The following is a 117,690-nucleotide window of genomic DNA, read 5'->3' as shown; positions in this document are numbered from 1 at the left end:
CTGTAGTTGCTGTGCCACACTTCCTCATGCTTTTCTAACTTCCAGGCTTGGCTAATGCCAGATGCTCTCTGTGCATCTGCCCTTACGAACACCTCTGAAGCAACAGTTGGTGTAGAAGGCAGCTGCATGCCTTTTTATGGATGGGAAAATGCATTCACATATAGCTTGTTTGCATCTGTTGCACTGACTACCACTATGCTTTGGGACCCATTTAGGTGCTATCTGTGATCTTAATGCTTTACATGATCTGGGATCCATATACCGGTAACTAAAGGACTGGCAGTCCTTTATATGGCTATGTATGGTGATTCTTCTCCAAAGCTTGCTTCACTGTTACTTGCACAATACAGTATACATTTTTCAAAACCTGATCAACCATATATTTCAGGTTTGATTTTTCGTCATCTCATCAGGCATAATAGCAGTGAGATGTAGGACAGAGGTAGTTTTGGTAATATGGGGAAGTTTTACTAGTTCCTTCTGTTTCTTCCTTCCTTAAGCACTGGGTGGTTTCCTCAGGCCAACAACATGGGGGTGGGGAAGGGCGTGGAGGATAGAAAATGTGACCTTCGCTGAGTGGGCATTTTCAGGCTATCCTAGGGTAATTGTGGCAAATTCAGTTATGTGCAGTCATTAGGGCTATTGTTTTTGTTCCAATATACTTCATTTTACATCAAGGGTTGCCAACATTTTTGGGCCCGTAATCACTTTTGAATTTTGAAAGCGTCTCATGGGTACCACTCTCCCTGATTGCTTCTCCTTCACCAGTCACACCCCTTCCCAAAGGCTCAGGTTAATTTGCTGCTGGTTAGCCTTTGGGTACTTAAACAATCAATGTTTAAGTACCCAAAGGTTTTATATATATAATGTAGTAACAAACAATACCCCAACACACACCACAGTTTAAAAGCCATTGATTGTTTAAGTATACAAAGGTTAACCAGCAGCAAATTAACCTGAGCCTTGCTATCATGCTATACTCTCTCTCTCTCTATATATATATATACCGGTGTATGTATGTATATTGTGTGTATATATATATGTGTGTGTGTGTGTGTGTGTATGTATAGCATATACATATATATATATATGTGTATACACACACACACACACACACACACATATATACATATACATATACATATACATATACATATACATATATATACACACATACATATATATATGCATATACATACACACACACACACACACACACACACACACACACACATATACACATACATACATACATACATACATATATATATATATATATATGTATAGCATGTATATATATATATATGTATAGCATGATAGTTTGAAATAATGTCTGTGGCATAATTAATGTAACTACAGTGGTACCTCAGGTTGCGGACCCAATCCGTTCCAGGGTACCATTCGCACCCAAAAAAGTCTGTAACCTGAGCGGCGCTTTTGCGCATGCACGAAAGCACGATAGAGTGCTTCTGTACATGCGTGTGCGACGAAACCCGGAAGTAAACACTTCAGGGTTTGCTGCGTTTGCAACCTGAAAAAACGCAACCCGAAGCAAACGTAACCCAAGGTATGACTGTACTGACATACAGTGGTACCTTGGGTTAAGAACATTATTTGTTCTGGAGGTCCATTCTTAACCTGAAACTGTTCTTAACCTGAGGTACCACTTTAGCTAATGGGGCTTCCTGCTGCGCCGCCGCCACCGTGCAATTTCTGTTCTTATTCTGAAGCAAAGTTCTTAACCCAATTTACTATTTCTGTGTTAGCGGAGTCTGTAACCTGAAGCGTCTGTAACCAGAAGTACCACTGTATTAATAAATGGATTAACTATAATATTCCATTCTAGATTAAAAATGAACTCTTTCATTCAAACATCATTAAGAATAATACATGTTAGTTTCCGCTTGGCATTCCTACTTTTGCGGCTGAGTAAGATTTACTCAAATCCAATTAACAATTATATAGTTGAAACATTAGGCATCTATGAATTCCCTGTGCTACAGTGGTTACAACAAAATAAAAGCCAAAAACAAGCCTAGATTATTTAGTCAGTATAGAGTATACAGAAACGGACAGGACAACACCTAAATCAGTGATTATTTGCATCAATATTGAATAAAAATGTGCTTGTGTGCAGGGGAAATGGTGATTCAGAAATTTGAAATCAAATATTTCAAAGAAAGAGATAATCCCTAGTAGGTTTTCCTTATGTTCATGGATGCACAGTGCAGGATCTCAGCATGAGACAGTGAAGTTCAAATGGTGACTCAACCCTGTAGATATTTGACTAAGATTAATTCCTCAAAAGAGTAATGTTTAGACTGCATTGACAGCACAGGGGCAATGGGAACTCTGACAGTGATTGATCCTGGGAATACAATGCATTGCAAACCAACCAGTTTGGCTTTACCCCTGAATTAAGGCATTCTGGCATGAAAGGGATTAAAACTGGTTCTATCAACCTAATACATTTTTCTTTCAATCATCTCTTAATCTGAGGCTGTATGACTTTGGGTGGAATCTTTAGTGAGCTGATATTTAGAAATGCTTTGGTGGTTGATGCAACTGTGGCAGTAGAGCAAAGGATAAAGTTGTATGTTCTTCTTATTTACCCCTGGGCCAGATTTTCTAGATTTTTCTTTCACCCTTGCACTCTCAACCAGGTTTTGAAATACATATACGGTAAATACATTTTCCTAGGTCTCAGGTGCATGGGGCCTTGCATCATCATCACTGCAAAAGAGCCATTTTCACAATTTCTACAAATGATACAATCTCCTGAACCAGGCTGTGGTTCCTGATCCCACCCTGTAAAATTATTCTTGCTGTGATTGGTTAGGTCAGTCTTTATTTAACCAAGTATTTTACTGGATGTAAGCCTGAATGTTTTAGGAATTGTGGACCTTCAGAGGCAGGAACTCTAGCCCAGAGTCCAAGAGTTCAGTGTCCTATTCCGTGTCCTGTGTGCCTGTCTGGCAACATCTAAAATACAACCAGAAAAATCTGAGGCAGTTTCATCAACCCAAGAAGATGTCTGATGGGACGTAAGTACAGCGTGCAATCTATATGCTTTGAATTAGGATGGTGGTTAAATAAAATAACAAGGTGTGCCAGTTGCTTGACTTCATTCATATTGATTAAGCAAGCTTTATTACAGGAGAAGTTTGCAGAAATAAGATGGGAAGGGCAATTAACCTAATGTATTTAAAAAGGCAGCATTTTGGCTTTTATTGATTCAGAAATACTGTGGAAAATAGAATGGAAGTTTTTGATTGTGATTAGGAACAGAAATGAAAATTGGTGTAAAGAAATTTCATTAGTTATAATAACTTTGAAATAAAAGATATGCAGTTGAGAAATGAGATGAAATTGGATGTTAAGCTTAGCAAACCTAATTTGATAAATGAAGGGGATAAGCAGAAGATGGGCAAAATATCTGGCTGCATATAAATTAATTAATAAAGCAGACTGCAGTACAGTACATACATATTAACTCTCTTTGGAACTGAATCAGTGGTCCTTATTATTTGTCAATTATTAGTCGAAAATAGATCAATTATGGGAGGCCAATGATAGACCAATTATGAGAAGATCACCCCTAAATTTTAAACATGGAATAGCCTACTAGGGCAATCTTATGCATGCTTACTCAGAAGTAAGTACCACTGTTTCACTGGGGCTTTTCTCCAGGAAAGGTATTCAAGAGATTACAGCAAGGAAACCTCCAACGAGTTAATGTGAAAGAAAGACATGTGAAAATTCATCATTTCCAAGTTTGAAGAGATTTTGTGAAATAACTAAGAGAAGATGGAGGGGGCACTTTTAGGAGCAGACTTCGGGAAATGAACATAGGTGGACAGATTGGAAATTAAAGATGTGGTCCTATGCCCAATTATCTGAGAATAAGTCCTGTTGATCAATCTGGGACTTCCATACTTAAGAACCCTAAAATGAGCTCTGTCATTGGAATGAAGCAGGATATAAAATAAATTCATAAGCCATCCCTGTCAACTGCTTTCTGCTCTGAACAACTGGGACAAAAATATGGTTGGAGAGAAAAGGAAGTGTTTCCATAAAGAGCTAGTTAGAAGAAGTAAATGATCTATGGGTGGTATATGAATATGCCATATTCAGAGTAGACTCACTGATATCAGTGGACAAATTAGTCATGAATAGACCCACTGAAATCAAAAGACGTGTCAGTCCCTCACTTCTGGCTGGAAGGACCACAGAAGGGGGTTCAGAATAACTTCCTGTGATAGGATAACAAACTGAAAGTCTGCCTGCATGTTTCAAACTCCCCACCTCCTCTGTGTACTTTGGTAGATGTCTGCGCAGAAGAAAAGTTGCACATGAAATAGAACCCAAAACTGATCTTACTCGCTGGCGATTCAGCTCCGTGGAAGGGCGGCATAAATGGTACTACGTGGCAGACAATGAAGAATGTGCCCGCGAACAGAATGCACTAGAGGCTTACACTCTAGGGCTGGACACTGTAAGTGGCTTAATGATAACAGATGGTACAACACTGAATGTCTACAAAAGGAGCACAGGGCATGAGGACTGCTGGCTTGGTCCTGGCTTGCTGCAGTTTCCCATGGGCTGGGCCATTTTTTTTTTGGCTTCTCATCTTCTGACACCTCAGTTAGGAACACAGGAAACTTGGTGATTGCTTTCATTGAATCATAGATTGTAGAAGGGATCATGAGGGTCATACAGTCCAACCACCTGCCACTTGGTGCTGTACAACCGCAACTTGATAAGGTCAGGCTCAGATATGACATCTTACTTGAAAGAAAGACAACCACAAATAAGATGAATATGCCGATCTACTGGAAATACTGAAATACATAACTTGGTTATCACTTTCTACAAGGTAGCTGCTCTGTGTTTGTTACCTAGAAAGCTGAGTGAGTTCATCTGCAAGCCAGAGTCAGTGTAGGGTTCTTACTTGTGGAAAGGGAGTTGGGCTACATGATCTTCTGGTCCGTTATATTCTATGGTTCTCTGATCTAAGAGCTCAGAGATGTTCTCTAGAAAGCCACTTTCTTGCTCTCAATGATCATTCTCCAGTATACTGTGTCTGATACTCATTTCCATGATGCTCATATGATGCATTTGCGTGAGGGACTTAATGTGTGTGAAGATACTGAGGCACATGCATCCTCTACGCTGTTTGTTTAGAGAAAGACTCCTGGATTTCTGAACAACTGTGATCTCCCATTGATGTGAAGCATTGTGAGATGTTTGCAGGTGTTGATTTCACTTGAGGAATCACGGTGTGGTTGTAAAACATTATTTTGGAACGGTCTCTCACAGCTAAACCATCCATTACATCAAACAATTTATTGTATTTAACATGACTGTTGTTCAACTACATGAGGACCCAGTCAGGATGGGGATTGTGGTGGGTGGGAAGGAGGGAGTTTTGCCTTTCCCAGCCTGCTGGTGTCTCCAGGCACATACAAATAGCAGCTGGTGAGGGGCGGGGGCGGGGGTTCATTGAGACTACTGATGAGAGGGGAAGTATTAAATGACACTTCCCCATCTGCCATGGTCCCTATCCTGACTAGCTTTCTCTGCTATATTTATTTTTAAATGACCAAACAGTTGCATTATATGTAGCAGGACATTTAACACTATACATACTTTGTACTGTAGCCAGCCCTTTTAATTTCTGTACATTTCTCTTACTTCCCCCATTTTGTTTTACAGAGTAGGTTCTTTCCAGACTTGCCCAAAGCCAATACGGCCCAGGAAGCAGTCCAGAAAGCGATTAAATTCTTCTCTGGCCTGCAAGCAGAAGATGGCCATTGGCCCATGGAGTGCTCTGGTGTTGTCGCTCTTGGACCAGGTATAGGGAAGCTAACAGGCTTACTACAAATACATTAACTGGCCTCCCTGTATATTTTCTATAAATCTATTTCTTTTTTTTACCAGATAGGCTAGGCACAAATAGGTGGACATCATAATAACATAGGAAGCTGCCTTATCCCACTGGCACATACCAGTATATCTCAACACTGAACTGGTAGCAACCCTCTATGGTTTCCCCAGTTCTATGCCCAGGATCCAATTTGGGATTTTCTGCAACAAAGCAAAAGCTATCGCTCTTTCCAATGAAGTCAGAATAATCTAGAATAATGGACCTGTAGCCTTTAGCTATGAAAGGAACAAGAGATCTCACCTGTGACCTTAACAGTAAATCAGCTAAGTAGGTTTTCCTCTTCTTGGTAAGCAGAGGTGTTTATCTTATTCAAGCCAGTTCAGACTGCCTTTGGTCAACTTCCTGGAATATTCTTCATTCTCAGAATATTTTAAACAAAACAATTCCCACCTGTTTAGGAAAACTAAGTCTAGCCTCTCTCACAAAGCAGAATACCACTTCAGTGCATCCAAACAGGGGAATAATCCATTGACTCCATTGCACAGGATATTGCCCATTGTTGGCATCACATAGCAGTATGGGGATGTGGTAGACCAGATGGTTGTTTTTTTTTAAAAAAAAAAAACCAGTTAATCTTTATTATTTTTAACTGTCTTTACTGAAAATTTTGAAATTTCTTGTAAACCACTTAGAAGCTTTACTACACTGAAGTGGTATATAAAAAAATAAATGTGGTTTGCATATAGTTAGAGATGTGAGAGAAATTTGTTTTTTAGTTTGCAGTAAAGGCCTTATTGGTGCTTTCAGAAACAGCATGAGAACTGAAACACAGGCACCCATTGACATTTTCTATTCACTGAATTTTGTAGAGCAGTTCTCCAGTCACATAATGTGTAGAATGGCATATACTAGAATAACAACAGCAGCAGCAACAACAACAACAACAACAATAGCTTTGCAAAAATTTGTATATTGGGATGATGAATTTTCATGAGGACTTAAAAAATAAATAAATCACAAACTGATGTGAAAAAGTGAACCAAACTTTGAAATGAAGTGAGAGAAGCTGAATTCAGTTCAGTCCCTGCATGCAGAAGGTCCTAGGTTTGTCCTCTGGCATCACCTGATAGGATTGGGTAAGACCCCTCTGAATCCCCACCTGGACCAGCAGTCTGAAGATAATTCAATGAGAATCCTGCTACCTGTTGTTCACCACACAGGGGAAGTGCATATAGCTCCAGGCAATCACTATAAGCAGCATCCAACATTGAATAGTCCAGAATGAAATTATGGACCTTCTAGTAAGTGAGTGGCGCTGTGGGTTAAACCACAGAGCCTTGGGCTTGCCGATCAGAAAGGTTGGCGGTTCGAATCCCCACAATGGGGTGAGCTCCCATTGTTCGGTTCCAGCTCCTGTGCACCTAGCAATTCGAAAGCACGTCATAGTGCAAGTAGATAAATAGGTACTGCTCTGGCAGGAAGGTAAACGGCGTTTCCGTGCACTGCTCTGGATCGCCTGAAGCGGCTTAGTCATGCTGGCCACATGACCCGGAAGCTGTATGCCGGCTCCCTCGGCCAATAAAGCGAGATGAGCGCCGCAACCCCAGAGTCGTCTGCGACTGGACCTAATGGTCAGGGGTCCCTTTACCCTTTACCTTTAGTAAGGGGGCAGAAGTGATGATCTTTTGCCTAAACTTGCTAGATGATTAAATCTTGTTATGTTTGCCCTTTTCCTTCTGTTTCAAGATTGAAGGGGCGCCTACCAGGGGTACAAAAGCACAAGTTACATTTCAATATCCAATCAGGTGGTATCCAAACAAATCAAACCAAAACATTGTTATCTTTTTTTAAAAAATCAAACAGGTTTTTTGATGTCATGCTATGCTGCCAAGATCTCACTGCCAGAGGAGTTCGAGAGAGAGCTCCTGCGTTACATCTTCTCGAAACAGCTTCCAGATGGTGGCTGGAGTTTGTGAGTAGTCCAAGGAGGGTGTGAGCTTCTCTAGGGTGGCCTGGGAGCAGATGCTCTAATTCTGCATATCTTTGTCTTGGGCTGGTCCATGATGCAATTCCCCCGTGAAGGCTTCTTTAAATCACTTTTGCATTCTGCTGTCTTTTGATGTGAGCAATACTCACCATGTGGACTGGGCAGCAGGGTAAAGGACCAGAATGCAAGCTGTGGCAGAGAAAAATAGAATAGTGGCATGAAGGGTGGAGATAGGCAACAATAATGAAGATATGATATCTGACATCACTATTGCCTTTAAAAAGCACCATCTGTAGGAAGTATTACCATTGATAATGGTCTGGTGAAGCCAGGTTGCCTCCATCCAAATGTATCCCGTCAATCCAATAGCAAACCACAAAATGTTTCGGGGTTTGACTCAGCTTTGAATCTGAATTGAGAATCTACATTCTCATTAACCAAAACCAGCTTTATTTATCTGGAATGGAATTTCAACTGGTATTCCGGCTGTATGAGCTGCTCTCAAGTCCATGCTGTCTCCTGAAAAGATACATTTCAAAGCACTACATGTCCTTCATTAAGGCATTACTTAAAAAAAGGAAATAGAAAACAAAAATAGGTATTCTGTGGTATCCCGGCTAATGGCTAGCTGACTGGGTATTCTTGGAGTATTCTGACAAATTCTCAGAAAAGTTTTTGAATTTAAGTGAATGCGCCAGAAGAATGGAAACTAAACAATTCAAACAGGTTTCTAGACATCCAAACACTCTGGTCTATTTTCTAATGGCTCTTTGATCTCTCTTTATGGTAGCCATCTTACAGAACAGTCAACAGTATTGGGCACAACCTTCAGCTATATAGCTATGCGAATACTTGGACTTGGGCCTGACCATCCAGATGTAGTGAGGGCTCGGATAAATCTCCACAAGAAAGGTAAGACAGAATTCTCCAGCAGGGCTGGATCAATCCATTTTGCTCGAGCGTAGTGCCCAGGCAAAACTTGGGGGTCCTGATGTTGTACAGTCATATCTTCCCTCCTGTTTTTTCCTCCTCTAAAAATGATATTGGGAACTCTTGGGAGGGTCAGGACATGGGCCCTTTTGTGCCACTCTGTAAAGCACAAATGCAGTGATGAAATATCATTTCATAAATACAAAGAATGAGGTGAGTTATAGCCTTTATATTGCAGTAGCATTCACACATAGGGTTTAATGGCACAGTGGGAGGTGAAGTAGTTACTTCTGCGTGGATACAGTCTGAGAAACACGTGCATATGGTTCCAGGATGATCAGGGCATTCACTCTGTCCAATATAGAAAGAATCCAAATAATGTGTCCTCTCACATGTCCTGTCCCCAATTCAGCTTCCCAGTTTTCTCTTGTCTGTATGTATACTCTTAAAGTACACTAATCACTGTCTCTCAAACTAAGTTCAGAGACTTCTTTCTCTGACTACAGAGTGGATTTAACACAGGAGCTATACTACTATCCAGCTGAATGCCAGAACTCCAATCCATTAACTGCCTTTTTCTTGTGCCTACGCCAAGTGCTGTCACCACTTCCCTCTGGCTACCTGTACCCACAAACAATCAAAAGGAGGCTGCAGCACAGCACTCTGGTGGAACTCTGAGGCGCTGCATCTCTAAACTCTAAACAAGTTGAACTTTCAATCACACAAGGCTATGAACATATCTAGGTTTTCATTGAAGGTTTCTTTGACTTTGCCCCTTCAGTCTATGGAAACAAAGAGTTTGCTAATTCTCTTTCCAGGTGGTGCTCTTGGAATCCCTCATCTGGGCAAAGTTTGGCTGGCTACTATGAATTTGTATAGCTGGGAGGGAATGAATTCACTGTTTCCTGAGTTATGGTATGTGTCTTGAAGTTTACTCATCCCCAACCCACCCTGCCAATCATGAATTGCCAAAGAAAGGTCTCTGCTGCAACAGTATTACACAGTAGACGGATCCTTCACTAAATAGCAATGACTTGGAAATGGAGACATCCATATTAGGTTACTCAGATGAAGAACATCTACTCATGAGTCAGAGTGAGATATGGCTGGTTGCCATACCTCTGCCTGATTGATGAGCAGACACATGTCATGGATGTTGCATATAGTGCATGTTAATAAGCAAAAATTGCAAGCTGCAAATGGAGCTCAAACTGCAGCCCATAGGCCTGGGAAATGATTTTAGGACTGTTTTAAGCAGTGCTTTTTTCCTTTAAAAAATGTTTAGGGGAACTCTCATTTTCCTACTCATATTGAAATACTGCCCCTCAATGAGGCCAAACTTAGATTCACAAAATGTTTAGAGGTATGCGTACCCCTGCATACCCCCAGAAAAAAGCACTGGTTTTAAGAAAGAAGTAACCAGAAGCTTGCAAAAGATACTAGGTTTCAGGAACTACATGTGTAAAGAGATGCTGAGACCATTTGGTCTCTGTGACCAGTGAATTCTTGTCTATCACATTTTTATGGTAATAGGGTATAACAGTTTCAATCTGTATATATAAGAGACTATGGATTCAGCTATACAGCTGCAAATAAAAAGTTTTAAGCGTGTTTTAAGTGCAATATACAATGTGACACAAGATGGCGATGGTGAGCCTTATGGAAAATTCAAGATATTTTTAAAAATCATTTTCAGAACATTTTTTATATGTGTGTAGATTCCACCTATATAATAGTTTGCTCATGTGCAACCATCTCTCTGCCTTTTTGATGTGCTTGGGATTACAAAACACAGCTACAAAGATATTTGGTGCACATTATGCCAATGTGCACGTCATGCCAATACTGCACTGGTCCCCCCCCACACACACTTTATTTCCATGCTCAGTGTGCAGGCACTCTGAGGTCCAAGGAGGCCTGGTCCACTTCCAGTTTTTGAGATCCCTAGCCATAATAAAAATGAAGATAAAAAACGACAATATTAGAAAGCAAAAAAAGGCACAAAAATATAGTGGAGGATGAATTATTGTTTTGTTTGTTATTATGTTATGCATTTTTGTCTTTTTATATTGTAAACTGCCCTGTGGTCCTCAGATGAAGAGCAATATAACCTGCCTTTAGTTTTACCCCTATATCCAGGATTCCTGACATTGTTTTCCATGAACCTGTTCCTTCCATCTTTCTGAAACAGGCTGTTCCCTACATGGATGCCAGCACATCCCTCAACATACTGGTGTCACGCTCGCCATATCACCCTTGTGATGAGCTACTGCTATGCCTCTCGCCTGTCTATGGAAGAAGATGAATTGATCCAGAGTCTAAGACAGGCAAGGCAACATTCTCCAAACATCCCATCATCTTCGGTCAAAGTGGGACCCTCGTACTCCCTCATATCTGCACTTGGGGGATTGTTTGCTTGTATCTGACAGGGAGAAGCCTAAACTGGATGCCTTATTTTCCATTTAAGGCAGAACTCAAGCTCAGAGCATCAGTGTTTCAAAATGCCATGGGAATATTTATTTTGAAGAGAGGCGGGGGCATGGAAACATGCCACTGGGCCATCCCTATTCCATAGGGGAGGGGAACTTTGGGAGGGTAGAATTTGGAGTGGAGATGGTAGGCTACTAATGGCATCACCCTCCCAAATCATATGTCTCTCTCCTCCCATTTTTTCTTTTAAATTATTTTAATGACTCTGTGCTTCGTTCTCCACAGAGTATTGCTTTAGACCTTTGCCTCTTCTCCTAAAAACTGACAGACAACACCCATGTTGCCTCCTCCATCACAGTAATACCAGACCCCCCCCTTTTATGCATCTTTTTCTTTCCTTCTCCCTTTCTTTTTGGGTGGTAAAAGGTGTTTTCTCCTCCCCTCTTCAGAACTACTGGAAAACAAATCAATGAAGAACAGTAGTAGAACCATTAATCTATGGAGTTACCCTCCTGTTCCTCCTCTAATGTTTAATTCATTCATTTATTAATATATATTATTTATTATGTTGTTGTTCAGTCATTCAGTCGTGTCTGACTCTTCGTGACCCCATGGACAGAGCACGCCAGGCACCCCTGTCCTCCACTGCCTCCCGCAGTTTGGCCAAACTCATGCCAGTTGCTTCGAGAACACAGCCCAACCATCTCGTCCTCTGTCGTCCCCTTCTCCTTGTGCCCTCCATCTTTCCCAACATCAGGGTCTTTTCCAGGGAGTCTTCTCTTCTCATGAGGTGGCCAAAGTGCTGGAGCCTCAACTTCAGGATCTGCCCTTCCAGTGAGCACTCAGGGCTGATTTCTTTAAGGATGGATAAGTTTGATCTTTTTGCAGTCCATGGGACTCTCAAGAGTCTCCTCCAGCACCATAATTCAAAATTATGAGGAATTATTTATTATAACATACCTCTTTTCATATAAGTATCAGAATGCTGATGAAGAGGACCATGAAAGCTGATTGTATAACACAAGGAGGGGTGAGCTCCCTTCCTAGTGCAAAGCATTGTGTTATGTGGGCACAGAGCAGATTTTGCCACACTAACATGAATTTTCTGGAAACAAAATAGGAAATTCTTTCCAGTAGCACCTTAGAGACCAACTGAGTTTGTTCTTGGTATGAGCTTTCGTGTGCATGCACACTTCTTCAGATACCAGAATTTTCTGGGTTTTTTAAAGCTCTGAAATGGCATTTGTCATGTACACTAGTAGCCTGCTTCTTCTTTACTAAGAAACTCATTTCACATCATGGTTTCCTTCTAGGAGATTTATGTGGAAGACTTCTCCACCATTGATTGGCCAGCCCAGAGGAACAATATTTACGAAGCCGATTTGCAAGCTGCACACAGCTGGATGCTGAATGCTGCTTATGGTGAGTGATGTAGGAATTAGCAAGTCTTATTCCAGGAGTTCAGGTCTTCAGCATAGGTTTTCTAGGGTTTACTTGTCACAGGGAAAGAGAGGAAGAGACTTCTGTTGGTATAGGCAAACACATTGTCTGAGGAATAAGACGTGGATGTTTTGCATGTCCTTGACCCAGACACATATCCATGGAAACATACGTCTTCCAGGTTTCATATTATCACAGGTTGTTAGCTGGAAGCAAGCAGTCAGCTCTGAGAACAAACACAATACAAACCTTTGTAGAAAATACAAGTAAGAGCTTGATTTGTGAGCAAGAGGCCTGAACTATGCTATGGACATATGCCATGGCATTATGGGTTTTGTTGTCTTAGAACCATTAATGGTGATCATTGCTAGGGTTTTGCCTGTCAGACCACAGGGTAGTTCGGGACAAATGATCATAGAAAAGTTTTTGAGAAGGGGATCTGCAAAAAGTTCGTGGAAATGTGTTTGGGGGTTACCACAGATGGAAGGCATGGCATTTTGGGTTTTTCTCTGTATAAAAAAATTCATTGGTTGTTTTTTTGTTGTTGTTTTTTTAAAAAATATTTAACTGTTGAAAGCTAAATTGCGTTTGTCTTGGTATCTGCAGAGAATGCCTTGAATTCTAGGGGATATGTCAGCTGCCACAGTAACCACCATTGGCGTGCACAATTTTGGTGTGGTAGCAGCTGTTCTCCGTTTCCCACTGAATTCTGGGGGAAAGAAAATGGTCACAATCAGCCTGCAGCTGCTGAGAATTCCACTTACCCTTTAAATGGGTAAGTGGCATTGTAGCCTGGCAACGTCCCCCTTTGCAATCCGGTGCTACCTTAGCTAGTGTATGTGGTCTGCAACCTTCATAAGATGGCTGAAAATATTGGCTCGTAGCCTGCCAACATGATGGCCAATCACAAATCTGCTAAGTGGTGTCACTTGGGTCCACACATGAAAGAGGGTGTCCCATTAAAGGGACCCACAAGGAGTTGCTTCTGTCTGAACATCCAGGTGGGGGTTAGGGCCATAGCACTCACTGACCATGGACCTTTTGGGGAGTACCCCAATTTGGTGTAGGTGATAGTATTGGGTTGACCCTAGAAACACTTCCAGTCAGTAGGCTGGACTTCAAATGATATACCCAATGCCTGTGGCTAACATTCACATCTGTAAAGTTGTGGCCTATTTGACCCATTTTACATTTACTCTCTTTGTCCTGTCAGTTATTTCACTATAACGGGGGCAATGGAGTCATGGTGACTTGGAACGCAAGCTCCTCACTTTTAGAAAGGCAAAGGCAAAGGGAAAAAACCAAATGACCCTAAACCACTGGTACCCATCCGTGGTAAACCCCCTTTTCACACCCATGTTACCTTTGCAGATTCCCCCCTGAAATCATCTTTGAAATTTGGGGGCTGAAATCCTGCCTCAGTTTTGAGCCAAAATATCATTTGGAAGCAAGTGCCATTGAATTCAATGGCGCCTTCTTCCAGTTAATTGCATGGAGGATTGCAGCCCAAAACACATGTGAGGAAGATAGAACCGTATTAACATGATTGCGATGTTCATAGTCTCTCTCTTATTCCTTCTGCAGCTGCCTTAAATTTGTACGAGAGATACCATTTCACCAGTTTCAGAAAGAAAGCCATCGCAGAAATGTATGAGCAAATCAAGGCTGATGACATATTCTCAAATGCCACCAATTCTAGTCCGGTAGGTCCTTTGTGAGTGTCTTTCAGAAATAATTTTATTGGGAACAGATTACATTTGATGGCAGTATATGTTCTTTCTCCTGAGGAAGATTTGCCCCAGAAACCAGTATACGTCCAAAGGTAGAGCTATGCTTGTGGCAATCTTGTTCTGCCCACTTGAAGGAGTTTCTGTGTTTGGCTGGTGACACACAGAGACATAGCCATGTGGCAGATGAGTGTGCTAAGTATGGAGGTATAGCAGAGGAGAGTTCCTAACTGGAATGATATCTCTTTTGTCCTGTAGATTTGTAACGTGTTTCATATGCTAATAAGACGGCATGTTGATGGAGCCAATTCTCCAGCTTTTCAAGAACATATCTCCAGAATTTTTGACTACCTTTGGTAAGGCTGGCATATTTATTCCACCCATCTTTGTAATGTCCTGAACATGGTCTTGCATAAGTGTGGTTTTGCAGACCTTAATCTTTCCTCAAAAAAGGGTCAATCAGACTAGAAAATGTAAAGCACATTCACACCGTACTTCAGAATGTGTGTATACCTGAGACAACCGTCAAGAACTGAAAGCGATCATTTCCCGCTCTCAGTTACTTTAGCTCCTTTCCTGGAGTGTCAGCTCCCTGCAGAGACAATGTGTATAGTTGGCGAATCCTTGGGAACGTCAAGAGTGAAATGGTCTTTGAAGGTGAGTGATGAAATACACAGGATCCTGGTGAGTGATTGAATGAAGAGCCTATGACATCGCCTCATAAACCCCTCAACAAATCCAGTTACAGTCTTCCTACAAATCAGTACACTCTTCAGACCCTATTTGGTGAAGCCCAATGTCACAAATTGTACACAGGGAAATCAGAGAGGTTGGTTTGATGGGCAATGCAAGGAAGCACAGATGAGCACAGATGCTCAGATGGCAGTTTCATCACTAGGAGTGCCAGGGGGTTGCAGGGGTGGGGAAACCAGAAAGGGCATGCACACTCTGTAAAGACATCTCTGCCCTCTCTCTGATGTGAACAACCCTGTGCAAATGCGGCTTGCAGTGCAGTGGGATAAAATGGCCTTGCTGCGTTTTAAGCCAGTGATGTGAACATATCCTTATTTGCAGTATGGGAAGATCTCATGCACACCCGTGCCTCACTCCTTGTGTTGTATGGAAGAGATATCAGGAAGATTTTGGTCTCCTATTATGCAATGCAGATAGGTAACTACATGGTCTTGTGTCTGCTATAATCTCTGCTTTTTATATCTCTGCAGGATGGGACAAGATGGTATGTTAATAAAGGTACAGTAGTGTGAACCATTAATGTTGGGAAATGCTATGGGCTGCAATTTACATTGCTTTGGTGACTCTGAAGCTCAGCTGTCTTCTCCATGCCTGACAGCACCAGATTCTTTGAAGTGAATATCAAAATATCAGGTGATCCTGTCATGGATCTCCTGCATAATATGTAGCTTCACCCCAGGGTTAGGATTAGGAGGTCTGATGTAAGACATATAATGGTTTTGGGATGAGGTGGGGAGGAGCTTCACCCCAGGGTTAGGGCTAGGAGATAAGATGTACAATAACACCAGGTCATGTAGCACCTTTTTAAAATGCTGATTCATATCTTATCTGATGCGCCAAGAATCCCCAAACACATGCTGCTTAAGTGAAAGAACAAGAGGAAAAACTCTTGGACTTGGGGGAATACAATCAAAACAAGTGCCAAGCGAAAGTGCAGAGGAGCCCTTTAGTTAATGATTTGCTCCTACTGTTCTTGCTTTCTTTTAAAATAGTGTATTATAAAATAAAAATGGGAGGAAACCAATTGTTCACCACTCCCACACAATGCTGACCATACAAATTTCAGAGGCTTCCACACCAGTCTACACATCTTTTCCCATCTTCCACTCAGTTAAGCAGGAGGCCTTATCACAGTTCCATGAGACATTCCAGCCCTTAAGGAGGGTGGAGAGCAAAGCCAGTGGGGTAGGGTGTAGGCTGGGAAGTGGGCATGACTGGAGACTAGTTAGAGAGGACTGCATTCAGCTCCCAGGCCAGTGGTTCTCCACCCCTGATCTAATGGACAAAACTGTTCTTCCTTTCTTTATATCAGGTCATGGGATCACAGACCTGGGATACAACATTTGTCATTCAAGGCTTCTTGGAGGTACCATTTTCAGTTGTCACATCTTCTGCTTTTGTTCTCTCTGCAATAATTTCCATTTACATATATATTTAAGATGGATGAACTGGCATGTAGATAGTTTGTGTTCATGATTTAACCAAAGCACACACATTATGAGATCACCTCATATGCCTGTCATGGTTAACCAAGAAAGGCATGTTCTCCAGGTGATTCTCCTAATGTGAAGTCCAGGAATCCACATATTGAGTATTCATTTGTAACACTGAAGTTATCCCTGAAGAACTTGCATTTATTTTTGTAGCTGTCCAAAGTGATTCTTTTGTGTAAGTGTCTGAGATTTTCTCTGTGACTTTCCTGGGTCAGAATCTTTAAGCACAACTTCTTTCTTTCTCTAGGCTGGGATTCAGACCAATCCTGACTATGCATCCTGTCTGAAAAAAGCCCATGGATTCTTGAAAGCCTCTCAGGTAAAGCACTGATCTTGGAATAACGTACACAGGGAATCGATACTTCTTTCAGCTGTCTCAGCAAAAGAATCAGGAGGGAAACGCTTGTCTCTTTTTGCAAAGTAACATGAGCCCCTTTCATGTGTTACTCATCATGAGAAGGAGCTTAGGTTATCCAAGGCAGTGGGCCACTACTTGACCTAGATGTTGAAGGGCAGCTTCCAAGGTTGTATGTTTTCCCCAGCCCTGCCTCTGACATCCAAGCATGTAGACACGGGTGCCTGCTTGGCAAAGCTTAATGTGTGGATGTTGTGGTCATGAGTTGCTGTGTGACCTTGGAGGCAGAGCCAGAGTGTGGCTCAGCTGCCTCTTGATCACATGAGATTCATTCATCTGAATAATGTGTCATGGCGGGACTATAAAGTAATAGGTTTTTAATCTGAAGCCCATGTGATCATTGACAAGTAATATCAATTCAGTTTTATAGTGTGGCTTCAGTCCTATGTAAAACCTTGTATATCCACTGCAATTTACCTCAACCGACACTATGGGTTGTACGCAGTATGAATCCTATTCAGAGCAAACCCATTCAGGTTAATAAACATGACCAACTTGAGTTCATAAATTTCAGTGAGTCTACTTTGAGTAGCGCTAGCATTGAACATCAGGTTCAGTGCTACCATTGCATCAGGCTATAGCCATATTCTGTCTTCTAAATTACAGACCACATTTCTGACTGAGTAAATTTATTTATTCTTTTCTATTGTTTATTAATTATTGCATAGCCCATTGTTTTCTCCAAGGAGCTTAAGGTGGCATACACGGTTTTCTTCCTCCTTATTGAATCCACACTACAACCCATTGAGGAAGTCTAGGGTGAGAGGCAGTGGGGATTGGCACCCTGGTCTCTCAGGTCCTTGTCTGACACTCAAACTGTTATGCCACACTGGCTTTACCACTGGTTACATATATAATCTGATTGCCTTTTATTAATATGCTGCTAATCTGTTTTTCAGATTGTAGATAACCCACCTAACTACCAGAGATATTATCGCCAGATGAACAAGGTACATCCAGAATCGTGTGCTGTCTGTGTGACACATAGTCAACAAAAACAGAGCTTTTAAGTTTTAATTCTGAGAATGTAAGGACATAAGAAGGGTCTGCTGCATTCGGCTAGTGCCCATCTAGTCTAGAATCCTGAAGAAGAAATATGGATCACCCGTCAAATACCTGGTTGCTTTTTTGGGATCTTTTTGGGAGGAGATTATTCTACAGCAGGAGTGGCCAACTCCCAAGAGACTGCGATCTACTCACAGAGTTAAAAACTGGCAGTGATCTAACCCCCTTTTGGGGTTCAGGTTGTTGAGATTTTTTTTAGGAAGGAGGAAGGTCCATTTTTGGTGGGTTCAGGTCAAAGTTGTTGAGTTTTTTCAGGGAGGACGTAATATATTGAGCTTTTTTAAGGGGAACCACAGTTGTTCAGCTTCTTTGGGGGAAGCCAATGATCTACCAGTGATCTACCACACGTGTCCAGTGATCTACCGGTAGATCACAATCTACCTGCTGGACATGCCTGTTCTACAATGACTGCTGCCAAAGGAGTCTTAATCTATTTTCTTCATTATCCAGGGTGGATTCCCCTTCAGCAATCGAGAGAATGACTGGATGGTCGGTGACTGTACTGCTGAGGCCATGAGGGCACTAATGCTGCTAGAGGAAAAATGCCCCTTCATAGAAGATCATGTGGCACCTCAGCACCTCTTTGATGCTGTCAATGTGGTGAGAAGGGGGAAAGGCCAGAAGAGCAAATGGGAAGCAGGCAGGAGGAAGCTATTGTGGGAAGTCATCTAGCATTCAGTAATAGTGCTGAGGAGAATATTGGTTTTGTGGGACTGCAGGCTAAGAGAATTGGTGGAAGTGTCCCTATGGCAGCATTTTATCCTCTGTGAAGGATGATCAGTCTTGAAGTTTGAGTTCCTGAAGCTCAGGTAAAGGGATGTAAGGTAGCAGGACTGAGAGCAATCTCCCCCAGTAAGCTGGATCGAAAGCTCACTGGGCATTAGGATTGACAACAGATGGACTGTTGATCTTGTTCATTAGAAAGTAGCTGTTGCATCCTTACCCTTTACTTACAGTTTGAAGTCAAATACATAATTTGTTAATCTCTTTCCCTACAGTAGTAATTTGGAGATAAATCACATTTGGTAGAAATAGTGCAAATTAGAAAATTTTATCCTGGAATCCTCATCATAGTCATGAGGAGCAAGTACACTTTCTAGGGTTTGCTAGAACAACTGAATCTCCTCATCTACCGAGTTCTCCATTGGCCTAATATGGTGAGAGAGGGCCAATTGGTATGTACTGACAGCCACTCTCCTTTTGTTTAGCTCCACTTAAAATAAAAAGATTGGTTTGTCAAGAGCACAGATTCTGATTTTACACACCACTGTAGCCAGGTGGAGTGGCGTCTGAATTGCATTTGGTGCTTGTGGCAAAGTCTGAAACAGCAGGAATCTATCCAGACTTGAAAAACAGAAAATGGCCACTTGAATCATAGAGTTATCAAAGCACTTGGGTAGAAAGGGGCAACTAAAATGATCAACGGGCTGGAGGAACTCCTCCATAACATTTGGGGTTTTTTACTTTATAAAAAAAGGCAAGTGAGGAAGGGGACAGGAGTGGCTGGTGGGGCTGGGCAGGAGTGATCATCATGCACCTCTGCAAGTAAGACAAGGCACATCATGCCCATTCTTAAACCCTCTGTCTTGCCTCCCCCCCCCACCCCGCCAATCCCACTTGTACTTTTTTTGCAGATTCTGAACATGAGAAATTCCGATGGTGGTTTTGCTTCTTATGAAAACAGAAGAGGAAGTAGGCTACTGGAGATAATGAACTGCACAGAATTATATGGTAAGAACACAGCCTTGATATCAGAACAACTTAAATGGGAATCCTTTGTGAATTCTGGTCATCTTTACAAGCAAGGCCTATTTCATAGTTTTGGGGATAGAGACCATGAACTGAAGTCACATGTTTGAAGGCAGTTTGTTTTGGCCATAGGATCTTGGCAATTGTTCACGTTGTCAGAGTGCACTGTAGGTGCTGATAGGAGAGATGTTTTAAGGCAGGCTGGTGGTTGGTTTCTGGAATAGGCAGAACAAAGATGACGTGATACGGACAGTCCCATGTGGCTCTGAACATGAAACCAGAATGAGCAACAGGTACACAAAGTCAGCTAGAAATCAATGGTCTCCTCACATCACACATGGTCTGACTGCATTAAGGAGCCAAGTACCGGTACCTTCTTTGGCTATTATGTGGGTGGCAGTGCAACCCAATAAAGATAAGTGGAGCAGGAGAACTCCACTTTGAACTGCATGCCAGCAGTGAGTGTGGCCAGAGCCATCTCTCCCTCCTTTTGCCACACCCTCTTCTCTTCCTCTTTCTCTTTTGCTCCATGCCCAGCAGGCTGCTAGGGGAGAGACCAATAATTCTTTCAGGGTTCTCAACTGTTTGCTTTCAAAGGGATTTCCTCTCACACCACCCCATCTGTTTCACCTCCACCACCATCTTCCTCTCCCTTCAGGCTCTTCCCACGCTTCTAAAAAGAGGATGAGGTCTGTATGTGACCCTCTGCATGCAGGTTGCCCACCCCTTATCTAGACAAGGAAGGATTTTGCTGATAGTCCTCTGCACAAAATGCATGGCATGTTTTCCTGACAAGCTTTTGGTGGGCAAAGGGCTGACATTTTGACTGTTGTTTTTATAGAGTTTTTCACCCCTCCTGCTGTTTAAACTGCTAGGCTTTGGCTCCCTTTTTAAGGATATTTTTGGGGATGCTGACAGTTTATAAATCTGTAAGCCATCTTGAAACATAAAGTAAAATACTTCACTTTATGTTTTTCAGCTGACTGTATGGTCGACCACACCTATACAGAATGCACTTCATCCATAATACAGGGATTGAAACATTTTGCGAAAAGATTCCCAAATCACCGGGCAGATGAAATCAGGTAAAGGTATGAGGGAAAATCCCCAGAAGCTGTGAAGGATGTTATTGTTACATCATGATATTCATCTTCTATAGTCTTGAATTCTGTATTCTAATAGAATATTTCATGTTAAGAGCTCAGGAGTTGAATTCGTCACAGACTTGGGGTTTTTTTTGTATTTGATTGCAGCTCCAGTCATTATTTAAAATATATACACATACCTCCATCTGCTTACATACCTGGCAACTAATGATCACATGGTACATTTGAAGTGGACTCCAGTCCATAATTTTTTTTGCCACAGTAAAATGTGTTAGGTTTTAAGGTGCCACAAGACTCTTAGTTGTTTTTGCTGCAGCAAACCAGCACAGCTACCCCTCCAAAAAATGTATAGGTACATGTATCTTGCAGTATGCACGTTATTTCCAACAGTGAAGTGATACTTATGTAAAGTTGTTGCTGCTGGTTTAAACAAAGACTGATGAGGAACACTCTTGATTTTAATTAGCCATCACCTGGGAGGCTGGTAGGACCCACTACTGGATCACAGCCTGCTCTAAGGTGGGTCTCAATAGCAACACAAACATTGTTAAAACATTAAGAAGTAGGCCACTAAATGAATGTTTTGGGTGGGTCCAAGGTCTAAAAAAGTGGAAGGCTTCTTTAGGCCATTGAATGCCATTGTTACAAGGGGTTTGCCTTAATTATTGTCTCATCCAGAACCTGTTTAGCTTGAAATGTAAGAAGACCCCTTTGTTTTTCTCTTCAGTGATACTCTAAGTAAGGCTTTGCAGTTTTGTCGTAACATGCAGAAAGCTGATGGATCCTGGTTAGGGTGAGTGGCTTACAAATATCCCACAATGAACTTGACTGCGGCACTGGTTGGCAGAGTTTCTGAATGCATACATAGTGTTCTGAAAGAAATACTTTGCTGACTGAGCTGTGGAAACCTTCACCTTTGGAATGCCTTTCCTACACAACAGCTTGACAGATAAAAAGGAGAGAACTAGCTAATGCAAGGGGAGAGCCTGTCAATTTTTTAAATTTAAATTCGCCAGTAGTGGCCTAATTGTGGAACAGAGCTACAGCGGGAGACCAGAAAGTCCAAGGCTTCACTGGTCCGCTGCTGGAAGAAGAAGAGAAGAAGAAGAGTTTGGATTTGATATCCCGCTTTTCACTACCCGAAGGAGTCTCAAAGCGGCTAACATTCTCCTTTCCCTTCCTCCCCCACAACAAACACTCTGTGAGGTGAGTGGGGCTGAGAGACTTCAGAGAAGTGTGACTAGCCCAAGGTCACCCAGCAGCTGCATGTGGAGGAGTGCAGACACGAACCCGGTTCCCCAGATTACGAGTCTGCTGCTCTTAACCACTACACCAAACTGGCTCTCCGGAGTATTCATCCTGGCTGTGCTGGCAGACAACAACCCAACTCAATATTTTGTGACGGTTCAACTGAACTGTGCTTTAATGAAGTAGCTGCATAAGGAAGTTGCACAAACCTTCACATTGTCACTAGGCTTAGGTGGGGGGGGGGATGGGGACTGGTATGTTAAAATGGGGAGAAACTCTTTTGCTGGTAACATTGTACAGCCACTAGGCAAAATAACTGGTTAGATCGATTAGATCCAGTTAGATCAAGAGTAAGCAAGGGGTGGGGTGGGGTGGAAACTAGTTATAGCAACAAGTGATTCTGGCTTTGACCAGAAATTTCACTTCATGATTATGATAAATGAACTTAGCCCCATCCCTACTTTGAAGAGTCCTGTCTGTGGACAAGAAGCTACCTTCATACCACCTAGTTGTTCAATGTTTGGTGCACCTAATGAAAGTTTTGGAAGAAATATGGGGGGGGGGGACATAGCTGTAATAGCTCAGTCGGTAGAACACGAGACTCGAAATATTCCTGCATTAAAGTGGGTAGACTAGATGACCCCCGTGGTCCCTTCCAACTCTATGATTCTATGAAACAAACAGTGAATGAAAGGGCATACTCAAAGGGTGTAGTCTGTCTTTTGTCTCAGTATCTTTCATTCAGCGGCTGATGGGTTTTTCCTCCCTGACAGGCGATGGGGCGTATGCTTCACATATGGCACCTGGTTTGGACTAGAGGCATTTGCATGTATGGGATACATCTACCGTGGTGGGTGAGTAAGCAGCCGTTCGGGTAGAAGATTAGTATGAATGTTGCTCTGCTGGGAGCCCTTGATGGAGCTTAGCTTCAGGGTGGTGAAGTGGACAGACTGTAAGGCTCCTCCACCCAAAATATCAAATGTAGGGGAGTCTATTATTCTAATTTGTTTTAGGATCATGTTAAAAGGAGGGTTATTTCTTGAACATTTGTATGTTATAAAGGCAGTTCAAAGCGCTCGCCATGTTCTTCCAAAGCAGTAAATCATTTTTTCTGTCTTGATCAGAGATACCTTAAAATAAGGCAAAATGAAAACATCACACTAGCAATGGGTTTTGTATGCTTTGAAGAATGGGAGGGAGACAGGTTTGACAGATGAGGCATAATCCATTAGCCTGGAATATATCTATTCCCTCTGAAATATATCCATATTTGTGTCTATAATTTATTGCATTCCGCTATAGGAAGTTTCCCGCTTTTTGTGTTCTAAACCAATTGACTCTTTGCAAACATGGAATGTTCCCAGTTTCCATGTCGTTCCTCGCAAGCAGGAGAGCTGGAAACTTGAATTTTTATTGAAATGATAGCTCTAATGCTAACAGCACTGACTTTGGTATGAGACAGAATATTCTCGGCTTGGTCAGTAAGTCCTCAGAATGCAAATAGTCATGTACAGAAAAAACTGACAGCTCCAACCCCTATGCATGCTTACTCAAAGTAAATCAAACTAAGTTCAATGGGCCTTACCTGCAGGTAAGTGTGCATAAGTTTATTTGGATGCAGTCAAGGCCAACAGTGGAACAAAACCCAATGAGGCATCTCATGGGCTGTTTTTGCTCTTTCTCCTCTCATATTTTCTAGGGAGGCATGCAAGGAAGTGACCAAAGCCTGTGAATTCTTAGTCTCCAAGCAAATGGAAGATGGTGGCTGGGGAGAGGAATTTGAATCCTACAGGTTTCGCAAATATATTCAGCACACCGTATCCCAGATCCACCAAACCTCTTGGGCTCTGTTGGGGCTGATGGCTGTCAGGTAAGCACAGAAGCTGGCAGCAGTTACCTACCTTAGCAAAGGCTTCTGTCTGCTTTTACCCAAGTGGTTTCTGCAGCAGGTAGACAAATCAAACCCTTGACTTCTACATGGAAAAACAGGCTACGGACCTACACTCACCACATTGCTTCTCTTTCACACGTTGTGTCCCTCATGCTGCATAGCTAGCTTTTGTAAACTTACAAAGGGCTGATTTTCCCCGCATTTTGGTATGTAGATGTTGCCAGGTGCTTCTTAGCCCAAACAATTGAAATAATGTCAAACATAAAGGCAATTAAGGGCAGAAGTGATGACCTCATAATTTCTCTGGCAATTTTATTTCTTTAGCTTCATCCTCACCTTAAGAAAACTGCTTCTGGGTGTTGACAACAGAACTAATGACCAGTATTCTTGTGCCATTGCAGATATCCTGATATTCGGGTTCTGGAAAGAGGAATACAAGTTTTGATTGACAAACAGACATCGATTGGGGAGTGGCCTCAGGTGTGTTACAACTTTCACTATCTTAATCAAATTTTCTCATAGCTGTAAATTTTCAAGGATGCCAGGAAGAGTATATTTCTGCCAAAAATACCTGGGTGAACACAGGAACTTTTTATATTCCTCCTAAATGTTGATAATGTAGTGGACAGCTGCACCTCACTAAGGAAGGCATTTCGTATGGAGGGGGCTGCTATCAAGAAGACCCTGAGTCAGAGCTAGCCCATTGCTATGGAATTGATCATGTCCTCCAAATATACATAAAATGAATGAATGAACACAGAACATTTTCCACCAAGTACTGAGAGTGTGGGTGGGTAAGCTGTTGCCTTCCAGCCTACATAGGCAATAGACAGGGATGATGGATGTTGTAATTCAGCAATATTTGGAAAGAGTTGTATGATCACTGTAAAAGAGGTTACAGTGATCATACAACTGGGTTCTCAAATGGAATTTAATCACCATGAAGTCAGGACAGAAGACTGCATGTAGGTTGTTCAGGAATTTCTCTCTTGCCTCTCCTCAGGGTGACATCGCTACAGCATTCTACAAATCTGGTACTCTGCATTACAATGCCTACCGAATCATCTTCCCTATCTTTGCACTTGCCCGCTTTACCCGGCTGTATCCCAGCAGCCCTGTCGCTAAACAACTCCTGAAGAATGGATCTGTGCATTTGGAGCAGAGTCAGAATGGAGGGTGCTGAGCAGAGGTGCACTGTCATTCCTGAGAGCTTGGCTTTCATCCTTCTCAACATCACCCAGTGCTTTTCTCTCTTGGCTGATAATACCACATTAGATCACTTGAAACATTAATATTGCACAAAGCTCTTTGCATCATCGTATTTATTCTCATAACCTTGCTATAAGATCAGAATGAAGGGCATATTGACAATTAAGATTTGCGATATTCTCTTTTCCTTGCCAGGCTAACTGATTTCAACAACATGTCTTGCAGCCAGGAATAGCTTAAACTATCACATGAGCTAATGTCCAAGCATGAATCAACAGGCATTGGCTATTCGGAGAGTCCTGCAAGATATCCATTATTTACATGCAGCGAGTACATCTCAGAATAACAGCACCAATGTAACTGGTTTACTACCTAGTAAGATCTTCCAGACATGGCCTGTGTATCACCCAAAAGCAGCACAGCAGCATTTGGTGGAATCTTTAGTAAACTTCCGCTCTCCCTTTAATTTGTTGGTAAATTTCTTTTTGAATTATTTAATTGTTATCCTCTGTGCTGAATGCTGTATAGCACACATTGCACAATGATGATGGGCAACTAGTGGGGAATATTAACCACAATCCCATTCTGTTTCAGTTAAAACAGCAGTGTCTCTTTAAATTGTGTAGATATGGCTCATTATTATATACAAGTACTGCAGTATGGTGTTGAGCAGTGAAATGCCCTTTACATGGAGGAGATCACATTGACATCATAGTAGTGGAAAGTCCAAAATGAACTGAAATGAAATCTGGCACACGACAGTCATGTGGCTGCAGCCTTAGTGATAGTTCCTGCCTATTAAAAAAAAACCATTTTATTTCATTTTCTAAAATGTAAGTGAAAGATTTGAATAAATATGCTACTGAATATGTGATTCTGTATTTGATTCTGATTATGACTGTACTGTAAACGTATCTGGTGGTGTTAATTATTTGCTCTGGAAATATGACTAAAGAACACCCCCACAATCCATTTGGAATTAATCCATTCTGTGAGTTCAATATGTGGCCCAGCAAGAAGCCCACATAAGTGAAAATAACCATTGATTCAAAGGCAGGTGCAGAAAATGTAAAACATACCTAACAACAAAATATAGTGAATTCGGAGGTTTTCATTCTATATTTTCAACAGACAAAACCAAACAGGTACATACATATTCTTAACATGGTTTTTTAAAATTCTAAATAAACTTCTGCTATTATATCTGTTTTTCATTAAGTGGAAAATATGGGGTGATGGTGGTGATTTTCTTCCAAATGGAAGAGCACATCCTCAGGTTGCTACAATTAAGTTAAATGAATGTATATTTCCAAAATAAGTTTATAAGGATATAAGTATTAATATCTGGCCACAATAAGTTTTTTTTTTAATTTTTATGGCTGGTGGTCAACTACTTATATAAAGAAACGACTGGCGAAATGTGAGGGATAATGATATACTAATGATACCTCTTTGATATGCGCAAACACGTCCAAAAGAAACAGGCCGAAGAGGCACATTTACTTAATTTCCTGGCAAGTATTCACACCACTTCAAATCCTTTATTGGTAAATGGAAATTTGACAGAAATCGTAAAAAGGCTTTGTCCACTGAGTGGTTCCTGACTACGACGACCCCCCCCCCCCAACACAAAATATAGCTTAAATTTGTGTGCTTGAGGAGGAATGACAGAGGAAGGATATGCAAAAATCAGGAGATGTGGATTCAGTAGCGAAGGCTGCACATGCTAGGCAATAATTTGGGAGGACATGATACTCCCCACCCTGAATGAAGCCCAGCACAGGAGAAGCTCTTGGTATGACTTTCAAATATCAGCAGTTAGGAAAGTCCCTGCTTGGAGAAAAGACATCACACACAAGGAAAGGAAGGTAAGAAGAGAGGATGATATTTACTTTTTTGACTGTAGTTGCTGTGCCACACTTCCTCATGCTTTTCTAACTTCCAGGCTTGGCTAATGCCAGATGCTCTCTGTGCATCTGCCCTTACGAACACCTCTGAAGCAACAGTTGGTGTAGAAGGCAGCTGCATGCCTTTTTATGGATGGGAAAATGCATTCACATATAGCTTGTTTGCATCTGTTGCACTGACTACCACTATGCTTTGGGACCCATTTAGGTGCTATCTGTGATCTTTAATGCTTTACATGATCTGGGATCCATATACCGGTAACTAAAGGACTGGCAGTCCTTTATATGGCTATGTATGGTGATTCTTCTCCAAAGCTTGCTTCACTGTTACTTGCGCAATACAGTGTACATTTTTCAAAACCTGATCAGCCATATATTTCAGGTTTGTTTTTTCGTTATCTCATCAGGCATAATAGCAGTGAGATGTAGGACAGAGGTAGTTTTGGTAATATGGGGAAGTTTTACTAGTTCCTTCTGTTTCTTCCTTCCTTAAGCACTGGGTGGTTTCCTCAGGCCAACAACATGGGGGTGGGGAAGGGCGTGGAGGGTAGAAAATGTGACCTTCGCTGAGTGGGCATTTTCAGGCTATCCTAGGGTAATTGTGGCAAATTCAGTTATGTGCAGTCATTAGGGCTATTGTTGATTTTGTTCCAATGTGCTTCATTTCACATCAAGGGTTGCCAACATTTTTGGGCCCGTAATCACTTTTGAATTTTGAAAGCTTCTCATGGGTACCACTCTCCCTGATTGCTTCTCCCTTCACCAGTCACACCCCTTCCCAAAGGCTCAGGTTAATTTGCTGCTGGTTAGCCTTTGGGTACTTAAACAATCAATGTTTAAGTACCCAAAGGTTTTTTATATATATAACGTAGTAACAAACAATACCCCAACACACACCGCAGTTTAAAAGCCATTGATTGTTTAAGTATCCAAAGGTTAACCAGCAGCAAATTAACCTGAGCCTTGCTATCATGCTAAACACTCTCTCTCTCTCTCTCTCTCTCTCTCTCTCTCTCTCTCTCTCTCTCTATATATATATATATATATATATATATATATACCGGTGTGTGTGTGTGAGTATAGCATGATAGTTTGAAATAATGTCTGTGGCATAATTAATGTAACTACAGTGGTACCTCAGGTTGCGCACCCAATCCGTTCAAGGGTACCATTCGCACCCAAAAAAGTCTGTAACCTGAGCGGCGCTTTTGCGCATGCACGAAAGCACAATAGAGTGCTTCTGTACATGTGTGTGCGACGAAACCCGGAAGTAAACACTTCCGGGTTTGCTGCGTTTGCAACCTGAAAAAACGTAACCCGAAGCAAACGTAACCCAAGGTATGACTGTACTGACATACAGTGGTACCTTGGGTTAAGAACATTATTTGTTCTGGAGGTCCATTCTTAACCTGAAACTGTTCTTAACCTGAGGTACCACTTTAGCTAATGGGGCTTCCTGCTGCGCCGCCGCCACCGTGCAATTTCTGTTCTTATCCTGTTCTTATCCTGAAGCAAAGTACCCCTGGGCCAGATTTTGTAGATTTTTCTTTCACCCTTGGGGCCTTGCATCATCATCACTGCAAAAGATCCATTTTCACAATTTCTACAAATGATACAATCTCCTGAACCAGGCTGTGGTTCCTGATCCCACCCTGTAAAATTATTCTTGCTGTGATTGGTTAGGTCAGTCTTTATTTAACCAAGTATTTTACTGGATGTAAGCCTGAATGTTTTAGGAATTGTGGACCTTCAGAGGCAGGAACTCTAGCCCAGAGTCCAAGAGTTCAGTGTCCTATTCCGTGTCCTGTGTGCCTGACTGGAAACGTCTAAAATACAACCAGAAAAATCTGAGGCAGTTTCATCAACCCAAGAAGATGTCTGATGGGACGTAAGTACAGTGTGCAATCTATATGCTTTGAATTAGGATGGTGGTTAAATAAAATAACAAGGTGTGCCAGTTGCTTGACTTCATTCATATTGATTAAGCAAGCTTTATTACAGGAGAAGTTTGCAGAAATAAGATGGGAAGGGCAATTAACCTAATGTATTTCAAAAGGCAGCATTTTGGCTTTTATTGATTCAGAAATACTGTGGAAAATAGAATGGAAGTTTTTGATTGTGATTAGGAACAGAAATGAAAATTGGTGTAAAGAAATTTCATTAGTTATAATAACTTTGAAATAAAAGATATGCAGTTGAGAAATGAGATGAAATTGGATGTTAAGTTTAGCAAACCTAATTTGATAAATGAAGGGGATAAGCAGAAGATGGGCAAAATATCTGGCTGCATATAAATTAATTACTAAAGCAGACTGCAGTACAGTTCATACATATTAACTCTCTTTGGAACTGAATCAGTGGTCCTTATTATTTGTCAATTATTAGTCGAAAACAGATCAATTATTGGAGGCCAATGATAGACCAATTATGAGAAGATCACCCCTAAATTTTAAACATGGAATAGCCTACTAGGGCAATCTTATGCATGCTTACTCAGAAGTAAGTACCACTGTTTCACTGGGGCTTTTCTCCAAGAAAGGGATGCAAGAGATTACAGCAAGGAAATCTCCAAAGAGGTAATGTGAAAGACAGACATGTGAAAATTCATCATTTCCAAGTTTGAAGAGATTTTGTGAAATGACTAAGAGAAGATGGAGGGGGCACTTTTAGGAGCAGACTTCGGGAAATGAACATAGGTGGACAGATTGGAATTTAAAGATGTGGTCCTATGCCCAATTATCTGAGAATAAGTCCTGTTGATCAATCTGGGACTTCCATACTTAAGAACCCTAAAATGAGCTCTGTCATTGGAATGAAGCAGGATATAAAATAAATTCATAAGCCATCCCTGTCAACTGCTTTCTGCTCTGAACAACTGGGACAAAAATATGGTTGGAGAGAATAGGAAGTGTTTCCATAAAGAGCTAGTTAGAAAAAGTAAATGATCTATGAGTGGTATATGAATATGCCATATTCAGAGTAGACTCATTGATATCAGTGGACAAATTAGTCATGAATAGACCCACTGAAATCAAAAGACATGTCATTCCCTCATTTCTGGCTGGAAGGACCACAGAAGGGGGTTCAGAATAACTTCCTGTGATAGGATAACAAACTGAAAGTCTGCCTGCATGTTTCAAACTCCCCACCTCCTCTGTGTTCTTTGGTAGATGTCTGCGCAGAAGAAAAGTTGCACATGAAATAGAACCCAAAACTGATCTTACTCGCTGGCGATTCAGCTCCGTGGAAGGGCGGCATAAATGGTACTACGTGGCAGACAATGAAGAATGTGCCCGCGAACAGAATGCACTAGAGGCTTACACTCTAGGGCTGGACACTGTAAGTGGCTTAATGATAACAGATGGTACAACACTGAATGTCTACAAAAGGAGCACAGGGCATGAGGACTGCTGGCTTGGTCCTGGCTTGCTGCAGTTTCCCATGGGCTGGGCCATTTTTCTTTTGGCTTCTCATTTCTGACACCTCAGTTAGGAACACAGGAAACTTGGTGATTGCTTTCATTGAATCATAGATTGTAGAAGGGATCATGAGGGTCATAAAGTCCAACCACCTGCCACTTGGTGCTGTACAACCGCAACTTGATACGGTCAGGCTCAGATATGAAATCTTACTTGAAAGAAAGACAACCACAAATAAGATGAATATGCCGATCTACTGGAAATACTGAAATACATAACTTGGTTATCACTTTCTACAAGGTAGCTGCTCTGTGCTTGTTACCTAGAAAGCTGAGTGAGTTCATCTGCAAGCCAGAGTCAGTGTAGGGTTCTTACTTGTGGAAAGGGAGTTAGGCTACATGATCTTCTGGTCCGTTATATTCTATGGTTCTCTGATCTAAGAGCTCAGAGATGTTCTCTACAAAGCCACTTTCTTGCTCTCAATGATCATTCTCCAGTATACTGTGTCTGATACTCATTTCCATGATGCTCATATGATGCATTTGCGTGAGGGACTTAATGTGTGTGAAGATACTGAGGCACATGCATCCTCTACGCAGTTTGTTTAGAGAAAGACTCCTGGATTTCTGAACAGCTGTGATCTCCCATTGACGTGAAGCATTGTGAGATGTTTGCAGGTGTTGATTTCACTTGAGGAATCACGGTGTGGTTGTAAAACATTATTTTGGAACGGTCTCTCACAGCTAAACCATCCATTACATCAAACAATTTTTTGTATTTAACATGACTGTTGTTCAACTACATGAGGACCCAGTCAGGATAGGGATTGTGGTGGGTGGGAAGGAGGGAGTTTTGCCTTTCCCAGCCTGCTGGTGTCTCCAGGCACATACAAATAGCAGTTGGCGAGGGGCGGCGGCAGGGGGGTTTCATTGAGACAACTGCTGGGAGGGGAAGTATTAAATGACACTTCCCCATCTGCCATGGTCCCTATCCTGACTAGCTTTCTCTGCTATATTTATTTTTTGACCAAACAGTTGCGTTATATGTAGCAGGACATTTAACACTATGCATACTTTGTACTGTAGCCAGCCCTTTTAATTTCTGTACATTTCTCTTACTTCCCCCTTTTTGTTTTACAGAGTAGGTTCTTTCCAGACTTGCCCAAAGCCAATACGGCCCAGGAAGCAGTCCAGAAAGCGATTAAATTCTTCTCTGGCCTGCAAGCAGAAGATGGCCATTGGCCCATGGAGTGCTCTGGTATTCTCGCTCTTGGACCAGGTATAGGGAAGCTAACAGGCTTACTACAAATACATTAACTGGCCTCCCTGTATATTTTCTATCAATCTATTTCTTTTTTTTACCAGATAGGCTAGGCACAAATAGGTGGACATCATAATAACATAGGAAGCTGCCTTATCCCACTGGCACATACCAGTATATCTCAACACTGAACTGGTAGCAACCCTCTATGGTTTCCCCAGCTCTATGCCCAGGATCCAATTTGGGATTTTCTGCAACAAAGCAAAAGCTATCGCTCTTTCCAATGAAGTCAGAATAATCTAGAATAATGGACCTGTAAGCCTTTAGCTATGAAAGGAACAAAGAGATCTCACCTGTGACCTTAACAGTACATCAGCTAAGTAGGTTTTCCTCTTCTTGGTAAGCAGAGGTGTTTATCTTATTCAAGCCAGTTCAGACTGCCTTTGGTCAACTTCCTGGAATATTCTTCATTCTCAGAATATTTTAAACAAAACAATTCCCACCTGTTTAGGAAAACTAAGTCTAGCTTGTCTCACAAAGCAGAATACCACTTCAGTGCATCCAAACAGGGGAATAATCCATTGACTCCATTGCACAGGATATTGCCCATTGTTGGCATCACATAGCAGTATGGGGATGTGGTAGACCAGATGGTTGTTTTTTTTTTAAAAAAAAAACAGTTAATCTTTATTATTTTTAACTGTCTTTACTGAAAATTTTGATATTTCTTGTAAACCACTTAGAAGCTTTACTACACTGAAGTGGTATATAAATAAATAAATGTGGTTTGCATATAGTTAGAGATGTGAGAGAAATTTGTTTTTTAGTTTGCAGTAAAGGCCTTATTGGTGCTTTCAGAAACAGCATGAGAACTGAAACACAGGCACCCATTGACATTTTCTATTCACTGAATTTTGTAGAGCAGTTCTCCAGTCACATAATGTGTAGAATGGCATATACGAGAATAACAACAGCAGCAGCAGCAGCAGCAACAACAACAATAGCTTTGCAAAAATTTGTATATTGGGATGATGAATTTTCATGAGGACTTAAAAAATAAATAAATCACAAACTGATGTGAAAAAGTGAACCAAACTTTGAAATGAAGTGAGAGAAGCTGAATTCAGTTCAGTCCCTGCATGCAGAAGGTCCTAGGTTTGTCCTCTGGCATCACCTGATAGGATTGGGTAAGACCCCTCTGAATCCCCACCTGGACCAGCAATCTGAAGATAGTTCACTGAGAATCCTGCTACCTGTTGTTCACCACACAGGGGAAGTGCATATAGCTCCAGGCAATCACTATAAGCAGCATCCAACATTGAATAGTCCAGAATGAAATTATGGACCTTCTAGTAAGTGGGTGTCGCTGTGGGTTAAACCACAGAGCCTTGGGCTTGCTGATCAGAAAGGTTAGTGGTTCGAATCCCCACAATGGGGTCAGCTCCCATTGTTCGGTCCCAGCTCCTGTGCACCTAGCAATTCAAAAGCACGTCATAGTGCAAGTAGATAAATAGGTACTGCTCTGGCAGGAAGGTAAACGGCGTTTCCGTGCACTGCTCTGGTTCGCCTGAAGCGGCTTAGTCATGCTGGCCACATGACCCGGAAGCTGTATGCCGGCTCCCTCGGCCAATAAAGCGAGATGAGCGCCGCAACCCCAGAGTCGTCTGCGACTGGACCTAATGGTCAGGGGTCCCTTTACCCTTTACTTTTAGTAAGGGGGCAGAAGTGATGATCTGTTGCTAAAGATTTATGATTAAATCTTGTTATGTTTGCCCTTCTTCTTCTTCTGTTTCAAGATTGGGGGGGGGGCGCCTACCAGGGGTACAAAAGCACAAGTTACATTTCAATATCCAATCAGGTGGTATCCAAACAAATCAAACCAAAACGGAGATAGTCAAGTGTTATACATTGTTATCTTTTTTGAAAAATCAAACAGGTTTTTTGATGTCATGTTATGCTGCCAAGATCTCACTGCCAGAAGAGTTCGAAAGAGAGTTCCTGCGTTACATCTTCTCAAAACAGCTTCCAGATGGTGGCTGGAGTTTGTGAGTAGTCCAAAGAGGGCGTGAGCTTCTCTAGGGTGGCCTGGGAGCAGATGCTCTAATTCTGCATATCTTTGTCTTGGGCTGGTCCATGATGCAATTCCCCCGTGAAGGCTTCTTTAAATCACTTTTGCATTCTGCTGTCTTTTGATGTGAGCAATACTCACCATGTGGACTGGGCAGCAGGGTAAAGGACCAGAATGCAAGCTGTGGCAGAGAAAAATAGAATAGTGGCATGAAGGGTGGAGATAGGCAACAATAATGAAGATATGATATCTGACATCACTATTGCCTTTAAAAAGCACCATCTGTAGGAAGTATTACCATTGATAAATGGTCTGGTGAAGCCAGGTTGCCTCCATCCAAATGTATCCCGTCAATCCAATAGCAAACCACAAAATGTTTCGGGGTTTGACTCAGCTTTGAATCTGAATTGAGAATCTACATTCTCATTAACCAAAACCAGCTTTATTTATCTGGAATGGAATTTCAACTGGTATTCCAGCTGTATGAGCTGCTCTCAAGTCCATGCTGTCTCCTGAAAAGATACATTTCAAAGCACTACATGTCCTGCATTAAGGCATTACTTTAAAAAAAAGGAAATAGAAAACAAAAATAGGTATTCTGTGGTATCCCGGCTAATGGCTAGCTGACTGGGTATTCTTGGAATATTCCGACAAATTCTCAGAAAAGTTTTTGAATTTAAGTGAATGCGCCAGAAGAATGGAAACTAAACAATTCAAACAGGTTTCTAGACATCCAAACACTCTGGTCTATTTTCTAATGGCTCTTTGATCTCTCTTTATGGTAGCCATCTTACAGAACAGTCAACAGTATTGGGCACAACCTTCAGCTATATAGCTATGCGAATACTTGGACTTGGGCCTGACCATCCAGATGTAGTGAGGGCTCGGATAAATCTCCACAAGAAAGGTAAGACAGAATTCTCCAGCAGGGCTGGATCAATCCATTTTGCTCGAGCGTAGTGCCCAGGCAAAACTTGGGGGTCCTGATGTTGTACAGTCATATCTTCCCTCCTGTTTTTTCCTCCTCTAAAAATGATATTGGGAACTCTTGGGAGGGTCAGGACATGGGCCCTTTTGTGCCACTCTGTAAAGCACAAATGCAGTGATGAAATATCATTTCATAAATACAAAGAATGAGGTGAGTTATAGCCTTTATATTGCAGTAGCATTCACACATAGGGTTTAATGGCACAGTGGGAGGTGAAGTAGTTACTTTTGCATGGATACAGTCTGAGAAACATGTGCATATGGTTCCAGGATGATCAGGGCATTCACTCTGTCCAATATAGAAAGAATCCAAATAATGTGTCCTCTCACATGTCCTGTCCCCAATTCAGCTTCCCAGTTTTCTCTTGTCTGTATGTATACTCTTAAAGTACACTAATCACTGTCTCTCAAACTAAGTTCAGAGACTTCTTTCTCTGACTACAGAGTGGATTTAACACAGGAGCTATACTACTATCCAGTTGAATGCCAGAACTCCAATCCATTAACTGCCTTTTTCTTGTGCCTATGCCAAGTGCTGTCACCACCTCCCTCTGGCTACCTGTACCCACAACCAATCAAAAGGAGGCTGCAGCACAGCACTCTGGTGGAACTCTGAGGCGCTGCATCTCTAAACTCTAAACAAGTTGAACTTTCAATCACACAAGGCTATGAACATATCTAGGTTTTCATTGAAGGTTTCTTTGACTTTGCCCCTTCAGTCTATGGAAACAAAGAGTTTGCTAATTCTCTTTCCAGGTGGTGCTCTTGGAATCCCTCATCTGGGCAAAGTTTGGCTGGCTACTATGAATTTGTATAGCTGGGAGGGAATGAATTCACTGTTTCCTGAGTTATGGTATGTGTCTTGAAGTTTACTCATCCCCAACCCACCCTGCCAATCATGAATTGCCAAAGAAAGGTCTCTGCTGCAACAGTATTACACAGTAGATGGATCCTTCACTAAATAGCTATGACTTGGAAATGGAGACATCCATATTAGGTTACTCAGATGAAGAACATCTATTCATGAGACAGACTGAGATATGGCTGATTGGTGAGCAGACACATGTCATGGATGTTGCATATGGTGCATGTTAATGAGCAAAAATTGCAAGCCGCAAATGGAGCTCAAACTGCAGCCCATAGGCCTGGGAAATGATTTTAGGACTGTTTTAAGCAGTGCTTTTTTTCCTTAAAAAATTGTTTAGGGGAACTCTCATTTTCCTACTCATATTGAAATACTGCCCCTCAATGAGGCCAAACTTAGATTCACAAAATGTTTAGACACCCTTCTGAGCAATACCCCTCCCCACTCCCTCACTATATTTAAGGATCTGGTGACTTCTGTTTCAGTGTATCTGAAGAAGTGTGCATGCACACGAAAGCTCATACCAGGAACAAACTCAGTTGGTCTCTAAGGTGCTACTGGAAAGAATTTTCGATTTTGTTTTGACTATGGCAGACCAACACGGCTACCCACCTGTAACTGGAAAAATGTTTAGAGGTATGCGTACCCCTGCATACCCCCAGAAAAAAGCACTGGTTTTAAGAAAGAAGTAACCAGAAGCTTGCAAAAGATACTAGGTTTCAGGAACTACATGTGTAAAGAGATGCTGAGACCATTTGGTCTCTGTGACCAGTGAATTCTTGTCTATCACATTTTTTTGGTAATAGGGTATAACAGTTTCAATCTGTATATATAAGAGACTATGGACTCAGCTATACAGCTGCAAATAAAAAGTTTTAAGCGTGTTTTAAGTGCAATATACAATGTGACACAAGATGGCAATGGTGAGCCTTATGGAAAATTCAAGGTATTTAAAAAAAATTTATTTTCAGAACATTTTTTATATGTGTGTAGATTCCACCTATATAATAGTTTGCTCATGTGCAACCATCTCTCTGCCTTTTTGATGTGCTTGGGATTACAAAACGCAGCTACAAAGATATTTGGTGCACATTATGCCAATGTTCACGTCATGCCTATACTGCACTGGTCCCCCCCCACACACACTTTATTTCCATGCTCAGTGCGCAGGCACTCTGAGGTCCAAGGAGGCCTGGTCCACTTCCAGTTTTTGAGATCCCTAGCCATAATAAAAATGAAGATAAAAACGACAATATTAGAAAGCAAAAAAGGCACAAAAATATAGTGGAGGATGAATTATTGTTTTGTTTGTTATTATGTTATGCATTTTTGTCTTTGTATATTGTAAACTGCCCTGTGGTCCTCAGATGAAGAGCAATATAACCTGCCTTTAGTTTTACCCCTATATCCAGGATTCCTGACATTGTTTTCCATGAACCTGTTCCTTCCATCTTTCTGAAACAGGCTGTTCCCTACATGGATGCCAGCACATCCCTCAACATACTGGTGTCACGCTCGCCATATCACCCTTGTGATGAGCTACTGCTATGCCTCTCGCCTGTCTATGGAAGAAGATGAATTGATCCAGAGTCTAAGACAGGCAAGGCAACATTCTCCAAACATCCCATCATCCTCGGTCAAAGTGGGACCCTCGTACTCCCTCATATCTGCACTTGGGGGATTGTTTGCTTGTATCTGACAGGGAGAAGCCTAAACTGGATGCCTTATTTTCCATTTAAGGCAGAAGTTGAGCTCAGAGCATCAGTGTTTCAAAATGCCATGGGAATATTTATTTTGAAGAGAGGCGGGGGCATGGAAACATGCCACTGGGCCATCCCTATTCCATAGGGGAGGGGAACTTTGGGAGGGTAGAATTTGGAGTGGAGATGGTAGGCTACTCATGGCATCACCCTCCCAAATCATATGTCTCTCTCCTCCCATTTTTTCTTTTAAATTATTTTAATGACTCTGTGTTCGTTCTCCACAGAGTATTGCTTTAGACCTTTGCCTCTTCTCCTAAAAACTGACAGACAACACCCATGTTGCCTCCTCCATCACAGTAATACCAGACCCCCCCCTTTTATGCATCTTTTTCTTTCCTTCTCCCTTTCTTTTTGGGTGGTAAAAGGTGTTTTCTCCTCCCCTCTTCAGAACTACTGGAAAACAAATCAATGAAGAACAGTAGTAGAACCATTAATCTATGGAGTTACCCTCCTGTTCCTCCTCTAATGTTTAATTCATTAATTAATTAATATATATTATTTATTATGTTGTTGTTCAGTCATTCAGTCGTGTCCGACTCTTCGTGACCCCATGGACAGAGCACGCCAGGCACCCCTGTCCTCCACTGCCTCCCGCAGTTTGGCCAAACTCATGCCAGTTGCTTCGAGAACACTGTCCAACCATCTCATCCTCTGTCGTCCCCTTCTCCTTGTGCCCTCCATCTTTCCCAACATCAGGGTCTTTTCCAGGGAGTCTTCTCTTCTCATGAGGTGGCCAAAGTACTGGAGCCTCAACTTCAGGATCTGCCCTTCCAGTGAGCACTCAGGGCTGATTTCTTTAAGGATGGATAAGTTTGATCTTTTTGCAGTCCATGGGACTCTCAAGAGTCTCCTCCAGCACCATAATTCAAAATTATGAGGAATTATTTATTATAACATACCTCTTTTCATATAAGTATCAAAATGCTGATGAAGAGGACCATGAAAGCTGATGCTATAACACAAGGAGGGATGGGCTACCTTCCTAGTGCAAAGCATTGTGTTATGTGGGTACAGAGCAGATTTTGCCACACTAACATGAATTTTCAGGGTTTCTTAAAGCTCTGAAATGGCATTTGTCAAGTACACTAGTATCCTGCTTCTTCTTTACTAAGAAAGTCATTTCACTTCATGGTTTCCTTCTAGGAGATTTATGTGGAGGACTTCTCCACCATTGATTGGCCAGCCCAGAGGAACAATATTTACGAAGCCGATTTGCAAACTGCACACAGCTGGATGCTGAATGTTGCTTATGGTGAGTGATGTAGGAATTAGCAAGTCTTATTCCAGGAGTTCAGGTCTTCAGCATAGGTTTTCTAGGGTTTACTTGGCACAGGGAAAGAGAGGAAGAGACTTCTGTTGGTATAGGCAAACACATTGTCTGAGGAATAAGACGTGGATGTTTTGCATGTCCTTGACCCAGACACATATCCATGGAAACATACGTCTTCCAGGTTTCATATTATCACAGGTTGTTAGCTGGAAGCAAACAGTCGGCTCTGAGAACAAACACAATACAAACCTTTGTAGCAAATACAAGTAAGAGCCTTGATTTGTGAGCAAGAGGCCTGAATCATGCTATGGACATATGCCATGGCATTATGGGTTTTGTTGTCTTAGAACCATTAATGGTGATCTTCGCTAGGGTTTTGCCTGTCAGACTACAGGGTAGTTCGGGACAAATGATCATAGAAAAGTTTTTGAGAAGGAGATCTGCAAAAAGTTCGTGGAAATGTGGGTCGGGGTTACCACAGATGGACGGCATGGCATTTTGGGTTTTTCTCTGTGTTAAAAAATTCATTGGCTTTTTTGTTTTTGTTTTTTTAAAAAAATCTTTAACAGTTGAAAGCTAAGTTGCGTTTGTCTTGGCAGACTCTGGTTGGTATCTGTCATTGTCATCTACAGAGAATGCCCTGAATTCTGGGGGATATGTCAGCTGCCACAGTAACCACCATTGGTGTGCACAATTTTGGTGTGGTAGCAGCTGTTCTCCTTTTCCCACTGAATTCTGGGGAAAAGAAAATGGTCACAATCAGCCTGCAGCTGCTGAGAATTCTGCTTACCCTTTAAATGGGTAAGTGGCGTTGTAGCCTGGCAACGTCCCCCTTTGCAATCCGGTGCTACCTTAGCTAGTGTATGTGGTCTGCAACCTTCATAAGATGGCTGAAAATATTGGCTCTTAGCCTGCCAACATGATGGCCAATCACAAATCTGCTAAGTGGTGTCACTTGGGTCCACACATGAAAGAGGGTGTCCCATTAAAGGGACCCACAAGGAGTTGCTTCTGTCTGAACATCCAGGTGGGGGTTAGGGCCATAGCACTCACTGACCATGGACCTTTTGGGGAGTACCCCAATTTGGTGTAGGTGATAGTATTGGGTTGACCCTAGAAACACTTCCAGTCAGTAGGCAGGACTTCAAATGATATACCCAATGCCTGTGGCTAACATTCACATCTGTAAAGTTGTGGCCTATTTGACGCATTTTACATTTACTCTCTTTGTCCTGTCGGTTATTTCACTATAACGGGGGCAATGGAGTCATGGTGACTTGGAACGCAAGCTCCTCACTTTTAGAAAGGCAAAGGCAAAGGGAAAAAACCAAATGACCCTAAACCACTGGTACCCATCCGTGGTAAACCCCTTGTTCACACCCATGTTACCTTTGCAGATTCCCCCCTGAAATCATCTTTGAAATTTGAGGGCTGAAATCCTGCCTCAGTTTTGAGCCAAAATATCTTTTGGAAGCAAGTGCCATTGAATTCAATGGCGCCTTCTTCCAGTTAATTGCATGGAGGATTGCAGCCCAAAACACATGTGAGGAAGATAGAACCGTATTAACATGATTGCGATGTTCATAGTCTCTCTCTTATTCCTTCTGCAGCTGCCTTAAATTTGTACGAGAGATACCATTTCACCAGTTTCAGAAAGAAAGCCATCGCAGAAATGTATGAGCAAATCAAGGCTGATGACATATTCTCAAATGCCACCAATTCTAGTCCGGTAGGTCCTTTGTGAGTGTCTTTCAGAAATAATTGTATTGGGAACAGATTACATTTGATGGCAGTATATGTTCTTTCTCCTGAGGAAGATTTGCCCCAGAAACCAGTATACGTCCAAAGGTAGAGCTATGCTTGTGGCAATCTTGTTCTGCCCACTTGAAGGAGTTTCTGTGTTTGGCTGGTGACACACAGAGACATAGCCATGTGGCAGATGAGTGTGCTAAGTATGGAGGTATAGCAGAGGAGAGTTCCTAACTGGAATGATATCTCTTTTGTCCTGTAGATTTGTAACGTGTTTCATATGGTAATAAGACGGCATGTTGATGGAGCCAATTCTCCAGCTTTTCAAGAACATATCTCCAGAATTTTTGACTACCTTTGGTAAGGCTGGCATATTTATTCCACCCATCTTTGTAGTGTCCTGAACATGGTCTTGCATAAGTGTGGTTTTACAGACCTTAATCTTTCCTCAAAAAAGGGTCAATCAGACTAGAAAATGTAAAGCACATTCACACCGTACTTCAGAATGTGTGTATACCTGAGACAACCGTCAAGAACTGAAAGCGATCATTTCCCGCTCTCAGTTACTTTAGCTCCTTTCCTGGAGTGTCAGCTCCCTGCAGAGACAATGTGTATAGTTGGCGAATCCTTGGGAACGTCAAGAGTGAAATGGTCTTTGAAGGTGAGTGATGAAATACACAGGATCCTGGTGAGTGATTGAATGAAGAGCCTATGACATCGCCTCATAAACCCCTCAACAAATCCAGTTACAGACTTCCTACAAATCAGTACACTCTTCAGACCCTATTTGGCGAAGCCCAATGTCACAAATTGTACACAGGGAAATCAGAGAGGTTGGTTTGATGGGCAATGCAAGGAAGCACAGATGAGCACAGATGCTCAGATGGCAGTTTCATCACTAGGAGTGCCAGGGGGTTGCAGGGGTGGGGAAACCAGAAAGGGCATGCACACTCTGTAAAGACATCTCTGCCCTCTCTCTGATGTGAACAACCCTGTGCAAATGCGGCTTGCAGTGCAGTGGGATAAAATGGCCTTGCTGCGTTTTAAGCCAGTGATGTGAACATATCCTTATTTGCAGTATGGGAAGATCTCATGCACACCCGTGCCTCACTCCTTGTGTTGTATGGAAGAGATATCAGGAAGATTTTGGTCTCCTATTATGCAATGCAGATAGGTAACTACATGGTCTTGTGTCTGCTATAATCTCTGCTTTTTATATCTCTGCAGGTTGGGACAAGATGGTATGTTAATACAGGTACAATAGTGTGAACCAATATGTTGGGAAATGCTATGGGCTGCAATTTACATTGCTTTGGTGACTCTGAAGCTCAGCTGTCTTCTCCCTGCCTGACAGCACCAGATTATTTGACGTGAATATCAAAATATCAGGAGATCCAGTCATGGATCTCCTGCATAATGTGTAGCTTCACCCCAGGGTTAGGATTAGGAGGTCTGATGTAAGACATATAATGGTTGTGGGATGAGGTGGGGAGGAGGTTCACCCCAGGGTTAGGCCTAGGAGATAAGATGTACAATAACACCAGGTCATGTAGCACCTTTTTAAAATGCTGATTCATATCTTATCTGATGCGCCAAGAATCCCCAAACACATGCTGCTTAAGTGAGAGAACAAGAGGAAAAACTCTTGGACTTGGGGGAATACAGTCAAAACAAGAGCCAAGCGAAAGTGCAGAGGAGCCCTTTAGTTAATGATTTGCTCCCACTGTTCTTGCTTTCTTTTAAAATAGTGTATTATAAAATAAAAATGGGAGGAAACCAATTGTTCACCACTCCCACACAATGCTGACCACACAAAATTCAGAGAATTCTACACACCCACTCCAAACACATTTCTTCATCTTCCACTCAGTTAAGCAAGAGGCCTTATCACAGTTCCATGAGACATTCCAGCCCTTAAGGAGGGTGGAGAGCAAAGCCAGTGGGGTAGGGTGTAGGCTGGGAAGTGGGCATGACTGGGGACTAGTTAGAGAGGACTGCATTCAGCTCCCAGGCCAGTGGTTCTCCACCCCTGATCTAATGGACAAAACTGTTCTTCCTTTCTTTATATCAGGTCATGGGATCACAGACCTGGGATACAACATTTGTCATTCAAGGCTTCTTGGAGGTACCATTTTCAGTTGTCACATCTTCTGCTTTTGTTCTCTCTGCAATAATTTCCATTTACATATATATTTTAGATGGATGAACTGGCATGTAGATGGTGTGTGTCCATGATTTAACCAAAGCATACACATTATGAGATCACCTCATATGCCTGTCATGGTTAACCAAGAAAGGCATGTTCTCCAGGTGATTCTCCTAAGGTGAAGTCCAGGAATCCACATATTGAGTATTCATTTGTAACACTGAAGTTATCCCTAAAGAACTTGCATTTATTTTTGTAGCTGTCCAAAGTGATTCTTTTGTGTAAGTGTCTGAGATTTTCTCTGTGACTTTCCTGGGTCAGAATCTTCAAGCACAACTTCTTTCTTTGTCTAGGCTGGGATTCAGACCAATCCTGACTATGCATCCTGTCTGAAAAAAACCCATGGATTCTTGAAAGCCTCTCAGGTAAAGCACTGATCTTGGAATAACATACACAGGGAATCGATACTTCTTTCAGCTGTCTCAGCAAAAGAATCAGGAGGGAAACGCTTGTCTCTTTTTGCAAAGTAACATGAGCCCCTTTCATGTGTTATTCATGTGATGTTGAAGGTCAGCTTCCAAGGTTGTATGTTTTCCCCAGCCCTGCCTCTGATATGCAAGCATGTAGACATGGGTGCCTGCTTGGCAAAGCTTAATGTGTGGATGCTGTGGTCATGAGATGCTGTGTGACCTTGGAGGCAGAGCCAGAGTGTGGCTCAGTTGCCTCTTGATCACATGAGATTCATTCAGCTGAATAATGTGTCATGGCACGACTATAGAGTAATAGGTTTTTAATCTGAAGCCCATGTGATCCTTGGCAAGTAATATCAATTCAGTTTTATAGTGTGGCTTCAGTCCTATGTAAAACCTTGTATGTCCACTGCAATTTACCTCAACCGACACTATGGATTGTACGCAGTATGAATCCTATTCAGAGCAAACCCATTCAGGTTAATAAACATGACCAACTTGAGTTCATAAATTTCAGTGAGTCTACTTTGAGTAGCGCTAGCATTGAACATCAGGTTCAGTGCTACCATTGCATCAGGCTATAGCCATATTCTCTCTTCTAAATTACAGACCACATTTCTAACTGAGTAAATTTATTTATTCTTTTCTATTGTTTATTAATTATTGCATAGCCCATCGTTTTCTCCAAGGAGCTTAAGGTGGCATACATGGTTTTCTTCCTCCTTATTGAATCCTCACTACAACCCATTGAGGAAGTCTAGGGTGAGAGGCAGTGGGGATTGGCACCCTGGTCTCTCAGGTCCTTGTCTGACACTCAAACTGTTATGCCACACTGGCTTTACCACTGGTTACATATATAATCTGATTGCCTTTTATTAATATGCTGCTAATCTGTTTTTCAGATTGTAGATAACCCACCTAACTACCAGAGATATTATCGCCAGATGAACAAGGTACATCCAGAATCGTGTCCTGTCTGTGTGACACATAGCCAACAAAAACAGAGCTTTTAAGTTTTAATTCTGAGAATGTAAGGACATAAGAAGGGCCTGCTGCATTCGGCCAGTGCCCATCTAGTCTAGAATCCTGAAGAAGAAATATGGATCACCCGTCAAATACCTGGTTGCCTTTTTGGGAGGAGATTATTCTACAGCAGGAGTGGCCAACTCCCAAGAGACTGCAATCTACTCACAGAGTTAAAAACTGGCAGTGATCTAACCCCCTTTTGGGGTTCAGGTTGTTGAGCTTTTTTTTTTTTTAGGAAGGAGGAAGGTCCATTTTTGGTGGGTTCGGGTCAAAGTTGTTGAGCTTTTTCAGGGAGGATGTAAAATGTTGAGCTTTTTTAAGGGGAACCTTAAAACCACGGCTTCTTTGGGGGAAGCCAATGATCTACCAGTGATCTACCACACGTGTCCAGTGATCTACCGGTAGATCACAATCTACCTGCTGGACATGCCTGTTCTACACTGACTGCTGCCAAAGGAGTCTTAATCTATTTTCTTCATTATCCAGGGTGGATTCCCCTTCAGCAATCGAGAGAATAACTGGATGGTCAGTGACACTACTGCTGAGGCCATGAGGGCACTAATGCTCCTAGAGGAAAAATGCCCCTTCATAGAAGATCATGTGGCACCTCAGCGCCTCTTTGATGCTGTCAATGTGGTGAGAAGGGGGGAAAGCCCAGAAGAAAAAATGGGAAGCAGGCAGGAGGAAGCTATTGTGGGAAGACTGAAGTCATCTAGCATTCAGTAATAGTGCTGAGGAGAATATTGGTTTTGTGGGACTGTAGGCTAAGAGAATTGGTGGAAGTGTCCCTATGGCAGCATTTTATCCTCTGTGAAGGATGATCAGTCTTGAAGTTTGAGTTCCTGAAGCTCAGGTAAAGGGATGTAAGGTAGCAGGACTGAGAGCAATCTCCCCCAGTAAGCTGGATCGAAAGCTCACTGGGCATTAGGATTGACAACAGATGGAGTGTTGATCTTGTTCATTAGAAAGTAGCTGTTACACTTTACTTACAGTTTGAAGTCAAATACATAATTTGTTAATCTCTTTCCCTACAATAGTAATTTGGAGATAAATCACATTTGGTAGAAATAGTGCAAATTAGAAAATTTTATCCTGGAATCCTCATCATAGTCATGAGGAGCAAGGACACTTTCTAGGGTTTGCTAGAACAACTGAATCTCCCCATCTACCGAGTTCTCCATTGGCCTAATATGGTAAGAGAGGGCCAATTGGTATGTACTGAGAGCCACTCTCCTTTTGTTTAGCTCCACTTAAAATAAAGAGATTGGTTTGTCAAGAGCACAGATTCTGATTTCACACACCACTGTAGCCAGGTGGAGTGGCGCCTGAATTGCATTTGGTGCTTGTGGCAAAGTCTAAAACAGCAGGAATCTATCCAGACTTGAAAAACAGAAAATGGCCACTTGAATCATAGAGTTATCAAAGCACTTGGGTAGAAAGGGGCAACTAAAATGATCAATGGGCTGGAGGAACTCCTCCATAACATTTGGGGTTTTTTACTTTATAAAAAAAGGCAAGTGAGGAAGGGGACAGGAGTGGCTGGTGGGGCTGGGCAGGAGTGATCATCATGCACCTCTGCAAGTAAGACAAGGCATACCATGCCCATTCTTAAACCCTCTGTCTTGCCTCCCCCCACCCCCCGCCAATCCCACTTATACTTTTTTTTTTGCAGATTCTGAACATGAGAAATTCCGATGGTGGTTTTGCTTCTTATGAAAACAAAAGAGGGAGTAGGCTACTGGAGATAATGAACTGCACAGAATTATATGGTAGGAACACAGCCTTGATATCAGAACAACTTAAATGGGAATCTTTTGTGAATTCTGGTCAAGCAAGGCCTATTTCATAGATCTGGCCTGGGGATAGAGACCATGAACTGAAGTCACATGTTTGAAGGCAGTTTGTTTTGGCCATAGGACCTTGGCAATTGTTCACGTTGTCAGAGTCCACTGTAGGTGCTGATAGGAGAGATGTTCTAAGGCAGGCTGGTGGTTGGTTTCTGGAATAGGCAGAACAAAGATGACGTGATACGGACAGTCCCATGTGGCTCTGAACATGAAACCAGAATGAGCAACATTCTGCATGCAGGTTGCCCACCCCTTATCTAGACAAGGAAGGATTTTGCTGATAGTCCTCTGCACAAAATGCATGGCATGTTTTCCTGACAAGCTTTTGGTGGGCAAAGGGCTGACATTTTGACTGTTGTTTTTATAGAGTTTTTCACCCCTCCTGCTGTTTAAACTGCTAGGCTTTGGCTCCCTTTTTAATGATATTTTTGGGGATGCTGACAGTTTATAAATCTGTAAGCCATCTTGAAACATAAAGTAAAATACTTCACTTTATGTTTTTCAGCTGACTGTATGGTCGACCACACCTATACAGAATGTACTTCATCCATAATACAGGGATTGAAACATTTTGCGAAAAGATTCCCAAATCACCGGGCAGATGAAATCAGGTAATGGTATGAGGGGAAATCCCCAGAAGCTGAGAAGGATGTTATTGTTACATCATGATATTCATATTCTGTAGTCTTGAATTCTGTATTCTAATAGAATATTTCATGTTAAGAGCTCAGGAGTTGAATTTGTCAAAGACTTGGTTTTTTTTTGTATTTGATTGCAGCTCCAGTCATTATTTAAAATATATACATATACCTCCATCTGCTTACATACCTGGCAACTAATGATCACATGGTACATTTAAAGTGGACTCGAGTCCATAATTTTTTTTGCCACAGTAAAATGTGTTAGACTTTAAGGTGGCACAAGACTCTTAGTTGTTTTTACTGCAGTAAACCAACACAGCTACCCCTCCAAAAATTATATAGGTACATGTAACTTGCAGTATACATGCTATTTCCAACATTGAAGTGATACTTATGTAAAGTTGCTGCTGCTGGTTTAAACAAAGACTGATGAGGAACACTCTTGATTTTAATTAGCCATCACCTGGGAGGCTGGTAGGACCCACTATTGGATCACAGCCTGCTCTAAGGTGGGTCTCAATAGCAACACAAACATTGTTAAAACATTAAGAAGTAGGCCACTAAATGAATGTTTTGGGTGGGTCCAAGGTCTAAAAAAGTGGAAGGCTTCTTTAGGCCATTGAATGCCATTGTTACAAGGGGTTTGCCTTAATTATTGTCTCATCCAGAACCTGTTTAGCTTGAAATGTAAGAAGACCCCTTTGTTTTTCTTCCCAGTGATACTCTAAGTAAGGCTTTGCAGTTTTGTCGTAACATGCAGAAAGCTGATGGATCCTGGTTAGGGTGAGTGGCTTACAAATATCCCACAATGAACTTGACTGCGGCACTGGTTGGCAGAGTTTCTGAATGCATACATAGTGTTCGGAAAGAAAGACTTTGCTGACTGAGCTGTGGAAACCTTCACCTTTGGAATGCCTTTCCTACACAACAGCTTGACAGATAAAAAGGAGAGAACTAGCTAATGCAAGGGGAGAGCCTGTCAATTTTTAAAATTTAAATTCGCCAGTAGTGGCCTAATTGTGGAGCAGAGCTACAGCGAGAGACCGGAAAGGCCAAGGCTTCACTGGTCCGCTGCTGGAGTATTCATCCTGGCTGTGTTGGCCGACAACAACCCAACTCAATATTTTGTGACCGTTCAACTGAACTGTGTTTTAATGAAGTAGCTGCATAACGAAGTTGCACAAACCTTCACATTGTCACTAGGCTTAGGTGGGGGGGATGGGGACTGATGTGTTAAAATGGGGGAAAACCTTTGCTGGTAACATTGTATACTGATTCCTACATGATTCATCAGGAATAGTCACACCATTAGATCTACAGCCACTAGGCAAAATAACTGGTTATATCGATTAGATCCAGTTAGATCAACAGTAAGCAAGGGGTGGGGTGGGGTGGAAACTAGTTATAGCAACAAGCGATTCTGGCTTTGACCAGAAATTTCACTTCATGATTATGATAAATGAAGTTAGCCCCATCTCTACTTTCACTACTTTGAAGAGTCCTGTCTGTGGACAAGAAGCTACCTTCACATCACCTAGTTGTTCAATGTTTGGTGCTCCTAATGGAGGGATATGAAAGTTTTGGAAGAAATATGGGGGGGAACATAGCTGTAATAGCTCAGTTGGTAGAACACGACTCGAAATATTCCTGCATTAAAGGGGGTAGACTAGATGACCCTCATGGTCCCTTCCAGCTCTATGATTCTATGAAACAAACAGTGAATGAAAGGGCATACTCAAAGGGTGTAGTCTGTCTTTTGTCTCAGTATCTTTCATTCAGCGGCTGATGGGTTTTTACTCCCTGACAGGCAATGGGGCGTATGCTTCACATATGGCACCTGGTTTGGACTAGAGGCCTTTGCATGTATGGGATACATCTACCGTGGTGGGTGAGTAAGCAGCCGTTCGGGTAGAAGATTAGTATGAATGTTGCTCTGCTGGGAGCCCTTGATGGAGCTTAGCTTCAGGGTGGTGAAGTGGACAGACCATAAGGCTCCTCCACCCCAAAAAATCAAAGGCAGGGGAGTCATGTGCATATAACATTGACAACTCCAGCCCCTATGCATGCTTACTCAGAAGTAAATCCAACTGAGCTTAGTGGGCCTTACCTGCAGGTAAGTGTGCTTAAGATTATTTGGATGCAGCCAAGCTCAACAGTGGAACAAAACCCAATGAGGCATCTCATGGGCTGTTTTTGCTCTTTCTCCTCTCATATTTTCTAGGGAGGCATGCAAGGAAGTGACCAAAGCCTGTGAATTCTTAGTCTCCAAGCAAATGGAAGACGGTGGCTGGGGAGAGGAATTTGAATCTTACAGGTTTCGCAAATATATTCAGCACACCGTATCCCAGATCCACCAAACCTCTTGGGCTCTGTTGGGGCTGATGGCTGTCAGGTAAGCACAGAAGCTGGCAGCAGTTACCTACCTTAGCAAAGGCTTCTGTCTGCTTTTGCCCAAGTGGTTTCTGCAGCAGGTAGACAAACCAATTAAGACGTGCTGAAGAAACATACTTCTAAGTTCATGGGGCTTTGGCAAGAGGGGGCTGATCTGCCCAAAGTCCATTTCTTCCAAAGGCTTTTTCACACAAAAAACCCCCATTATCCATACACTATGAGTGCACTGCATCACTCACATAAATTTGTTCTGGGCCTGTTAGCTGAAGCAGGCTAGCCATGGGAGATGGACCTACCAGGACACAAAAGCCGTGAGCTGTGCACACACCACACCATACCTTTAAAGCACATGACTTTCCCTAGAGAATCCTGGGAACTGTACTTTATCCTTCACAGCTGCAGTTCCCAGGATTCTTTGCAGGAAGTGATTTGCAGTGATCTATGGTGTGTATGCAGCCTAAACCTCCATCGCAAGAGGCGCCTCTTTCTGGAAGTATCTTTGGTTGTGCTTATTTTCATTGGGTGCCATTATGGCTTTGAAAACCCATGGAAAAACAGGCCACAGACTTCCCTCTCACACGCTGTGTCCCTCATGCCGCATAGCTAGCTTTTGTAAACTTATAGAGGATTGAATTTTTCTGCAGCTTGGTATGTAGATGTTCCCAGGTGCATCTTAGTCCAAACAATTAAAATAATACCAAACAAAGAGGCAGTTAACACCATCTTAAGGGCAGAGGTGGAGGCCTCACAATTTCATTTATTTAGCTTCTTCACTTTTTGGAACTTGTGTGAAGGACTCATGCACTTGCAGGTTTTTCCACTAGGGGGACCCATTGAGTTTCTGTGAACCCACGAGTGGTTTTTTTTTCCCTTTTAAAAAGAAATTTTCCACCCCAGAGGAAAACTGTTAGGCTTTCCCCTCACCCCAGCCTCCAGCCCTCACTGGGTGCTGATAACAGAACTAATGACCAGTATTCTTGTGGCTTTGCAGATATCCTGATGTTCAGGTTCTGGAAAGAGGAATACAAGTTTTGATTGACAGACAGACATCGATTGGGGAGTGGCCTCAGGTGTGTTACAACTTTTAATTTCTTTTCTTAATCAATTATCCTCATAGCAATATAATTTCAAGGTTGACATGAACAGTATATTTCAGCCACCTATGAAATTGATCATGTCCTCCAAATATATGTAAAATGAATGAATGCAGAGCATTTTCCACCAAGTACCGAGAGTGTGGGTGGTTAAGCTGTTGCCTTCCAGCCTACATAGGCAATAGACAGGGATGGTGGAAGTTGTAATTCAGCAATATTTGGAGGACCAAAGGTTATCCCACCCACCCCCTCACTTACAGAATGAGGCAGATCAGAATGTACTCTCATTGGCATAATTACTGTCATAAAGATGCTTCTCATAGATGGCTGCAATGTATTGTGGACGCACATGGACACTTGTGTGACATTGGCAGGTGAGATCTTACAAGTGCTTCCCATATTTTCCGTCCATTGGACACTCTGATGTTCCTGTGGGAAGTATTCTGTTGCCTTAGGCACCCAAGTGCACCTGTCTGTTACTGCTGTGGCATCAAAGTGTGCCATCGGGATTGAGTTGTGTGGTATCAGATCACAGGACACAGCTGGCCCTACTGTTACCTACATGTGGCAGGCCAGAGGGGTGCTTTTAAAAAGCCGTAGACTGCCAGTTAATTATTTTATTTTTTAATCATGGAACGATTTGGATATTCAGCCTGAGATGCCACAATATCTTTAGGCACCTTTCCTACATTTTAATTGGCTCTGGTCTCTGATTCCTGCTTCCAGAGTCTTGTTTGCCAGCCAAAAGCTCGGTGATACTGTATGTGACAGTTGCTCTTAAAAGAGGTTACAGTGATCATACAACGGAGTTCTCAAATGGATTTTAATCACCATGAAGTCAGGACAGAAGACTGCATGTAGGTTGTTCAGGAATTTCTCTCTTGCCTCTCCTCAGGGTGACATCGCTGCAGCATTCTACAAATCTGGTACTCTGCATTACAATGCCTACCGAATCATCTTCCCTATCTTTGCACTTGCCCGCTTTACCCGGCTGTATCCCAGCAGCCCTGTCGCTAAACAACTCCTGAAGAATGGATCTGTGCATTTGGAGCAGAGTCAGAATGGAGGGTGCTGAGCAGAGGTGCACTGTCATTCCTGAGAGCTTGGCTTTCATCCTTCTCAACATCACCCAGTGCTTTTCTCTCTTGGTTGATATTCACTGTGTAGCATGTGTTGTTCTTCTTTTATTATAATGCCACATTAGATCACTTGAAACATTCCTATAAGATCAGAATGAAGGGCGTATTGACAATTGAGATACTTTCTTTTCCTTGCCAGGCTCTCAGCCCCACTCACCTCACAGAGTGTTTGTTGTGGGGGAGGAAGGGAAAGGAGAATGTTAGCCGCTTTGAGACTCCTTCGGGTAATGAAAAGCGGGATATCAAATCCAAACTCTTCTTCTACTCTTCTTCTTCTAATTGATTTCAACAACATGTCTTGCGGCCAGGAATAGCTTAAACCATCACATGAGCTAATGTCCAAGCATGAATCAACAGGTGTTGGCTATTTGGAGAGTCCCGCAAGAAATTCATTATTTAAATGCAGTGAATACATCTCAGAATAGCAGCACCAATGTAACTGGTTGCACAGGAGTGCCAGCTTGGCCCCCTGACCATGGGTGCCATGCAGCATGTATGGCCTTGGCACTGAAATGTGTGGGTGCCCGTCCTCCTCATGGGGAATTTTGTATGTGCTCAGCCGCGCAGTGCCTCAGGGAGTTGGCACCCACGGGTTGCATACTTGATAAGATCAGTAAATAAGTTACTGAATATGTGATTCTGAATATGACTGTACTGTAAACTTATCTGGTGGTTTTAATTATCTGCTCTGGAAATGTGACGAAATAACACCCCTACAGTCCGTTCAGAATTAATCCATTCTGTGAGTTCAATATGTGGCCTAGTAATAAGTCCACATGATAAGTGAAGATAACCATTGATTCAAAGGCAGGTTCAGAAAATGTAAAACACACCTAACAACAAAATATAGTGAATTTGGAGGTTTTGATTCTATATTTTCAACAGACAAAACCAAACAGGTACATACATATTCTTAACTTGGTTTTTAAATTCTAAATAAACTTCTGCTATTATATCTCTTTTTCATTAAGTGAAAAATATGGGGTGATGGTGGTGGTTTGCTTCCAAACAGAAGAGCACATCCCTAGGTTGCTACAATTAAGTTAAATGAATGTATAGTATATATCCAAAGCAAGGACATAAGTATCAATATCTGTCACATTAAGTTTTGGTGGTTGAGAAATGATACATGTAAAATACTATCAGAGTTTTAGCCTGCATTTATTACTGGGAAGCAGGTAAGGTGTATTTTATCTCCTGTTGACCTGCTTCTGTGTGCTATGCATACATACATACATACATACATAGTGTAATTGTTTTGTGCTTGTTTAATGTTTTGCTTTGGGGAAAATTAAGCACACTCATTTTTTTAAATATGAGCACACATACCTCGACTCCTCCATGTATATGGAGACTAATACTTGGTGGGTGCTCTAGAAAGTATCACATTTTATTATATAGCTTTTCATAATTCTTTCCACAAACTATGGGGAAGAGCTAAACCTTTTGCTATGCCATGTGGCTGAAAAGCAAACCAGCCATTTAAAAGGAGAGTGAGCGTTCATTCCGTCTGCCTTTGTTAAAGTCACACTTCATGGTCTCAAAGAGCAATTTCACCAGCTCAGTCTTCCCTCTGGCCACCATGGCTTTGGAGAGCTCAAGCACCTCAGCTGTGTAGTGACGACACACCAGCCTAAGCTCCTGCTGCACTCGCTGTTTGGGATATTTCTCCTCAGCCTTCTTCACCCACAACTCTACTTCCTTCATCAGCATCTCTTTATTTATCCTCTTCTGACTGAACAAGGCAAGCAGCATTTCCATTAAGCAACGGAAGCTCTCTGTGTAAACAGAACCCACACCATCCAGCTCTATTGCCTGCTTGAAGCATTCCATGGCGTTCAGGTCTTCATTTTTTATCCGAAGGCATTTCCCCCTCAGCAGCTGGATTTCAGGCAAAACATTCCCCAGGTCTAATTCCATGGCTTTGGCAAAGAACACGAGGGCATTGTTCACGGCATTTTCATCTACAAGTAAAAGTTCCTGCATGGCATCTACTCCCATGTAGTAACATACCTAGAAGATCAGTGGATGGGCAGGGAGGGAAAGGAGGAACACTCAGTATTTATTTAAAAAAAAAAAACATGTCAAAAGAACAAAGATGGCTTACAGCTTGCAGGAAAATGTTCATTGCTGAGTAACAGCCAGAAAACACATTTTTTTAATATAATGGTGATGAATCATAAAAAACTTTCTTGAATATCTTGTACTTTCTCTTAAAGCACGGGGGGGGGAACCTGTGGCACTCCTGTAGTTGTTGGACTGCATTTCCTGCCAGCAATGGCCAATGGTGAGGCATGATGGGAGTTCTAGTTCAGCAACATCTGGAGGGCCATAGGTGTCCCCTCCCTTTCTTAAAAGTTTGTAGAGTGAGGCTGTGTGTTGGATTCTGGGAAGGGATTCGTAATAACAGAGTTACATTAAAAAAAACCCAACCCTGTATGATAAATCATTAAAGAAACTAAAACAGGACCTCAGTGGCATTCAGCTCTTCATTTTTTATCTCAAAGCATTTCCTCCTCAGAATGGGCAAGTTTCTATTGAGAGACAGAGAGCGCACCCCACAGAGACAAAGCTATTCCAGGGCAACTTCGGGGCTTTACATAGGTCAACACCATTGGCACCTTGAGTTGGTTAAGTAGGCTGCTAGGCAGGAGCTTTCTACTGTATTAAATTAATGTATTATATTATATTAGAGAAGGGAACAAAATATTCACAAACTATAGCCACTTCAACAAGGCTTCCTCCCAAGCACCTGGCTTGTGGGTGAGTCATACCAAACAGAACCAGAGCAGAAAGTTGGGCTGAAAGTTCAGAATAGTTCCTTATGTTGCTCATCCCTTCAGAGATCCATGCACACACAGGAACTTAAAAATGGATATACTCCCATTACATTCTGATTACATTTCTGAAATCTCTCTAGAATTAACACTCCAGAATTAAATAATTAAAAAGTGCAATCCTAACAATGTTTACTCAAAACTAAATCCTGTTGGGTTCAAATGGGGCTCGCTTCCAAGTTACTGAAATTAAGATTGCAGCCTTAGTCCTGTTAAAAGCCTGGATGAACAACAACACTTTTATTATCATACAGATAAAATAAAATGAAGACAATGACTATATCTGGACAAGGTGGTTGCTTTCACTCACCTGGCCTAGATCAAGGTAAGTCTTCAGACATGGATGCACCTTCATGACGTTCTCGAGATCAGCTTTGGCATCAGAGAGGTTTCTCTGGTCTGGCATCCCTCCCAGGCCCATCTTCACACGATCCAAATCACGCAAATATAGTTTAAGCAGCATCTAAAATAAAGAGCTATTAACTAATTTGACTCTGCCCTCCCCTCCTTACGCATTAGTTTGTATGACTGTTCTTTATTCCCCAGCCTCTCTTGTTAAAAGGGTCTCAGGGGTCAGAGCTTGGAAAGACCTGGTGGTACCATCAAGATAGGACTTTGGGGATGAAGTATGGGACCCCCCATTCCTCAGAATGAGAAGGGGAGGCCTCAGACACAGCAAGGCTGACTCGCCACATATGGAAGTAATGCATACGGCCATCTAAAGCCCCATCCCATAAGTCCAGAGTCTAAATCAGTAAATTACTGCTTCTGCCAAATACTGCCCTTCATTTCACTTTTAATTTGTGTACTTTTCTATATTACTATACACAAGGTGGTTTACAAGCTGAAGAAGTAACAAAATGGACAACGAAGACTGCACACTTAATAACAATCTGATCCAATACAAAAAAAAGTCACAATAACTTTAAAATAAACAGCTTATATCAAATAGACACAGATATTACTAAGCTAGATGGACCAAGGCTGGTTCATATGTTCTAACAGAGTTGGTAGCACTGGAATTTAAGCAGTGCCCTCATTAGGAGAAGTTACAAGAAGAGACTTTTTGTTTATGCAGTTAAACCAAAATAATTGATGCTGTCCAGAAAGGCAGCTGCATTAATGGCTTTCCAGGAAGCACAATGCTGACAGACACCAGCACCCCTGCCCCCACTAATACAAAACAACAACAACCCCCAGCTGGTCTCCCATAGCATTTGTATGTTACAAAGGCCTTGTTTTTAAAGGAGAATTACATACCTTGGCGCGCATGCAATATGCCTGCCAGTTAAGTACTGGATCTGGCAGCACATCTAAGGCCATGTTGCAGACTGCCATTGCCATCTCTTGCTTGCCAAGGAAGTGGAAGATTTTTGCTAGCCGGTTCAGAACAAGTGGGTTTTCTTTAGCTATCGCTATTGCCTTAAAAACAAACAAAGACACAATACATTGTTCCATTAGTGAACTTCTCCTTGCTCTGTTGAACAATGGGCAATGAAAGGGAAAATGTATGTGTCAACATTCAGCTTGGCCACCATTGTACATTATTATGCCCTTTGGAAGGACTGAAGTGTGCGAGGACATGAATTGAGATGGCACCTTGCTCTGGATGAGAAGGAAATGAGCAAAAGAGGGTATCTCTTCCCTTCTGTCACTTACACCACTGCCTTATATAAGCAAGTGGTGGCTGGCACCCATTGGAAAGAGGGGGAGACAGGGAGGCCAACAATAGGTACAGCCAGAGTCAACTAATTCTAGTTTGGTCTCCATCCTTCTCTCCACAAGGTTAAAACTGAGACTTGAGTAGAAGGGATCTTTGTTTTATAATACACCCGCATTATCCTTAATTATAATTAGCACCACTTGAAACATTCACAGCATTAACACCCCAACAGATCTTGCTTCTCCAAGGGCCACAGCTTTGGATCCAGCACAGAGCAGTACATCTCTCTCTGTAGCTTCTAGCTTCACTTTTGCAGCTCCACCCACTCTGGCTATTGTTCTGCTAGCAGCTGGGCAGGCCAGATTAAGATAATTTAGAGCAGGGGTAGGCAACCTAAGGCCCGGGGGCCGGATGCAGCCCAATTGCTTTCTCAATCCGGCCCATGGACGGTCCGGAAATCAGCGTGTTTTTACATGAGTAGAATGTGTCCTTTTATTTAAAATGCATCTCTGGGTTATTTGTGGGGCCTGCCTGGTATTTTTACATGAGTAGAATGTGTGCTTTTATTTAAAATGCATCTCTGGGTTATTTGTGGGGCATAGGGATTCATTCATTATTTCCCCCCCAAAATATAGTCTGGCCCACCACATGGTCTGAGGGACGGTGGACTGGCCCATGGCTGAAAAAGGTTGCTGACACCTGATTTAGAGGCCCTAAGCACTTAAAAGATTTTGGGGCCTCCATATATACAGTATCTTATTCAAAATATAAACAATAATAAACAGAAAAAAAGATTTTATTTTTCAAAATGAAACAAAACCCACAGCAAGGTGGAAAACAATGTTTATTTTGGTATACTTCCACTTTATTTATATTTGACAAATTTTTCTCCTACTTTTTCTAATTGCAAAGCCTCTGATCAGATCCTCAAAACTAACCTTACGCAACACACCTGCTTCTAAACTTAGTAGAAATAAGGCACCCAACCTGCCTTGTTGCATAGTTGTTCTTTTGGGATTTTTGTTGTACTTCAACTGAGAAAATGGAAGCTCAGATGAGCAATTTGTGACTATTAATGTTAAAAATCCATCAATGGAAAATTTCTGTGGTGCCCCCCCCCCCGCCTATTTTGCTTAATGGTTAATCCAGCCCTGCAGCTGGGTGAGGAGTGTGTGGGAAAAATCTCACCCATTTGTTTTATGGCACAGAGCAACTTCTTTGATTATGCTAAATCATGGCCCTTAACCAGCCAGGCAAAGCCATTAGCCTGACAAAGGAACTGGTTTGGAAAGCTTGTTCTTATACATTCTATTCCTCCAGATACAGGATCCCAAGAACTGGAAGGGGGGCCCATGGTATCATTCAGACAGACCCCCCCATAAAACTCATAACAATATATAAACCTACTTTTCCAAAACAGTAGAGGGGATCTGTCCCAGAGTACCCACAGTCATGAATAGCCATAGGGGTAGCTGAGAAGGAGTCTTTCCTTTCCAACAATATCCCAAGATAACACCAGGCCAAGGCTAGAAGAGAAGGAGGACAGAATTGGAAGCAGGGCAACATATTACAAACTGCATTGCAAATTCCACTCCACCTTCTCCAAGCAATTCAAAATGATTTACAGTCAGTTACTGGGGTTGGGTTATACCGGTAGTAGAAAAGTCCCAAAGGAACTTTTTACGCCCAGCTTAAACCAAGCACTGAGGTTTCCCAGCTGATGAAACAAACCACTTGTGAAAATAAAGAGTAGTTTGCCTCACTGGGCATGGAGGTTGCAGCAACGAAGACCACAGCCTCAGTTGAACTTCTACTAGCTGAGCTGAAGAGCCCAATTACACACATCTGGGTTGCAACAGTCTTGTGGGATGCAGAGCTGCATGCGTGAATTACACATGTAATTACATGTTTTTGGTCATGCAAGTGACTTCTCCTACCTCTGTAATGTAGGCTGGAGCACTTCAGGACTTGCTGAAGCAAAACCAAGGTTCTGTTGAAGGCTGGCAACCTTTTTTCCTCATCATTGCCCTTGTTCATCCACATCGCATCCAACCTGAAGTGAAGAGAGAAAAAGGCTATTGTGATTTGTTGTTCTGCATATACAGAGCTCTAAAACTGGCAAGCAACTGATTTATTCCAAATGCCACTGTTTTACCCCCATCCAATGGGTTTGGCAGCAATATTTCAAAACAGAGTTAATATAAAATACAAAAGACATAAAATGCAATATATAGTTCCCTAAAATAACCACTGTCTGCTGCAAAATACCCATTAGAGCAGTGTTTCTCACTGGGGGGGGGGTCATATGGCTCTCCTGGGATCCCCAGGATATTCCAAGGGGGGCACAGGTGAAAGTAATGTAAATGGGGGGCCACAGAGGGAAGTGAGAAGTTAAGAAAACAGAGAAGGGACCGAGAAAAGAAAACAGAAAATAAAAAATATTTTGACAAGAGCTTACAATTATATGTCTATAGTTGTATAGTACCACATATGGTATGATTAATCTTTTAAAAAATATATGCCATTTCTACTTCAGTTATAGGAAGGAACACTTGTAGCTAAGCCATTGGTTGTAGCCAATAGAAGGCTTTTTTTCTAGGCTAGCTGCAGCATGGGAAACAGCTTGGGGAGTGATCATAGCTGGGGAGGGAAGGATTAAGGCGCATCTTGTTTTCAAACTTGTCAAAATGTTGCGCCTTATACAGTAATGACTGATGCTTTGGCAAGTCTTTCTGTAAAGCATCGTTCTTTGTCCTTTCTAATTTCATGTGTCTACATTGCTGACATTATGCTTCCACGGCAACTGATTTATCTCCAATTTTGTAACAAAAACCCTTTTGATGTAACACAGGGAGGAAAGATCGCAGATCAAAATCTTTGTGGTTGTCTTTGATCTAATGCTGTTGGTTCATAGTTCTGTATGGTGCAAGGTGCCTACCAGAACAGTATATGAATACAGCCAACAAAAAAACATAGCAGAAGTAAACGAGAAACAACCCCCCCCCCGCACACAACCTACCCTTAACAACAGTACTTCTGCTCATTCAAAACCAGTATTTTCCTATGCCTATGGAGGTTCTGAGACTGTATTACTGATAAATTAGGCCCTAATCCACAAATGCTTAACTCTAATAATAGTGCAATATACACATCTACTCAGAAATAAGTCCTGCTTCAGTGGAGATTTTTCCAGATAAGTAACTTTTCTTCCAGGACTAATAGCAGGTGATGGGTGAATTAGTATTATAATTTTTTGCTGAAAGTCCGCTCACCCCTCTAAGTGCAGCAGCGTTGCGGGACAGCAGAGGCTTCCCTGGGCCCCACCGAGGGAACTGGAACAGCGGTGCCCTTCCCTGGATCCTAACCTGCACCCAGCTTTGGCGACTAGGGATGCAGGCTAGGGACTCGGGCTGTGCCAGGGGGCAGAGCCGACAATTGCCCTTTCTTTTTTGCGATTGAAAGTGATATGCTTCGTGTCATGTTTGGCCTTAACTCACTCCACAAGTTATTGCGTGCCAACCTGGTGCCCTTGAGCTGTTTTGAACCAGGACTCCCCATCAGCCATGCTGACTGAGGTTGATGGAAAGTTGTAGTCCAAAACAGCTGGAAGGTACCTGCTTGGTGTAGGCTGGACTACAACACTGGACTATGGATCAAACCAGATAATTCTGGGAGGTCTGTGATCAGATGTCCTCATGGAGCTCTTGCAGTGATGAATAATGGTAAATACGGCCATAGTGTAAGACCATAATGGGCTCTTGAGCTCTGAGTGGTGATTCACGAAGAGGCAAAACACCATGCAGGGGTTCCACAGGATTTATTTTGAGTTGCATATGCAAAAGCAAAAGGCACAATCCAAAAGTTTGGACTGAGCACTGAGAGACTGGCGCGTATTCCTTATAAAGACAATACAGAAACCAAAAATAGAAACCGAAAATTGGCTCACGGTTCACATGTTCCCTAGGAGGGTACCTCCCTATCCTCCCCCAGTCTGGGAATGTGTACCTGGCGAGCTTTGAATATACTTGGCAGGCTTCCCAGAAATATAGCAACATCACCTAGCTTGTCAGCACACAGATCCGCTATTGTATGCTGAAAGTTGAACCTATTCATAGGGCATGTGGTGTGTGCCTAATCAAGCAAGAAAGCATAACTTCAGTTAACCGGCAATAATACTTATTGCATTAGATAGGAAATACAAAGCATAAATCAATAATACCCATGCAGGGGGGATGAGTCCTACTAACTAGGAAATACCTACATCTTAATGGACTGAATATAATGTTAATACAGCAAACAGGAGCCAACTCCAGCTGCATTCCTCCTGTCTGCTCAGAAAGCGCATACATCCCGTCCAAGGCTGAGAGCCCCCCCTTGCTCACACAACTCAGAGCTGCCCCTCTCCCAAAGACTCATAGGAACAATACACAAATTAAATCAATACATACCAATACATGTAAGGATACACAACTCCAACAAGCCTGATGCCTCCAGTATGATCAATCAACAAGACCAGCTCTTAAGCCCATTAAAGGCTAACCACAATTAATATTAACGGCACATTCCTTAAAAGGGGCTTTCCGTCCCCCTCTCTCGTGATGGTGTTTCTATGGTAACAGCCAAGGTGCTATTTCTGTATTAACAGGCCATTGTTTTAATTCCAGACTGTGCACCGTTATCTAAACCTTGAAGCTGCTGGCTAGTTTTGGCTGATTTCCCAGAAATAGTTGAAGAAGCAACATTAGGCACATTCCTTTGTCTCTCTTAATATTACAGAAAAATACAGAAAATATATTAATGCACAAATGCTGTGAATGATACACAAATAAACAAGCTTAGAAAGCAATTAAGGCATTCATATCAATATGGGATATTTAGCTATTTGAACTGTCCCCTTCAATAGGAAACCTGATTCAGATCAGGGCAGCAGTGTTAGGGTTTTTTATTGTTTTTTTAACCTCTTTTCTAATGCTGCTTTCCTAACCTGAATTGCTTCCCCATTACCTTCAACTCGTCCCTTGTGAGACAATTTTTAGCCAGGGTAGGGGAATAGAACATCATAAGACCACATCTCTGATCCAAGTCTGGTGATGGCAGAATTTATGGTTAAAAGCATGCTAGGAATCCGATGCAGTGATGTCTAGTTGGGCCACTCAGCCATGAAACTCACTGAAGTTGGAGCATACGGCAATCTGTAGAAAACATGAGTTGCCATTTGCTAGGGCTGCCGCACGTCCAGAATTTCCCGGACATAGTCAGAAATCGCTGAAATATCTGGGTAAATCCAGACATATGGCAGCCCACATTGGTAGTGTAGATTTTGGCAAATTTCATTAAAAATAGCTCCAAAACTACGGCTATTTTTTTTTAAAGCACTCAGACAGCAACCAGGGAAGCACAGACCTGTGCCCAAGAAAGCATGGGTCAAAAAGTAAATGTGGATAAGCCCTAAGTGGATTCCTTCGCAAAAAGTTCTAGACTTGCCCCTCGGAGCCAATCTTGTTTCTTTTTCCATGAGGTGGCTTTCCATCCTGGATTCTTGCCTCACCTGATGTGCAGGGTGGCCATAGTGAAGTACCAGCTCCGTTTCTCCTCCAAAGGGATCTGAAAGAGGGAGAGAGAAGTTCTTCGAAAAGCAGTATTTGCCTCCCTGCAAATACATTTTTAAATATCATTGCCTTCTTTATTTTCCACCCTTCTTCGGTTGTGGAATCCAAGGTGGCATTCATGTGGTTCCCAAGCAGTGGTCGCCCAACCAGCCACCTGGTTAGCTCCTCTAAGGTGATGGCCTCAGGTGCCTTCAGGTCTGTGCTGAACACCAGTAGCTCCATTAAATCAAGGACTTTGGCAGCTAATCCTGTCCTCGCCATGTTCAGTAATGTAATATTAATAATGTAATGCATATTAGGAGGAGAAATGCACATTAAATGGTGACAAGAAAATCACAGACTGATGCAGGAATGTGATGAAATAAACTTAAGACCGGGAAAATGGGAAACTAAGAGAAATCAAAACTGACCAATTCTTTCATTTCTAGAAGTAAATCCCACTGATATGATATCAATGGGATTAATTCCAAGGAGCACAATCCAGAGAACATATTCTTTTTCTTGTCTCTCTGTGTGTCTGTATACATGCTGATATATGCACATTGATTCACATTCAATGATTATTGATTGATGGATCAGTAAACAACTCAGACTAATTAGCTAAGATGTATTTAATTGGGCAGCCATGAGTAACAGGAAACAGGTACTAGCTACAAGAAGCTCTGAGCAAAGCAGGTAGAATAGCAACATTTTTATGTGACTCAAGGTGGCAATTATTTTCTAAAACATTTTTTTTGTAGTTACTAGTATGGGTAGTTTGATGTGTGTCCCCCCCACTGCTGCTGCTTTCTCTAATGTCTTAAGAAGTTTGGACTCTGCACAGTTGTAGTAGTTTAAACATAAATATAGCCCTGCCCCTCAGTGCAAACATTTTTCTTTGACAAACAGTGCTCCAGTTCAGCCACCTGCATTTTCCCTGTTGTCTGTTGCTGCAGGGGATGATAAACTGGGTGTGCAAAAGGTTGCACCTTTGTTTGGACAGCTTGAGCCAAGTAGTCCAGAATATTTAAAAAGCATCTAATAAGAAAACTGGATAGTGTTAGAAATTGGTGCAGAGGGTTGTGATTTGAGCCCAGGCTGTTCAGGGACTTCTTGTGAGCACTGCAACCACTTCTCTAATAGGTTTGAACATTCAAAATAAAATATTTGAATTGGCCTCATCCTTGGTTATGTCTGGATCTTTCTTAAAGCCACATGTCTAAAGCATTAGGTTTATTTACTTTTTTAAAAAATGATCAAGGTTGCACCCAGTTACAGAATCCTTGTTTAAATTTACCCCTCCCCTGTGACGGCATGCTCCTCCCATCTGGGAGGATACCAAAACAAGCCCACCTCCACTAGGGACCATAGGTTTCCAGTCCTCCAACCTGCTCATGTTCCTCCAACCTTCTTTTTTTTAAAAAGTTTATTTTTTTCCTTGTTACAAAAATTGTACACGCATATCATAAAACATGACATGACCAACCCAAAATGAGTCGCTAGAGGGGTAGAATTCTAAACGTATTATTTTAGAGTGCATAATAATGAGGTGATTACATAGTCGAAACAAAATAAATAAAAAAATCCTTCCAGAGGTGATTACAGTTAAGTTCCTCCAACCTTTCCCTGTGATTATGAAGGCAGATTTTCAAAAGAACCTAAAGACCTGAAGCTCGTATGCAGCACTGTGCTAGAAAGGTGAGTGTCATGCCGTGACTTGTACCTGTGTGTCAGCTTCATGGTGGTGAACAAGCGGGTAGCAGAATGCATTGCCCGGCTGGCAGCTGTTGCTGTAACCAGATGTGACTGAGCAATGCCCCAGAAAACTATCGCGGGCTGGTTGTGACGCATGTGCAAGCCATTCTATAGGCGTTTCATCTGCTGCAAAGACTATGGGTCTGTAGCAACTTTTTCCTAACAGGATGTTTATTAACCACACACACATACCAAAAACTTCAACCCATCAGGTCAAATGCCTGCTGGAGCAGAACAGTCTTGGTCAAGCAGTGAGAAGCCAGGGAGATAGGGAGTAGAGAGACCTCCGTAGGAAGCTGCCCTGCACAGAGGTCAGGCCATTGGTCCATTTATTAGTATTCTCAATGCTGACTGGCAACAGCTCTCCAGGATTCAGACAGGGGCCTCCCCCAATCCTGCTTGGAGATGCCAGGAATTGAACCTGGGGCCTTCTGCACACAAAGCAGATGCTCTCCCTCTGAGCTACCTCCCATAGTAGGGAGCTCCACAATCGAACCGAGGTGCCATTGAGCATAGCAGGACAAAAGGGACTCATCCTCACAAGAGGCCATGAGGATCTAGGGTTCTGATTCTAAAAGTCGGCTTATCAGTATTATCCATTGGCATCTCCTTTGTTTGCTTTTGAACATTTATGCAGGATTAGGTGTTGAAGGACACAAGTGGTTTAATGAAGCAGTGGTTCTTAATGAGAAGCGCTTTTTTCTTGGCTTGTCTCAGCTCCCTGAGGGATTTTTTTGGTAGGAAAGAAGAAAGAAAGATAAAGAAAGAAAGAAAGAAAGAAGAAAAGAAAGAAAGACAAAGAAGAGAAAAGAAAGAAAAAAAGAAGAAAGAAAGAAAGAAAGAAAGAAAGAAAAGAAAGAAAGAAAAAAGAAAGAAAGAAAAGAAAGAAAGAAAAGAAAGAAGCAGTCGCAAGCTAACTGTAGATGCAATTGCTGCTGTAAGAACAAGCACCTTCCCTACACAGATCAACAGGTAATACAGTCGTACCTCGGGTTACGTACGCTCGGGTTGCGTACTTTTCGGGTTATGACCTCCGCTGACCCGGAAGCGCAACCGAAGCTGTGTGCGATTTGCGCATGCGCAGAAGCGTTTTGTGGTCTGCGCATGCGCAGAAGCGATTTTTCCGTTGTGAATTATTCGGGTTATGTCCTTTTCGGGTTACGTACTGTAACCTGGAACGAATTAAGGATGTAACCCGGGGGTACCACTGTCTGCCTACCTACCTCACAGGGTCGTGGGGATTAAATGACAAGGGGGGAGACCATGGATGCTGCCTTGAGCTCTTTGGAGAAAAAGCTGGGATATAAATGCAATCAATCAATAAAACTAATAAATAAATAAATAACAACAACTAATGCAGCACCCACACTTCTGAAACATTTCTAGACAACAGGTGGGTATGGTGCACATTCTGAAAGAGAAAATGAAAAGGGGGTGCGTGTGTATTGGCTAGTATCCCTCTTACAATGAATGACCCATTGAATGGCAAGTGACATCAGAAGGTAAAACAGCCTGCCTACCTGCTTCCCATAAGCAAGAGCCTTGCCGTAGAGAGTGAGGCCTGCGGTCAGTTTCTCCATCTTCTCTTCCTTCGTTCACCAGTCCAACATCGAAGGCATAAGCATAGCCCTGCTCAGCCAAGCAACGGGCCTGCTCTGAGCTGGGGATCCCCTTGCTTCTTGTGTTCTTCTGAATCTAAGCCCATTAAGAGGGAGAGTCTTTCAGTGCACATAGCCTCTTCTTGCTCATTGTTCAGCCTATCATAAACGTAGGCGAGGTTGGCCCAAGTGTTCAGATTCTCAGGGTCCTCCTGAGAGATGCAGAGGAAAATCTCCTTGGCTTGCTCCACTTCTTCCAGGTAGAAAGAAAAAACCCCAAGGAGGTTTCTGATGGCATACTGCTGCAAGCCAGTTTTCGAGCTCTAACTCATAGGTTAGGCTCTCTCGTTTCAGCTTCAAGTCTCTCCCTTGGAAATTCATAGGTGAAGAAGACTCAAAGTTCAAGTTCATATCTAAGTGAAAGTGACCTGGAATGTAATCCATCTCGTCAATGAGAGTATCAATGTCCACCTCGGCTTCTTCCATTTTCACGTGGAAAGAGTATCAACCACTCCAGGCTCTCTCAAACAGCTACTTTCCCCTGTTATTTTTCCATTCAAGATGTGGTTTTTTTTGTTTGTTTTTTTACCGTCCTGTCAGGGTGTTTGCCTTTGGAAATCCTCCACCTCTTTCTATACCTGTATTTCTGGTTTAGCTGATTCACATGAAGTCTGGGAAGGGAGGAGCAAAATAAACGCTTTGTCATTCCACAGCCAACCGGCTGGTTCAGGGTTCTCATTTGGTCAGTGAATCACAGAAAGCAGAGACAAGAACTACTCAAGCAACCCCTCATTTGTCAACAAAGGGAAAAGCTCCAGGTCCTGGAAGGCTAATACAGTACAGTGATCGGCTCCTTTGAACAAACTTGCATTTCAAGTACATTATTAACATGGCTTTCAAAAGGCTAGTAGCAGGGAGAGCAAATTGTGCTTCATCCCAGCTACCCATAATGCCTACCCAGCGCCGAGGACCTTCTGGTGGTTCCCTCACTGCGAGAAGCAACGCTACAGGGAGCCAGGCAGAGGGCCTTCTCGGTAGTGGCGCCCGCCCTGTGGAACACCCTCCCAGCAGAGGTCAAAGAGATAAATAACTATCTGACATTCAGAAAATACCTGAAGGCAGTCCTGTTTAGGGAAGTTTTTAACCTGTGATATTTTAATGTATTTTAATATCTGTTGGAGGCCGCCCAGAGTGGGCGGGGTACAAATAATAAATATTATTATTATTATTATTATATATTATTATATTATTATTATTATTATTATTACCACCATTACAAGAAATGCTTTAGAATGTCAAGTTTGGAACGGAGTGGGATGCAACCTAGTACAACCATATTGCTGCACACCACTCCAATCTCGAGCAGTGCAAGATTCCAGGGTTTCTGGGAACTTACCCAGGGTTTTGCAGTTCCTTTTGGAATGAGACACAGCAGAGACTCTAAACCACTGAGCCTCTTGGGCTTGCCGATCGGAAGGTCAGCAGTTCGAATCCACGCGACGGGGTGAGCTCCTGTGGCTTTGTCTCAGCTTCTGCCAACCTAGCAGTTTGAAAGCATGCCAGTGCGAGAAGATAAATAGGTACTGCTGCGCTGGGAAGGTAAACGGCATTTCCGTGCGCTCTGGCTTCCGTCATGGCTAGAAGCGGTTTAGTCATGCTGGCCTCATGACCCAGAAAGCTGCCTGTGGACGAACGCCAGTCCCTCGGCCTGGAAGCGAGATGAGTGCCGCACCCATAGTCACCTTTGACTGAACTTAAACATCCCAAAGCTGCATCCTTGGATTCAAGCATTGTGCTCTGCCTCTCTGGCTTTCCACCCTGCAGCTTACCTTCTAGGTCACATTACACACACTTTCAAGTCTTATCTCTAGTTTTTGTCTTTCCTACTATCTAAGAAGTAGGAAAGGAGGAGCCCCACCCATTTGTCACCTGGCACAAAACTCCTTTTCTTGGTTCTCTTAACGGCCCATCACCTAAACACAGGAAGCTAGCCTAGCTTATATTTTAACACTTGCTGGGCCCAGGGGTTAGAATGGGTCTGGCACTCAGTTTAACACTATCAGCCTTGATTAAATGCCAACGCTTGCTGGATCCAGAGATTATAGGAGCCTGGCACCCACAGACTCACAGCAATATAAAAGGGCAAGTTACCATTCCTTGTTCCTTTTCCCCTAGTGGTGGGAAGTTCCAGAGGTAGTCTTGGGTTTCCTTTGAAAGAGGCAACCCTGGAGAAGATTGATGGTGTTTTCATAAGAATTTTATTACTTGCATCGTGAAGACAAAAAACATTCCTTCAGCAGGTAGTGCAGGTGCTAACCTTGCCTTAGAGTGCAGCTGATACAGCCTCAGATTGCACCCCAGTTTACCTACCTCCATCTAAAACAGGGATGGGGAACTGGATCTGTCTATCAGGTGATTGTACCTTCAGGTGTGAAGGAAAAAAGCTCCCTTTGCAGCTGCAGCTCCTTAAGAAGACTCTACCCTTGCCTCCCTGGCTTGAATTCAAGGTGCAGCTGCAAAGAATGAATCAGAAATGTGTTCCTGGTTTTTTCCTTTGCAGCCAAGACTCGGCGCTTTTCATATTTGGCATCTTTTAAAGTGCCAGTTTTCCCTTCCAAGGAAGAAATGAGAACCTCATGGCTTGAACTTCCCCTGCTTGGCGTCATATATGACAGCAGACATGGGAAAGGTGGGTATGGCTTGGCAGTCCAATTTCTGAGGCCTCACAGGCCTGAATAGTTCCATGGGCTGGAGGTTCCAAACCACTGATCTGAACTTTCAGCCATACTACCATCACCACCAGGCTGGGACATGGATAGTTTTGGTTATCATCCTTCACTGCTCCCAACAGCAGAGTGTTTAATTCAGGCATAGGCAAACCCGGCCCTCCAGATGTTCCAGACTGGTCCTACTAGCTAGGGATAATGGGAGTTGTAGTCCCAGAACATCTGGAGGGCCGAGTTTGCCTATGCCTGGTCTAACTGCATGGGTGAGGAGATTACTTTCTCCCACTGATTAAACACCTGGTATTACCTGGTCATGGTTGCTGGGGAGCTCTCATGGATGGGGGTGCTAGTCTCCTCTGTGGTCCCCACAGAAACTCTGAACAGTGGCAGTTGAAACTGCCACATCAGCTGAGGCCGGAGAGGGACAACTGCCACTGTTACTTCCCTACCCTGAAGTCATAAGTCACCACTGCCTTGTAAAGAACCTTGTTGTTGTATTATTTTGTACCATTATCACCTGTCAATTACTGTCATCTAGCCTGGAGGCCACGCAGAAAGGTCTTCAGGCAGCCTGATATATCATAAATAGAGAAATCCTGGTGTATCATAAACATATAAAGAAGTGATTCTTTATTTGCTGCAAAACTGGCTACAGATTACAGCCGTTTCTCTGCCTCTCCTGAAAGGCATTGGCTCCTGAAGGTTGGATGGAGGGGCTGATCTTTCCACATGTCACGATCAAAACAAGTGGTGACAGTCCCAAAACAGCAACTGTTGTACACCACCTCTCCCACTCCCTAAACATTTCCCATATTTTTACTTTAGCTTACAGTGAGAGATAAACTGTGGAAGACTCTTGTCTCCTGGACAAGCCCTAAATCACAACAATGTCCTTTTGTACCACATGGGATTTCTGGCACTGAACCACCACAGGTGCCTGCAACACTGAGAAATCCTCACGAGCATATCAGGCTGTCTGAAGACCTGCTCCTCCCAGCCACTTGGAAACAGAAAGCCAAACGTTTGGTGTTGTCATGGCAGTGAAGTTCCAGAGTTCTTGTCAGAAGCAGTCTCCAAGAAGGAAGGTGGTTCTCCTCCTCCTTCTGCTCCAAGCATCAGAGGATGGAGGAGCCAAAGGGATTCACAGGTGCCCCCTTTGGTATTCAAACGGCAGGTAAGGGCTGCTCCCGCAGGAATTGGGTGGTTTCTTTTTTAAAAATAAAATTACCCTTCTCGAAGACAGGGCATAACTTGTGCTAGGGCTTGTCAACGATCAGTCCTGAAAGACGGAAAATATAAGAGTCTCTGAGCATGTGGCGAGTGGCTTTCCCACTTGAGAAACCACAGCCATCCTTCCAGATTTCTGGGATTTTGAGCAGAGGTGCTCTTTTTTGGCAGCTTGGAGTAATGCAGGCATTTTGTGTTTTAAAAACCAAGCTACAGTTCATATACCACTTGTGTTCCTGTTACAATGCTTACAATAATTCACCATGGATTTTAAGTTTGCAAGAAGCGTGAGTTGCCACATACAAATATTCACACAAGTATGGATCATATACAGTTTCTTTCTTGTAGATCTGTATTAATCTTGATTCAAAGTCCATGTAGAACATACTCTAAGTCACAATCCTACACAAGCAAACAAACATACCCCTGAACCTGCTCAGAACTGCGTTCTGCACATCACATCAACCTAGAACACAGATCTGTTGGCTCCTTAATAGTAGACAACTTCAACCATACATGTAAATCACACATGTAGATGGATTAACTGGAGACCAAGGCTTTTTCTCAGCCAGAACTTGCCGGAACTCAGTTCCGGCACCTCTCATGTGGGTACCATTGCCATTCTAAGAGAAACAAAGGAGGTGTTCATGGTGAGTTCTGGCACCTCTTTTCTAGAATAATAGCACTGCTGGAGACACTGCGATGCAGGATCTGGATTTTGGGGCAGCACTCTGCATCGTTCCAAACACAGGTTGGCTGCCTATACAGTCGTACCTCGGGTTACGTACTTAATTGGTTCTGGGTCGCTGTACGTAACCCAAAACGTACGTAACCCGAAAAATGCACTTTGCGCATTCTCAAGCATGCAGACTGCTTCTGTGCATGTGCAGACCGTGCGCACGATGGGTTACAGGAGTTCGTAACCCGAAGCGTACGCAACCCGAGGTACGACTGTACATATCCCACATCTGTTATTGTGGTTATATAGCTAGTGTCAAAAATTGAAAGCAACTCTGTTATATGACTTTGATTCAAATGGCCGCCATTGGATCCTTCAGCTCTTCATATTTGTATTTCTCTGGCTAGATTTGATGTGTCAGCAATTTATCCAGATGTCAAGAGACCAAGTACTTACCTGCAGGCCCCATACACAAAAACTGTCTGCTCAGACTTGGTGAGTCTATATCTCAGGGTGCCTCACATGCACAAAGCAAACGTAGTCTTCAGTTTTACTGTATGCGTGGTTGGACAATATTTTTTTTTATGTACAGTATTCTCTCCACTTCACCCCACCCACCCCTGCCCCGCATCTAGTTTAGACCATCCAGAACTTTGTCTCCCACTATAGCTGCAAACTGACTATTTACAGAGGGACATTCTCTTGGGAGTTTGCTGTTGTGATGTCAAACTATTTCATTTGAGTAGTCTGCTCATAGAAGCAGTTGCTTGCATGCCACCTGTGTGGAGTATCATACAAGCCAATTTAGAGGTACATTGCCTAGAGGGCTTCCACTCCTTAATCATGCTAGAGCACAATCAAGACATACAGTACTTGGCTTTTCTCTAATGAAATGGACTGTGACTCCGAGTCCTAATAGGAGTGCTCTTCTTCATGGTTCCATCCAGCCATGCCTTACTCCAGGATATGCCATTCCACCCCCATCCCCACTTCAGCTTTTCTTTTCTTTTCCAACTGATACTCAACATTCTGTGGCTACTAAATGTACTTAATCCTCCTTTTTTTTTTCTTTTGCCCCCTGAGGGTTTCTTTTAATATCTTTTATAGTCAGTGCTTCCCCCCTCCCCTAAAAAAATGTTTATGGGCACTCTCATTTTCCTACTCATATTGAAATACTGCCCCTCAAGGAGGCCAAACTTAGATTCACAAATGTTTAGGGGTTTCCCCCAGAAAAAAAGCACTGTTTATAGTTCTGGAAACCTTGGGGTCTCTCAAAGCATTATGATGATACCTCCTCCTTGTTTTTCATTGCCTGCGTTTTAGCCTCATTTCTATCAGCATTCACAGCTCGAGTTTGCTATTGGAGAGAGTGAAACTTGTCTTCTCCTTAAGCATAGGACGATGGCATCATATTGTTATGAGTTTGGGTGCCAGAGTTTGTGGGTGCAAAGCACCCATCATTCCTGGATTTAGTAAGTGTTAGAATTTAATCAGTGCTTGTGGGCTGCCAGATGCTGGATTTAGCGTGTTAAAATACAGGTCAAACCAGCTTCCCGTGGCAGGTAAATCACCTGGGGAGGCAGACTATTAAAAGAGGACTAAGAGAAGGACAGAGCCATCAAGAAAGCAACGGACTCTCTGCCAGCCAACAAATGGGAAGAGCCCCTCCCTGAGCTCTGAGGTGGTTAGTCAGAAGATAATGCCAGAGCTTTTGTTAAGAGGAAGTTTTAGGATTTCAGTTGGCTGTGGTGTGACCGAGGGGGAAATGTGTCAGTCTGTTAAATGCAACAAAGGGGTGGGCAAAGTGTCATTTGGGTAGAGAGACTGAATCCAAGGAAGCAGCACTGGGGGGAAACAGGACCCTCTGGGAGTGTAATGCTTTGAACCCCTCCGGTCAAAAACTTTGGAGGAATATTACCACATGAAAGCTGTTACAAAGTAGAAGGGATGGGAAACAGTGGATTTGATTTGAACTACTTATAGGTAAAAACTAAATTTCCAGTGTCAAATGGAATTCTTCATAACTGTCTCTCAGTACTGACCCCACCTACCCTCTAAGTCCCTCGCCTGTTAGCATTATTTTCAGAAGGAAGGAAGAAACTTATGACACCCTCTGTTTCTTTCCTCCCTCACTCGTTATATTACTTGATTTTGCTTTACAATGATAGCTCAGTCGGTAGAGCATGAGACTCTTAATCTCAGGGTCATGGGTTCAAGTCCCACATTGGGCAAAAAGATTCCTGCATTGCAGGGGGTTGGACTAGATGACCCTTGTGGTCCCTTCCAACTTTACAATTCTATGATTCTGTGTCTTTCCTGCTGGTACAACTAACCTCATACAATTACGTTCCAGAATACGAATTATGCCATGCTGAAGAGAGAGTATTATGGTTTCATTAGTGGATGTCAGAGGTCTATTAATCGGTGATGTGGGTAGGTGGGTGGAGATCCAAGAGCAATATCTGTAGTTTAACAGATATCAGTAGAGGCCTTCATTAGAATATTAAAATATCCTGCTGAAACAGGATAACTAATGCTGAAGGATACCCATTGAACCAGGGTGCTTCAGAATGTACAGACTTTTTACCTAATAGTTAATCTAGCCCTGGACATTTCGTTTTTCCAAGGAACTGTAGCTATGCAAGCAAATGCAGAAAATAACCATATCTTACTTTAGAACCGAAAATTAGGACCAGGCACCTACAGTATTGACCATGGAGGCTTCAGTTCTAGTCATCTGCATAAGAAGATGTCGAGCTCTAGTTGGGCAAAAGCCCAGGAGGCAGCAAGGCTCACCAAAATGCCACATTTCAATTTTAAGGAAATATGCAGCAGGGCTAAAGCTCTGGTGAGTGTTTGGCTTCAAGTTCTTTATTACATATTGGTTTAGTCACAGGTTTAAATATTGGCCAGTTTCATTTCAGATACCACCAAGGATACGGGCCCACAGTTTTCTCCGAGACGGGTATCATCTTTAAGAGTATTTTCCAAATGGCATGTGGTTTGTCTTTGTTACATAACCAAGAATGTTATCATTGTGAAATATGAAGGAAAGGCCCATCAAGTGTAACGATGGGCATCAGGCAAGTGTAAGGGGGATCTTGTCATCCCTGTCTATTTCTCAGGCAAGTATGCGGGTGGCGCTGTGGTCTAAACCACTGAGCCTCTTGGGCTTGTTGATCAGAAGGTTGGTGGTTCAAATCCCCATGACGGAGTGAGCTCCTGTTGCTCTGTCCCAGCTCCTGCCAACCTAGTAGTTCAAAAGCACACCAGTGCAAGAAGATAAATAGGTACCACTGCAGTGGGAAGGTAAACGGCATTTCCACGCGCTCTGGTTTCCATCACAGTGTCCTGTTGTACCAGAAGCAGTTTAGTCATGCTGGCCACATGACCCGGAAAGCTGTCTGTGGACAAACGCTGGCTCCCTTGGCCTGAAGTGAGATGAGTGCCACACTCCATAGTTGCCTTTGACTGGACTTAACCATCCAAGGATCCTTTACCTTTACCTTACCCATAAGCAGTATTATTTAATATTAATAAAATACTATCAAAAACTAAGTAGGAAGGAAACAAAAACAAAAAAAGATAAAAAAAGAAGTGCTTCCACTCTTCTATCTGCCAATTATATATAATACACTTATTTCCAATATTTAGCATATACACTCCAGAATAACTCCTGATGAATCATGGACCTGTCTGAGCCTGGCTTCCCTAACAAAGGGATCATGTACCAGGTCAGACCTACCTTACAACCACCCCCACCCCAGTTTATACCACTAGCAAATACTACTCCAGCCGGTGGCATAATCTGCTGTGAAAAATAAAATAAAGCCTGGAGCTATGCTCCTCCTCATTTCTGTGCTGCCACAAACTCCACATGCCAGACAGCTGTTGTAAAGCTGCACAGGCCATCTCTTAATCCTATTCACATGCATCCTTTCTCCCTCCAAGAAAGCAAAGCTGGGTCCTGGGACTTATGAGTACTCAGATTTTCTACAACTCCAAGAGAAACGTCCACACAGCATTAGAGGAATATGTGACACCGGAGCAGTGAGATTTAAAGACCGCATCAGGGTAGGCATCTGTCCTTGCTGGAATGAATTGTGTGAAATGCAACATTCTTTGTGAATGTTTTTTTTTTTGCCATATTTACTTTGAATTTGCTATTTTTATCATAGTCTTCAACACTGTCGCCTGGATTGCGGGGTTTTGTTTGTCTTGGTTCCTTTGACCCTCCTGTCTTTCAAACCACCAGTTGTGGTGCAATTCTGTATTGCTTACTTTATAGTTAACCAAGAACAAACTTAGTTGGTCTCTGAGCTGCTACTGGAAGGAATTTATATGTTTTTTTATAGTTAATGCAAAACATATTCCATTATTTCATTGTAACTTGTAATAGTTTGTTGAAAATAATAGAGGTTTTTTTTTTAAAGAAAGAAAATGTCTCCATTTAAAGCAATCATAGAGTTGGAAGGGATCCCCAACTCTATGTTCATCTACCTCAACCCCCTGCAATGCAGGAATCTAAACTAAAGCATCTATGACAGATGGCCATCCAACCTCTGCTTAAAAAGGAGAGTTGACAACCTAACAAGAACCTTGGGTCTTTAAAAACTGCATTATTGGGGGAGATCTAGGCTGAAAAGTAGGCTTAGAGAAACCACACCATGAAGCCACTGTCCCCATTTCTAGCAATGTGAGCCTATGTCTCTCCAGAGCATCAAGAAAGCGGGGTGGGACTGCTGCAGCATCAGGATACAGAAGTCAACCATTTGGGTTTTGTTCCTACTAGGGGGTTACCAGAGGTGGACCTTGGGTTCTCAAATTTCAGTGGCACTCTGTGTGACACTAAAATTTGGCACCTTCCACCTCTCTCGCTCCATTCTACAGCATTGTTGTGATGCCCCCAGCAGCACGGTGCCCAGTGCAGCCAAACCAGTCACACTACCCTAAAACCGCCTCTGGGTCTACATTTGACTCAGCATCTAAAAACCCCTTGTTCTAATGCAGGCATAGGCAAACTCGGCCCTCCAGCTGTTTTGGGACTACAACTCCCATCATCCCTAGCTAACAGGACCAGTGGTCAGGGGTGATGGGAGTTGTGGTCCCCAAATAGCTGGAGGGCCGAGTTTGCCTGTGCCTATTCTAACGTGTCAGAAATTAGATTGCAGCCATTATGCATGTACTAATGGCTGCCATTGCTATGGTCACCTGCTTTGTGTTCATTTCAGTCTGTACATCCCTCCTTCCTCTGCTCCTATCACCTGTAGAGTCTACCATCTGCTCATTACCTCAGGAGGGGTAGGAAGCCTGTGGTCCTCCATATGTATTGGGCTCCCAAGTCCCATCATTCCCAGCCAGAATGGCCAACAGTGATGAATAATGGGAGTTGTAGTGCTACAACAACTGAGCTTGTGTTGTAAAAAAAAGAAAGGTTTTGATGTAGATGGAGAGTTGGCGTGGCGAAAGGCTGAAGATTCAGCTGTCTACACATCTTCCATTCCTTGTGAATCATGGAGGCGGGAATGCAGGACAGATATATTGGCTGCCTTCAACGGTTTTGTGGTTTATTCACCACTAGACTGACACATTTATGAAGCAAGAGTGACTCACAGTGGATTAGTAGGTGAAACACATTTTAAAAATTACTACAACTCTTAACTGCTGGAAAATACCTTTAATCACAGTATTATTCATTGCGTTGTACTGTTTTCTTTGTTCTGAACTCTTGTGCAGAATTTCCAGGAATTGTTTTTGTAATGTTTTTCTATAATCAACATATTTCAAAAAGCCAGGTTTCCACCCTCACTTATGTCACAGTAGCAAAGATGATATCAATAGTACCACAAAAGGGAAACTGTCTTAAAGTATCAAAGGATATGGACATATGTAATACTCTAGTCTGTGGGAGGTTTTTGTTGTTGATACAAATCTCAGTAAAAGTGTGTGTAAGTGTGTGTGTGTGTGTGTGTGTGTGTGTGTGTGTAAAGGGTGTTTTCTCATAGCACCTCCTCGCTCCTGAAGTCAAGGGAAGGCTCCTTGCCTTCCTACAAGAACCTGAAGGAAGCAATTGGTAGACATGAAGAACCAGCTTATATACGGTACATGTGGCAGAAAACAGGAGGTCCTAGGGCACGGATTAATAACCTGTGGCCCTTCAGATGTTGTTGTACTCCATCAGCCCCAGCCAGTGTGGCCCAAGGTCAGGAATGATGAGGGTTGTAGCTCAGCAAAACCTGAAGGGTCACATGTTTCCCATTCCTGATCTAGAGTTTTTCCTCTGGCAGGGCTGCTGTACCTATAACAGCAGTGTGACAAGCAGAAATTCATTCTGTAGGTGAAACATTTCCCATCGCCCCATCCAAATGCTGGGGAAAGCTCCACCCTTCGAATGCCTGCTGTTTTCACACGAGCCCTACCAAAGTAACTAAATAAGAACTGCCAGCCCAAGACTTTGCTAATAATTATTGAGTATTCATCCTAATTAGTTCGCCAGGTGATTAGACGACACCAGCTATTTACCGTAATGAACACAGAGTCTGATTTGTTTGTTAGGAAGGTTAGATGACATGGCGTCATAATAAATGTTAATATGTATGTGCTTTCCAGTGCAATTTCTCTTAATGCAAGAAGTCCAGTATTTTGGTAAGATGCACTTGGTGAGCAGGAGCTCAAAATCAGCTATAATTGTGTAACATGAAGTTGCCAGCATGTGGTTGCATTCAGCTCACAAACAGCAGCAGTCTGGCAGCACCATTGGAAACAATGTGGAGTCCAGATAAGAGATGGCCATTGCTCTGCTGTGGTTATGTTAATGCTCTCTCTCTCTCTTGCTCTCTCTCTTCTTCTCACCACCTTAACCTCCTAGGAATGTTATCCTGGCCCAGGAACCTATGGAAATCCTTATGCTGCCCTGGATGAAAAGGAAAAACGCTCTTTGACTGCACTTGGAATAATGGACAGTAAAACTTCAAAATGCTTCGCCTTTCCCAATGTGGCAAGTTTAGTTTCTTAGTTCTCTACTTAGCTGCTCTCGATTCTCATAGTCTTCCCATTGAATTGGCTGGAGAAGGCTTGTGTTGCTGACATGGGATTGCATTCCCACGCCACACCTTTGGCACGGGATTATGATCCCATGTAGTTTCATACAACTACAGCCACATCAGGACCAAGGTGTTCCCAAGCCACCGCCTATTCAACGCAATAGACGCTGCACTTTTGCAAACTGCTCAAGAAGGCTCTCCCTCTCCCCACCTCTCTAATACTTTCTTAATCCTTGATTTCAGGGAAGTGGTTTGGGACCTGGCACCTACAATATAAAAAACGGGGTGGATGAGATGCTGAAGCGTGTGATCAGCTTAAAAGGTCCTTATGAAACCTTCACAGGAGACAGGTCAAAGCCTATTGTCTGTGGGCATTACGCTACTGATGTATGTACACTCATCTTCTTTGCTTGCAAACTTTTTTTTTAAAGCGTCATGTTGCTGGTTAGTAATTCAAATGATAAAGTTGACAGGCTTCAGTTTGACTGGCAAAACATCAGAAAGTCCATGAGCCTTCCTCACACTGCTTCTTTTAAGCCCCCAACCTTTGGAGTAATGGTATTAAATAAGATTCTGATTGTCTTTAAAAAGAAGAAAATGTAGAAACACAAAAAGAAATAATTTTGTATGTGTTAAATTTTGAAGTTTTGTGATCTGTCAGGTTCTGCTACTTGGAACACTGATGATTCAGATGAAAAATGTCTAAATTATTAGACAGGCATTTGTAAGAGTTCAAATGTCTCCACTGCAATATTGTTTTTAATGTTTCTAACACTCCAGACCAGGGGGAGCAAACTATTCAGATTATGTTACAGGTAGGTAGCTGTATCTGAAGAAGTGTGCATGCAAACGAAAACTCATACCAAGAACAAACTTAGTTGGTCTCTAAGGTGCTACTGGAAGGAATTTTTTATTTTGTTTTTATTCAGATTATATTGAAGATTCAGTACTTATTTAGCATTTTGCCACAAGTGTTCCAATACACCTCATATTCCATTAATTATCTCAGCACTCTTACAACAAGTATTGTATTATACAATACTACAAATGGATCTGAGGCTGAACAATGGAAACAACTACAGCTGCTTGGAGGGGGGTGGGCAAAGGTAATATTGGGGATGGCCCTTTCTTCTAAATTTTCTGTCAGTGATAAATATTGCATTGCTTTCCTTTTCCAAAATGGATAAATTTACAGGTTGAATGAAAACAGTAGGCCTATAGAAAAAGCAGCCAGTCAGCAGTGGTAGACCAAAAGTAGCATCAGGGCAGATCCTACAGTTCAACAAATTCAATTGCACAATGTGCATTTTAACTGTAGTAAGCCTACACAAAGCATGTTGAAAATTCATTTTATATAAAATTATTGAACCTGATACAATCTTCATTCAGGTTATTGAGCTTGTGTGTGTGTGTGTTGTATGAAAATTATAGCTGTATTCCATAAAAGAACAGCAACAAGAGTACCATCAGGTGACTTTCTTCCTTTGGGGGGGGGGTAAAATTGCACAGATTTGATATACGCATACAGTCATACCTTGGCTGTCGAACGGAATCTGGGTTTGCGGCATTTGGGAGCCAAAACTTTTGAGTCACAAGGCGTTCGAGATCCGAGGTCTGACTGTATCTCCTTTTCTTGTTTAATGTTGCTAGAAAAAGTCCACCGAGCTGAGTGGCAGCACACTGAAGAGCTTCCTGGAAGAACTAGAATCAAAGGATAAAAGGAAGCACGGCATGTTTGGCAGTCTTGTTTGGAATCCCAAGTGCCCCTCCGATCGGATCTTCTGGGCCACTGTCAGTCAGTGTCCACATGAACAAGTAGGTGACTTTCCATTGCTTCATGGTTGCAATTGCAGTGCTAGTTTCTTCCGGATGGCAGGGTTGGGAAGTCATGTGAGGTGAAAAGGAGTGGGTGGGGAACAAACAATAAAGACCAAACAGGCTGCTAGGGCAGTCTACTATGGGCCCCAGGCTATCCAAAGAGCTGGACTAACTCCTCAGCTTTAGGTAGATGCAGAACTGCAGCTAATCAACCAAGCAGAGTTGTGGGCAACCAGCCACACACCTGGAGTCTAGGGGTTTTGGGCAGAGTCCATTGTGAGAGAGCGTCAAATTAATATTTGTTTTGGTGGCTGTGTTTCAACCTTTGTTTCATAAATATCATAGGTGTATCTTGGGGGCCTCCAAGTACATAGAAGCCAGTATTTTATGTGGCTTCCAAACCGGTAAGCACTCAATCACACAATATTGCTAGTCAAGTGAACAAGGGGCATCTCTAGCAAAATGTTGTGCTGTGTCTCTGGCTGTATCTCCCCCAGGATGCTTTTCTATAATCTTTGTGCTGCTACACAACTGTTGTATTCACTGATTCAAAGTAGTTTATTTTACTTGTTACAGTACTTGACAGGGCCAGGCTCATACGACATAAAGCCCATCAAGAGAAAAGAGTACGAAAATCAGCCACCGTTCTGGATTGGTGCAAAAAGATTTGACAGGAAAGCGTACCGCCTGTTTGTTGGAAATACTGTGAGTGGGAAATTATATGATCGGGATAGAGCCTCCCCTTGGCTTTCCCCTTTAGAACTCTCTTCTGGTTACTTTATGAATCTGTCCAGCCAAAACACTCATGTAAATGGGAACGGTCAGAGTTTGACTAAGAAAGACCGCTTACCGTAATTTTCCCAGTGGCGGAATGGGAAAGAATTCGGATTCAGTTTGCATATAAAGGTGCAGCTACCCAACTTGCCCTTCCTGAAAAACTATGCAAATCGAAACACAGCCATCTTTCAAAATTTGTACTTCTCCAGATATTCCAGTGCAGTTCTCCTGCCGAGCAATGCATGTACTAAATAGGAAAATGAGAAACAGAGAGAAACCAGAATGGACAGATTTGCCTATCCTGAGAAAGGGCTCAAGGGAGCAATGGGCATCTCACATGAGCCCACCAGGAAGCATGGCAAAAGCACAAATGGTGAAGTGGCAGAGAATCGGATTGGTTGGAAACATTTCCTCTGCCACTGCCCAGTTGAAGGTGGAGACACACACACAAACACACAAACACACCTGGCCATGCCTGCCTTATACCTTGACCACACACCTATGTGAACTTACTTAGAAGTAGGACTATTTCCCCCCAAGCAAACACATTTATGATCAGGGGATTTTGCAGTGCACAAATAACATACTCTTGTCTCCACTAGGCTCAAGTGCCCCTTACTCTGTGCTGGGTTGAGGGAATCTATTTTAGATTGTTTGATAGTGTCACATCCCTTTTGCTGATAGGCTAAAACTCCTTTTAGTAATGATGTGCCAAAGGGATGGCTCTGGCACTGTTCCTCCTTCTCCTTGTGCCCTTTCTTGTATCATCTGCATTCATCTTTTCTGGGTTCCTGTGGTGAACTGGAACAAAGCTGGGAGGACTCAGTCAGCAAAAGCTTTCATTTGAAAGAGTTCACTTCCACTTAGGGAACAGGTAAGGACTCCCAGGCAGGGTTTGTTCTCTCTCCTTGATCCTGGAGAGCAGGGAACTTAAAAGAGGTCAAGAATGAAGGGCTCTTTCATAATTGATGGGGAACTTTGCTGGTGGTGATTAAGTGTCGCGGACAAAGTTGGCAGAGAACTGAACTTACCTGCCGGCGGTTTGAGAGATTTTAATGCAACGGAGGAGCAAATCGTTTTGCTCTGGCCACTGGGACATCTAAAAAAAGCCTACTTCAGAGGGGCCTCCTCAGTGATCTGGGTTCAAATAGCCAGAGTTAGCAAAATGAATGAGAATTCTTGTACATGTATGGAAATGAAAGGGGAGATTGATGTTCTCAAGTACAAAACATGCAAATGGGGTGTTGTCGATAGCCGGAACAGCCTCTCTCTGTTCTACTGCCATTCTTACCCCAAGGGGACGGGGAGGACCCTTTGCAGAGGCATTTTAGATGCATGGCCTCTCCCTATAGCAATTGTAGTAATGGCAACATTGGAAAAGAGGCATAGCTCAGAAGAAGAGCCAGTGTTTGGCATGCCAAAGGTCCCAGTCCAATGTTTGTCATTCTCAGTCAGTGGCTGGGAGGACTCTTGGCTGAAACCCTGGACAGCGGCTTCCAGTCAGTGTAGACAGTGCTGAGTTACATGGGCCAATTTATTTTTTAGGCAACTTCCAAACAGCAGCAAGGGAAAAGTCTTTGCCCCCAATAAAAGGCTAGGTGGATTGTGGAATATCTCCCTCTAGCAGGGCCATTGATATTTCTGGTGACAGGAATCCCAGTGTGAAATCTTGGGGGGGGGGGATGTTGGGACTAGATGCCATGGCCTAATATAGGGTCAAGCCATTGGTATTATTGTCCAAATAGATTGGTTTGAAATCATTCTACTCATTAGACTAATCCACTGCACTTATAGAGATTCATGAACAAGTAGAGTGAGCCTTTGGATTGTGATGTCAAAGCCTTTAAGGCTATGTTCACTATTCTTTCAACCCATTCTCCCTTTGAGAGGATCAGAAGTCTTCCTTTAAGATGTGTGGGGAGCCTGTGGCTCTCTGTATGTTGGTGAACTACAACTCCCATCAGCCCCAGCATGACCAATGGCCAGGGATGATGGAAGTTGTAGTCGACTAACATCTGGAGGACTTTATGACAAGATATGTAGGTATATGTTGTTGTTGTTCAGTCGTTCAGTCGTGTCCGACTCTTCGTGACCCCATGGACCAGAGCACGCCAGGAACACCTATCCTTCACTGCCTCTCGCACTTTGGCCAAACTCATGTTAGTAGCTTCGAGAACACTGTCCAACCATCTCATCCTTTGTATATATTGGGTATCAATGAGGTGGATGTATATTCCAATGTTATAAAGATGAGAGGTGGTATCATCTTCACCATAGTGCACAGTTGAACATTCATGATGTCGCTCACCAAAATCAGAAAGTCTCAGACATAACAGGGAACAGCAACAAGCAGTTGAGAAAGTAGTCCAAACCTGTGCATTTTTGCACTTCTACTTTCTAATGCCAAAAGGGGATTTTGCACAGAGGGAATGCTTAATGCCCATTCATCTCCCCAGCATGAGCTCACTTTCATTCCATTGGCCAGACAAGAAGTAGATGCTCAAGGGCTATACAGATCTGCATCTCAGGATACCCAAAGCTGATCCTTGTCTGCTTTCCTGTTTATAGAACCCAGTTGGAGTTGGCCGCTATGATATTCTGAAACATGAGAAATACCGAAAGAAGATCAGATACCGTTCGCTTTATATACATGATACACAGCGTTACCTTAGTAACCTGGAGAGGGACAAGTGCTTACAGTAAGTAAAAAAAAATCACAAAACACACAGAGGAGGCAGCAACTTCTAAGTTCTGTAAGTACGTGAAATTGTGCTTGAGCAATTCATTCAAATTTGTACAATTGGCCTAATTTGCATGCCTTGTTTTGGATGCCAAGGTTTGATTGTATCTTAGTTTTATCTCTTTGATTGTATCTTAGTTTCATCTCTTTGAAGGTAAACATTTTGCTGGCTTACTCTTCTCACAATTCAATCCTCTTTTTCAGGGAGAGGATTACGCCTGTTAATAAAGGCCTCTGAAGACTCTATTAATCTACCTGAAGACTCGTTGCTTCCTGAAACATAGTATAGTTAAGTCACCAGGTATCAGCTGCATTTCTAGTTAATGTCCATAAAAAATCCTGCCAAGAGGACAGAGACACCTCAACATTTGCTATATTGTATCCCGTACTCATCTACAATCATTTATTGGTAATTATGTATAACACTCAAATCAGTACACTTGGTGGAATATGGTAAATGTGTTTTTTGAAAACCAGCATGCTGCTGTAATTATATCAATATTTAAAATGCTAGACACAAATTGAACTTACTGTTGCATGAGTCCACTCCAACAATAACAAAAATTGTACTAGTCAGTTGTATGAGTAAAGAAATCGCAGTTTGCAGTTGCTATTGGTTCCTCCAAATATTGCAGACAATCAGGGTCCGGTGTTTTTAAAGTGCCTCTCTTCTGCCTGGGGTCTATCTGGAAAGTTTAAATGAGTATCAGAAGCACCAATACATGCTGGTTGGTGGTGATGGAGGAGGAGGAGCTTCTTGGCTCTAGTGTAATACCTGAAGGTAACTTGGCAGGTGTACAAGCTATGTGCACATATAAACCTTGTGCGATCCTTCAATGCAGTCACACGAACAGAAATAGCAGGAGTTGCTAGATACACGGACTGTATCCAGACAGGGATGGTTGGCATGAATACAAGTAGTTGTGTTTCCTATCAATTTGTTGTTTCATTGATGATTAACACCATCGAAAATTTTCTTGTGTTTTTTGTGGGTGGGCACATTCCCTACAGATCTCATAGGGTAGCACTGACTGTCACAGCATTTGAACACTAAATCCTATTTGGTGTATGAAAAATTCTATTTAACTAGACCAAGGCGAGCCAACAGGGTGCTTTCCAGATGTTGATGCAACTACAGGGACCATCATCCTCTACCATGAGGCCAACAACGTTTAGAGGGCACATATTGGTTACTTCTGAACTAGATAGTACTGAAGCACAAGGAATTGAAGTATTAGTTCATTTTGTCAGTTCCTTTAAGGACATTTTATTATACTGCCAAATCAACGTTAACTTGCACATAATGTGGTAAAATGCCAGGCAAGACCCTGTAGGAATTTATGGCAAGGTTTACTTTTGAGACATTTTATAGGCTAATAGAGGCATAGATTCTTTTTTTTAAAAAAGGATGCAATACATCATTTTTTAAAAAATAAATATGGATGTGATTCCAGGATTAGAAATAAGTTAAGTCTAGGAAAAAGCTGAAGGTAGAATTTTGATAGCTTCAAAAATCCGATGAGTACTTCAAAAAGCTCCTCAACCCAGCTTCTATGAAGACCTACTTGAAAGTTTTCAAAGAGTTCTGCCCAATACATGACATTTCCAATGCGTCTTCCATTCAAAATGACTTGAGATGCTAGAGACGTACAGCAAAGATCTTCTCAACACCATTTTATTCAGTCACATCAAAATAGCATATTTTTTATGGTGGTAGCGCAAGTTCTGCCCGAGAGCAGCAGTACAAAACATCTGACAGTTGCAACGTAAGTACACCGTGGCTGCTGGTGTAAAATTAGGACATCTGAGTGGTTGGGACTCTTTTTCACTATGGTTGTAGCAATAGAGGACAAACACACTTGCAGATACAGCCTGTGATGAGAAACAGAACCGTGTGCGACACAAAGACATACTCTACAGATTACAGACTCTGGCACTACCCCCCTTGCCTTTAGAACTCAATCCTGCACAGATAAATAATGGCAAGCATGGGTTGGACTGTCAACTCTCAGTCCATTTCTAGATTCAACCTATGTCCAATACACTGGCACAGCTACAGTGGCTTTTTACCGCTACTGCCACTTCCTACTCACAAACATTGTGAGAATGGTTTTCAGATGTGCTACAGTAGTGTATGCAGGGCTTTCCCCCATCAAGGAATAGTTATCAGATGGCTCAGTCTAAACACATGTGCATTACTGAGTAACTAAAACATGCTCTTGTTTATTCTCTTCCAATAAATAAAACCATCAGCTGGTCATCATAAATAAAACTCCACAGACAGTAAGATGTTTTCATATTGTATGTCTCACCATGCCGAACATTTCTCCCTATGTTCAGATAAATAATTCCACGTGAGAATTTTTGAGTCTTGAATAGTCTTTGGATCAGATTTTGGTTAAACTTGGTGCAATGAAAAGGAAATAAGAAACCCAAACCCACCTAATCCCTCTAAAACTGATTACAGATGGGAAGCGAGTTTTATTATGGGGAAGTTCATGGCCCCAGCCAAACTTAAACCTATTGCTTTTACATTAATTTTTTAGGAAGCATTGATGTTAGAGGCGTTGGGGGCTTATTGCTTCAGTGCAAAAGCTTTACCCTAACAGAGAAATCACTAGCTTGTAGAATTGTGAGAAAGAAAATAGCCATGTTAACATTTTAACATTAATCAGAATGTATGGAAAAGGGGGGCACATATAAGTGTAAATTAGAGGCCCGCTCCTCTCTCTCTAGTGTGCAACCCAAACCCCTGGACCACTAAGGCTGGGCTTAATGAAGTGTAGCCACTGCTACTTCCACAGCCCCTCTGACACACACCAGCCAGTGTGGAAGAAGCAGGGGGCAAAATTTCCCCTTACAAGAACAGCTCCCAGGGCTGGGCTGGTAGCCTAGTTTGGGCCTGTGGCTGTCAGCAGCTGGGATGGCTCAGGATCCAGTTGATCATGTGTTGGTCTCCCAACCCTAGGCTTCTGCTGAATATCACTAGCTGTATATGTCACCCACCTTTTGAGCGAGCACTCTGGAGGGCTTGACAGATGGCAGCAGATCTTTCTCACTGACAGATCTAGGCAGAGGGACAGCTCTGCTTCATCCAAACCCTCTGCCTTTTGTTGGGCAAGGTGAGGGTAAAGAGGATGAAGAAATGGTATCTGTCCTCCTACAAGGCTGGCTGCATGCAAGTTTGTCTTCTGGATGTACGTGGCTCTCTTAAGGCTTACTGAAAGTGGGACTTGTGGGTAAATCTGCATAGGATTGAGTTACATCATACAAAAGCTTAAGTTTCCTTTCATCTACATGTGGGGTGCATGTTCAGACGTTTTAAAAATCTGGATATTTATTCCTACCCCACCCGCATTTCCAAACGTTAATGAAGTCTTAAAAATAGGATGGCTAAAATGATCCAGGTCTCTTCCAGTTGATTAAGGCACTAAAAATAAAAATAAAAACTTCCTAAAAATAAAAGATACCCATGGTCAATACTGCCTTTCAAACTAAAGTTATGCGCATCATATACCACACACAAAACCCACAATCTGCTACACATTTCCAAAACAAAATAAAGCATAAATTAGTTAGGCAACAAAATGAAACCACTTTGCTCAGTGTCAGATCAGTGTTAATCTTCTTTGTGTACTATGAAAAGTGAGGCCAATCTTGCATTTCTGACAATCCATTTAAACTGCTAATCCAGTGTCTGTTACCCAGAAAACAGATAATTATAGCATATTCTGTATCTTGTAGCAGCAGCAGCAGCGATACCAAAAAGCAACACAGGAAAACAAACAAACAAAGGCCATCCAGCGGCAGTTTGCACTGAAGACTTGAAGAACTGGAGGCAAGGGAGAGAACAGACAAAAGCAACAGCATTTATAAACAGGAAAGATAAATACATCAATCCCTCCACAGTGCATGCCAGCAAGTCTTCCCCTGCATCAAAGAAACCTTGATGGACACAACTAAAGAAAAATGTAATTCAAAGTAAGAAAGAGAGGCTAAACAGTTCAAATTGCCTGCAAACCATAACTTCCAACACTTTCAGACAGACAGGGCTACAACTGTGAATCTAATGCATGGTTACTTTTAACAATTCAAATGGAAATCCTGGGTAAGCTTAGTGATATGGTATAGGCAACAGTGACGTAATTTAAAGGCAGTCTCATTTGGCAAGTATTTGGCACTACCCTCACGTAGAGGTGATGTTCTAAATTACAGGATCCCATCCCATTACATTTGTAGTAGCAAAGCTCCTATAAAACTCCCACTGGCAATTGCTAGCTAGATTGCAGTTCTAGCATCCTCAAAATTCAGATTTTTTTCCCTTTCTTCTATAGGATACCACTAAAAGATCTATAGCAAACCTATAATTAAACCTTATAGCTTAGAAATGGAAATTCCTGTAAGTGTAGATTTATTTTTTTCATATAAAGGCAGGAGTTTATATCTCTTAAACCACAAATATGCTTGAAGTCTTTGGGACAGCAACAACATGCTTTCGTTAAGGGCAGAGCAATTACTTATTGTAAAATCCAACTTCACCCGATTTCTTGTTCAGGTGAGTCTGATTTAATGTCTTGCAGATTTGCAGATCTTATCATACACCTCTGGAAAAGCATCATTACAATGAAGTTGCTTCCTCAGCTTGTGGTACAGCGAGCCATCAAACATTTCCCAGAATTCCTCACGGGTCATATAGCAATCAGCATACAACATCTGAAAACTAAAAGGAAAAATGAAAAACAGATCTTAAAATTGTTGCATCAGAAGGCAATTTTGCCAGCACAAACGTTCAGATCTTGTCCTAAAGGAACCCTTTTGTCTAGTCCCAAGTACTCCAATAGCACCCCATGAAACCAATTCTGCATTTTAGAACAGAAAACACTTCAGACTGCTCAGTGGCCCCAAAAGGAAAGTCTGTCATAGCAGCTTATAATGAAGCACGTTTTTGTTAAATGATATATGCCTTCAGGTAAGAAGGATCCTTAAAAAAAACCCTGACCAATAAAAAATTAAGTTAAAATTATTTTTGTTTGTGCATCGTCATCATGCAGCAAGCTGAAAAGGTAACTGTAAGTGAGTTCTCCTAACAACATGAGAGAATGCCCTTTCGGGACTTAGACCCTTACCCATGAACATTCCTTACAAACTTTTCTATTTGCCTGGTGGAAGCCTTAGCTTCAAAGTGTTTAGTTTGGGGCTCTCCATAGGCTCCCACGTCCACATAGAGCTCTGCTTCATCTCCTTTTGGGTGGATCATGCCAGGGTTATTGGGCAAGATGAAGGGGCAGAGCCACAGAGGATAAACCTAGAGACAATGGAAGAACAAAAATATTCACGACAGAGCAATACATGGGAGCCACTGCCTAGCCCTTCTGAATCCTGTAGTCGAGAAATGTTTTGTTTGACTACTGCTACTAAGAACAACCTGGAAGATAGGAAAGATGCTCTTACTTTAATGTCACTGTGGAAGGTTTCGATACATTGCTCAAGGCTTTTCATGGGGACCATCATGTCTTGTACAACGTGATGCTGCTCATAGAGCTTCCGAATTGCTTCTCCTTGGGTCAGTTTTAAGAGGGAGATTTTAGGAGGAACCATCCAGCCGAACAGGTAGCGGAAAACAGGGTTATTGCCAAACGGGATGATATCCTAGAAAACAGAGCAAATGCATGTTGTGAGAAAGCTCCGCATTTCAAATCTGGATCACCGACTTCAGAAATAAATGTACTCTGCCTTAAAAAGCAACACTTTTTAACAAAATTCACATGCTGCTTGATTGAGAGAAAACCTGTACACAGTTTACAAAAATCATGTCGATTACAATTACTAGAGGCTCTAATTAGTACATACAATAAAATAAAACAAAACTACAGCACATATGGATTTAGATAATTAGCAACTAATCCCACATATAACATTGGGAGGAAGTTCCTCCTCCTAAGGTCCATGGAGGACTTTTGTTAATGGGATCTTCTGTGCAGTGAGCTGCAGCAATATGATGCTTTTCAGTCTCGGGAATTACTGCAACCATTTTTCCAGTTGGCGCTTACGACAAGCCCTGCGGGGAAATGCCTTCTTTGCCCCCGTGGCTTGAAATCAAAGGGCGTGGGCAAATGATATGAGTTTTTTGCACTAGCCGCTGATCAGCTGACATCAGGCAACCGACAGGTGGGCAGCTGGTCAAACTGGCCCATAGGAACTGGGACATGTCAGCGGGTCAGATCTAGTTCCTACCCCGATATATAACATGGGGAAGAAGTTTGGCCCAGTCAGCTATTGAATTGATACGGAAGTGTCTGTGGGCTTGATTGACAGCAAATGCGGCATGAACTGGAACCTTACCTGGAGCTCCCAGAAGATGCTTCGTGTATGCCTGTGATAGTATTGCCTTGCCGGGATATATTCCGTTCCCGTCTTGTTAGCCTTTAGATAGTTCTCCACATGCTTGAAAAACCATGGCTTGTAGTAGCACCCAATTCTGTTGATCTTAACATAAACAGGAACACAATGAACACACCAACACAAAAGCAACTTTGCCTGAAGACAAAGTTTCATAACGTGGCTCTAATTACAGCTGCAACTGAATGCAAGTTCTTTTAATGCTCAGCACATTTCTGCAACTGTTAAGAGTAAGATTGCCAAGGAAACACCAACAACAGGTTGTGTTGATCAGGGGTAGCTAAGAGGGTTGTTGCTCCAGATGCTGCTGCACTACAATTCCCTCCACCCCTAAGCATTGGCCAGCAATGGCTGGGGCCAACTGGCAGTTCAGTCCAACAACGTCTGTAGGGTGACACACTGTCTATCCTTGATGTAAAGTCATGCAATGTACATCATTTACATGCAAATGTTTGTATGCAATCAACACTGGCAATTATTTTTGTAGATAGGAACTGCCTACAGGCCAATTCTCTGCACTTCTATCAGGCAGATTGGTTTGCCCTAGGCCTGTGGGAGAAATAGTTTTGCAGAACGGCCTCTCCTGCCAGAATGATTATGTGCAAGACATTCCACTCATGGAAGGGATTTGCCCAGAATTTTGTTAAACTAGTTTAACAGTCACTCCTCCATCCAGAGAACCATGGGAACTACTGTTCTGTAAGGGAGGCTAAGCTCCAAAAAAAGAATTCACAACACTCTCAACGAACTACAGTTCTCTAGGGGTAGCTATGTCATTAAAAATACCATAAAAACTGAAGGAAGCCTGTACTGCAGATGGGCTCTCTTAACTTTGGAATCAACAAAGTGCAGAGATTGATTTTCAGAGGCAAGTTTGGCTAGTTCTCTCCCCGCCGGTGTCCTATTTAGCTGAAGAAGTGAAAGAATCAATGTTGTTACCTTACTATTATCAGCTTCATTGGTCAAAACTCCAGTCATTATGACAGCTTCTTCTAAAGAATAAACCAGACCCTCCACAAAATGGTTTTCTTTCTTCTCAGATTCTTCAGCAAATCTCTTGCAGATTCTCTTCAGTCCTCTCACAGGCTCATAATGCAGTTTCACATATCTTTTCGCTGGAATCATTTTTATTTCTGCTGCCACCAGGAAGCCCAATGTGCCACAAGACCAAGGAACTGCATAAAATAGGTCTGCGTTCTCCTCCTGCAAAAAATACGCAACACTAAGGCACATACAGACACAGAGGAGGCATAATGTCACAAACCACAGCAAATTAGAATGTTATCTTACCGGTGTACATCTCACGTGGCTCCCATCAGCAAGAACAAGTTCATAGGCCACGCAGGAATGCTGAAACAGTCCATAGATGTGGGAGGACGATTCAATACCAGTCCCCATGATCAAACCACCTGAACAAGAGATCATTGCACAACAATCAGATGAATTGTATTTTCATTTTCCAGAGGACTTAATTAAATAACAAGTGAATTTTCCCAACTTGGGAATCATACAGTGAGGATTAGATCTTATGCATCACAGAAAAGTTTAAAAATAATTTGCTTTTAATTGCTAAGTGGAGCAGTATTGAAATATTTAAGAGTTGTAGTTAAATTTTACAAATCCCAAGACCTCTCACCTACGGTAAGGTCATCCAGTTCTGGTACCACTGGAAGAGTCCAGCCTATGGGGTTGAGGTGTGCCGTTAACTGTCCCATTGTGACCAAAGGTTCCACACGGACAACCTAAGGAAGAACACATTTTATATGCCAATACAGTGGTACCTTGGATTAAGTACTTAATTCGTTCCGGAGGTCCGTTCTTAACCTGAAGCGTACTTAACCTGAAGCACCACTTTAGCTAATGGGACCTCCTCCTGCTGCTGTGCCGCCAGAGTACAATTTCTGTTCTTAAGCGGAGTTCTTAACCTGAAGCGTACTTAACCTGAAGCGTACTTAACCCAAGGCACCTCTGTGCTGAATACTCAATACAAATCTGATGCCGAACCAATAACACAGAAATGCACTCTGTCCCATCATTTGGTGCACACCTTAAAAGTTACCTTGGTCTTTGGGAATCAGGAAATACAGTGGAAAAGAAATACTTTAAACAGGTTAGTGTTGCAGATCATGCTTGCCTATCCTGGATGTAATTAGGCAAATTACAACTAGGAAACCCATAGCATGAATGCTTTAGGTTGAGCAGCACAACAGTACTTTCTGTAGCAGACAAGGCAGCTAAGGTTGCACCAAAAACTTGAGAATTTGGCCCAAGAAGCTCCTGTCTGCACTGCTTATCCCATACATATATACTAATGCACGAACAACGTGCAGGGTCACTGAGAAGTAGTGGTCAGTGGGATGACAGCATTTACTTGCCCTTCTGTCACTGGTGTTCCTACGTATTACAGGGAGGGAGACGGGAAGGTGCAAGGAGTGCCAGATTGGTTCCACCAACGAGTTTGCACTGCGCCAACCTGGCCCCTTGCAGTAAGCTGAAGTGACATGAAGTCAGGTAAGTGCTGCTGCCCCACTGCCTGCTACTAAGACAGGAGTGAGCAAAAGATAGCATTTCTGAAGACACCAGCTAGTGGGGAAACATCCTCAGTAGTACTGCCACACCAGAGGTCCTGCGCCCCAAGTTCTGATTCTTCCACTTTGAAGTCATGTGCCTCATCCTTGGTCAGGCACCTCAAAGAGGACCAGAAAGCACAGAAACCAACAGGCTCAATGGTGTTCAGCAATGGCTGCATCCCTTGAACAAAAGCTCATCACTTAAATAGAAGGATAAATTCCAAGCTTACCATTCTCTCAGTGTCCACTTCCAGAACATCCATCAAGTTGATTGTTATATTCTTAAGCGTCTTCTTGTACTTTCCAACACGAAGAGACACTGTAAGCCAGCCAGGACGTCCTGTGCACATATATGTTTTTAGCCCTTCTTTTTTCCATTCTCGTACCTGCAAGAAAGGAAGATTAATTTAATACCTTATATATGACAACCTGATGTTGTTTTTGCAAGTAATAGGCCGTAAACAGATTTTCATCTGAGAAAACTGATTCTGACTAGAAGAATCCTATGTACACTATGCACACTTCCCCGGAAGTCCCATTAAATAGAATGGGGCAATTCAAAGCAAACATTTACTTAACAAAATTTATATACTGCTTTAATTTAGAAAACCTAAGCCAACAGTTCCTGAACTCTCCCCCTCCCCTAGACTACTTGAAAATTCTTGAGGGTCTTGGTGGACCACTTAATGGTTTTTCTGCCTGTTCTCAAGATACCGGTAGTTACCTTTTGTGTTAAAAATTTGCATTAGTATTGCAATTAAGATAGAATAAGAGCCTACTAGGCTTGTGTTCACACTCCCACTGTACTCACTGCCATTCCGGTGCAAATGCATCCTGGACTTTGCAAATGCTTCCTGTAATTTGTTACACTACTGTTTTATGAGTTTTTCCCCAAACTAGCTTCACACTGATTGACAGTCCTTAAGCCATTCGTAATTTATCTCCAGCCAAGGTGTGAACACTTCTGCATAGGGAAAAGGCGTCCCTGCCTGCCAATGCACCCTAGCGTGTACTCAAACAGACACAAATCTTACACTAATGGAGCCGTGTTGATGTGAATAGCTGGGGAGGGGGGAGAGAATGAGCTGTGCTGTGAAATTCACTGGGGCAGCGGAAGGGACTTCACTGAGCTTTAAAGTGGTAATGTGAACACACTCTACTATCTGAAAAGCATGATAGCACAGGCAAATCTGGCCTTGTTTGCACTGTGATGAGTAGAAGACTGCAGTGTGAGGTTAAAGTATCTCATGCTAATAAACCCCACAATGATGATGATGATTAGTTATACAGTGCCATCGGTGTGCATGGTGTTCTTCTAGCTCTAGCATGTCTCCTCTTAATGGCCTTTTCTCTACACTAAAAAGCCCCAAGTGCTGTAACCTTTCTACACAGGAAGTTGCTATTTTCATGAACAGGAACAAAAGAATAAAGGCTTGTTTGGTATAATGACCTGTCTGGGAGACACGTGGCGCAGAATAGGCTCTCTGCAATTTGAATGCTTCCTGATTTATGGTTTCCCTAGCATCAGGCACATACCTACACAAGCCACATACGGACTCCACTAATGTTTATGCCTGTTATCCATAAACAAGAGGACCACTGAAGACTAGGTGTCCATTGTACAGTCATACCTACCCCGGGTTGCGCATGCTCCATGTTGTGTACGTTCGGGTTAAGAACGCCCGCAACCCGGAAGCGTTTCCGGAGCATGCGCGACCCCTGGATGTGCAGAACGCTTCTGCGTACTTCGCGCATGCGCAAAAGCGCTCAAATCGCATTACATCTGGGTTTTCGGGGGGGGGGTTGTGCGTTCGGGATACGCACGCCCATGTTACGCACGGCGACCCGGAATGGATCGCGTGCGTAACTCGGGGTTCCACTGTAGTCCTTTCCAACTCTACAATGCTATGATTCTAGGAAGAAGATACATACTGTCTAGAGAGCAACAACGTGCCAAATACCGGCACTGTTTTCTTGCAGCACCTTTCCTTCCACTTACAATTGGTTTGTAGTAACAGTAATGGAATGCATTCTCTGCTGAAATACACCTCTGTTTGTATTGACAATCTGCCGGTTTCTGAAAACACACCTGTTTGCAAGATGTGTCCCTTGATATATTCATCTGGGGCAACCCAGTTAGATGAGCAGGGTACAGATAATTTTCCCACCTTTTAATTTTAATGGTTCTGTTTTCTAGTGTATTTTAATGGCTGATTTTTTTTATATTTTCTAAACTGCTCAGAAACTTCCTCTAGCATTACATGGTATATAAGTAAATAAGATATTAATTTAGCACTGTGTCACTGCTACAAGCCCACAGCTGATTGGTCAGGAACGGGGAAACTGACTCCAAATCACATCAGCCTCAGCTAGCAACGCCAATAGCTGGGATGATGGTAGTTGTAGCCCAACATCATCTGGAGGGGCACAGCTTTCCCATCCCTGCTTTGGTCCAATATCAGCAATATCAAAACCTGCTCCAAAAAGGGGGGGGGGGCGGGGAGCACCAGACTCAATGGTTGCTGTGAGTAGTCCTGATCGGCAACTCACGACTTCTATTTAGCCTCATTCAAACCTCTGGTCAACTTCTACGCTTGAAAACCTCAGCTCCAGGGAATGACAGCCAGGAACACCCCGAGTCTTACTAGAAAAACTGAACAGCCGGCGTTTCTTCCAACTTGTAAACCCTTTTGGGAGGGGGGCTTTCCCCCTCCGCCCGCCGCGCGCCCTTCTCACCTGCTCCTGGATGTTGCGAACACGCAGGTTGTGCTGCCGGGGCGCGCTGTGCATCTTCTGCACCACCCAGGCGCGGAACTGGTAGTAGATGTCGAAGAGCACGGAGAGGGGCAGCAGGAAGAGACACACGAAGACCCAGCGGTGGTGGACCAGCACGTACGCGAGCCCCTTGTAGCGGGCCCACAGGATGAGCAGCAGAAGCCCGACCCCGAGAGACAGCAGAGGACCCATCGCGAACCCTGGCCGTCACTCACTCACACGCAACGCGCCTTACAACCCAAGGCGTTCTCCTAATCTGATCCACTCAACCCCCGCACCACCCAACAGAGCGGCACAACTTGTTTTGCACAGCCGGCCTCTTCAGTGCCCAGCTGACCCTCCCCGTCCCCGCTTTGCCTACCTAGCAGCCACCTGTTCCAACAACCCCTGAGGCCCCGCTGCCCTCCGCCTCTTCTTCCCACGTACAACGCTCTTAGCAGCGCCGCCGCCCTATGCAACGCAAGGCAGGCACTCGCCCCTCCCCTCCCCTCGCAACGGGGCAAGCCTCTATACAGAGTATGTTTGGTGTCCACGAGACCCGGGTTCAGAAGAACCGCGTCGGGGACACGCGCGCACCTTCCCCACGACCGTGTCACACTCGCTCGCGGACCGGCGTCACCCCTAGCTCGCGAGTCGACCGTTCCTCGCGCTCCCCTGGAAAGCAGAGCAGAGCCCAACGTTCGGCGCTTGGCACCCGGCGCTCCGCCCCCGGCCCGACTCGCAGCGCAGTCCAACCTCCCTCCTGGTTGGCCGGTCGGGCTCCTCGGCGGTGAGGAGAGGGACGCCGTCCAACCAATGGGGTGGCGCCGTTTGGATCGGATCAGGCGCCGAGTGGCGGGATTGGCTGGCTCTGGAGGCGAGGGGGCGTGGAGATAAACACCCGTACCGGCCGGGTGCCTCGGTGCAGCACGAGGCCAGTTGGCGGAGCGAACGCCGTGCGCCGCCTCCCCGCCCTAGGCAGGCATGCAGGTTGGGTGCTCTCGCCGTTGGGAGGGGTGCGGATGACGCTGCAAGGCATGGTTTCTTTTTTTTTCTTTTTTCTTATTTTGTATGGAGGACCCAACCCCCGGTTCGTGAACTGATGAATAGTAACCCGCCCCTGATCCTGTGGAGGGTTCCCCGCAAGCCGTGCATCGGGGGAATGCCCTTCCTAAATTGCAGCCGGAACAAAGAGGCCTCTTGCTCGGATACCAAAAAATAGGGGAGGGAAATACGGTTGCAATCCTATAAACACCTGAGAGTTGATTGGTACAGGATTGCGCTTAAGTATTTTGGCAAAGGTGCCTCCTCCTCTGCTGCTCATGGGACAACTCACGTGCCAAGGGACAATTTCCCCTGCCCTGCCTTGCTTGCATACGCAGATACAGTTCTGTGGGCTCGGAAATTCCGTTTGGCACGCTGGGGTGAAACGGCAGCCAGGGTCTGGAGCAGCACCAGGGGGGGCATCCTTTCAGGCCACGTGCTGCCTGGCTGGTGGCACCTCGCCTGGAACGTTGTAATCCTGCCCCCTTTGTCCGGGGCACTGTGCGGCGGCACGAGGCGAACCATCTGCAGCCTCTGGGCGTTCGCCATGTTAGAAGCAGTGTCCAAGTTCTGAATCTTCACGTTGCTTGCTAAACAGAGAGCCTTTTGTGCAAGCAGAGATCGATCCTACGCATTATTGTTATGATCGTTTTATTATGATGATGCTGCGTGTTGTTATGCTGTGCATTATGTTGTTGTTGTTCTGCTTAAATTGTGTTTTTAGTGTTGTACTCCGCCCTTTGATCTTTTGATAAAGAGTGGTATATAATTTGAGTAAATTAATTATACAGAAGGAGAGGGATGAGTGAGTTGGCAGAATTCTTGGTCTGCTCTGTAACAGTACCCCAGCAGCAAAAAGAGAGGTGCTTGTTTTCTGTGCCTTTGAGTACTGTAACAAAATGCTCTGCATGCATACAGTTAATGCCAAAACATTCTTCTAAGCAGTTTATAAAGCGGAATAACCAGTTACAAAATATTACAGTAAAACAAAAATCCATAATTAACTACTTTTATATATTTTGGAAAGTTGTTTGAACATCTGTTCAACCAAATTTTGCAAAAATCATCCTGCAACCAAGCAGGTTTTCATTTATGTATGGATACAACTGAACGGCACAGGATAAAATAATTGTAGAGTTGAAAGGGACCCTGAGGATCATCTAGTTCAACCTCCTGCAATGCAGGTATATGCAGCTGTCCCTTATTGGGATCGAACCTTCAACCTTGGCATTATCAGCACCATGCTCTAACCAGCTGGCCTATCCACTGAAACATTAAAACATAAACACCCATCATTAAAACACACAATAAAACAATCCCATTAAAACACAGAAATGAAAACAGGAGATTCAGATAAAGTTATCAAAGTTAAAAATCATTTGGCCTTGTAAGAAAGCCTGAAAGGGAAGAATAAACATAAGCATTGGTTAATAATAATATAATAGATGGTACAAGATACAGTGCATCACATCTTCAGTTTGGCCTTTCTGCACATGCCAAAACCATCCTTTGCTAGTCTATTAGAAAATCTACAACCATATCTAGACATCAGTAGGCATGGCTTGGAATCCAAGCTGGATAAAAGCATGTCTGACTGAAGCAGGGGGAGTGGTGGAGTAAATTTTGATAAGATATGTGGCCCTTTTATGGTCTGGTTTGATTTTACTATACCAGATAGCAGACTTAAAATTCTTCATGTATTCAATATTTCTTTTAGCATCTTTGACAAAAATTATATCCCAGCTCTTACAGTCAGATGAACCCTGCATTGGCCTTGCTGTGAGAATAGAGTGGCTTAACATCAAATATCTGCTAAATTGTGTCCAACCTTCTATATTATGTAAGTCTTAAAAACACAATTTTGCTAAATGTTGATCAAACATCACTAATTTTTTTTCTAATACAGTATAATGGGTTTGTGTATACTGTACATAGAATCATAGAATCGAAAAGTTGGATGGGACCCCAAGAGTCACCTAGTCCAACCCTCTGCTGTGCAGGAATCTCAACTAAAGCATCCATGACAGATGTCCACCCAACCTCCACTTAAAAACTTCCAATGAAGGAGAGTCCGCACCCTCCTGAGGGAGTCCATTCTCCAGTACTGTCGAACAGCTCTTATTGTCAGAAAGTTCTTTCTGCCTGCTGTTTACTTGGAATCTCCTTTCCTTTAACTTGAATCCATTGGTTTGAGTCCTACCCTCCAGAGCAGGAGAAAACAAGCTTGATCCAGCTTCCATGTGACATTGTGACAGCCTTTTTGATATTGGAAGATGGCTATCTTATCTCTGCTCAGTCTCCTCTTCTCCAGGCTGAACATACCCAGTTTTTAGAGAAAGGAGGCCTACTTCAATCCTCAATAGTGCACCGGCTGTGAGATACTGCTAAAATGCATGTACAAGAACATATACTGAATTACATAAATTTCATATCTACAATAGCTACCCCAAATTGCTACATACCCTGATTTTCCTTCAGATTGCTAGATAGATATCGACAATTGAAACTCACATTATCACACATGGGGTGAGGAGAATTTATATATCTTTCAACATGGAGGTATCAGCGTGTCAACAAATGGTTAAGATGAAATTTGGCTCATACTCTGACTACTGGAAAGTTTACAATATAATAGATATCAGAGCCAGTGTGGTGTAGTGGTTAAGAGCGGTAGACTCGTAATCTGGGGAACCGGGTTCGTGTCTCCACTCCTCCACATGCAGCTGCTGGGTGACCTTGGGCTAGTCACACTTCTCTGAAGTCTCTCAGCCCCACTCACCTCACAGAGTGTTTGTTGTGGGGGAGGAAGGGAAAGGAGAATGTTAGCCGCTTTGAGACTCCTTCGGGTAGTGAAAAGCGGGATATCAAATCCAAACTCTTCTCTTCTTCTTCTTCTGGCACAGAATAAGCCAATTCATACCTGGCAAGGATCTGTCCATGAGGAATGGAGATGCTGATGTCTCTGGCCTTGGCTTTAAAGGGACTCTTCTACTAGCAGCTAAAAAGATAGAACTACAGTTGAAGAATGGAAACCTCATTTATGAGTAGACAAGTATGGATGCTGCTTGTTGGAGCCTGGTAACTTTGCCCATTCCCAAAGCTCTGCTTTTAAGCCCTTCCTGCAGACTGAAGGCTGGGGAGATGTGAAGTCTTTATATTGCCTCTTTGTGGGCTGCTTAAATGCCTTTGTGAAGAAAACAAGAAGTCTGTCAGGCTGCCTACCTGTGTCTCCACTGTCTCAGAAAGCAACTTGAAAATATAGTTGTTTTCTTGCCCTGTTTTTTCTTTCCCCTCCGGAGGAGAAATGCTGCTTCTTATGTCTGAGTTCCAGTTGGAAGGTTAAAGCTAAAGTTTCAAGGATTGCTCAGATCAGCCTTGTTGCCACTGGTTTATTGAAAAATTACTTGGTGTACTCTCAGGAGTACACTGAGTTCCATAAATAATTACTTGAAGCATTCTCTTACCAGCCGTCATATATTGTTTTGCTAACCTTCCAAACCAAGGCCGTGCGCACAATATATTTTGCAATCTTACTCCACCAGAGCACTTTCCACATTCCATGATAACAATATGCCACAATCTCATTCCATAACTGTACACGAAATAGTGTGTATCTTTTTTTGGTGTGTGTGTGTGTGTGTGTGACTCTAAAAGAGCAGTCTCTACCCCTGCCACAACAAATAATGCCTGAACCCTGAGTCTTTTACTCTGAGCCCCAGACCTCCTTCCCCTTTTAAACTTCTTTGCAAAATCATTACTTATACGCCAACTGGCAGGGCCAGCCAAAACAGAGCCAGCTTGGGGCAGAGTGTAGGAACCTACAGGGCAGTGTCAGCCCTGCTGTTAGGGATCCATAATGATGGCTTCCGGTGATACTTTGCAAGATCTTTGGAACAGTTTTTGAAACTCCCATTGTTCTAGGCACATTTTTTGAAAGGGAATTTCATCAGCGCAAGCAGTTTCTGAGCTCTGGGCGCAGTATTGCACCTAAGATTTCAGATTAAAACTGCAAAGTGGAAGGAAAGGAGGACCTTTTTCTGCCTCCCTACTTCCTGTGCTACTCTCTGAAGACTGGAGAAGAAACCCTTCTAAGAATATAAGGGGAGTGGGCATGGGAAGGACTAGACCATGTGAAAGATTTTAGCTGCAGTTCGTTCATGTTCAGCTTTGTATTCTTGGTTTGTTTTTTTTTTTTTTTTTTTTTTACAAAAGCACACCTATACATTCTGTTGCTGCGCCCTGAACCCAGGTTTAAGGTGCCATTTAGCTCCTAGCTTTCTTATCTCCGTTTCTAACACTGCTCTGGAATGCATGGAATTGATGGGTTCCAGACAGCAGGAGCAGTGGATGACAAGTTACTGAAGTCATCATTATCGTCAGGTCCTTGAATCTGAAATGGTTTGTGAGACACATTTCTGGTGACTTTATGAGCTCGCCTCAGTCTGCAGTGACCATTGTGTCATTCGTGATTTCATTTGGAACAGGATTGAAAGGCATTGAAAGTGTGTTGCAAAGCTGCAGGGCTCTTAACACTAGATCATCTCCCTCTCTCCCTTCTGAAAGGCACTACTGTGTCTCACTTGCATTGGTCTGTATACTTTTTCATTGCAAGCTTTGCCTTATTATCACGTTGGTGCAGTCTGCATCCCTGTGTGGGAAGTCAATTTGAGCAAATTTTATCCTTACCTTTCCACCAAACATGGTAGCATGCCAGTAGAACAATGAGGGTATGGTTTCAGAACATCAGAGAAATTGAAACAATTCTTGTTTTATAGCAGCTGCCTCTGCTGTCACAATTCATAAGTCTTTCTTGGCCGTCTTCATAAATCTCTAAACTTCCCCACTTGCTTGTGACCAATGAGGTGTGATGTTTTTGATATTTGAATCCAAGATGGTCTGAAAACTGAGGAAATTGCACACTTTGAACAGGTGGTCCATTGTCACTATTTACAATAGTAGGTAGGCCATTAGATGAAAAGCATTTGTCCAATTTGGGGGTGACAACATTTGCTGAAGTACTGGGGACCATTTGTACCTTTGGATCACTGCTGTGCTCATCCATAACAACCAAAAGATGTCCTCCATTGGCGAGATCACAGAAATCAGCACTGACTCGACCAATGGTGATAAGAGGATGAGGGGAAACATGCAGTGGTGCAGAGTGGAGCTTCTGCTTGGCAAAGTGTGGAATATTTTATGTGTTTATATTTAATTCCCAGGGAGGCAGAGACAGAAAACAAAAGTGGGTGGGCGGGGCAACCCCTTTCCTTACACTTACTTTCTGCTACCTCCCTCCCTCCACCCACAGCACGCTGCCAGGGGAGTGAACTTGCCAGATCTTCAGCTCTTTGCATATAGAGGGCTTTTGAAATTAGTAAAGGTAAAGGGACCCCTGACCGTTAGGTCCAGTTGCGAATGACTCTGGGGTTGCGGCGCTCATCTCGCTTTATTTTCCGAGGGAGCCGGCGTACAGCTTCTGGGTCATGTGGCCAGCATGATTAAGCCGCTTCTGGCAAACCAGAGCAGCACACGGAAACGCCGTGTACCTTCCCACCGGAGTGGTACCTATTTATCTACTTGCACTTTGACGTGCTTTCAAACTGCTAGATGGGCAGGAGTAACTTATTTACACTATTCCCTATACCTGTAATTTATTTACACTATTCTCCTTTTATGAAATAAGTTTTGCAAGGGTAGTCTGTGGCCGCTTCCCTTCCTGTAAACTGATACATATGAGGCATTTGATCCCTGGGGGTGGGGTTGGGGAAACCCTATAAATTCAAGTTAGTTGGAGCTGGGTGAAAGGAAGGAGGGAGGAAAAAGTGCTGCATTTGTGTCCCCATTCAATTCATCACTGCAAGGGCCTGAGATAATGCCTGTCACACAAAACTTCCCAAAATAGAGCTCTTTGCTGCAGAGAAGGTTGCGGGGAGGGAAGGTACAGTATAAGAGTTTCAGGAGGCAGAGTCCTTTAGATCTATTAAAAAAGCTGTAAGAATTATTGCTGAGTAGAATGCTTGATTATGCAACATGAAGCCTTCTCTCTGGCTTGTCATATAGTGAGTGACCGAGAATATGGTCCTGGTTTAACACTTTTGAGGGCAGTTCTGCTTCCCCCATCCCTTTGATGGCTGAGTGTGTGTGTGTGTTAGGATGACACACAACACATTGCAGGGGAAGGCCCTAGCTCAGAGGCAGAGCATCTGCACTGCATGCAGAAGGTCCCAGGTTCACTCCTTGACATCTCCAGGTAGGGCTGGGAGAGACTCCCTGCCTGAAACTCTGGAGAGCTACTGGCAGTCAGTGTTGACAGTACTGAGTTTGATGGACCAGTTGTCTGGTTCAGTATAAGGCAGCTTCCTATGTTCCTACATAGGTTTTTATTTGCTGGCCTGGGCTGTGGGAGAGAACTGTTGCTGGTGGGGGGAGGCTTTGCTGTGGCAGAGGACCCAACTTTGTCATGGTGGGTAGGAGAGCCTATTGAAAGCATGTACACTATTTTATGACATTTTTGTTGGCGTAATAAAGATATTGCCCTGGTATGGACTTTTTCTTTAGGACCAACATGGTTACTTTTAATATCCTTGTGTTTATCCTTTCCGCAGTTTCTTATAATATGGAATCTTGGGCATTAATATTATGTGCTATACATTTTCTTCCATTCTAGTAATGGGAGTTGTTTCTTCCAGCCTTTTGCCAACTAATCTTTCAGCAGAAGTTAACTTATTCCCTACGGATTGTTTGTGTTTAGATAGTATCCCACCCATCCAATCTACCAAGTGAAATAACTTTGGGATTGGTTTATATCTTATTCTCTTTAAAATTTTATATTACATTAATAACTTTAACCCAAAAGTTTCTTATTTATTTTCGGTCCCATCAAAGATGCTTGGAACCTGCAGTGTGGGGCCAAACTGTGGGATTACCAGCCTCATATAACTAACATGCTTGTTTAATTAATACATGAAGAGGTTAATACCATAGAGTAAGCTGTCCCGCCAGGCTTAGCTATGTCCACTTCCCCTCACCTTGGGAGGAACTAGGTAATCAAGCCTTTGTTTTCCCCTAGTCTACCTGAGAGCCTCATAGTGTGAAGAGGTTTGAGCTGGTTGCTCCAGCCCAGCCACATGGCTTTCACCAGCCATTCTTGAGTTCCTATATACCAATACTTTCACTACTTCATAACTAAGCCAAGTTCTACTTCCTCTGTGCAACTTTCTGAAGCACTCGAACCTGACCTTTGGAGAGTTTGTAAGTGAACCATTTTTAGTATTCGAAAATTCTTTCTAGTAGCACCTTAGAGACCAACTGAGTTTGTTCCTGGTATGAGCTTTCGTGCTCATACCAGGAACAAACTCAGTTGGTCTCTAAGGTGCTACTAGAAAGAATTTTCGATTTTGTTTTGACTATGGCAGACCAACACGGCTACCCACCTGTAACATTTTTAGTATGGTTGGGAAAGAGGGAAACTTTGGAAAGAAACTTTTCCAGGGGGCATTTTGGAACTCCCATCACCCCAGGCCAATAGCTGGGCTGGCTGGGGCTCACAGGAGTAGGAGCCAAGCACCTCCTTGTCGTTCTGGCAGCTGCCCTTTCTCCTTTCCTCTTCGTGTCTGATGCACTTGCGAGAAACAGGCGTTATCACCACCGCCATCCCCCTGACTGGGAGAAAACACGTTCAGGTGTACTTCGGGGAAAGTTCTCCCTTTGTCCTCTGGACGGCGCTGCTGCTAAACCCAAGTTCCCCGCGGGAGCTGCGTTTGCAAGGCGGCATTCTTTCGCGAGCCGAGCTGCTGCGCGCGCGGCGCTTTATGTTTCTGCCCCTCGGGAGAGTCGCCTTTTTGCACGGCTGTGCCGGCTGCCTTTTAAGTGCATGGGGGGAAACCCGCGAAGCTGCTGGCGACCGAAGTAAGTATCGCAAGGCCGAGGCTGCAAGGGCGCAAAGCGCGACGAGGAGTTGCACGCGTACTTTGCAAGCTCGATCTCTTGCTGAAGCATGCTTGGATTGCGCGGGGCGTTGCAGGCGATGCTACGCTGTCTTGCTACGTTGCACCAGCCGCTTCGGTAGTTGCTGCTTGCCCTTGGCTCGAATCGTTTAAAAGTTAGCCGCCGTTGACGCTGCAACCAGTAAGAGATTCAGAATGGTCTGCAAGTGTCCCAGATCAGTGGCAACTCCGGCAATTTATTTTATTTTATTGTTGCAAGCGCGATCATTTTGCTCGAAGCACCATTCGTTTGTGTGTGTGTGTGTGTGTGTGTGTGTGTGTGTGTGTGTGTGTTTTGTTTTGCATGTTTGCTTCTAGCCGGTACCCGCGGAGATAATAATAGCATTAACAGAGCTTTTTCATCCTGTATTTTAAAAGCCCAGTGTATTTTCCTTTTAAGAGTTGAGTACAGCTGGTGCGGGTGAGAAGGGGGGTGGGGGTGGATACAGAACCCATTTCCATCTAGGCTTGATGGGTGCTTTCGCTTCGCGCTTCTTCGCCTCCCTGCTGTATTTCTGCGGTTGCTAATAGCGTTGGATGGACGCAGAAAGCAGAAAATTGGCGGGGGAAGATGCCATCATCACACTTGCATTTTCTGAGTGGGACGGAGGAGCCAAGAATCTCGCGTCCTTAGATTTTGTTTAGTAAAGAGTGCGATCCTCGAGCCTGGTGAAGCCAGTTTAGAGCCATATTTGAAAAAAAAACCCAGTTTAATCTGTTTGCTGATGAATCATAAAGCTTAGCGGAGCCTCTCGACCACATTCTTGTTCTGTGCACTTACCCTGCAACAACAATTAAGCTTGTTGGATGACCAGATCTCTTCTTCCTTCCCTGCCATGCACACAGTGACTTTAGATCTATTCCTGCAAGACATTTCTCATTAAGAATAGCCCACACTTGTAACAGAAAGCATTTCACAGAGCTGTAATTAGTAAAATACAGAGCTAGGGTTTCTAAACGTGTAGCACACAGGTGCTTGCATGGTGTACTTGAATATATCCAATATTCTGAACTTGTATAAATGGTGTATCCTCAGTAGTGGAGAAAGGAGGCTTCACCACTGCTCGTTGCTCACACCTACACAGGTAAGCCACCTGAAGCTTAGTTTGTTTCAGGTACTTAATGGGTGGTGGAGAAGCATGCGGATTGAGTTCAATTTTATTCTGATGTCTCCAGGTGTGTTGGATTCATTATCTGTAATTGGCTTTGTGTGATCTGCCCTGTGGCGGTTTTATGGCAAAAGGTGGGATTGAAACAATGGTTCAAAAACTCCCATTGTTCTAGGAGCATTTTGCGACAGGGAATTTCATCAGTGTGAGCAGGTTCTGAGCTCCGAGAGCAGTGCTGTGCCTAAGATTTCAGACGAAAACTGCAGAGTGGAAGGAAAGGAGGACCTTTTTCTGCCTCCCCACTTCCAGCTGCTCTCTGAAGGCTGGAGAAGAGACCCACTTAAGGATATTAGAGGGGTGGGCAGGGGAAGGACTAGACCACGTGAAAAATGAACATACGGTTTTAGCTGCAGTTTATTCATTTTCAGCTTTGTATTCTTGTTTTTTAAAAAAAACACACCTATCAATGTTGTGCCCATAACCTAGGTTTAAGGTGCCATTTAGCTCCTAGTTTTCATATCTCAGTTTCTAACACTGGAGAGACCCCAAATAAAGAAACATACATGCTAATGTCTTGTTTCCCCTGCTGGGGTGGTGTTACCAGATGCCTAGCAGCACAGAATATCTGGGGGGAAACCCTACATATTAAAGATCCTGTAGCTGTTTATAGAAGCCATACACTAGAAGAGGGCAGTAGCTCAGTGGTAGAGCCTTGCTTTACAGGCAGAAGTTCCCAGGTTCAGTTTTTGATTTGGGGAAACCTAGCCAGATGGGCGGGGTATAAATGATAAATGATGAAGATGATGATGATGATAATTGTTGTTGTTGTCTCCAAGTAGGTATGGGGGAAACTCCTGAGTGAAATTCTGGGGAGGTGCTGCCAGTCTGTGTCAATAACATTGAGCTAGATTGAACTCATGGCCTGATTCTTTATAAGGTAGCTCCTGTGTTTTACGCAATATGTTAGCCCCAGCATGCCCTCTGCCTTCACTTCCCACCTCCCCCAAAGCAAAGTTTTTTCTTCCTTGAGATCAAGAAAAGAATGTGGCAAAGTGTTGCTTCTGACTGGGCAATAACGTAGAACGGGCAGATAACAAAACCCATCCAAAAATGCCTCCACAGGAATGGCGTTTGAAGTAATTGTCAGCTGACGAAAAGTGATAACTAATAGTGATTATGGAAACCCGAGTGCAACCCATCTTTGGACGCTCCCAATAGGATCTCCTGGGACCCCCCGACCATGAAAACTTAGTTTACTTCCATCCAGAATTTGTGGAAGGAGGGGAGTCTTAGCAGGTGTAAAAAGTACTGCCTGGTGGCAGAAAAGTTTTCTTTCCTCAAAGGCATCAGCTGAAGCGGCGGGGGCGGGGTGATCTGCCCATGGGGGCGTCTTGGCGAGCTGCCCACGGGGTCTGCCTGGTGGACACAAGCCCCACGCTGCCATCTCGGGCAGCCCACCACGTCACTCCCAGGAGAGTCGCGTGGATTGGGCACACTGCAGGCCAGGCCCCGCGGTAAGTGCCACCCCCCCGGCGCGATGAGCCATTTTCTCACCTCCTCAGGGATGACGCCTGGGGTGGGCTGCACCCCCCCCTTCCTACGCCCCTGATCAGCCCAAACCATTATGTATCTGAATGCTGATTTAGAAGCTGCCAACATTCCCCTCTCAACAACCTTGGGCTTGGTGGGCACATGCCAGTACTGGGGGGCGGGGGGGGGGGAATGAGGCAATAATGGGCAGAGGCTAGTTTCTCCTACCCCCCCCCCATCCTCCTTGGGCAAGCAAAAGGTCCAGTCCAAGTTAAGGGATACATTCCTGCCAGTCCAGAAGACTCAAGGGTGGTATAAAGGCCTGGGCAGAAAGGATGTGACTGGGGATGGTGCATGGTTTGGGAGAGTCCCAAGAATCAGATAGAGAAGCTTAGAGGGCTGCATCCCACCCATCCCTGAGCCTGAGGCTCCCCACTCTGCAACTTAAGTCTTGCCCGTGAGAGTGTGTTTGGAATGGAAGCCTGGCAGCAGAAGCCGTATTCAGAAGTAAGACCCATTGAGTTCAATGGCACTTACGGTACTTCCAGGTTAAGTGGATTTAGGATTTCAGCCTTACTAGTTAGTGTCTTGACACATAAATAGGGACCTGTGGACCCCCGGACTTAATTCCTGCCATTAAGCAGTCCCTTTCAAGGATGCTCTACCTCCCCCTCCCCCCCCCCCCCCCGTTTTTCACTATTCTCCCTTTCCATATTTTTTCAAAGCTTTGAACTTTCTCAGCCTTTGTATTTACGTATTTTAGTAAATGTATACCCTTCCTGTTTATCTGGTGCTGCCTAAGACAAAACACATGGATATGAGTATGTGTGTGGATAGCGCTCTCTCTCTGTGAAAACGATGAAATACAAATAAATTTAAAAATGCAGATCTCTTATCAGGGCAAGGAATAGCTGAAACAAGACTGTAAAGGTGCAGTTCTAAATACATTTAACATAGCAACTAAGCCCTGGATTGAGTAGAACTGACTTGTGAAGTAAGTGTAGGATCGCGCTGCTAAGTTTTGGAATTTTGATCTCGCAGCCATTGGTGTGAGGAGGGATCCACTACAATTCCCCTCCTCCTTTTTCTGGAAGCGTGGGCTGAGGATGCTGAAAATGTCACTGCTGCAGCTTTTATGCAAGGGGGAAGAGAGGACTTTTTTTCCTTATGAAACTGTCAATCTCCCTTATTATTTTGTAAGCGATAAAAATTGCGTTAAGCTGTTAGCCTCCCCCACAAAAATCATCCTAGAAGAAGGCTGAACTGGAAAGTGTTCGCTGTGTTGCTTCAGATGCAAAACAAATGGCAAGCTGGTCTTCAGCTGAATCGTAGAAAAACTCGCTGATTCTAACTTCTCATACCTGACTGAGTCACCATCCTAACTGTTCACAAAGATGGATTCCTCCCATGCCTCTTTGTGGTTGCTTAATCAATATTTTCACCCTCCTTATACCAGCTCAGACTGTCCACCAAGCCTACTGTCCACTGTAACTGGCAAAAGCTCTCTGGGATCTTGGGCAGAGATCTTTCTCCATTACTAACACCTGATTTATTTTTGTTGGAGGGTTGATCTTGGGACCTGCTGGCATGCAAAGTGTTAGCAGTAACCAACAGGCTGTTACAACACAACACTATACCTTTAAAACACAGTCAAATAACATCATTCTTTCCCTCAAAGAATTATGAGCACTGTAGTATATCCCTCAAAGAGTTACGATTCCCAGGAATTCTTTACAAACTACAGTGACCTGTATTCTTTGAGAGAAAGAATGGGCATTGATTATAATTACCATCACAATCCTTCCACATTTATATAGTGCTTAAAGGCTTGGCTTCTATGGCTTTTCCTCCAGTCTGTAGAGGATATAATAAATTGCTGCGTGCCACCCCAGTCTCCAAGCAGTGCAAGATTTGAGGGGTTCCAGGCGCTCACCCAAGGTTTGTGTTCCCTTTTGGGAATGAGGCACTGTAGGGACGGTAGTGTCTTGATGATACACAGTTTGTTCTCACATATATGCAACCTGAGCCTACGATGGAGGGGCTCACAGCATCAGCGTCCCCAAAGGGTCTTGTTTCTCTCATAGCCACAGCCTTGGATTCTAGCAGAAACCAGCCATGGCGCGCTCTCTCTCTCTGCTTTTCCAGCCTGCCACTTTTTCTTCTAGGCCACAGCACAGCAAACTCTCCCTCAGACCCCAGCTTTGTCCTTCTAACTATCTGAGAGCCGGAGGAGAAGCCCCACCCATTTAACATCTGGCACAGAGCCCTTTCCTTTGCTCTCTTAATGGCCAGTTACCTCATCAGGAAGCTAGCCTCCCTTTATTAGCTTGCTAGGGTTACAAGTGTCTGGCACCCACAAACTCATAACAATGTGACCTGTTTTTGCCCGCTTTGTTTGGTGGAGAGGGGCCCGAAGGGGGAAAGCATTGACTGAGCATCTTAGTTAATAAAATGATTGAGTTGCATCTCTTGGCTTTGCTCCTGGTGGCCACAGAGGCATCCCACGAAATGTGTGGTATGCAAGGAGCCTGATCCTGTAATCCAATTTATTGTAAGCAGGCGGTCTCTGTGAGGTTAATTAATTGGTGTTGTTAAGACAGGCAGCGTACCACGGATTAAGCCCTGTATAATCCTTCAAGTGGATTTAAGAAGGATTGACTCGCCCACATTTTGTAGACCCAGCAGGTAGGTAAGATATTCTTTTGAAACCGGTGTGAGTTGTTGGCGACGAAGCTAGATCTTGGATCGAGCAACAAAGGTAGCTCACATTTTAGCATCTCTTTATATTTGCAGCATATCTGAATATTATTAATTCAGTTATTTACCATAAGGGACTAGGGTGGGCTGCAGCAATTTGAAAATATTGGGAGGAATTCAGCATTGCGCTTTGTTGAACATTCTGTCAGTGCAAACTCTTCAGCTTGCCAGACAGAACAATCCCCACTCTCCTCTTCGCTATGCTGTTTTGGGGTTCTTCTGACCCTTCCCCAAAGCTGTTTTTTGGGGGAGCAGGGGGCCGGGGGGAAGCCCTGTTGCATGACCAAAAACATACCTTGCCCAGGGCTTCTACAGTTGGGACTTGTAATGTTGACTCCTGCCCCCAATATTAAAAACAGTTTTAAACAAGGTACAGTCACAGGACTATTCCATTCTAGGGGTTGGATTCAGATCTATTGCCTGTCTTCCAAAGAACCTTTGAATATCGGACAACCTTACCACCTTATAATTTCTGCTATGCCCCTTTTTGGCTGTTCAAGCTTTTGAAAAGCAGGAGCACACAAGGCAATGTCTTCTGGGACTGCTTGTCTTCTGTGGTCTCGTACCACCTTTTCCCGCAGGGGCACATAACTACCAATATAATTGTTGGTGCTACGGGAGATCCTTTCTTAGACTTGGAAGGTGTATTTCCAGGGCCTTAGCGACTGCAGCAGACAATGCATCAGCTCTGCTGACCTTGCAAGGTACAAACCTGAGATTCCCTCACAGTAATCCCCATCTCCCCTCTCAATTTCTCTCTGACATAAAGTACATTACTATGGGAAATCTTACTGCAGGGATAGGCAACCTGTGGCTCTCCAGAATTCAGACGTTGTTGGACTCCGAATCCCATCAAATTATAACTCATCAACACTTGGAGGGCCACCAGACTCTCTGACCCACACCGAGGATCCAAAATTTAGAGAATCTTTAGGACATCTTAGTAAAAATTAGCCAGGTTCAAAGTAGAAAGACCTGAGCACACTTGCAAAGGGAGTCTGGAGGTAACCTCTGCAGCAGCCCAGATGCCAGTCCCCAGATCCAGCTTTTTAGGTACCAGCAATGGCTAGGCATTTTTGTTTTTGCACTCCTGGCAGACCATTGACTTGGCCATGTCATATGGGACAGAATCAGCTCCAGAGTGGTCCCATGTTTATGTGATCCAAGAATCGTTGGGCTGTGCCAGGGATGCGTTCCCTGAAGCTGAAAGAGGCACTAGATTAATACACTTCAGATTCATCCAATCTGTCTGCAGCTTTAATAAATCTGATTTCATCACATCTCTTCATTAAATATGGATAAGATCATCCAGGATTTCTTTCACTGCCACGTAATTCAGTTTCCCATTTAGCTTGCCCAGCTCATGTGGAAAGTACAGTTTCCACTCGTCCTGAAGATGACAAATTAATCCCAGTTTCTAGGTTTCTCTGCCTCTGCATCAGATCTGAGATTGCATATTTCAGAACAAACACAGGGCTATTCACTCTTAGAGATTTATCAAAACAATTCCCTCCCCTTTCTCTCTTTATAGGTTGCCGTTAACCTTCAGACTGGGCAACGCTTTGAAATACTGTAATCTTTTGTGCATTGTCTAATTGTTGCAGGTGTTTGAAAATTGTAATGGAAAAAAATTAACATACAAACAAATCTTAAAGGCTCCCTGCAGCAATACAACTTGTACACCTTTTAAGATAATTGCTAAATCACTTAGTCCTCGGAATACGTTTTTCTCCCATTTCATCTTGCGCTTTCCCTTCACTTGAAACCTTGCATATTATGATTAACACCTGATTCATACAAAGCATATTCATTTTTGCATGGTTATCGACTCAACTGTGCAATTACAGTGATTATTACACCATGGATCTATGGGTACATCCTGTGCAGCCTCCACTCCAAAAGCTAGATAGCACGAGTGGCATCAAAAATTATGGAATTATGAAGACCTGGGAGCTATGGCTCTCATATCATAAACAGACGACAAGTAAGTCAGTTGCCATTAATGTGTGAATCTGCTGGTAGCTGCAGTGGCCTTCAGCTCATGCATAAGAAGAATCGGGCCAATGTTCCATCTAATGATCCATCGAAGTCCAGGATCATGTTCTCACAGTTGCCAGTCAGACACCTGTGGAAAGCCCACAGACAAGACAGGAGCACATCTGCCTCCTTGCAATTCCCAGCAACTGGCATGCAGAGGAAGCCTGCCTGGGACAATGCAGGTAAAACACAGCCAGCATGACTAGTAGCCATTGATAGCCTTGTCCTCCAGTCCTTTTGTAAAGGCACCCAAGATGGTGCCTGTCGCTGCCTCCCATGGGAGCCAGTAGATTAGGGTTACTTTAATACTTGTCCAGCCTGTTCCACACAATGAATTTGAAGTTTTGTGGACTGCAAAACTCTTTTATTTATTAATAGGATTTCTAACCCACCCTATATCAAGTAAAAAATAAAATAAAATCCCAGGGCCAGGTACATAGAAACTAATAAAATATATTCACAGATGAAAATTCAGCAGGGCAGCTAAAACAGAGAGTCGGGGCTATAGGCACAACCAATTTAAGCACCACTCTAAGCAATAAATGCCCGGGCAAGCTCAGTGGTAATCTAGGATTGGAACCTGGTTGGTGATTTGGGTCGCTTCCAGATGACCTGTTTATTGAGCAGTTCCTCCTTACTTGTTTGCACCAAGTTTGCAGGGAGGTTAGATGACATTGCACATTTGTTCTGTTTTGTTTGTGGGGAGGTTATACCATTTGGCATCAAACAGTTGTGATCCCACACTTTCCAGTGCATTTTTCCTGTCACTTTCCTTATCACAAAAAGTCCAATATTGGGGGCAGTGGGTTTCTTGCACAACATGGCCAAATCAGCTTTCATTGGGCCACCCGAATTTGCCAGTATGTGATTGAAAACAGTGCTAGTCTGGAAATGCCCAGTCAGATAATGGTTTATGTTCACACAGAAGGATCAGTCATTGTTATTATTTATTAAATTTCTATAGAACCCTTCATTTTGAGCATCGCAGGGCAGTTTACAATATAAAAACGCAAGAATACATAACATAGTAACAAATGAAATGGTTTGCTTTAACCATGGTCTGTTCGGCAAAAGGGACGGCAGCAACACATTTAATGAAAAGTTGTGACAAAAACTGCTACCTGCAATCATTAACTGACCGTTAAGTTGCTCCTTGTGTGTTGAGAGGACAGCATTCCTCTCGTCCTCAGTTCATGCTTTGTGTTTTTTATTCCCCCCCCCCATTATTTCCCCACTGTGACAGTTTCTCTTCTCCCCTTCCCTTTTTTTCACCCTCAGCATGAATCAGGACATCAGACCTATTTCCTGGTGAAACTTTAGATGACCTGTATCATCAGCATCTGTTTTTAAAATGGCAAGTGCTACTTTGCGCCATGGAGTGACCATCACTGGAGCTATCCTGCTGGTGACGGGGACTCTCTGTTTTGCTTGGTGGAGTGATGGTGAGATGGGAGCCACCCCATCTAGCAGTGAGCCAAAGATCATGCCGGATGGAGAGGTCGGACCAGTGGCAAGCTCTTCTTCCTCATCTAATGCAGTGCTCAGGTCCATAAGCTTCTTCTGCTGTGGAATTGGCGGTCTCCTCCTCCTCTTTGGCCTTCTGTGGTCAGCCAATGCAGGGATAATTTCTCGCCGCTATCAGTACCATTTTTCCAGGGAACTTCATTACTCCACCGTGGAGCCTCTTGAGAAACAGACCTGCAGGTCAGCACGATCTTTGCGCCCAAACCTGATGGGGGTAGATTGATGCTTAGCTAAAACTAGGATACGACGTCTATGATATACAATGATAAAATATTGCTTTGTGGTATCATTTTTTCCCCATTTGCTGCTTTTGATCTACAGCGTAGTATCTTCCCTGGCTAGCACTGTTTCAAGGTGAACTCTGCGATCTCAGTATATTGTTGCTTCCCACAGATAAACACTTTACCCCTTGGAAAAGAAAAGGGAAGTCAAATGATCAAAGGTTATGTGAAAGTTTCACCTGTATACAAGCCATGTTTGCTTAGCAAAGCACAACGGAAAAAGTAATCGCTGTGGCCTGGTGATGATCAGTGGCCCATGAAATGCACATTAACCAGTGGGAATGTGGTCACGTTTGACACTTGATATGCTAAATATTGCGAAAGGGCACAAATGTCTGTATTGTACAGGTACTGCTGGAGGCATCTGATGCAGGGATAAATTCTTCACTTAAATTGATGTTGTATGCATTTTTTATTTTATTTTTGCACTTCCTGTCTGTGTAATTTTAATATACCCACAGAAGGTACATTCGACTGTTTAGGGGTACTCTCATTTTCCTACTCAATGAGGCCAAACTTAGATTCACAAAATGTTTAGGGGTATGCGTACCCCTGCATCCCCCCAGAAAAAAGCACTGTCTAACCTATTCATGTGGATTTTCCCACAAGAGGCAGCAATGGCCAACAACTTGGATGCCTTTAAAAGAGGGTTAGGCAAATTCGTGGTGGATGCAGCTGTCTGTCACCCCTATCCCTGATGCCTGGGTCCCACCTCCACTGTCAGAGGGAATAGGCTTCTGAACACCAGTAGCTGGAAACTGCAGGAAGGCAGAGTGCTGTTGTGCTCAGGTCCTGCTTGCGGGGCTTCCCGAAGGTTTCTGGTTGGCTACTGTGAGAACAGGATGCTGGACTAGATGGGCCATTGGCCTGATCCAGCAGGCTCTTCTTGTGTTCTTATATAGTGCACAAGAGACCCACAGTGCAATCCTGTATATACCTACTAAGAAATAAGGTCATTAAGATGCATATCCCAGGTAAGTGTGCATAGAATTGCAGCTGTGGAGGCGCATTTACACGTCACATGTGACATTGTCCTTGAGGAACACATGAAAAGAGGGGTGTGGGTTTTTTGTTTGTTTGTTTCTCTCTACATTTGACATTGAGACTTAAGAGTAATAGCTGCAGCTATGGAGTGGAAAGATTAATAATTGTACTAAAATTGTTAATCTTGCTTGCATATGCCCTTGCAAACCTTATTCTGCATCAAGGTACCTCTTTTTAAAAATAATGGCTAATTGGTTTTTATTTTGCCTTGGTTTGTTTCAGCACCTGGGATCCAGGCAGTATTCCCTCCTATGAAGAAGCCTTGAATTGCCAGCCTGCTGAAAACGGCCCAAACTGCACACAGCCCAACAGCCTGAAGGAGAGCAGGCCCCCCTTGTATCAAGTGGTGGACGAAAATGACACACGGCATGCCGGCCGTAGGCGCAGTTCCTCTGATAGCGCTTTGTTCCGGAATATTCTGCCGAGGCTGGAGTCGGCATCGTGGGACGACTTGAGCGTCGTCTGCGACACTCCGCCCCCTAGCTATGAGAGTGTTCGCTCGTGCGACGGGTGATCTTGGGATCAGGTTCATCTTGCTTGGGAATCTCTAGATTACTATTGAGCTGACACCTGCCTTTTTCTTAAATTAGTTATTTGTGGCAAGCTGGAGTGGAAAAGCTAAATAGCTATTAAAAATACGAACAACTGTTTTGTCTTTTCGTAGGGGTCCCTGCCGAATTGTCGGAGGTCAGTCTCGACATTGCTCTTTTAGTGTGCGACTAATGTGAATACAATGCTTCATGTGCCAAGAATGATGCTTCAGAAGCACATACTTAAGTGCACAGAAAATTCAAACTTCCGCTAAATGAAAGAACTGCTTTCATAGGTTACACTGCTGCAGGCCTTTAAGGACAGTACATAGCGAATTTGGGTAACCAGACTGTGGATATATGACATTTTGAAAATGTTCTGAAATGCTCTTAATAAAATTACTATCCATTCTGAATTGTTTTATATGCATAGCGGGGATATAGGCAAACGTGTTTGCGTTCTGAACACCAAGGGCAATATCCAATGCATGCAATGAAACTTCCTCTTCCTCTCCTGTGCCCTCCAGCTTCTCAAAATCAGCTCCAGAGGGTTGGGAACCTTGTGAAGCAGATTTCTTTTGGGGAGGGTTCGGCGGAAAGGAGGAAGAAAGGAAATGGAAGTCCCATGGCATCGGTACGACTCTGTTGGTGTAGCATTGGATTACAAGCCCATGTATTGTGGCAGAGAAAGGTTTCTTTCAGTGCTGGAAGGTTTCCTAAGTAGCCCCTAGAAGCCATTCTTTGATTATATTTGGCCGAACGTTACTCTTAATGAGGTCATACTTAATGGGGACAAAATTCCGTTTCATGCCAGCATCCCAGTCTTGAATATAAATGCTATCTATCGAGACCACATTATCTTTCATAGTTAGGATGAGTGAATGGTCCTCAGTAGGTCTGGGCTCCAGGGTGTTTCTGGGGGTGCTTTGCAAATGTTGCTGATGAGTTACTGAGACAGTTTTGGTGAGCTGGGATGGAGAGGGTGGTGGTGCTGGTTCCAGTGGTTTTTATGCACATACCTCTCCATGCAGGCAAGCAAGAGGCATTGTCATAGTTCAGAGACACACCTCATCCAGGCAAAAGCAGGAGGCTGCAGAGCAAGCCCAGTGAGAGGCATAGCCTGAGAAGAGGGCATGGCTGGGGAGGCCTTGGAGAGCTGCATTTAGCCCCTAGGCTGAGATTGCCCATCTCTGCCTGAGGACATAAAAGTCTTAAGTAGGCCCAGGAAAGGTGTGGGAGGGAAGACAATCCCCAATTCGTATTAGGATGGTTACTCATAGTTACCAAAGATAATATGCCTCTGCTGCTGCTGAGGAAGAATCCCATGTCATCTGAAACATGGGGGGGGGGAGGAAGAGGGCAGCAGGACTGCCTTCCCTGGAAGTAACACGATTTGGTGGAACCACTGTGTGCATCTATATTTGGATTCTGAGAGGATCTAACAGATGAGAATGAACAGTTTATTTTCCTTGTTTTTTATGTTAAAAAAGTAATTGTTACGGGGGAGTATTAGGACTGAGTCACATGTTTATTTTGAGGTGATAGAAGTCTTCAAGCAATGACTTTACTGCTTCATTTCCACATGGGAAGTTATTTGTCTCAAATATTGCCCACATGAAAATCTCCAGCTAACTACGTAAAAGGAAACCGTTTAGAAATAACATTTTCTCTGATGACACGGTAACTTTGGTGATTCTCACACAGGAGAAATTTCAGTTTCATGTGAAGATGAGGTGGTCAGAATCTCACAAGCAGGGGCTTTATCCTTACCCAAACCAATTCCTTGAATCTTATAATTGGTAAGAAGGTTTTTCTTCTCTTAGCCTGCCTTATCTCTCTTCAACTCATTTCCACCTATTACTCCCCTTTTTATTTTCCTGCAAAGTATTAACAGTAGTCTGTTTACCCTTAAGCTACAAAAGACCTCTGGACATTTTCCAGTTCTCTGTGCAAATATCTATTTCCTATTAAATCTCATTTCATAAAATGTTTAATGACATTTATTTAGTCAGTGTATGGACAAAGGATATGCCAAGACTTCTGTGTTTTTTCCAGTTGCAAAACAGGCAGGAATCCAACAGGTAAATATTTCTCAATTGCATCTCCATGCTGGCAAAAGAGTTCTACAATAGTTCACTCCTGATTCTAAAGTGTGACTGCTATGGAAGTTCTGATAGGAAGTATTTGGAAGTGGGAAGGCTGTAGTTTTGCTCCCAGTTAGCTGTGAACCCTTGCCCTGTCCTAGACAAGACAGGAAAATGGTAAGAGCCTATTTGTGCCATAAACCTGGCTTTTGTGTGTTGTGTGATCAGATGGCAAACAACAAGAATCAATTACTGGTCATATAAATGGAAGCCATGAAGCTAGGCTACTGTGAGAAATTAAAATGGCGGCTAAGCCTGAGTTATTGTTGACACCACTCCTCACCAGATAAGCCCTTGAGGACCCACAGGTGGATGAGGGAACCCAACAGAGGTCATGTTGTGAAGAGCCCCCTCCATCCAAGAGTTAACTGGGCGGGTGACAGGCAAGCATTCAATAGGTGAAACATCACTACATCTCCGCAGTGCGAAAAAATATATATCACCTGATCTGAATGTTGTTTGTTGTTGTTGTTGTTCAGTCGTTCAGTCGTGTCCGACTCTTCGTGACCCCATGGACCAGAGCACGCCAGGCACGCCTATCCTTCACTGCCTCCCGCAGTTTGGCCAAACTCATGTTAGTAGCTTCGAGAACACTGTCCAACCATCTCATCCTCTGTCTTCCCCTTCTCCTTGTGCCCTCCATCTTTCCCAACATCAGGGTCTTTTCTAGGGAGTCTTCTCTTCTCATGAGGTGGCCAAAGTACTGGAGCCTCAACTTCAGGATCTGTCCTTCTAGTGAGCACTCAGGAGAATGGATAGGTTTGATCTTCTTGCAGTCCATGGGACTCAAGAGTCTCCTCCAGCACCATAATTCAAAAGCATGAATGTTGTTATCGCACAGTTATTAAAGTACAGAGACTGTCAAAAACAAAGGTAACAGGAATTCAGAGCACAAGATGTCTGCTGCTGCTTTTTGTTTTTTGGATAGGACGCTATAACAAACTTTACTGATATAAAACCTGGTTTAATATTGTAAAAAGTAAGCTAGCATGGGTGGCATAGCCGCAGTGCAATATTTAAGCCACAACACAAACCAATGAAACAGAACATGTGCTGTTGCTCCCGCACTCTGCCAAAAGGTGGTCTAAACATTAAGAGAGGGACAAAAAGATGCATAAAAATATAACCAATCGCCGTATGTTGATATAGTGCCTAAGATGGGACGGAGTTCTCTATTTGCAGCCCCAAGGTCACTTAGCTCCATGGAAGACGATGCTGGTGTTGAATAGTCCTGAAGCCAAGAACCACTTTAGAGAACAGAATTGTTCCTGTATGTGTCTCAAGGAGGAAGTTGTAACCTTCTTTGCATGACACCCTTTTTCCAAATGTTTGTTTACTAAATAGTGAAGAAACAAGAGATCGCTGTGAGGGATATAGACGGCCCAGCTATTCAGGTTTTCTTATGTCATCTGCTTGTAAATGTCAGTCTGAGATAGTCCCCTCCTCTTTGCAACACCATCAATGGAGCGGTAACAGTAAACTGCAACCATTGCTCCCCAGCCTGGAGAAGGTGTCCAGGTGATAATACCCCACCATGATTCCTTGTGTAAAGAAGGTATGGGTGTCCTTGTTCAGTGTACAACTCAGCCCACCCCAACATTAGAAACATAAGTATACCTTAGGTGGGGTGCAAATTTATGAGGAAAGGTTAAGAAGGACAGCCAAAAAGCAAAATTTCCAACAAAAATTGCTCAGGCAAAAACAGTTGCAATCCAAGAATCCAGACTTTAGCAAATGGGGTCAGAACTACAAAATTAAAAGGTTTGAAGGCAAAAGGAGGTGGAGGGAAACCAATGTTAAGAAGGAGTTGATTTGATTTTAAGAATTAGGTCAGTGTGTATGATCAAACTGCCATGATGAGAAATGTGGATTGAGTGGAGCCTGGCTGAATTCAGTAGGAAGTAAAGCAGCACTGAGTCTGCTATGCGCACTCAGCTCACAAACCAACCCACTTTTATGGCTCAGCCATGTGGGGTGGCTCTGCAGTGGATAGTAAATGTGGGTTGATTTGGGAGCCAAGCGTGAAGTGAAGTTATCCTAGGATGCATCACTACCACATAAAAGACAGCTTGGATTACTCAATATTTGCATCATGCCAATTTTGTCACATAAAATAGAACCCTTACAAAGCGCTCTCTCTCTCTCTCTCTCTCTCTCTC

At 43.1% G+C, this 117,690-nt stretch overlaps 6 protein-coding genes across 8 annotated transcripts; 4 read left to right on the top strand and 2 right to left on the bottom strand.

The window, feature by feature from the left end:
- Positions 1–2,802: 2,802 nt before the first annotated feature.
- Positions 2,803–25,427, top strand: LOC117048326 (lanosterol synthase-like). The gene is made up of 22 exons (XM_033152031.1): positions 2,803–3,044; positions 4,327–4,495; positions 5,716–5,854; positions 7,751–7,859; positions 8,665–8,786; positions 9,623–9,719; positions 10,996–11,131; positions 12,548–12,656; positions 14,259–14,377; positions 14,660–14,757; positions 15,625–15,652; positions 16,467–16,520; positions 16,895–16,966; positions 17,962–18,012; positions 18,578–18,727; positions 19,762–19,858; positions 20,856–20,961; positions 21,710–21,775; positions 23,004–23,084; positions 23,930–24,100; positions 24,523–24,601; positions 25,125–25,427. Exons 1-22 carry the CDS (start codon positions 3,031–3,033, stop codon positions 25,302–25,304), a joined length of 2,247 nt encoding a protein of 748 aa, XP_033007922.1. The 5' UTR covers positions 2,803–3,030; the 3' UTR covers positions 25,305–25,427.
- A 3,641-nt stretch (positions 25,428–29,068) lies between these two features.
- On the top strand, positions 29,069–51,327 carry LOC117047885 (lanosterol synthase-like). The gene is made up of 22 exons (XM_033151114.1): positions 29,069–29,125; positions 30,408–30,576; positions 31,796–31,934; positions 33,853–33,961; positions 34,770–34,891; positions 35,728–35,824; positions 37,301–37,436; positions 38,743–38,851; positions 40,480–40,598; positions 40,881–40,978; positions 41,846–41,873; positions 42,690–42,743; positions 43,118–43,189; positions 44,137–44,187; positions 44,747–44,896; positions 45,933–46,029; positions 46,613–46,718; positions 47,466–47,531; positions 48,556–48,636; positions 48,970–49,140; positions 50,131–50,209; positions 51,129–51,327. The coding sequence occupies exons 1-22, from the start codon at positions 29,112–29,114 to the stop codon at positions 51,306–51,308; spliced, it is 2,247 nt and encodes a 748-aa protein (XP_033007005.1). The 5' UTR covers positions 29,069–29,111; the 3' UTR covers positions 51,309–51,327.
- Positions 51,328–51,353: 26 nt separating this feature from the next.
- On the bottom strand, positions 51,354–67,917 carry TTC22 (tetratricopeptide repeat domain 22). The gene is given in 12 exon segments (XM_033152032.1): positions 51,354–51,453; positions 52,887–53,385; positions 54,520–54,672; positions 55,470–55,631; positions 57,280–57,398; positions 57,810–57,925; positions 61,421–61,476; positions 64,736–64,810; positions 64,812–64,865; positions 64,867–65,130; positions 65,132–65,484; positions 67,847–67,917. Coding segments are annotated over 11 exon segments (1,686 nt in total). The 5' UTR covers positions 65,300–65,484; positions 67,847–67,917; the 3' UTR covers positions 51,354–51,433.
- Positions 67,918–68,573: 656 nt separating this feature from the next.
- LEXM (lymphocyte expansion molecule) lies at positions 68,574–82,340 on the top strand. The gene is made up of 10 exons (XM_033151113.1): positions 68,574–68,713; positions 69,802–69,940; positions 72,123–72,293; positions 73,397–73,519; positions 76,314–76,442; positions 76,732–76,875; positions 78,139–78,303; positions 78,883–79,011; positions 81,652–81,782; positions 82,028–82,340. Exons 1-10 carry the CDS (start codon positions 68,574–68,576, stop codon positions 82,059–82,061), a joined length of 1,305 nt encoding a protein of 434 aa, XP_033007004.1. The 3' UTR covers positions 82,062–82,340.
- A 1,142-nt stretch (positions 82,341–83,482) lies between these two features.
- Positions 83,483–93,832, bottom strand: DHCR24 (24-dehydrocholesterol reductase). The gene is made up of 9 exons (XM_033152030.1): positions 93,529–93,832; positions 91,023–91,178; positions 89,859–89,964; positions 89,513–89,631; positions 89,162–89,425; positions 88,166–88,309; positions 87,275–87,472; positions 86,950–87,128; positions 83,483–86,543 (listed from the first exon to the last, which is right to left on the bottom strand). Exons 1-9 carry the CDS (start codon positions 93,757–93,759, stop codon positions 86,390–86,392), a joined length of 1,551 nt encoding a protein of 516 aa, XP_033007921.1. The 5' UTR covers positions 93,760–93,832; the 3' UTR covers positions 83,483–86,389.
- An 8,508-nt stretch (positions 93,833–102,340) lies between these two features.
- Positions 102,341–113,803, top strand: TMEM61 (transmembrane protein 61). 3 transcript variants are annotated; one of them, XM_033152027.1, is made up of 3 exons: positions 102,341–102,498; positions 111,287–111,712; positions 113,080–113,803. In XM_033152027.1, exons 2-3 carry the CDS (start codon positions 111,360–111,362, stop codon positions 113,369–113,371), a joined length of 645 nt encoding a protein of 214 aa, XP_033007918.1. In that variant the 5' UTR covers positions 102,341–102,498; positions 111,287–111,359; the 3' UTR covers positions 113,372–113,803. The 3 variants fall into 3 exon arrangements, with proteins under 3 accessions (XP_033007918.1, XP_033007920.1, XP_033007919.1); XM_033152029.1 differs by lacking the exon at positions 102,341–102,498 and adding an exon at positions 102,543–102,654; XM_033152028.1 differs by lacking the exon at positions 102,341–102,498 and adding an exon at positions 102,554–102,717.
- The last annotated feature ends 3,887 nt before the right edge of the window (positions 113,804–117,690 follow it).

The sequence above is a fragment of the Lacerta agilis genome, chromosome 6, assembly GCF_009819535.1.
Source record: "Lacerta agilis isolate rLacAgi1 chromosome 6, rLacAgi1.pri, whole genome shotgun sequence".
Taxonomy (NCBI): Eukaryota; Metazoa; Chordata; class Lepidosauria; order Squamata; family Lacertidae; genus Lacerta; species Lacerta agilis.
Note: the sequence above shows the minus strand (reverse complement) of the source record. Positions and strands in the feature narration are given on the sequence as shown.

Bases quoted from the DNA above. Each gene is read 5' to 3' on its own strand.
- LOC117048326 (XM_033152031.1), top strand. The intron at 8,787-9,622 runs GTAAGACAGAAT...TTCTCTTTCCAG, and splicing joins GATAAATCTCCACAAGAAAG to GTGGTGCTCTTGGAATCCCT. The intron at 15,653-16,466 runs GTACAGTAGTGT...TCTTTATATCAG, and splicing joins AAGATGGTATGTTAATAAAG to GTCATGGGATCACAGACCTG.
- LOC117047885 (XM_033151114.1), top strand. The intron at 34,892-35,727 runs GTAAGACAGAAT...TTCTCTTTCCAG, and splicing joins GATAAATCTCCACAAGAAAG to GTGGTGCTCTTGGAATCCCT. The intron at 47,532-48,555 runs GTGAGTGGCTTA...ACTCCCTGACAG, and splicing joins GCTGATGGATCCTGGTTAGG to GCAATGGGGCGTATGCTTCA.
- LEXM (XM_033151113.1), top strand. From the start codon at position 68,574: ATGGCAGTGAAGTTCCAGAGTTCTTGTCAGAAGCAGTCTCCAAGAAGG. The intron at 76,443-76,731 runs GCAAGTTTAGTT...CCTTGATTTCAG, and splicing joins GCTTCGCCTTTCCCAATGTG to GGAAGTGGTTTGGGACCTGG. The intron at 78,304-78,882 runs GTAGGTGACTTT...TACTTGTTACAG, and splicing joins GTCAGTGTCCACATGAACAA to TACTTGACAGGGCCAGGCTC.
- DHCR24 (XM_033152030.1), bottom strand. From the start codon at position 93,759: ATGGGTCCTCTGCTGTCTCTCGGGGTCGGGCTTCTGCTGCTCATCCTG. The intron at 89,965-91,022 runs GTAAGCTTGGAA...GTTCTTCCTTAG, and splicing joins AAGTGGACACTGAGAGAATG to GTTGTCCGTGTGGAACCTTT. The intron at 89,426-89,512 runs GTAAGATAACAT...TATTTTTTGCAG, and splicing joins GCCACGTGAGATGTACACCG to GAGGAGAACGCAGACCTATT.
- TMEM61 (XM_033152027.1), top strand. From the start codon at position 111,360: ATGGCAAGTGCTACTTTGCGCCATGGAGTGACCATCACTGGAGCTATC. The intron at 111,713-113,079 runs GTCAGCACGATC...GGTTTGTTTCAG, and splicing joins CTTGAGAAACAGACCTGCAG to CACCTGGGATCCAGGCAGTA.